At 40.8% G+C, this 144,179-nt stretch overlaps 2 protein-coding genes, 2 non-coding genes and 1 pseudogene across 4 annotated transcripts; all 5 read right to left on the bottom strand.

The window, feature by feature from the left end:
* Positions 1 to 23,365: 23,365 nt before the first annotated feature.
* Positions 23,366 to 36,138, bottom strand: LOC122119627 (annotated as a pseudogene).
* An 11,424-nt stretch (positions 36,139 to 47,562) lies between these two features.
* LOC122120026 lies at positions 47,563 to 47,648 on the bottom strand. Its single transcript, XR_006149648.1, has one exon. It is a non-coding gene; the product is annotated as a small nucleolar RNA SNORD35 (small nucleolar RNA).
* An 11,062-nt stretch (positions 47,649 to 58,710) lies between these two features.
* LOC122119626 (vomeronasal type-2 receptor 116-like) lies at positions 58,711 to 86,354 on the bottom strand. Its single transcript, XM_042693631.1, has 10 exons — positions 86,151 to 86,354; positions 85,203 to 85,511; positions 84,734 to 84,854; positions 72,280 to 72,350; positions 71,975 to 72,141; positions 66,434 to 66,722; positions 65,242 to 66,051; positions 62,803 to 63,030; positions 61,687 to 61,810; positions 58,711 to 59,630 (listed from the first exon to the last, which is right to left on the bottom strand). Exons 1-10 carry the CDS (start codon positions 86,352 to 86,354, stop codon positions 58,711 to 58,713), a joined length of 3,243 nt encoding a protein of 1,080 aa, XP_042549565.1.
* Positions 86,355 to 123,617: 37,263 nt separating this feature from the next.
* LOC122119625 (vomeronasal type-2 receptor 116-like) lies at positions 123,618 to 136,934 on the bottom strand. Its single transcript, XM_042693630.1, has 6 exons — positions 136,732 to 136,934; positions 131,520 to 131,808; positions 130,330 to 131,139; positions 127,742 to 127,969; positions 126,626 to 126,749; positions 123,618 to 124,537 (listed from the first exon to the last, which is right to left on the bottom strand). Exons 1-6 carry the CDS (start codon positions 136,932 to 136,934, stop codon positions 123,618 to 123,620), a joined length of 2,574 nt encoding a protein of 857 aa, XP_042549564.1.
* A 4,538-nt stretch (positions 136,935 to 141,472) lies between these two features.
* Positions 141,473 to 141,558, bottom strand: LOC122120017. Its single transcript, XR_006149639.1, has one exon. It is a non-coding gene; the product is annotated as a small nucleolar RNA SNORD35 (small nucleolar RNA).
* Positions 141,559 to 144,179: the final 2,621 nt, after the last annotated feature.

Genomic DNA, 144,179 nt, shown 5'->3' with positions numbered 1-144,179 from the left:
GTTTGAGAGCAGATTGTCTACCTGAGTTCAACCAATATCAGCAGGGATGCAGGGCCTGCTGTGTTAGGAGTAATAGGAAAGCAGGCTGCCTTGTGACTGTGCTCACTTGCCACACTTTTGCCGATGAGGCACGCTTCTGCAAAGAAGTAAATCTTCCCTTCTGAGCAAAGTAAAGAAAACAAAGAAGGAGGCTCACTGGTAAAATGCTTGCCTTGTATGAGGTCCTGGGTTTTATTCTTCAGCACACATAATCAGAAAAAGATGGAATTTGTGCTGTGGCTCAAGTGGTAGAGCGCTATCCTTGAGCTGAAAAGCAGAGAGACAGCAACCAGGCCCAGAGTTCAGGCCCCACAACTAGCAAAAAAAGAAAACAAAGAAATACAATTCATGTCATGTAGTAGAGGCACACTAAGCTGACTCAGTGAATGTCATCATTCAAGAGGATTCCCCAGAAGCAGAGCAAGATGGCAGCTGACAAAGAGAGAATATAAAGATTGCACCACCCAACAAAGAACATATGAGAGTCAAGTGGTGTGGAGCGGAGATTATTCTCTATTAGAACAAAACAACAGGAAAGGATGAATGAGAAATGGTGGAAGAAGCCATCTCCATGTTCCTCCCATACAACAGCATTAGTAGCTCATTATGGACAGAAACCCTCCAACATTGCAGGGAGGGAGAGAATTAAAGTTAAATCTCAGCACCATCCCCATACACTGAGACCAGTGCTGGGGAAGTGGTTATAGTCTCTACTCTTGTGTCCAGACCTTTAGATTGTGCCTCTGGAACTGGTTTAGGACAGACAAGGAAGACAGTGCCACAACTTCCCTCCTCCAATCTTGTGAACGACAGCAGGTATGAGGTACAACCTCCTAGTGAAGAGAGCATAAGAGTGGGCCAGGGTTTTTCTTTGAACCCTGTGTCAGGCATGTCATGGTTGGACCAATCATCCAGAATTAACTAGAGGCACTCTTTGGTTCTGGCACCCAAGCTTCCATTGGAATCTTTCAGGAGGTGTTGGAAGGTCGCTGAGGCAGAACCAAATGCCATTTGCATCAGTTTCCACCATGGGTGGAGTAGGCTGACACCTGTCTTCCTGCTTAGCCTTGTAAAATCACTATTTCTGTGTGACTCTGTTAACACCTGGCTCAGTCCCAGTCTTGTTGGGCAGTGAATCATCTCAGGGACCATTGCCCTAGAAGGACTGTGCTCAAGATGGAATCAGTATGAAACTTAGGTTGCTCTAGGAATCCAGTGTGCATTGGTCTACAACAGCACAAGCTAGAGTGAGGCCTCAGTGTATCCACATGACTGTTTGGGCTTTCTGGATGGGATATTAAGCCTGAGTGCATGGCAGTATTCACTAAAAATGCCCTGTGGCTTTTTTGTTGTTGGTTATGTGGCTTGAACTCTAGGCCTGGGCTCTGACCCTGAATCCTTCAGGTGAAGGCTAGCTCTTTAACACTTGAGCCACAGTTCCACCACCAGTTTTCTTATGTTTTTGTGGAGATAAAAGACTCACAGACTTTTCTGCCTGGTCTGGCTTTCAACCATAATCCTCTGATCTCCGCCTCGTAAGTAGGTAGGATTACAGGTGTCTGCCACCGGTGCAAATATTGTGGCTTACCTGACAAAACTTTCTATGCAGCTGTGACTCATCCTTGTTCTCCTACGCACTTTTCATGGGTAGGACAGGGAAGCAAGATGGTGATATTGTCCCACAGCTTAGTGTGGCCCAGGTGATAGCACCAGAATTGTGACATGACCCCATAGCCAGAACAGCCTCTGGCAGAGCTCTGTAATCACCTCAGTACCTGGGAAAGTAATCTACCACCAGAGAATCTGAGATCTACTCTAGCTATCACTAATTGCATATGGTTGGGGCAATCTTGGCCCATGAGGCCACCTCTACCACATACACCCTGGGAGGATGGTACTGCTCACCCAGTGCAGTCTGGTCTTTTTTTTATTGTGAAAAAACTGTACAGAGTGGTTACAATTACATGGGCAAGATAATGAGTACATTTCTTATCAAGCATTGTAGCCTCCTCTGTTGTTTTCCCTTCCTATCCCTTCCTATCCTCCACCCGATCCCCCAATCCCCCCCCCCCCCACCAAAGTTGTAAAGTTCGTTTTGGACATAATGAATTGTACCTCTCATTGTTGCAATTGGTCCACCTGTATCCCTATATAAACGATTTGTTTTTCCCCCTTCCCTCCACAAATTATACCAACATCAAATACAGTGAAAGCAGGGGTTATAGCAAGGGGGAGGAGCATACAAAGCAACAAAGAAATAATCTTATAAATGCCTTAGAAACAATCACATGAAAGAAAAAAAACATTTGAGTACATATCTTAGGGTTCATTTCCCTGACATCAACTTATCTGACCTTTTCTGCTTGGCTCAGGCAAATACTGATTATTGCAAATAAGGGAAACCAGGGACATATGTTTCTTTGGCCTGGCTTACTTCTATTAATATAATTTTTTCCAAATCTTTCAATTTCCTAACAAATGGGTAATGTCATTTTTTCTGGTGGATGCATAGAATTCAATTGTGTATATATACCAAATTTTCTCGATCCATTCATCTACTAAGTGGTATCTAGGTTGGTTCCATATGTTAGCTATGGTAAATAATGCTGCAATAAACATAGTTGTGCTGGTAGCTTTAGTGTGGTCTTGTTTGTGAACATTTGGGTTAATGCCCCAAAGTGGGATTGCTGGGTCATAGGGGACCTCTATGTGGAGTCTTTTGAGGAACCTCCATACTGCTTTCCAAAGTGGTTGAACAAGTTGACAGTTCCACCAATAATGCAGTAAGGTTTCCTTCTGTCCACATTCCCTCTAGCATCTGTTGTCATTAGAGTTCTTGATTGTAGCCATTCTAACTGGGGTGAAGTGGTATCTCAATGATGTTTTGATTTGCATTAGTTGTTTGGTCTTGATTGCAATAGACTGAGGATGCCGTACTGAGGCATGATAGACTAGGGGGAAATGAGGCCTGGTTAATGCATGCCAGCAATTCAAAAACTCAAGCTTAAAGTTTGTCCATCTACTTCCCTAATTGAAAGGGAATGAAGTCATTTAGGGGAAAATGGAGTAGCATAGATTAGGAAAAAATGGTAAGCTACATCAAATACAGAGTTATTCATTCATCTACATCCCTTAAGATTATTATTGCTTTTTTATACAGAGATCATGTCATTCTAGTCAGAAATAACCAACTCTGGGCGAGAAATTAGGATGCTGTGACATTGTCAACAATCATTGTACTCACAGTCTGATTTAGGGAACTGTAAGCTTTTTCTATACCTACTCAATAATAACAAAAACTTCAAAAGAAGACAGCGAAACAAATGGACATTCCCACTTTGGTAATGCCTATGGGTCACTCTATCAGAATTTCAAACAAAATCAATCACTGAACATGTGGCTTTGATGGAGAAAACTTGTCAACTTTCACCCTTTGTCCTAGACCTTCTGGAAAATTCCAAAACCTCAGAATGTCACACTCTGCCCCCAATTTCCCTTCCCCCAAAACCAAAACCACTGGTTCTCTGACAGGATTGGTAAATTGGATCTGCTTCAAAAAGGATGCAGCTAAAAGACACACATTACCCTATGTTGAAGTGCTTTCCAGATTGACCACAGTAATGCAATATCATGGACAAGTTCTGATTAGCTTTCATTCCCACCACACAGTTCACACACACATAGGAATCTAATCAAGTGGAGCAGATGCAAGCCTGTAGAAGACTAAAGTGCTGGGGGCAGGGAAGGTGGCTCAGTGGTAGAGTGCTTGTCTTGCATTCATGAGGCCTTGGGTCGATTCCTCACAACACATAAACAGAAAAAGCCGGAAGTGGCACTGTGATCCAAGTAAGTGGTAGAGCGCTAGTCTACAGCTGAAGAGCTGAGGAAAAGCACCCAGGCCCTGAGTTCAGGCCCCTCGACCAACAACAAAAAAATTAAAACTCCAGCTACATCTGCCTAAATAATGAATTATGATAAGTTAGACCTTAACTGCCTCTCTTCAATGAACCATACATAACCTGAATCAGAGATTCAGTCTGAAAATAGATAAACAATAAACTAAATAGAATCAGAACATTTATGACACCTAGGAATGATTATCTCAAGCAAGACTAAGTTTATTGTGTGTGCCTGTCATGGGGATTGAACTGAGGGCCTGGGTACTTCCTTTAATTTTATTCTTTCTCTAGGCTAGCACTTTTCCATAGGAGTCACAGCTCCACTTCTGGCTTTTTAGTGCTTAACTGGAGATAAGTGTCACATACACTTCCCTGTCTGGCTTGGCTTTGAACTGAAATCTTCAGATCCCAGCCTCCTAAGTACTTAGCCTTGAGTGATCCACAGGTATGGGACAGTTGTGCTCAGATAATCTTAGGTTTTCAAGCAAGTAGTCCACCTTGACCTATTATTATAATCAGTAACAAGGAGATTTTGAATTTTTTAAATAGGTTTTTTTAATTGTGAAAATACTGTTCAGAGGGGTAACAGTCACATGAGGAAGGTAATGAACACATTTCTTATCAAGTATTTTTGCCTCCTCCTTTGTTTTTCCCCTATCATCCCTTTCCTCCCATCTCCACAACTATACCCCTCTACTCCCAACGCCCCATAAATTGTAACGTTTGCTTTTCACCATAGTGTTCTACATCTCATTACTGCAAAGGGTCAACCTACATCCCTATTTAAACATTTTGTTTTTACCCTTCCCCTCCGTGAATTATACCAAGGTCAAATACAGTGAAAAAAGGGGTTATAGTGTGGGGGAGGAACACAGAAAGCAACAAAAAAATCACATGATAGCTTATAAATATGTTAGAAACAATAGGAAGAAAGAAAAAACCACTTTTGTCCCTATCCTGGAGTTCATTTTGCTTAACATCATCTTATCTTGTCATATGTACATAGCTTTTGATCTTTTCTACTTCTCCCAGACCTATACTAGTTATTGCAAATAAGGGAAACTATGGGACATATGTTTCTTTGGGCCTGGTTTACTTCAATTGATATAATTTTTTCCAAGTCTTTCCATTTCCTAAACAAATGGGGCAATGTCATTCTTTCTGATGGAGGCATAGACTTCTATTGTGTATATATACCACATTTTCTTGTTCCATTCATCTACTGAGAGGCATGTGGTTTTGTTCCATGTCTTAGCTATGGTAATTAATGCTGCAAAAAACATAGTTGTGCTGGTACCTTTAGTATTGTCTTGTATGTGATCATTCAGGTAAATGCCCGACAGTGGGATTGCTGGGTCATAGAGGAGCTCTATGTGGAGTCTTTTGAGGAGCCTCTGTACTAGTTTCCAAAGTGGTTGAACCAATTTACACTCCCACCAACAATGTAGTAGGGTTCCTTTATATCCACATCCCCTCCAGAATCTGTTGTTATTAGAGTTCTTGATTATAGCCATTCTAACTGTGGTGAGGTAGAATCTCAATGTTGTTTGGATTTGTATTTCTTTTATGGCTAGAGAATTTGAGCATTTCTTCCTGTGTCTATTGGCATTCTTATTTCCTCTTCAGAGAAGTTTCTCTTTAAGTCTTTGGCCAACTTATTTATCAGGAAGTTGTTTCTTTGAGCATTTGTTGTGGGGAGATGCAGGTTTTGAGTTCCAAGTATATTTTAGATATGATACCCTTGTCCATTGTATGGCTAGTGAAGATATTCTCCCAATCCCTGGGCTTTCTATTGACCTTGCTAGCTATGTCCTTTGCCACGCAGAAGCTCTGCAATTTCATGGGATCCCATTTGTCCAACCTTTCTTTGATTTGTTGTATTTCTGGGTCTCTATTATGAAAATTTCAGCTTGTGCTAAGGAGACCTAGGTTTTCTCCTATTCCATCCTGTAATGTTTTCAGGGTGTCTGCTTTGACTTCGAGTTCTTTGATCCATTTGGAGTTGATTCTGATGCAGGGTGATATATAAGAACATAGCTTTAGTTTTCTGTAGTTGATTAACCAATTTTGCCAGCACCATTTACTTAAGAGGGTGTCTTTCTTCCATTCTATTTTTTTAGCTAACTTATCGAAGTTTAGGTGGCTATAGGTTTGTGAGTTGGTTTCTGAGTTTTCAATTCGATTCCATTGTTCCTCAGGTCATTTCTTGTGCCAGTACCAAGCTGCTTTGATATTATGGCTTTGTAGTAGAGTTTGAAATTTGGTATTGATATTCCTCCAGCACTGTTCTTTCTGTTCAGGATCGTTTGTGCTATTCGGGGTCTTTTATTGTTCCATATGAATATTTGGATTGCTTCTTCTATATCCTTGAAGAACGAGGTTGGAATATTGATAGGTATCACAATGAATTTGTAAATAGCCTTGGGAAGTATTGCCTTTTTCAAGATGGTGATCCTTCCAATATCGGAGCATGGGAGGTTTATCCACTTTCTAAGTTCTGCTTTGAATCCTTTTTCAGGTTTTTAGTTTTCATCATAGAGGTCCTTCACTTCTTTAATTAATTCCTAGTCATTTCTTGTGTGTAGGGATATTACAAACGAGTTTCTTTCCTGATTTTAGCCCTACGCTTCTCATGGTTGGCATACAGAAAAGCCATTGATTATTGAGGGTTAAGTATGTACCCTGCTAGTTTGTCAAAGTTTCAAATCAGCTTGAGTAATTTGGGATTGGAGTCCATGGGATTCTTTAAATACAAGATCATGTCATGTTTTACTTCTTCTTTCCTATTTGGATCCCTTTTATGATTGCATCTTGTCTCATTGCTGTAGCTAGGCATTCTAATACTAAAGTGAAGAGAAATGGAGAGAGTGGCCATCTTTGTCTCATTCCTAAGTTAAGAGAAAAAGGCTTTAGTTTTTCAGCATTAAGTATAATTCTGGCTGTAGATTTATTATATACAGCCTTTATTGTATTGAGGAATGTTCACTGGATTCGTAGTCTTTCCAGAGCCTTCATTATAAAGGGGTATTGGATCTTGTTAAATGCTATTTCTGCGTCTATTGAAATAGCCATGTGGATCTTATCCTTGCTGTTTTTTGTGTGATAGATTACATTAGTTGATTTGCATATATTGAACCATCTTTGCATCCCTGAAATTGATCCTGTTCGATCTCGGTGTATGATCTTATGGATGAATTGTTGAAGTTGATTGGCCAAGTTTTTTTTTTTTTTTTATTGTGAAAATATTGTACAGAGGGTTTACAATTACATGGGTGAGATAATGAGTACATTTCTTATCAATCATTGTAGCCTCCTCCTTTTTTTCCCCTTCCCATCCCTTCCCATCGACCACCCCCCTGTCCTCCCTATCCTATTCTCCCCCCCCAACCAAAGCTGTGAAGTTCCTTTTCGACATAATGACTTGTATATCTCATTGTTGCAATGGGTCCAACTGTATCTCTGTTTAAACGATTGTTTTTCCTTTTCCTCTCCAAAAAATATACCGACATCAAATACAGTGAAAGCAGGGGTTATACTGTGGGGGAGGGACATACAAAGCAACAAAGAAATAATCTTATAAATGCCTTAGAAACAATCACATGAAAAAAAAAAAACATTTCAATACATATCGTAGGGTTCATTTCCCTAACATCATCTTATCTGACCTTTTCTGCTTGACTCAGATATATACTAGATATTGCAAATAAGGGAAACCATGGGACCAATGTTTCTTTGAGCTTGGCTTACTTCACTTAACATACTTTTATCCAAGACTTTGCATTTCCTAACAAATTGTGCAATGTCATTCTTTCTGATGGAGGCATAGAATGCCATTGTGTATATATACCACATTTTCTTGATTAATTCATCTACTGAGGGGCATCTGGGTTGGTTCCATATCTTAGCTATAGTAAAAAATGCTGCGATAAACATAGTTGTGCTGGTAGCTTTAGTGTGGTCTTGTTTGTAAACATTTGGGTAAATGCCCCAAAGTGGGATTGCTGGGTCATAGGGGAGCTCTATGTGGAGTCTTTTGAGGAACCTCCATACTATTTTCCAAAGTGGTTGAACAAATTTACACTCCCACCAACAATGCAGTAAGGTTCCCTTCTGTGCACATGCCCTCTAGCATCTGTTGTTATTAGAGTTCTTGATTTTTGCCATTCTCAGTGGGGTGAGGTGGTATCTTAATCTTGTTTTGAGATTTGCTGAGTTGATCTAACTAGTGAGGATAGTGGTGTGTTAAAGACCTCAACACTTAATGCCTTTGGATCTATGTGAGATTTGAGGGAAAGTAGTGTTTCTTGGATAAATTAGGGTGCTCTGTTGTTTGGTGAATAGATATTTAGAATTGCTATATCCTCCTGAAGGAGAGATTCTTTAATTAGTATGTAGTGAACTACTTTTTCTCTTCTCACTGATTTTAATTTGAAGTCTATTTTATGTGATATTAGGATCGCTACTCCCACATGTTTATGGGGGCCTTTGCTTGGTAGATTTTATTCCAGCCTTTCACTTTCATAATATGTTTGTTTTAGTTGGGACAGTGTGACACCTGAAAGCAGTATATAGAAGGATCTTCCTTTTTAATCCAAGTAGGCAGTCTATGCTGCTTAATTGAAGAGTTAAGTCCATTAATGTTGAGACTTAGGACTGAGAGCTGTTTGGTGGTTCTGCCATGTTATCTACCTTCTTAGCAGCTGCGACAACTTGGTTCTTCACATAGTTCTTGGATTCTCAGTTTGGGTGCAGTTTCTTGGCCTTTATTGTGGTCTTGTTGGTTTTCTATGTGTAGGACATCTTTAAGTATCTTTTGTAGGGCTGGTTTGGTGGGGATCAATTGTCTGAGTTTTTCTTTGCTATGGAAGATTTTCATTTGACCTTCATTATGAAGGAGAGTTTAGCTGGGTACAGTATTCTTGGTTGATAGTTGTTTGTCTCTAGGGTGCGGTATACATCATTCTAGCCTCTTCTTGCTTCAATTGTCTCTGCTGAAAAATTTGAGGTGATTCTAATTGTTTTCCCTTTATATGTGATTGATCTTTTCACCTTGAAAGCTTTAAAAATCCTTTCCTTGAGCTGAATCGATCCTGTGCAGATTATAATGTGATGGTGGGATGTCCTGTTCAGGTCTGGTATATTTGGGGTTCTAAAAGCTTCTTGTATTTGAACAGGCCTATCTTTTTGCATGTTTGGGAAGTTCCCTGATGGGATCCTGTTATATAAATTTCCTAGATCTTTAACTTCTGTCTCTAGTTGCTCCTCTACATCTATTATTCTCAGATTAAGACTTCTGATGGTGTCTACAAATATTGAATCAATCTATCACATTTCTTGAATTTGTCTTGGATAATTGTATGCTCTCTCTCTATAATATCTTGGCTGTCTCCAATCTCTGAGATTCCAACTTCTGCATGGTCTAACCTACTGTCAAGACTTTCTACTTGGTTTTTGAATTTTCTTTCCTTCTAATTGTTTGGCTTTGATGGCTTCAAATTCCTTGTGGGAGCTTTGTTTTAGATATTGTATGAACTTCTTTACTTCCTTAATTTAGTGTTCAGTGTTTATTCTCAAATCACTTAGTTGATTGGTTATGGTTTCCTTGGACTCCCATTCCTTCTGTCCGGCTCCATTTAGCATTCCCTTTGTGGTCTGTCTGGATTCCTTCAGCTGTCTGTTTATGGATTCCATGTATACCTCTATTGATCTTTGTCTATTCTCATCCTGCTCACACAATTCCTGTCTTACTCTTTGATTAGCTTCCTCATGCTCATACAATTCGTGTATTTTTCTTTGACTGTTCTCAGCCTGCTCATGCAATTCCTGTCTTTCTCTTTGGTTGTTCTCAGCCTGCCATCCAATTCCTATAGTAATCTTTGATTAGCTTCCTTATGCTCATGAGATTTCTGTATTAATTTTTGGTTAACCTTATCATGCTCGTGAAGTTTCCATATTAATCTTTGGTTGCCCTCACCTTGCTTCCTATAATGGTCACACTGAATCCTCTACACATTTTCATACCTTTCATTCACCATGTTTACCAGTAGTGTTTGTAGAGCTTTTTGGGAACTCTCTTCTGGATTTTTCATTAAATGTTCTGTCACCTCATTATCATGAATGGGAGTTGAGATACCCGGACTTGCCATTTTTCTTGTCTTTCTCCGGCTTGTTCTGTCCATTTGGTAAGAAAGTAACACCAATTTTGTGCTAGAACACTATTTTAAGGCAAGCATCAACCAGAGTCCTGTAGTTACACATTAAAATGGCTGCCGATACAATCTAGTTCAACAGATACAATCTATTCATCAAACAACAATGGATTAATGGGCTTAGGACATCAAAGAAAGATTCAGATGACCAGACCTTAATAGGTTTAGGGAGAATTGTGAGGAAAAATAGGATTAGAGGAATATGGTGAGGTAAAAGGAAAGAGTAAATTTTACCAAATCCTAATCTCAGAGAGGGAATGGATAGGACTTAATGAAAGGAGAGAGAAAAAAAAAGAAATAAGAAAAACAAAAATTTAAATATTGAAATACTTAAAATTATGGAAGAATAAAGAAATGATATTGTTGAAGAAAGGGATAGGATGAGAGGAGGAGAGAGATGAGAAGGAAAAATGAAAAAATAAAAATTTGAAAAATGGAACACCTAAATATTTTATAATTCTAAAGGAATAATACAAGTATTAAAGAAGTTAAGCCTAAGAGATTGTAAATTAATTAGTAAATTCCTGGATTAATTCTGTACACAATGAGGAATAAGGTCTAAGAATAGATGACAGCTATATATTGGGGAATCAGCAGAATAGCAATTAATCACTCAAAACAAGAAAGGATAAAGGGTTAAATGGTTAAAAGAGATTTCACACACACACCTGAAATAAAAATTATGAAAGAAAAAAATGATAAAAAAACAAACTTTTTCGAAAATTAAAAAAATTAAGTAGAAAAAAGAGTTGTTTGATTTTTTTTTTGGTGGAGGGGGAGATCTTTTATTTCCCCTCTGTCTGTAACCAGTCTCTTGGTGGAGTCTCTGGTCGGCTTGTGGTGTTTGGTTTTCCTGTGGCTTGATTGGTTTCTTAAGCTTGTTAGAGCAAGCAGAAAGAAGGTGTTCCTCCCCCAGGACTTTGTGATCCTCCTCCCAGTGTAGTTGAGTGGGAGGGAGTTCTGCTTTGAGTATCAGAAAAGCTGGAGATGTCTGTTTCCACTAACTTGGAGTTGCTGTGCTGAGGCTAGGTTCTGGGTAGGGTTGAGGCCTACAGCAATCAGTAGCTTTTCCCTGAGGGGCTAGCTCCTAAGACACTCTTAAAGCCCAGCCTGGAGCCATTCTCAAGGTTTATGTTTACTGAGTTTCAATTTTTTGTGTTTTACCCCTTCTGCTGACTAGGCTGCAGTGGGAGGGGCAGCCTCTGCCTCTGTTTATCCAGTGAAGAAAGTCACTTCTCCTGAAGTGGAGCTTCCTCTCTCTGAGTGGAGCTGAACCTGGCAAGTCAGGTCAGGTTCTTGTGACCTGTTGAATGGCTCCTATGGTTTTCTTTCAAGGCCTGAGTTGGAGCTAGCTGCTCTGGCAGGGCATTTGTCAGTAACAAAGATGGAGATATTATCCGGTGGTGGGAGAGGGCCTACCTTCCCACTGCTGCTCCATTAGAAGGATTGAGGTTATCTTGCTTCTACTCATGCCAGACTCTGTTCCTGGGCTGTCTCTGGTCTGCGAATAGCAGGATGAAAATTTCTGCCCTTGTCAGTTCTTACTGTTGGTGAATAGGATCTGCTCACACACCGTGTCTGGTACCTTTGTCCTGGATCGTCTCTGTTGATATGGTGGCAGTGGTAACTGCCGCCAACATTGCCACCGCTACCCCTGATGTGCCTACTGTCAAGTGATCAGATCTGTCTTCTTGATCAAGCTACCTGGATTTTTCCTCTCTGACCAAACTCTCTGTACTGTGATGGCACACTTGGTATGATTCTCCAGCCTAGGACTGTTCACTGGAACAACACTAAAACTGCTTTCAATGAAAGACCTTCTTCAACCTCCAGCTTCTCCTCAGCCATCTTACTCCAGAGTGATATTTTGGATTTAGACTATTGAAAAGTTGAGAGCTTATATCACACAAAGTGAGCATGAGGACAGGAGACATAGCACTTCCTTATCACAGATGCTGTGTTCTTCAAGTCACATCATGGAGAGAATGGCAGGGCGAGTTTATCTTGTATTTTCCCTAAAGGAGGCAGACTACCTAATTCCATCAGCTATGAAAGATTCTAGAAAGTCACTATGCCTGGAGCATATCACCTAACATAAAAGTCATTACTTGTGAGGACAGAAATGCCCCTGGTGGCTCATGGTGTGCTGGTGGCTCTTCTATGTGATGAAGAAGCACCTCGTGGAGGGCGTGGGCCACGGCATACATGGTGTTGTAGATGTTGTAACTTTCTTGTGACACGACCATATCAAAAGTGTGTCCCTGCACCAAGCCACAGTGGCATTGGATGAAGACTGCCCCAATTTTCTATAATCAGACTTAATCAGTATGCACTGAACAGCCCAAATCCATAAGCTAGGAAGAGAAATATCTCCTGAGTCCTTGGAATAGTTATCTCTTGGGTCAAAATTGGTGAACCCAGAAATGTCTGTATGGTGGTGAGAGAAGATGAGAGTTGCGTGGAAGGAGTCTAGCAGGAAGTATCTTTTGCTAAGGGTCATGTCATCATAGGGTGAATTCATGACCCAGACTTTCCCTGTAATTAAAAAATCTCCAATTTAAGAATAAAGCTTAGTAGCAATTCAATTTCTCTGTAAATGATTATCACATTGGTTGAGCATTCCATGATCTGGCGATGTCTTGGTTGATCAGTTGATAAATCTGATGGGCTGTTTGTCAGGATCATATTCGCAAAGGTAAGACAGACTCCATTCTTGTCCATCTCCTCTCTCAATTCTGAGAAGAACCACACACCATAGTTGTCTTTGGTTATGAGCAGTCCCACCCAGGTCCAGCCAAATTGAAGTATCAAGGAGACTATGGCCAGGGCTAGAGCTGAGTCCTTGGCAGCTATCTGATTGACAGCACCAAACTGTCCATGGTCACTCAGGAGAGGATCAAAAGACCCATAGGTTAACTAAAGGGGGAAAAATAGTCACAACAGCAGGAAGAGGATGGTCATTGTCAGGGTCACAGTCCTGATGAGCAGCCAACAACCGCTTGCAGTGGTGGGAGTGAAGGTTTGCTTATCCCACTTGTTTTTTTGTCAGTTGTGGGGCTTGAACTCTGGGCCTGGGCACTGTCCTTCACCTCTTAAGCTCAAGGCAAGCGCTCTACCACTTGAGCTTCAGCACCATGTCCAGTTTTCTAGTGGTTTCTTGGAGATATGGGTCTCACTGTCTTTCCTGCCCTGGCTGGCTTTGAACCGCGATCCTCAGATTTCAGCCTCCTGAGTAGCTAGGATTACAGGCATGAGCCACCAGTGCCTGGCTTGCTTAATCCACTTGTAATATCACCTCTCATGCTCCAAGATTTTTGTAAAATTGTATGGATCAGGATCAGAGCCTGGGCTCACTCTTTGCTCTCTTATAAAGTCTCCTTTTATCTCTTCCAACAAACATAATGTGGATGCCCCATCCAATGTGGGGATTTTTTCCTTTGAGGCCGTTCAGTATGTGAGGCTCATAATATCACCTTTTTTTTCCACTTCTTCAAACTATTGAGGACAGGTTCAAGGTGGACTTAGCTTCACATCTGCCCTCCCCTTCCATACTCACCTGTGGAAGCTTCTAGAGGTCCAGAAGTGTCAAGATTGGGACAGATGTGCTTGAAGTTCTTGTGAGTACTGCTAAATCTTTTCTGTCTCTCCTGCAGGTGCAATTAGGATGATTTTTATTTTTCCCAGACAGCAAGGTTAATGGATTCTCTAACACACCAGTTTCTACATAATATGAAATATAGATCTCAAACCCTAGTGTCATGTTGGGTAGCAGATTGGGATTGTGTTGATTTCCTCAACTGTGAGGGTCCGGGACAGAACTAATTGGCATTTCCTTAGTTGAACCTGCACAGAGGCCACAGAGATTCAGGTATGTAAACATGTGTTACAAATGATTAAGTTGATATCTCAATACTTTGTTGAATTGAATGGTTTTCTGTACACACAGTAATATGTTTGGAGCCTGTCTTCAAAGAGGATGGAATTAGAATTTGGATCATTAGGAAGATAATGAGAATTGGGAGAGTTCCTGAACCAGAATTTGATCAAAGAACACTAGATTGCTGTTCTGAGATAGAGAGGGAGTGAGCTGGCTTCTCCTGTCTGTCATTTGTGGATACATGAGAAGCACTTATATCTAGGCCATAGAGCTTGTCTAGTTCCCACACCAAGTTATTGGGTACCTTGAAGTAGGTCTGTGTATGAAATATATGAAGATTAGGTCTGTATCTGAAGTAAATGGAATGTTTGAGATACTAGTTGGGAAAAACAGCAATTAGAGCCGGATGCCTGTGGCTCACACTTGTAATCTAGGTACTCAGGAGGCTGCGATCTAGGGATCATGGTTCAAAGTCAGCTGGAGCAGAAAAGCCCATGAGACTCTAATGTCCAATAAACCACTAGAGAACCGTAAGTGGTGCTGTGGGTCAAGTGGTAAAGAGCTTGCCTTGAGCTGAAGAGCACAGGGACAGTGCCCAGGACAGAGTTTAAGCCCCACTACTGACAATAATAATAATAATAATATCATCATTATCATCATCACCAATAAGGACATTATCTGAGGAAAAAGACAGTCTCCTGGAACAAAAAGTCTGTCCTGGTGTGGAGGGATCCTGGGGATGAGTGGTCATCCCGATGCCAGTGGAAAACTTCATCCATAAGAGGGATGGTGTCAGATCCTAAAGGGAGTCACTTTGTGCTTGTCCTTTCAAAACTAAATACAGCTGGGAGGTCAAAAGAAAATAGTTGAAAAGTATGTCTATTTGATGCCCATATCTGCTTTCCTTCTAACTGGGCAGGAATTTATATGTATTACCTATTATTTTTATGTAAGGTAAGTTTTTGTTTTTAAGGCTATGGTTGTGAAATTGGGGATAGCTTAAAAGTATCCAGAAGGGCAGACTCTACTCTTTGCTCAAGGCTATGTTTGTAGTAAATTTTTGATATGGAAACAGATACATATATTCAGCCAGTCTGATAAAGAGGATAAGGCTGGGGTGTTAGTAAACCAAAAGCCTCTTCTCACAAGCCCAAAATAGGATATCTGGTCATTTGGCTCTAATAGAGCTCAAACACAGACGTAAAGAAGTGTTCATATACATTCTAAATATTCTTTCTTGGTATTGTAAACCCCCAATTAATCATGGATCTAAGATCTTGTCCCCATTGAAAGATGTCTGGGAAGCTTCACAGAAAGCTGATATGCACTGTAATGGTCACCACAGTTGAGGTTCTCCAGTCAACCAGGGACATGCTTTTGCACTCCAGAGTGCTAAGCAGGCTGTAGTGCTCTGCTCTAGGAAAATGGCTTGACTACCAGCACAACTATGTTTATAGAAGCATTATTCAGCACAGCTAAGATATAGAACCTATCCAGATGCCCCTCAGTAGATGAATGGATCAAGAAAATGTGACACACACACACACACACACACACACACACACACACGCACACACTGGAATTCTATGCCTCCATCAGGAAGAATGACACTGCCCAATTTTCTAGAAAATGGAAAGAACTGGAAAAAATCATATTAAGTAATGTATGCCGGACCCAAAGAAATATAGGTCCCATGGTTTCCCTTAATTGTAATTTTGGTATATGTCTAGGCTAATCTTATCAGATGATCTGAAAAGCTCAAAAGTTATGTACATATGACCATATAAAATGATGCTCAGCAAAATGAACCCCAATGTACAGACACATGAGGTTTTTCTTTGTTGTTGTTTTTAATGTACTATGTGATTTTTTTGTTTCTTATGTATGTTCTTTCTCCTATGGCATATCCCTGTTGTCACTGTATTTGATTTAGGTACCTTGAATCTTGTATATACATTTATCTAATTTGGGGAGGGGAAGTGGGAATAACAAAATTCTGAAAGAAGGACACAGGATGACCCATTGCAACAATGATATTCACAAGACACTATGTTTTAAATGCTCTTTATGTATTTGGGGGAGAGAGGAGTGAGGGAGGTAGGAGAGGAAAGGGATGGTAGGAGAAAAACAAAGGAGGGGTAACAATGTTGGACTAGAAATGTACTCATTACCTTACTGATGTTTCTGCAACCCCTCTGTACAGCATCTTTACTATAAAATAAAAAGATTTAACCACCACCCAAGAATGGCTTGGATCCCTTCTATGCTCAAATTTCTTCAGATCAACTTTTACCTAAATGGAAGTAACCCTGTTCAGTTCTTCTCAGTATTCCCACAGCTGTGAAATTGTCTGTTGTTAACTCTTGGATACACATTTCTAGAATAAAAACTTTATATCTTTATCCCCAATCTCAGGTTTCAGATTCATGTAGACACGAGGTCTCACAGGACTTCTCTATCTGTAAACCTCTAAAAGACTTGTGATTCCTCTTCAAGATTAATAAAAGGAGAGTTAACCACATTGCCTGAATGTTGTGATCAAGTTTCCAATTTTAAATTTCTGTGGACTCAATTATAAATAGCATTCTTTAGTCTCAGAACAATTGTTAAAGCTCCTTCATTAAGCTTAGGATGTATAAGAAGTCACCTTTTCTAATGACTATTTCCTGGGCTGAATTGGAAAGTAACCCATTTTGACAGTGGGCCCAATTTTATATAAGGGAGGTTATTTCTGGCTAACTTCCACTCTTGGGCAATTGAGCTCAAAGACTTCTCTCTTCTGGAAATAGCACTGTCATACTTATAGTCAATGGGATGGGAAAACCTCTCCTGCAGAACAGGAAGACTTTAGCTATCATTCCTGCAGCCTAAGGAGGAACCTGCAGAACTGTAAAGGTTAAATGCTGTGTGTATATTCCAGACAACTCAAATATCTCCCCAGCCCCTCTGGTTCTACACACTCAAAATGATACTAAGTCTGACTCTGCTCTTAGTTTTAACAAATGCCTTGCTTAATGGTTCTCTGGAACGACTTGTGGGGAAATTTGTTATTTATCTTTATGGCATTAATAGGTGGGGGTGTATTGATCTACTGCACCTTATATAGCTTTTGAGGGTTATTATGATTCAGAATATCTTGTTTGACTTCCTTTCCAGTTTTTTGTTAAAGAATGCTCCTAATGTTGTCCCAAACTGACAATTGAACAACAGAACTTCCCATGTCACCCATTGATAAGATAGGACAAGACTTGAACTGTCAATGTCCCTGCTCAGCCTGATGCAGTGACAGAAACAGATCTTCACCAATCAATGTCCTTTAAGATTAAGGGACCAAAATTATTTGAGGGGAGTGAGGCAGGATAACCTCGGAAAACTGTGGCAGGGTAAATGATTGACAGTAATTAAAACGCTAGTAGCTAATACAGAAGATTTTTGCCCATCTACATCTTTTATGATTAAGGGAACAAAGTCATTTCAGAGGAAAATGAAAGATAATCCAGCGAAAATGAGGCATGGGAAATGGTTGCCAGACATGACCAAAAACCCCTCAAGCTTAAAGGTAATCCATCCAATTCCCTTAATATTAAAGTAAGAAAGTCATTTTAGGGGAAAATGAGGCAGGAGAAATTGAGGAAACATGGTACATAGAAATATAGAAGCACTATCTTTGCTTCAAAGAGAGATAACAGGGTGCATTCTTTCCTGTGAGGTGCATATCTTACCCCAAGAATTAATATTTGTCTGGCAGGAAATATATCTTCCTGAGAAAATGCTCCCCCCAAACTTAAGCAACATGACTCCTTTTTTCTTTTCTTTTTTTATTTTAATGGCTTCCTTTCTTTTTCTTTTCTTTCTTTTTGGTGAAAATATCATACAGAGGGCTTACAATTACATAGGTAAGATAATGAGTACATTTTGTACCAAGAATTGTAGCCTCCTGCTTTGCTTCCCCTACCCATCCCTTCCCATGTCCCACCTCCCCCCGTCCCCACCCCTCCCCTGGAAATTTGTAAAGTTCGTTTTTCTTTTTTTCTTTTTTTTATTGTGAAATAATGTCTAGAGGGTTTACAATTACCTGGGCAAGATAATGAGTACATTTCTTTTCAAGCATTGTAGCCTCCTTTGTTTCCCCTCCCCATCCCTTGCCATCTTCCCCCGGTCCCTAACCCAACCCTCCTCCCCCGCCATTAAAGTTGTAAAGTTAGTTTTTGACATAGCGACATGTGCATCTCATTGTTGCAGTGGGTCCACCTGTATCCCTATTTAAATGATTTGTTTTTTCCCTTCCCCTCCACAAATTATACAAACATGAAATACAGTGAAAGCAGGGGTTATACTGTAGGGGAGGGACATACAAAGCTACAAAGAAATAATCTTATAAATATGTAAGAAACAATTGCATGAAAGCAAAAACATTTGAATACTTATCTTTGGGTTCATTTCACCTAACATAAAGTTATCTGCCCTTCCCGCTTTTCTCAGACATATACTAGTTATTGCACATAAGGGAAACCATGGGACCTATGTTTCTTTGGGCCTGGCTTACTTCACTTAATATAATTTTTACCAAGTCTTTCCATTTCCTAACAAATGGGGCAATGTTATTCTTTCTGATGGAGGCATAGAATTCCATTGTGTATATATACCACATTTTCTTGATTCATTCTTCAACTGAGGGGCATGTAGGTTGGTTCCATGTCTTTGCTATGGTAAATAATGCTGCATTAAACATTGTTGTACTGGTAACTTTAGTATGGTATTGTTTGTGATCATTTGGGTAAATGACCCAAAGTGTGATTGCTGGGTCATAAGGGAGCTCTATGTGGAGTCTTTTGAGGAACCTCCATACTACTTTCCAATGGTTGAACAAGATTACACTCCCACCAACAATGCAGTAAGGTTCCCTTCTGTTCACAATCCCTCCAGCATCTGTTGTTATTAGAATTCTTGATTTTTGTCATTCTAACTGGGGTGAGGTGGTATCTCAATGTTGTTTTGTTTTGCATTTCTTTTATGGCTAGAGAGGGTGAGCATTTCTTCATGTATCTATTGGCCATCCTTCTTTCCTCTGCAGAGAAGTTTCTCTTTAAGTCTTTAGCCCACTTATTTATTGGGCAGTTGTTTGTTTGAGGATTTGTTGTTGGGGGATTTAATTTTTTGAGTTCCAGTTATACTTTTTATATGAGACCTTTGTCTGTTGTGTGGCTAGTGAAGATCCTCTCCCAATCTGTTGGCTTTCTATTGATCTTGGTAGCTTTGCCATCCTTTGCCATACAGAAGCTCTACAATTTCATGCAATCCCATTTGTCCAACCTTTCTTTGATTTGTTGTGTTTCTGGGTTTCTATTACGAAAATTTCGGTCTGTGCCAAGCAGACCTTAGTTTTCTCATATTCCATTCTGTAATATTTTCAGAGTGTCTGCTGTGACTCCGAGGTCTTTGATCCATTTGGAATTGATTCTGGTGCAGGGTGACATATAAGGATTTACCTTCAGTTTTCTATGTGTAGTTTACCAATTTTGCTATGAACATTTACTGAAGAGGCTGTCTTTCTTCCCTTCTATTTTTTTTTTAGCACCCATATTGAAGATTAGATCGCTATAAGTCTGTAGGTTCATTTCTTGGTTTTCAATTCTATTCCATTGGTCCTGAGGTCTGTTCTTGTGAACGTACCAAGCTGTTTTGATTACTATGGCTTTGTAGTAGAGTTTGAAATTTGGCATTAATATTCCTCCAGCACAGTTCATTCTGTTAAGGACCGTGTTTGCTATTTGGGGTCTTTTATTGTTCCATATGAATGTTTGGATTGCCTCTTCTATTTCCTTGAAGAATGAGGTTGGAATATTTATAGGTATCACATTGAATTTGTAGATAGCTTTGGGAAGTATTGATTTTTTTCTTTTTTGGGGGGAGAAAGGTCCAGTTTGGGGAAATAGACTCTGGGCCTGGGCGCTGTCCCTCAGCTCTTCAGCTCAAGGCTAGTGCTCTACCACTTGAGCCACAGCACCACTTCCGGCTTTTTTCTTTTTGCTTATGTGGTGCTGAGAGGTCGAACCCAGGGCCTCATGGATGCAAGGCAAGCGCTCTACGACTGAGCCACCTTCCCAGCCCCAGTATTGCCATTTTCAGATGTTGATCCTTCCAATCCAGGAACACGGGAGGTGTTTCCACTTTCTAAGTTCTGTTTTGATTTCCTTTTTCAGATTTTTAAAGTTTTCATCATAGAGATCCTTCACTTCTTTGGTGAATTCCTAGTTATTTTATTTTTTTGTGGGGCTATTACAAATGAGTTGCTTTCCTGATTTCAGCCATGCTTTTCTGACTGTTGGCATACAGAAAAGCCATTGATTTTTGAGGGTTAATTTTATACCCTGCTACTATCCAATGTTTAAAGTCAGCTCAAATAAATTAGGATTGGAGTCGTTAGATTCTTTTTTTTTATTGTGAAAATACTGTACAGATGGGCAAGATAATTAGTACAATTATCTAACATTGTAGCCTCCTCCTTTGTTTCCCCTTCCCATCCCTTCACCTACCCCATGCCCCCTCTACCAAATCTCTCCCCACCCCTCATGGGATTCTTTAAATAGAAGATAATTTCATCTCCAAAGAGGGAGAGTTTTACTTCATCTTTCCCTATTTGGATCCCTTGTATGTTTGCATCTTGTCTTATTGCTGTAGCTAGGCATTCTAATATTCAATTGAAGAGAGTGGAGAGTGGACATCTTTGTCTCATTCCTGAATTAAGAGAAAATGGCTTTAGTTTTTCACCATTAATTATAATGCTGGCTGTAGGTTGGTCATATATAGCCTTTATTGTAGTGAGGAATGTTCCCTGGATTCCTAGATTTTCCAGAGCCTTCATCATAAATGGGTGTTGGATCTTATCAAATGCTTTTTCTGCATGTATTGAGATAACCATGTGGATCTTATCCTTGCTCTTGTTGAGATTCCCAATGCTCTTCCTCTGTTTTTTCCCAACAGTATAGACTTTCCTGTGTTTTCTTGTGTTTTTTTATTTTTGAGCTTGTTCTGGGGCTTGAACTGGGGGCTGGGGTCTGTCCCTGAATTTTTCTGCTCAATACATTCTAACACTTGAACCACAGCTCTACTTTCTTTCCTGTGTATATTGATTCTTCACATTCATATTTTCCAAGTCTTTCCATTTCTTAACAAACAGGGCAATGACATTCGTTCTAATGGAGGCACAGAATTCCATTGTATATATATAATTATTTGTATGTTTATAGTTTAGACTTAAATTCCCAAAACTAGCAAAATCTGTCATACTGTTACATATATAAAACATATTGTTTGTAATAGATACGCAAAGATACAAAATCTCTACTTCAATTTAATTATTCTTCAGTTTGTTCTAATTTCATTCTCCCCTTCAGCATTACAGTGTTAAATCAATCTTTCTAAAGCATTGCTTTGATTTTTGTTATCACCTGATTTTGAAAAGGTAATGATTTTCTGCCACCTGAACTTTTCTTTCTTCAGATCTACAGCTTTTCCTCCAGCTTTTTCCTTGCTGTGGTTTGAATGTGTCTTCTCCAATATGACAGTATTAAGAGGAGAGGCCTTTCCAATTTGATTAGGAAATGGAGGGACAAAGTGAACAAATGCAGCAGTAGTGGCAAAGGAACTATATAACTTGTGTGTGGGAAAAGAGGGAGAAACTGGGAAAGAGCAAGGAGAGAGGTGACATTGTCCAAAAAGAAATGTATTTTTACCTGACTTATGTAACTGTAACCCCCCGTATATCCCCTTTATAATAACCATACACATTTTTTAAGTTGACCAAAAGTTATAAATACCTTTTTAGAATTAGTATCAAAGTAAATACCAAACATTCCACTCACCTTCTTAAGCTCTTGCTTCTTGGGGCTACAGAGCCTTGAAAGACTTGGCTCAGTTGTGCCAGATGTTAGTCACACCTAGGGTTCATTATTTCTCATCAGGGATGAGCTATACCTCCCTGCAGAATTCAGGACCTCCTCAATTACCACCTGTCTCTGCCGAACTAAGATCATCTGGCCCTTCTTGGTCTTCTTTAGCTTCTTTCGCCTCTGGATTCCCATTTTTTCCCTTATAGACTTTCCCTTGCACTCTGTCACTAAACGGGCCCTTTTCATTCAGCATGTTTGCCAGTAGTGTTTCTAGAGTATTTTGAGAACTATCCTCTAGGTTTTTCATTGAATACTCTGCTGCCAATTCCAAGTGGGATAGAACAAGCCATAGAAACACAAGATAAATGGCAAGTGAAGGAGCCTCAACTCCAAACAAGCACGCAACAGATTCTGATTTCTTCAAGGAGTCTTCTGAATGGTTGAACTGTTCCTTCTCTTGTACTGTTTAAAGAACATGGCCATATATTGAGTCTGAGCATGATCTAATGTATTTCCCCTCTTTTGGGATCCTTTTCTTTTCACTATCTATTAATATTGAGGATCCTTAGAGACTGAGGTGACAAGGCTCAGCTCAGACCATAATGCACTCTGTACCTTCAACTTCCCTTGAGGAATAATGACCAATAATCAAACTATTCCTCCAGTGGTTCATCTTAAGTCACGTTGATGCCCTGGCCCTTTTTGCCAGAAAAAAGTACGCATAGAGATTCCCATGGGATACTAGTGCTGCTTAATACCCTGAACTAAATTTCTGAAGTAGATGAAAGAGAGTGAGAGTGAGAGAGAGACAGAGAGACAGAGAGAGAGACAGAGACAGAGACAGAGGTATGGAGGAGGAGAGGGGGAGAGAGAAAGGTACGGAGGGGTGAAGGAGAGAGGGGAGGTATTTCCTAGGAAAATACACTCAGTAATATTGCAGAACAGTAAATATTTGAACAGAAATACACAACTACCTCAGAAAATATACAAAAGTAACTGTAATCAAAGCATGGAAACTTTCACCAAAATGAAAGTTCATATATCAGTGAACTGAGCAATATAATAATATTCAAGCAGTGTTATAGCCTGCATATAGGGCAAAGAAGAATCACAATAGATTTGTAATCAAAAGGACGATTGATAGCATAAAAGGAAGATTACATTGGAGGAAGCAAAGGATATCCAGGAGGAAATACAAATTTAGACAGTCTAGTTGGAATCTTGCTCTAACTCTAACACAACCCGCAAAATGAATGAGTTAAATGGTTCTTAACTGCCCAAATTGTATAGATTTGTCTCAGAACCTCCAAGCATTCTAGACAAAATTTATGTCCATCTTAAGATTTATTTCTTTCAGTCGGTCTCTCCCTAAACCTGTGCAGTGAATTTCTCTCAGGTCTTATCAAGAGGATGTAACACTTGGGGGCAAAGATGCAGCTCAGGAGGCCTCTACTGGAGGCCAAGATGGAGAAGACCTCCACGGCCACCATGACCTTCCCCTTGGTGCTGTGGTAGACAGGCAGGAAGGTGAACCACACACTGCAGAACACCAGCATGCTGAAGGTCAGGAACTTGGCCTCAGTGAAGGTGTCAGGCAGGTTCCTGACCAGAAAAGCCACAGTGAAGCTGGCCAGGGCCAGGGCACCCAGGTATCCCAGGACAGAGTAGAAAGCGGTGAGGGAGCCCATATTGCACAGGATGATGATGTGGCCATGTTCAGAGTGTGCATCTATGTCCACAAAAGGAGGGGAGATTCCCAGCAAGAGACCACAGAGAGTCACTTGGATGAGGGTGCAGATGGGGATGATGAGGTTAGGAGCCCCGAACAACAGCCACAGTCTCACGCTTCTCCCTGGATCAGTGAGAGTGAAGACCAGAACCACAGTGATGGTCTTGGCCAGGACCGTGGAGACAGCCACGGTGAAGACCACTGCGAATGTGGTGTGCTGCAGGATGCAGGTGGCTGTGTTGGGACGGCCAAGGAAGAGTAAGGAGCAGAGGAAGCAGCAGGTGAGGGAGATGAGCAGGATATAGCTGAGGGCCCGGTTATTGGCCTTGACAATAGGGATGTCTTGGTGCTTGATAAATACCCCAAGGACAGTGGCTGTTAGTGCAGAGCAGCAGAGAGCCATTCAGACCAGAGCCAGGCCCAAGGGGTCTTAATAAGCCAGGAAGCTCTCATTTTTCCTGAGGCAGTGGTTTCTCTGGGTGTTGGCAAATTGATGATCTGCACACCTGACACAATGCTCCATGTCTGGTGAGGAGTGAGAATCACTATTTGTCTGGGTTCCATGTTTCTCTTTTCTCACATCCTCCTCTACTCAAGATGCTCATTTTCCCTGATTCACCAGTTGACCTGTATTACTCTCAATACCAACTAGTATAACTCTCTATATCAAAATATGTTCACGTGAATTCTCTTTCTTTTACACATTTCTTCTTTCCTTCTTCCCTTTCTCTTTTTTCTGTTTATCTCCCTTCCTTCCTTCCCTCCCTTACTCCCTCACATCCCCCCTCGTCTCTCTCTTTCTTTCCTTCTTTCTTTCTTTCTATCTTTCTTTTTTTTCTTTTTCTGTCTGCGTGTCTGTCTGTCTTTCATCCAGTGCTTGAACTCTGCTCCTAGGAATTTTTCCTGAGTATTCATTCTCAAAACTACCACTCTACCACTTGACTCACAGCTCGAATTCCAGCTCTTTTGGTGCTTAATTTTGGAAAAGATTTTTACTGAGTTTCCTGCTCATCATTGCATCGTAGCTCCATCCTCAAATCCCAATTGCCTGAGTCACTTGGATTACAGGTGTAATATATAATTACCTAGCCATCCTGCTACGTTCTTGACAGGTCCTACCACTCTGGCTCTCTGCTACTCATTCAAGAAATAATGGAAAATATAGAATCAGCCCAAGCACTTCAATTTAAAAAGAAGGTTTAATCCTCAACTCAACCTACTACTTACCCCAAACATAAACTTCCTGAGCATTTGGTCTATGGGAGGAGGAGTTGGGGAGGTTGGAAGGAAGGGATGTTAAGAGAAAAACAAAGGAGGAGGCAACAATACTCAATAAGAAATGTACTCATTTCCTTACCTATGTAAGTGTAACCCCTCTGTACAGGATTTTAACAATAAAAATGTATTAAAAACAGAACAATGCTCCTCCACTGATATGAGAGGATCTCAGAAAGCTCAGCTTGAGGAGGGAGAAGAGACACGAAATGGAGATGGTGAACTACTTCTGAATCAATGATAATTGAGTAATTGCTAGTCAACCTAGTGCCAGTGTCAGATATGGAGTGATCATAACAAAAAAACCCAAAAAAGCCCCAAAGCCCCTTGTATTATTAGGTGTGCTAAATAGAAAATAACATTCAATTAGGAAAGAGTTGCCATGAGAATTCACAAATGAAAGTCTGTGTTACATCCACAATTACATTTAGATTTGCATGTCATTTCAAAGATCAACAACTAATCCTTGATATTTTCTTTTTATATACTTTCTTTTAATACAAAAACATATGACTGAGGAGATGGGAACAGGGTCTTGTAATGGAGGGGCAGTGGGTTGTTTCTTCTAAGGAGAAGTATGGTTAACGGTAGTCATAGAAATTTGGGTGAAGGTGCATGTGTGTTCCTGCTGTTTTAGTGTATATCACTCCACTGGTTTGGATGGACTGAAGGTTAACAAGGAGAGATGGGGAATTTCTCTATAAGTCAGAGACTCACCTGTCCCATTAGAACTCTCATTCTCTGGGCAAAGAATGCAGTCAAAACAACAGGTAGCATTTCCCTCCAGAGAGGCCTTCCTGAATCCAGGACCACAGTTCTCAGTGCAGACAGACTGAGGAGTCTGGGAACATTCAGATGAAGGGTAGTGACTATTCATCCTTTTACCTGACATCCCAGACACTCCAGTACTTTAAGGGAAAAGATCATCAAAACACAAAATCTTTAAATACATACAACCAATGAATTGATTGAGCCTTCTTACAGTTTCATGTAACATGACCTGAAGAATATATGGGGGGTAGACATCCAGCCCCTCAGTCTATCAGGAAGTCATGGAGCCTTGAAGAAGTGGATGTTAATTCTAGGAAATTAGGAAATGGGAGTTAACCCTGCATCCCATTCTTGTATCAGGTGATGATGTGTTTTCTCTCATGAGAAGAACATCTCTCAGGGAAATTTTAAATCCACACTCTAAAGCACGGCTAAGTTCTTTGAAGGTGCTGCTGTACCCAGGGTTATTCACATCTTACTCTCTTGACTTCCCAGGGTTATTCACATCTTACTCTCTTGACTTCCCAGCTGCCATGAGGTGGGCGAACTTCACTGGCAGATGTTCCTCTCATTACAACCTGTGTCAACACAGATCCAAAAGCAACAATCTACCCAAGCATGGTCTGAAATCTCCAGGCAGAAGCAAAGCAAGCCCTTCTGCCTTCTCATTGGATTCCCTCAGGTATTTGGTCACAGTGTTGGAAAGATGATTCACAGGTGGCATTTAGCTTTTATGATATTCAATATGCAAACATAGAACAACATATTGATAATGAAATGTTCCCCTATTCCCTCCATGAATCTGTTAGTAAGAAACTTCCAGAAGCAGGAAGGTGAAATGTACACGACTGAACCATAGTTTTATTGAACAACCTTTAAAGAAAGGGTAAGCTTATTGCTTATTTATACATAGATTATGACATTATGCTTAGAAACAACCAACTCTGGGGGAGAAATAGGATGTGGTGGCACTGATAACAAGCATTGTGATTGTAACCTGACTAAGTATATTGCAAGCTCTTTCTACAACTACTTCCTAATAGCAATACTTTTTTTTTTTTAAAGGAGAGAGTACCAAATGTACTAATGACCCACCTTGGTAATTCCTATGGGCCACTCTATCAGATTTTCAAACAAAATCAGTTCTTTACCATGTGGCCTAGATGGAGAAAACTCGCCAACTTTCATCCTTTGTCCCAGACCTTCTGGAAAATTCCAAAAGCTCTTAATGTCATACTCTGCCTCCAATTTCTTTCCTCATTCAAAACCACTTGGTCTCCAACAGGATTGGTAAATTGGATCTTCTTCAAAAAGGGATGCAGCTAAAAGGGACACATTATAGTATGGTGAAGTGCTTCCCAGTGTTATCACAGAACCCCAGAACAATGGATTACTCTTCATTCCCATCCCCTGATTCAGGCACACCACAGGAATCCAACCAACTGTATCAAATGCAGGCCCACAGCAGACTAAAGTTTTACCAAGCTCTAAAACCTGGGTATCCAGGATGGGATGCAGAAACTCAATTTCAAGGGAATGCAACTTCAGCTACATATAACAAAATAATGAATTTATCATATGACAGACCTCAAAGACTCTCAATTGCATGCCAATCACTCATTTTATGATTGTGATCAGAGAGTCAGTCTGAAATAAGGTGAATAATACACTAAGTAGGATAGTAAAATATTTATGACAAGTATGAAAGACTACCGTAAGCAAGACAGAGTTCCTTGTGGTGTGTGTGTGTGTGTGTGTGTGTGTGTGTGTGTGTGTGTGTGTGTGTGTGTGTGTGTGTGTGTCTATCCTGTGACTCAAACTCAGGGCTTAGGCACTCAAATTGAGGTGGTTTTATTTTCTTTTCAAAGTATGCATTCTATCCATTGAGCCACAGCTCCTCTTCTGGCTTTTTGATAGTTAACTGTAGTCAGGAGTGAGCCACAGGTGTGAGCCACTTGTGTCCAGACAATATTAGGTTTTCAAGAATTAGTCACCTTGATCTGTTATTTTAAAAAGTTACAAGGACAATTTGGATATATTGAAAAGGGGATGGCTTGTTCCACACATAGTGAGGATGGGGACAGAAGACACAGCACTTCCTTTCCATGGATGCAGCATTCTTCAAGAACATTGTCTTCACAGCTCTACATTCACTCATGTAGAGTATGACAGGCCCAATGTTTCTTGTATTTTGCAAAATGAAGCCAGATGACCTAGTTGCATCTGCTATGAAAGCTTCTGTAGAAAGACTATGCCTAGAGTAGGTCACCCAAAACCAAAGCCATTACCTGTGAAGAGAGAAATGCCCTTGGTTGACCATTGTGCACTGGTGGCTCTTCCATGTGATGAAAAACATCTGGTGGAGGGCGTGGGCCAAGGCATACACAGCAGTATAGATGTTGTAACTCTCTTCTGATATAGTCATGTCAAAAATATGCCTCAGCAACCAATGGAGTGTGGCATTGTATGAACAGTGCCCCAAGTCTCTGCAGTCAGACTTCATCAGTGGGTTATAAACAGACTGAATCCATGACGTGGGAAGGGAATTATTTCCTAAGTTATTTGACAACGTATCTGTCAGAATAAAATTGGTGAAGAGAGAAGTGTTTCTATGATAATGAGAAAAGGTGAGAGATGCATGAAAGGAGTGGATCAGAAAATATCTTTTACCAATGGTGGCGTCGTCATAGGGTGAGTTCATGACCCAGGCTTTCCTTGTAATTAAAATGTGCCCAAATTTAACAATAAAGCTTAGTAGAAATTTATTGTCCCCATAAATGATAATCACATTGGTTGATGAGTCCATTAGCTGGCGATACTTCGACAGATCATCTGAGTAATCTGTAAAGGCATTGTAAGGGATCATGTTCTCAAAGGCAAAACAGACTCTACTGTTGCCCATCTCTTCTCTCAATTCTGAGAGGAACCACACACCATAGTTGTCTTCAGTGATGAACAGTCCCACCCAGGTCCAGCCGAAATAAAGCATGAAAGAGACCATGGCCAGGGCTAGATCTGAGTCTTTGGCTGCCATCTGATAGACAGTCCCAAACTTTCCATGATCACTCAGGAGAGGATCAAAATCCCCATAAGTGAACTACAGGGAAAAAATGAACACAACACCAGGAAGAGGATGGTAATAGGCAAGTCTCAGTCCTGATGTGAGCTAACCAACAACTGGCAAATGTGGGAGCAAAAGTTTGCTTATCCCATTTGCAAAGTCATCTCCCATGTTTCAAGCACGTTGCATCCCTGTATGGATAAGGCTCAGATCTTTGGGTCATCCTTTCCTCTATTAAAACCTCTCCTTTTATTTAGAGCCAAGAAAATGTGTATGTTCCGCCCACTTGTGGAGTCTTTTCTCTGTGAGATTATGCATTTGGAAGGGTTGGTGATAATACCTCTTCAGCCTGTCCAGGACAGAGTCCATGTGGACATAGTTTCACATCTGCCCACCTCTCCCAGCCTTACCTGTGGAAGTTTGTAGAGGTCCAGCAGTGTCCCGATTGGAACAGATGTGCTTGAGGTTCCTGTGAGTCCTGCTAAAGCTTTGCTGTCTCTTCTGCAGGTGTAATTGGGGCTGTTTTTATTTTTCCCAGACAGCCAGGTGAGTGGATCCTCTAACAGATCAGTACCTGAGTAATGTGCACTATAAATCTCAAACCCCAGAGTCATGCTGGGTAGCAGATGGGGATTCTTGTTGATCTCTTCCACAGCCAGCAGCAGGGTGAGAAGCAATTGGTATTTCTTTAAGTTGATCCTGCACAAAGGTCACAAATTTTGGGTAGGTATATGCTTATCACAAATGATTAACTGCAAATCTCATGACTTCTTTTTGAATCAAATGCTTATTGATCTAATAATCCAGAATAAACTAGAAGCACTGTTTGATGCAAGCACCCAAGCATCTGCTAGAATAGATTAGTAAAAAATGAGATTTGTGAAGCTCAGAATATATAGAGAGGTATTCATCCATCTACATATCTTAAGATTAAGGGACCATGCAGAAAAAGCATTTGACAAGATCCAACATTCCTTTATGATGAAGGTTCTGGAAAAATTAGGAATCTGTGGAACATTCTTCAATACAATAAAGGCTGTACATGACAAACCTACAGCCAGCATTATACTTAATGGTAAAAAACTAAAGCCATTTCCCCTTAACTCAGGAACAAGGCTGTCCACTCTCTCCACTTCGCTTCAATCTAGTATTAGAATGCCTAGCTACAGCAATAAGACAAGATGCAAAATAAAGGGGATCTAAATAGGGAAAGAAGAAGAAAAACTCTCCCTCTTTGCATATGACATGGTCTTGTATTTAAAGAATCCCATAGACTCCATTCTCAAATTACTCAATCTGATTCACAACTTTGGCAAAGTAGCAGGGTATAAAATTAACCCTCAAAAATCAATGGCTTTTCTGTATGCCAACAATGAGAAAAGTGTGGCTGAAATTAGGAAAGCAACTCCACTCGTAATAGCCCCACAAACAATAAAATACCTAGCAATTAACCAAAGAAGTGAAGGACCTCTATGATGAAAACATTAAAAACTAGAAAAAGGAAATCAAAACAGAACTTAGAAAATGGCAAAAACTTTCAGGTTACTGGATTTGAAAGATCAACATCATGAAAATGGTAATACTTCCCAAGGCTATCTACAAATTCAATGCGATCCTATCAGAATTTCAACCTCATTCTTCAAGGAAATAGAAGAGGCAATCCAAAAATTCATATGGAACAATAAAAGACCCTGAATAGTAAAAATGATCCTTAACAGAAAGAACACTGCTGGAGGAATATCAATACCAAATTTCAAACTCTACTATAAAGCCATAGTAATCAAAACAGCTTGGTACTGGAACAAGAACAGACCTCAGGACTAATGAAATAGAACTGAAAACCCAGAAATGAACCTACAGACCTATAGCCATCTAATCTTCAATAAGGGAGCTAAAAAGTAGAATGGAAGAAAGACAGCCTCTTCAGTAAATGATGCTGGCAAAATTGGTTAACTACTTGTAGAAAACTAAAGCTAGATCCCTATATATCACCCTGCACCAGAATCTACTCCAAATGAATCAAAGACCTCGGAGTCAAAGCAGACACTCTGAAAACATTACAGGATGGAATATGAGAAACCCTAGGTCTCCTTGGCACAGGCCAAAATTTTTTAGTAGAGGCCCAGAAACACAAAAAATCAAAGAAAGGTTGGACAAATGGGATTGCATGAAATTGCAGAGCTTCTGCATGGCAAAGGACACAGCTAGAAAGATCAATAGAAAGCTCAAGGATTGGGAGAAGATCATCACTAGCCACACAACAGACAAGGGTCTCATATCTAAAATATACCTTGAACTCAAAAAATTAAATCCCCCAACAACAAATCTTTAAAGAAACAACTGCCAAAGAAACAAGTGGGCTAAAGACTCAAAGAGAAACTTCTCTGAAGAGGAAAGAAGGATGGTCAATAGAAACATGAAGACATGCACAACCTCTCTCGCCATAAAAGAAATGTAAATCAAAACAACAATGAGATACCACCTCACTCCAGATAGAATGGCTATAATCAAGAACTCTAATAACAACAGATGCTGGAAGGGATGTGGACAGAAGGGAACCTTACTGCATTGTTGGAGGGAGTGTAAACTTGTTCAACCACTTTGGAAAGCAGTATGGAGGTTCCTCAAATGACTCCACATAGAGCTCCCCTATGACCCAGCAATTCCACTTTGGGGCATTTACCCAAATGCTTACAAAGAAGACCATAATAAAGCTACCAGCACGACTATGTTTATTGCAGCATTATTTATTACAGCTAAGATATGGAACCAAGCCAGATCCCCCTTAGTAGATGAATGCATCAAGAAATTGTGGTATATATACATAATGAGATTCTATGCCTCCATCAGAAAGAATGACATTGCTCCAATTTTTAGGAAGTGGAAACGCTTAGAAAAAATTATATTAAGTGAAGTAAGCCAAGCCCAAAGAAACATAGGTCCCAGGGTTTCCCTTATTTGCAATATCTAGTATATGTCTGAGTCAAGCAGAAAAGGTCAGATAAGTTGATGTGAGGGAAATGAACCCTAAGATATGGATTCATGTGTTTATTTCTTTCATGTGATTGTTCCTAACACATTTATAAGATTATTTCTTTGTTGCTTTGTATGTCCCTCCCCCACAGTACAACTCCTTCTTTCACTTTATTTCATAATTTGTGGAGGGGAAGGGGAAAAACAAATCGTTTAATTAGGGATACAGGTGGACCCATTGCAACAATGAGATGTACAAGTCCTTATGTCGAAAATGGACTTTACAACTTCCGTGCGGGGGTGGAGGAGAATTGGGGGATGGGGGGAGCATAAGAAGGAATGGGAAGTGGAAACAAAGGAGGAGGCTACAATGCTTGATAAGAAATGTACTCATTATCTTGCCCATGTAGTTGTAACCCCTCTGTACAGTATTATCACAATAAATAAAGAAAAGTAAAAAGAAAAGGCCAGAAATAACATTAAAAAAAAAGATTACAGGACCAAAGTCATTGAGCACAAAAAGAAGCTGGATAAATTATGGGAAAAAAATGAGTCCTAGAGAAGGCAACTTAGAAACATATGATTTAGAAACACAGGGCTACTATCTTTACTTCAAAGAGAGACGACAGGTTGCATTGCTTCCTGAGAGATGCATTTCTCATCATATGAAATAGCAGTTGTCTTCTTGTATGTACGCCTTCCTCCAAGATGCTCCCCCAAACTTTAGCAACATCCTACCCCAAATATAGACAACAGCACACCTTCCCTCAAGGATAATCATCTGGAAAGAATGCCCAAAACATACAGAAACTCAGAAAGTGTAACACCAGCAGTGATTAGAACAAAAGTGAGATACCTACGTTTGCATAACTTTGAAGTCAGAACTCCTTCCTTTACCATATGAATACCCCTGGCAGCCCAAGAGCTGTGTGTCTCTCCTCAGTTAGAGTGTTTCTTTGCCTTTCTGCTTCCTATTTGTCTACCTGCTTGCTTGTTTGCTTCCTTACTCAGGAAAGCTCTGCCACATTTTCTTACTGTTGTGATTGTCTAGAATTTTTTTTCTGTGATCAAAGTCCAGGATCCCAAGTGAAGAGTCCCTACTTTTAGAGGGAAACTTCATTAACCTTCATCTGATTTGGTGACCCTGCTGGTTGGTATTCCAGGTGTAATAGAGTTCTGGTGTCCACAGCTCTGACTAAGGCACACAGATGTTGCCACTGCTAGGCAGAATCCACTCACAAGGCCATTCCCTGTGGACGAGGCAGATGTTCCCCCTGTGCACCCAGGAGGAGGCATACTTGGACCCATGACTCATTAAAGTTCTCTAGAAGTTTTTAGAACCACAGAGTATTTGTCACCAAAATTGCCTTTGGTTTTCTCTGGTACTGAAGTGGTTTATCACCTCTCAGCTGATTTCCCTCAATGCCTGCGCTCCCTCTAGTGGTGCCATTGTGGAAGTCACTACAGACTCAGGAACACTGAAGCCTGCCTGGAATTTCTGGAAAGACAGGCACAAAGCCAGACCACTGGTGTAATTCAGAGACATTTCAAAGGTCAGATGGTATCACATGCCAATATGAATCAAGAATGTTCCAGAACAATGAGTTCTCCTAGCATTCATTGTAATCATTTTGGGGAAATTCTCATAGAATCTCAACTCTCCTGGATGTTTGCTGATGTCCTTGTGTACAATTTAACTCTCGGGCTTGACAGCTAGAAGGTCAGTAATACTAAATATGAATTAGGAACTGGTGGCTAAGGCCTGTAATTATAACTACTAAGGAGGCTGATATAGGAGAACTATGTTTTGTAGTCACTTTGGCCAGGAATGTCTGTGACAGTCTTATGTGCAAGCAACTCAAGAGAAGCTGGTGCAGAGCTGTGGGTCAAGTGGTAGAGTGCCAGCCATGACAGAAAAAATGCTAAGGGACAGCCATCAGGACTTGAGATGACGCCTGAGTATCAGAGTATGTGTGAACATGCACACACACACACACACACACACACGCATGCACACACACACACACACACACACACACACACACACACACACACACACAAACCCACAGCCCAATTAGAGAATGGACAGAGAAGAGGATAGCTCTGACATCTCCCACCTCCCATGGGGTACGTTTCTAATGCTGGATTTACACATGAGCCCCGTCTTTCTCACTCACTTCCTCACCAGGTTCAGTTGGCTTCACTATCCCTCACATATCTCTTATTTAATAAAGTATTCCTCTCCTAAACCAACCTCAAACAGGATGTTTCCACACAACTTGTCTGAGAAGATTCATCCATGACTTCTCTAGTTTACAGAGAATTCTGTAGATCTGAAAGTAGTGAGGTATCCTGGGTCAAATGCATGAATTAATGTGTGTGTAAAACATGAAAAAGTCAGGCACCTTTGCTCATGCCTGTCATTCTAGTTACTCAGGAGGGTGATATCTGAGGATCAGGGTTCAGAGCCAGCCATTAGAGTTCATGAGACTCTTAGCTCTAATAAACCACCAAAACATTGGAAGTGGCACTGTGGCGCAAGCAGTAGAGCACTTGCCTTAAGCTGGATAGCACAGGGGCAGCATTGAAGGCCAGAGTTGAAGCCCCCCATTACTGCCAATATATATGAAAAAAACATTCAAATATAGCTTAGGAAGTTATGAGCAAGGAAAAATAAAGAAGCCTGGAAAGATGTTGGAGGACAAGGAATGGAAGCAGAGCTTCTGGGAATGACATGGGACACAGGTCAAAACATGAACATCAGGGCAGACGTTCACTTACATTAGTTAAGGGGAAAAAATCAAACATGTCTTGAATCTCTTATTACTGATATGTCCAGCAGCTCCCCACTCCCAGAGCTTTGCTGACATGAAATAATCCCAGAAGCAGAAATTGCATGTCTACCCTAACAAAGGTTGCTATGAAGGAGGTCCAAACACTGGTCCTGTTTTGAAAGTGTAAAGTAGAGAATTGATTGAAGATTCCCTGGCCTTTGCACTATGGATGGGGACATTGCTCTTTAGTGTCTGTATGGACTCTTGGTCACCCCATTGACCCTGAGTAACAGTGATGAGTGGAGGAGACACAGTGATGTGGTGGAGTGGTCGGACATCTCTGGAAAGGGGAGTGGAGAGGAAGACAGACAGAAAACTCTGTACCCTTGGATGAAAAAACGATATTCATTCAGGAAAATCTGAAATGAAGTAGAGCTGTTGTAGTGAGGGCAATGTAGAAGATGCAGAGGACATCAGTGATTGTGTCCAAACTTCCCCCACCTCTGACTGTAACCCAAAGAGAAAATTCACAATTTAAGGAAAGCCAAGAAATCACTTACTGAATGTTCTGTTGCTGCAGGGTAGGGTCATTCAAGCTTTGAATGAACAATGCCCAAGAATAGAGGGGGTAAAATCCAGCAATGACCACATCTCCCCTGCTGCATACCACAGATTTCTCTGTGCAAATCCGTCTGCTGTCTTCAGAGGAACTGACCAGGTGTGGATGCTGGAGAAGCAGTGTCAGAGCCATAGGAAACATTGTTGCTGCTTTAACCTGGAGCTGTGATTCTGGATGCAGATTGTGATTTCTGTGTCAGGCAGGTGTCTAAATGGATCTTCAGTTTTTTGTGGCTTCTTGTTACCTGGATGGCCTCCACTGTCCTAGAGGAATACAGAGCCCATTCTGCCCTCTGTCTCTGCATCTGGGGTCCGGCTTCAAGGTCAAAACAGACGTAAGAAAACATGTGTACAATCTTCCTCTCCACTCCCTCAGGACTGTGATTTCATCCAATACTGTAGATAATGAAACTCCAGGAATAGATTCCTTTCTTGTTGAATTGTTCACAAATTTGTTTGAAAGCAAAAAGTTAAACAGAAAAAGCACAACCAATCAAGGGTCACTAGGGATGAGGGGAATGGATAACACCAGAAAATGCCAAGTGAAGTTCAAATGGTCATAGAGCGCCTGGCCAGAAAAGGCCCAATCAGAGTTATTGGAGCACTGTCAAACTTAAGGATGGACAGCCTCACAATCCAGGGCCAAGTGATCCACAGTTTGCTGAAATGAACCATTCAGGTTTCGATACCAGCTAGACAGGCATAAGTATCCAGAAGTGGTCAATGCATTTATTTACTGCTGCTGGTGTTACAAACAGTCTCCCTGAATTCAACTATTACAGATCAATACTTCAAGGTCAATGCACATATCCAATTGGATATTTGCACTCTGAACTTTGAACTTCTTCAGTGCTTGCATGTCATTGACCATCAGACTGCACCTATCAATATATTGTGGTGGTCCACTGTTGGACAGAGATGTTCTATGATCTGTGACTTTCTGGGAACATAGCAGGCTTGCCCACTGAGAATCCTGGTAGCTGTGGGTGTATGGATGGGTCTTGCTCTGCTGTGTCCCCATCATGTCCAGAGTGTACCACTTGTACAACTATGTGATGCCAGCTCTGTCCATGTCTCCCTACCTGTCTTCTCTATTAGTTCCTCATAATAGAATTGAAACCAAGGTCACAGCATAGGGTCCTGCTCTGCACAGAGTTCACCATGGTGGCCGGTTATGTGATTTGGCTGCATATATTTATGGGGAAGGGCTTGGCAAATGTAAGTTGGAAATGTAAGGATGCAAATGCTATTTGGTGTTGGTAGCCAGCAAGACCTTGCAAGAGCACCATTGCTGGGGCCTAGCCTGACTTGGGTTCTGAGGTAGAAATCTTTGTTGCTTCTATACCCAGGATTACCAGTATGAGCCACCTGTGGCTGGCTCAGAAGAGAAACATTTATCCTGTTCTCTTCATCTATTACTCTATTTCTGTTAAATCTGTCCAAGAGAACAGCCCCTCCCCACATCCCCTTCACCTGCCTGAAACCAGTAATCACCTGTCAGTCACCTGACTGTGATTCAGTAGAGGACCCCACACTCTGTGTTCACTTGTTCATCCACAGAAGTCACTTCCTGTACCACCCTGGTCAAGCCTCCATAGGACAGTGAGAATTTCCCCAGACTCTGTAGTCATTTCCACATCCGCTGTGGTCCTGGCTCAGCACAAGTCCCCTTCTCTCTCTTTCTCTTTTTCTCTTTTTCCTTTTCCTCTGTCTTTTCCATGCTCTTCCATCTCCTGCATGTAGGCAGCTTGCTTTTTCTGCCTGAACCATGTATCAGGTTTTCTTGGTGGCGAAGCTAACAATTTCTACTTCATTGTCACTAATATCTACTCTAGTACTGTAAGCCTTCTTCTCCCTACATTTCAAAAATGAGAGAAAACTTGGGGATCTATGTTGGGTGTTATCCATCTCTCTCTACCTGTCAGTCTCTCTGTCTGTCTGTTTGTCTGTCTGTCTGTCGGTCTGTCTGTCTGTATTGTCAATATGTTGTACAGAGGTGTTACCATTATGTAAGTCAGGAAATGAGTATGTTTATGTTTTTATAATGTTACTCAGTTTTCCCCTCTCTTCCCCATCCACAAGTTGTATGCTTCATTTTTCACATGGTGTCCAGTATATACCACTGCTGCATTTGTCAGGGTGATTAACTGAACACGATGATCTCCACTTTCCCGTATTTCTGACTCAAACATATAATTGCATGCTCAAGACACCATTATGTCTGTATTACTCAATTCACTTTTTCCATTCATGTGTTGATTGGAATGGAGTGTGGTTCTGAAACTCAGCTTCTAAGTAGTGTCATGATAAACACTCATCATATATAAACATAAACATAACAAACACCACTATTTGTGTGTGTGTAATGTGCATATAATAAAATATATCTTTTGTCATATTATGTTACCAACGGTGTTATAACATATTTTTTGGCAACATCTTCAATAGCGTCTGCTATTATTAAATTTCTTTTCTTTTTTATATTTTATCTCATTTTTTCTATATTTTTTATTTTAAAACTTTTTTTATTTTGAAAATATCATACAGAGGGGTTACAATTACATGGGTAAGCTACTACCTTCCTTCCTTCCTTCCTTCCTTTCTTCTCTTCTGTCTTCTTCCTCTTTCTTTCTTTCTTTCCTTCTTTCTTTCCTTCTTTCTTTCCTTCTTTCTTTTTTTCTTTCTTTCTTTCTTTCTTTCTTTCTTTCTTTCTTTCTTTCTTTCTTTCTTTCTTTCTTTCTTTCTTTCTTTCTTTCTTTCTTTCTTTCTTTCTTTCTTTCTTTCTTTCTTTCTTTCTTTCTTTCCTTCTTTCTTTCTTTTATTTTTTATTGTGAAAATTCCATACAGAGGGGTTACAATTACATGGGCAAGATCTTGAGTACATTTCTTATCAAGCATTGTTGCCTCCTCCTTTGTTCCCCTTCCCATCCCTTCCCCTTTCCACACCCCCCTACTCCATTGCCAAAGTTGCAAAGTTCGTTTTTCCACATAATGTCTTGTACATCTAATTGTTGCAATGCGTCCACCTGTAACTCTATTTAAGCAATTTGGTTTTTCCTTTACCCTCCACAAATTATACCAACATCAAATACAGTGAAAGAAGGGTTATACCATGGGGGAGGTATATGCAAAGTAACAAAGATATCATCTTATAAATATGTTGGAAACAATGGCAAGAAAGTAAAAAAACCATTGAATCCTTACCTTGGGGTTAATTTCACCAAACATCAACTTGTCTGACAGTTTCTGTTTGTGTCAGACATGTACTAGTTATTGCAAAGAAGGGAAACCTTGGGACCTATGTCTCTTTGGGCCTGCCTTACTTCACTTAATAGAATTTTTCCAAGTCTTTCCATTTCCTAACAAAGGGGGCAATGCCATTTTTTCTGTTGGAGGAATAGAATTCCATTGTGTATGTATACCACAGTTTCTTGATCCATTCATCTACGGAGGAGCATCTGGGTTGGTTCCATATCTTAGCTATGGTAAAAATGCCTCAATAATCATTGTTGTGTTGGTAGCTTTAGTATGGACTTGTTTGTGATCACTTGGGTAAATGCCCCAAACTGGGATTGCTGAGTCTTAGAGGAGCTCTATATGAAGTCTTATGAGGAACCTCCATACTACTTTCCAAAGTGGTTGAACAAGTTTACATTCCCACCAACAATGCAGTAAACTGCCCTTCTGTCCACATCCCCTCCAGCATCTGTTGTTATTAGAGTTCTTGATTATAGCCATTCTAACTGGGGTGAGGTGGTATCTCAATGTTGTTTTGATTTGCATTTCTTTTAGGGCTAGGGAGGCTGAGCATGTGTTCATGTGTCTACTGGCCATCCTTCTTTCCTCTTCAGAGAAGTTTCTCTTTAAGTTTGTAGCCCAGTTATTTATTGGGCTGTTGTTTCTTTGAGGATTTGTTTTTGGGGGATTTAATTTTTTGAGTTCCAGGTACATTTTAGATATGAGACTCTTGTCCGTTGTGTGGCTAGTTATGATCTTCTCCCAATCCTTTGGGCTGTCTATTGATCTTTCTAGCTATGTCCTTTGCCATGCAGAAGCTCTGCAATTTCATGCAATCCCATTTGTCCAACCTTTGTTTGATTCGTTGTGTTTCTGGGTCTGTATTAAAAAAATTTTGGCCTATACCAAGGAAACCTAGGGTTTCTCCTATTCCATCTTGTAATGTTTTCAGAGTGTCTGCTTTGACTCCGAGGTCTTTGATCCATTTGGAGTTGATTCTGGTGCAGGGTGTTATATAAAGATGTAGCTTTAGTTTTCTACAAGTAGTTAACCAATTTTGCCATGACTATTTACTGAAGAGGCTGTCTTTCTTCCCTTCTATTTTTAGCTCCCTTATTGAAGATTAGATGGCTATATATCTGTAGGTTCATGTATGGGTTTTCAGTCCTATTCCATTGGTCTTGAGGTCTGTTCTTGTGCCAGTACCAAGCTCTTTTGATTACTATGGCTTTATAGTAGAGTTTGAAATTTGGTATTGATAGTCCTCCAGCACTGTACTTTCTTTTGAGGATTGTTTTTTGCTATTCGGGGTCTTTTATTGTTCCATATCAATTTTTGGATTGCTTGTTCTATTTCCTTGAAGAATGAGGTTGGAATATTTATAGGTATCGCATTGAATTTGTAGATAGCCTTAGGAAGTATTGCCATTTTCACTATGTTGATCCTTCCAATCCAGGAGCATGAGAGTTTTTGCCACTTTCAAAGTTCTGTTTTGATTTCCTTTTTCAGGTTTTTCAAATTTTTCATCATAAAGGTCCTTCACTTCTTTGGTTAAGTTAATTCCTAGGTTTTTTTTATTTTTTGTGTGGCTATTTAACTAATGGAGTAGCTTTCCTGATTTCAGCTACACTTTTCTCATTGTTGGAATTCAGGGAAGCCATTGCTTTTTTGAGGGCTAATTTTATACCCTTCTACTTTGCCAAAGTTTTGAATCAGCTTGAGTAATTTGTGAGTGGAGTCCGGGGGTTCTTTAAATATAAAATCATGTTATCTGCAAAGAGGGAGAGTTTTACTTCATCTTTCCCTATTTGGATTCCTTTTATGCTTGCATCTTGTCTTATTGCTGTACCTAGGCATTCTAATACTAAATTTAAGAGAAGTGGAGAGAGTAGCCATCCTTATCTCCCACCTGAGCTAAGAGGAATTGGCTTTAGTTCTCCACCATTAAGTATAATGCTGGCTGTAGATTTGTCATATACAGACTTTATTGTATTGTAGAGGACTGTTCCCAGGATTCCTAATTTTTCATAATCATTATAAAGTGGCGTTGGATCTTCTCAAATGCCTTTTCTGCATCTACTGAGATAACCATGTGGTTCTTATGCTTGCTCTTATTGATGTAATGAATTATATTAACCAGCTTTGTATCCCTGAATGAATCCTGTTTAACCGTGGTGTATGGTTTTTTGGATGAATTGTTGAAGTCTATTGGTCTAAAATTTTTTGAATGTGTTCGGTAGTGAACTTTCTCTTTAAATTTCATTGAAGAGTTGGAGGAGTATAGGTGTGAACTCTGCTTTGAAGGCCTTGTAGAATTCTTCTCTAAACCCATCTGGTCCTTTTCTTTTCTTAGATGGGAGGTCTCTTATTGCTGTTTCTATTTCAACGCTTGATATGGGCCTTTTATGATGGTTTAATTCGTTTTGGTTTAGTTTTGGCATGTCGATATTTGCAAGGAAAAGGACCATTTCTGCTAAGTTCTCAAACTTATTAGCATAAAGTTTTGAGAAGTATTCCATTATAACGTTCTGAATCTTGTTTTTTTTTCTGTGGTGGTTTCCATTCTCATGCCTGAGTTTACTTATTTGGGTGTGTTCTCTTCTTTTTCTGATAAGATTTGCTAAGGGTTTGTCAATTTTGTTAATTTTTTCAAAGAATCAACACTTTGCTGTGTTGATTCTTTCTTTTTTTTAAATTCTATTTCATTGAATTCTGATTTAATTTTAATTGTTTCTTTCTGTCTACTCAATTGGGGTTTATCTTGCTGCTCTTATTCAAGGAGGTTTAGATGTTTTATTAAATTGTCGGTTTCAGATCTCTGCAATTTGTTGATGTAGGAACTCAGAGCTATAAACTTGCACTGCCTTTGTTGTGTCCCCAAGGAGCTGGTAATTTATGTATTCATTTTTGTTGAACATCATGAACATTTGAATTTCCTTTCTAATCTCTTCCAATATCCACTGGTGATACAACAGTGTGTTGTTCAGCTTCTATGTGTTACAGGACTTCTTTAGTGGCTTTTGCTGTTGAGTTTTTATTTTATTCCCTTGTGGTCTGAGAGAATGCAAGGTATAAATTCAATGTTTCTGAATTTGGACAAGTTTGCTTTGTGATCTAAAATGTGGTCTATTTTGGAAAATGTTCCATGTGCTGCTGAGAAAAATGTGTATTCTGATGCTGCTGGGTGAAATATTCGGTAGATGTCTGTTAAATCTAATTAATCTATGCAGTTGTTTAGCTCTGCGGGTTCTCTGTTGAGTTTTTGAAAATTGATATTTCTAGTGGGGATAGTGATATGTTAAAGTCCCCAACAATTAAGTCTTTGGATCTATGTGATATTTGAGGGAAAGTAGTGTTTCTTGGATAAATTTGGGTGCTCTCTGTTGTTTGGTGAATAAGCATTTAGAATTGTAATATCCTCCTAAAGGAGAGATCCCTTAATTAATATGTAGCGACCTTCTTTATCTCTTCTTACTAATTTTAATTTGAAGTCTGTTTTATCTGATATTAGGATTGCAACTCCTGCCTGTTTATAGGGGCCATTTGCTTGGTAGATTTTGTTCCAGCCTTTCACCTTTAAAATGTGTCTGTTTTTATGGGCAAGGTGTGACTCCTGAAGGCAGCAGATAGAAGGATCTTGCTTTTTAATCCAGCTAGACAGTCTATGCCGCTTAATTGGAGAGTTAAGTCCTTAATGTTAAGAGATAGAACTGAGAGGTGTTTGGGAGTTCCTGCCATGTTATCCATCTTCTTGGGTGCTGCAGCAACTGGGTTCTTCCTATGGTTCTTGGATTCTCCGTTTGGGTGCCATTTCTTGGCCTTTATTGTGGTCTTGTTGGTTTTCTGTGTGTAGGACATGTTTAAGTATCTTTTGTAGGCCTGGTTTGGTGGAGATATATTGTTTCAGTTTTTCTTTGCTTTGGAAGGTTTTTATTTGATCTTTGGTTATGAAGGAGAGTTTAGCTGGGTACAGTATTCTTGGTTGATAATTGTCTGTCTTTAGGGAGTGGTATATGACATTTTAGGGTCTTCTTGCTTTAGTTGTCTCTGCTGAGAAATCTGAGGTGGTTCTAATTATTTTCCCTATATATGTGATTGTTCTTTTCTCCTTGACTGCTTGAAGGACCTTTTCTTTGGTCTCAATTGATCCTTTGCAGATTATAATGTGACAGGGGTATGTCCTGTTCTGGTGTGGTCTATTTGGGGTTCTAAAAGCTTCTTGTATCTGAATAGGCCTATCTTTTTGCATGTTTGGGAAATTTTCTACTAGGATCCTGTTATCCAAATTTCCTAGACTAGGTGCCTCTAGGTGCTCCTCTACATCCATTATGCTTAGATTAGGCCTTCTGATGGTGTCTTCCAAATGTTGAATAGATCTGTCCTATTGCTTGGATTTGTCTTGGATAGGTGTATGCTCTTTCTCTATAATATGTAGGCTGTCTTCAATCCCCGAGATTCAATTTTCTGCATGGTCTTACCAACTGTCAAGGCTTCATACATTTTTTAAATTTATTTTCGTTCTAATTGATTGGTTTTGATGGCTTCAAATTCTTAGTTGGAAATTTGTTTTAGATCTTGTATGAACTTCTTTACTTCCTTAATTTGGTGTTCAGTGTTTATTCTCAAATCACTTAGTTGAATGGTTATGGTTTCCTTGGACTCCCATTCTCTCTGTTGGGCTCCATTCAGCATTCCCTTTGTGGTCTCCCTGACTTCTTTCAGCTGTCTGTTTATGGATTCCATGAATGTCTCATTTGATCTTTGTCTATTCTCATCCCACTCTTGCAATTCCTGAATTACTCTTTGATTAGCTTCCTCGCGTTCACCCAATGCCTGTAGTTTTCTTTGTTCTCAGCCTGCTCACACAATTACTTTATTTCTCTTTGAGTGTTCTCAACCTGATCATGCAATTCCTGTATTAATCTTTGAATAGCTTCTTCACACTCATAAGATTCCTCTATTGACCTTTTGTTTGCCTCCTCTTGCTCCCTATCATGCTCACACTGTCTTTTGTAGGTTTTCAATCTTTTCATTCATCATGTTAGCAGTAGTGTTTGTAGAGCTTTTTGGGAACTCTCCTCTGGATTATTCATTATCTGTTCTGTCACCTGATTATCATGAGTGGGATCTGTGATACCTAGACTTGCCGTTTTCCTTGTGTTTGTCTGACTTTTTCTGCCCATTTGGTATGAAAGTAACGCCAATTTTGTGCTAGAACACTATTTTAAGTCAAGCACCAACAACGTCCTGTACTTGCACAGTCAAAAGGCTGCAGATATAATATAGTACAACCGATACAATCTATTCATCATCAAACAACTATGGATAAGTGAGCTAAGAACAGCAAAGAAGAATTTTGCTAACCAGAAATTATTAGCTTTAGGGAAAAATGTGGGAAAAATAGGGTTAGAGTGATGTGGAGAGTTAAAGGGAGAGTGAAATTAACCAAGTCCTACTCTCAAAGAGGGAAATGGGTTGGACAGAGTAATAGAAGAGAGAGAGAGAAAAAAGAGAGACAAGAAAAACTGGAAAACAAAATGTCAATTTAAAAAGTGAAACTTAAAATTTATCTAAGTGAAATTGTGAGAAGAAAGGGATAGAATGAGAGGAGTGGAGGGATAGAAAGGAGATATGAACAAGTAAACAATAAAAATTCTTATAAAATTATATAGGGTTAAAGAGATAATACTGCTATTAAAGAATTTAAGGCTAGGAAGTATTGAATTGAGTAATAAATTTCTGGATTAAATATGTACACAGTGGGGGATAAGGTCTAATAATCGATGATGGGTATATATCTGAGGATGACCAGAACAGCAATTAAGTCACAAAAAAAAATAAGGGAAAAAAAGGAATTGTGAAGAAAAAAAAGGACCAAAAGATCAAAAGAGATGAAAAAAAGCACACACACACATATATACCGAACATAAAAATTATAAGAGGAAAAAAGATATTAAAAATATTGTTTATTTTTTAAAAATTAAAAATTTAATAAAAGTTCTGAGAAAGAATTCCTGATTTTTTGGGGGGTGGGGTAATGGGAAGATCCTCTATCTCCTTTGTGTCTGTAACCAGTTTCTTGGTGGAATCTCTGGTCTGCTTTTGGTGTTTGTTTTTCCTATGACTTGATTTTTTTCTTGTCAGTTTGTTTGAGCAGGCAGAAAAATGCTCTGCTTTACCCTGGATTGTGTGATCCTCCTCTCAGTCTAGTTCAGTGGGAGGGAGATCTGCTTTGAGTATCACAAAAGAGGTAGGTGGCTGTTTCCTCTAGTTTGGAGATGCTGTGTTGAGCCTAGGTTCTGGGTAGGGTTGAAGCCTTTGAGCAAACAGTAGCTTTTCCCTGAGGGGAAAACTCACAGAGAAACTCACTGAGCCCATCCTGGAGCCATTCTCATGGTTTATATTTACTGAGTTTCAATTGCTTGTCTAGGCTGCTGTATGGAGGAGCATCCCCTGGCTCTGTTTACTCAGTGAAGAAAGTCACTCCTCTGGGGGTGGAGCGACTTCTGCCTGGGCTGGGTGACTTTTCCCTGAGTGGAGCTGAGCCTGGCAGGTCAGGTCAGTGTTCTGGGACCTGCTAATTGCTCCAATTATTTCCTTCCAAGGCCTGTGTTGAAGCTAGCTGCTCAGCCAGGCCTTTGTCAGTATCAAAGATGGAGAACTCCGGTGGGGTAGGGGAGGGGTGGCCTTCCTGCCTCTGCTCCCTGAGAAGGAATGAGGATGTCAGGATACTACTCACGCCGGAGTGTTGGTTCCTGAGTCGTCTCTGGTTTGCGATCTGCAGGATGAAGATCTGCTCCTTGTCAGATCTTGCTGGTGTTGAGTAGAATCCACTCGCCTGCTGCATCTGGCGCCTTTGTCCCGGATGCTGTCTGTTGTAGGTATGGTGGCTGCGGCTAGTGCCGCTTGCTGCAGCTATCAGAAAGTGCTCAGATGTGTCTCCTTGCCTGGATTTTCCCTCTCTGGCCAAACTCTCTGTACTGTGATGGCACACTTGGTGTGATTCTCTGGCCTAGGACTGTTTACTGGAACACTAACACTGCTTTATATGTGAGAGCTTGTTTATCCTCCAGTTTCTCCTCTGCCATCTTCTGTTATTATTAATTTTCTTGATAATCAATCAGCTTACTTATTTCCAATTATTTTATAATAAGATGTATATTATGACACTCAAGATGTACTCATGCCATTTGCTAGTTACTTGAACATCTTGTGGGTATAAAAATTGAAGACAATTTTTGCTGAAATCATTTTTTATACAAATGAAACCAATTTCTTTCATCAATTCCCTTTCTCAAGGCTTTCATTTACTAACTTTCCTCAGTCATGGGACTTGAACTCTGGGCCTGAGTGCTGTCCCTCAGTCTTCAGCTCAAAAAGAGTGCTCTACCACTTGAGCCACAGTACCAATTTTTGTTTTCTGGTGGTTAATTAGAGATAAGAGTCTCATGGAGTTCCTGCATGGGCTGGCTTTGAACCCTTATCCTAAGATCTCAGCCATCAGAGTAGCTAAGATTACAGGTGTGTAATCACTGTCACCTGGATTCCTTATTGAGTTTTTAAAAACTACATGTTTAATTAACTCTTTGAAAACATTCAATCTCAAAATGACATTTTAAAAGATGTAAAGTAGCAATCCTTAGACAAACTGGCTGTAAATTGATATTTCCCATTTGGTTTTAAAGCAGAGAGGACAGGAGAATCACATGTAGACTGACATTGCATGAAGAGTCCAAACTTAACAAACTTGAGGGATCTCAGACCATCTCTTGGTGTTTTCAAAATGCAGCTGATTGCATGACTTTACATATCACTCTTGTAACTTTCTTCAGGTAATATTTGAAGGAAAACAACTTTTAGGTACAAAAACTCATACATTGGATTTTAGTGTGTAAAGAATTGAGCAACAATAATAAAAAATGAATTGAGCAATAGCTGGGAGCTGGTGGCTCAAACTCGTAATCCTAGCAACTCAGGAAGCTGAAATATGAGGATGATTGAAAACCACCTTGTGCAAAAAATTCTGTGAGACTCTTATCTCCAATAAACCACTCAGAAAAACTGAGAATGGTGCTGTGGCTCAAGTGGTAAAGTGCCTGCCTTGAGCTGAAGAACAGAGGGACCGAGCCTAGGCTCAGATTTTAAGTACTGTGACCAACAAAAAAAGAATTGAGTAACATAAATTAGGTTTTACATTGAAGTAAATATCTAACCAAAGCCAGGAAAACTTAAATTAGGTGCTATTTTTTTCTTTGTCCTTTAAAGGAAACCACAATGGTTAAAATATGTATGCAAATTAAATTGCACATTATGCACATCATCTATCTGAAAGATGTCTATAGGAAAATAGAAAATCAGAACACACACTCCACGATTGTTTTATCAAAGGAATCCTGTGGGGAAAAAAGAAGGCAAATATAAGTTTGGATGGGTTAGTATTGCCAAGAAGTTGCAAAATAGAAGAAGAAAAATAAGAAAACTGTAAAACACAAGCCAATATTCTTACCATTGGCTGTTCTCACAGCCAGTTCGAGAATTTCTACCTCCTATCCCTTTGGCTGGTGGAAGCTACCAGTGCATTGCCAAGAGACTTCCGGATCGCATTATCCCAGTCTAGTTGGTTCATGAGCCATTCACTACCTGTTAGAGCAGGAGTCTGGCTTCTGCCTCTGGGAACTTCCTGAACCACCCCTACCAGGCCAACCAACCTAGGGTACAAGCTTCACCGCGACCATCAAGTGGTTCCCACACATGACAAGCAGCATGTCTGAGCTGCCCAGCTCCTGCGCATGGTTTGGCGCCTCTGGGGGAAGATGGGGCTCAGGGTCCTAGAAGGTGAAGGATACTCTCAGTATGCCCTGGGTCATGGGGCAATGAGCATCATAGGAAGGAGACCTGGGCCTTGAGCATGAGGGACTGCATGTGGTTCTGGAATACCGCAGGGCCTTGCCCGTATCTGGGCGCAGATTCAGCAACAACAACACGGGGCAGATCCTGAGCAGCAGGCCCAGGGGACAAGGGTGGGATCCATAGTCTATTGCTGCTATTCTGCCCCCTCTCTGGGTTGAGGTGTCTCACCTGCCACGCGTGGGCTTCTCTTTTCTTTTGTTCTCCTGCTCTCACAGTTTGGGATGATTTTCATTTAATGATTGTGTGGTTTTAATATATTGGCTATTCTGTCTGTCTGTCTGTCTTCACCCTTTCTTTTCTCCATGTTTCTGTTGAGCCTTTGCCATCATTGGCACTGCTCACTATGGCATCCACAGACCCTCGTGAGAAATGATACCACTTGCATTTTCTTTAAAAAATTTAAATACAGGATTGAGGTTTATTGGAGTTGGATGGCAAAAGTAAAGGGAATTAAAGATGAATTTATGTTTTCAATATGAAAAACGTCTGTGTGTGTGTGTGTGTGTGTGTGTGTGTGTGTGTGTGTGTGTTTGTCTGTGTGTATGTGTGTGTATCAGCCCTGGAAGCCAGGGCCCCAAGCTCCCTCTCTTGGCTTTGTAATACACATGTGGCATTTTAACATTTGACAAATACCTCCTGTCCTATATTTTTACTTGTAAGTTAGAGATGGAGTCTCATAGATGTTTCTGTCCAGGCTAATTTTGAACTGTAATCCTCAGATCCAAGTCTTTTAAGAGAGCCACCGGTGTCTGGCTCGCAAAAAATTATGTGTCTAATATAGAAATTCAAAATGAATTTAATAATAGATTTCCACAAGAATGTGAAAATTTAATACACATTACCTAAGGTTTTAGTCCAAATTTTAAGAGTAACACTTTTTCTTTTTTGAGATTATGTAATTACATAAATTTCACACTATTGTGGCATAATGATACTTAGCTAAAGTCACTAACACATTTTAACCTTCCCAATGCATCTTGTCATCCTCTTGATCTACAAAGCTTATGAACTCTACAGACTTTAACAATAAAACTGTTTTTCCCAAATTGGGTGATATGTACATTTCTTTCCTTTTGCTCAGTATCAGCTGTTTCCTCTTTCTCTCTCATTCCCTCCCTCCCATCATCACTATTGAGTTGCTTAGTTCACTTTCATCAATGATCAGTGCCCCTGATGGGCCCTCTGCTGTATTTTTTTCACCCATTTTCCTCTACTTCTTTGCCCTCCTCCTGGCTTCCCTCAGATGTGCATGCCTATTCAGCGTATATGGGGTCAAGAACACAGAGTGATTTAGAAATTATATGAAAAGTAAGAAGAGGTCCTTTATTTCTTGGGTCTTGTTTAATTGTTTACTTCGTTTACTTGTTTACGTTTGTGATATGTAATTTAGTCCAATCAAATGGAGATTGAACATCACTGGACCTTAAAAAAAATAAGCAGAAAATGAAGCAACGGAAGAAAGGACACATTACCTTTTACCAGCATAGCTAACGAGATCTCCTCCAAAAATGGAGTGTGACTATTCATCTCTTTTCTCTTCTTCCATTTCTGTTTGGAAGTCCTTAGTAATTTGGTCCAACAAAATACACAAGTTTGCTAACTGTGAGCTCTAGAGATTGATTTTCCTAAGATTAATGATGAGTCCATCCTTTCCCACCTTCACTTGAGCATCTCCTGGACATTTGTGGTCCTCTGGAACAGAGGCTGGCACTAGCCCACTCCTGGTCTGTCAGTCCTGAGGATGGAGGCTGAGCTTTCCCTATGCACCAGACTTGAAGAGATCCTTGGTTGTGTCTAAAGACAGAAGCATCTCTACCGAGTAAGTACTGATGTATTTGATACATGAAGAGTCTTGGAAATACCACCTCTTACTCATGAATATCAACATAATTGTTTTGGGTAGCCAGATGGTAGGATAGTGCAGTAAAAATTATTTCACCACTTGTGTGAATGCTTCAGTTCCCTATGTTTTGTACTTTCTTATAGTTATGTTTTGTTACCAGAATGGGTAACCAAAAATTTTTTTCTTTCTACCTATACTGTACTGGCTCTGATGCTGTTAATGTCTTCCCCAAACTACATTACCTGTATTATTCTAAACTCTTTCTGAGTACTGCAGTGGGACTATCACAATCATATTGAAAGTCTGGAACTCAGTTATCAAAACAGCATCAATGGCAGGGTGCTGGTGCCTCATGCCTATGATCCCAGTTACTCGGGATGCTGAGATCTTAGGATTGCAGTTCAAAGCCATCCCAAGCAGGGAATTCCTTGAAACTCTTCTCTCCAATGGACCACTGAAAACCAGAAGTGGCAATCATTAAATGAGCACCTATACAGAACAGTGAGCACTCTCTTCTTTGAGTCATTGTAAGTGGGATAATCTGTTTGGCTTCCAGACATTTCTGTCTCTGTGCAGATGCTTTTCTGTTTTCCATCCATGGTCCAGAAGAATTAGAGACAGCACTATGTGTATCTCTGTCATGCATGTGTGGGTGATGTCACTTCACTGAGCCACAGCTACAGCATGGAATGACATCAAGATCTCTGGACTCAGAGACACGCGCTTGTTTGTCCATTGGACTCCTCCTGGCTGTACAATGTGGTGGTGGCCTGACAATATTCCTACTTCAAGCTCCTCAACACTTTGATTTCTTAGGGAGTCTTCTGAATCATTCTTGTTCTCATGGAATTGTAAAGATCATTGAGAGTTTTGAAGTCTGAGCCTATCTGATGTTTTGTCCTCTCTTAGGGAGTTTTTTCTCTTCTTATAAAGGATTCCCATTCTCCATCCATTACTATTGAGGATTCTTAGGGACTGGGATGACAAGGCTCTGCTTGGCCAATTGTATACTCTGTATTTTTGGATTTCAATAAGAAATAATGACCAATAAGCAAACTATTGCTGCAGCTGCTCATTTGGACAACTGTAGTTATTTTGGTACACTCACATTTCTTCCCCAAAAAATACATTCATAGATTCCTGTTGGAAACTGCAACAGATTAACATCGTGCTCTTAAATTCTTAAACAAAGAAGAGAGAATGAGAGATTTTCTAGTAAAATACACTCAGTTATATAGAAAAATAGAAAATATGTGAACAGAAATGTGGAGAGCTGCGGGAGCCGACCAAAGATGGCGCGGCCGCATGGCACGTCCAAGCCAAAGATGGCGCTGGCTTCCACCTTCCGCCTTCCCGATGGCGAGTGCTCTCTGTGAAAAACAACTCCTTATATGGCTATGGCTTGGCTGCTGGCTTGCTTCCGTGTTTGCGACCCTATTGGTATATGCCACGTGGCACCTCGGGATTGGCCATCCAGGAGGCTTATAACCAGAGTGCGGGTGCGGGGCGAGAGAGAAGCTAATAATCAAGGTTCCTGAATAAACTGCTTTGAGAAGAATCCCGGGTCGTGTCTTCCTTGCTGGTCGAGGTGGATGCCACAAGTGGTGGCCCGTAAGGGGACCTAATTCCACAAGGGATCCAGAACTCTTGGCAGTCAGGGCGTTGCACCGGTAAGTTCCCAGGTAAGTGGGAATCTGCGATTAAAGCAGGCATAATACGGGGCTCTTCTCTGTATATAAAGAGAGAGTGGAAACCCGGGAAAAAATAAAGACCTAAAGTGAAAGTAAGAATATAAATATAAAAAATAAAAAAGGGAATAAAAAAAGATAAAATTTTTATAACGAAGATGGGCGCTGCGACGTCTCATCCAATTTTTCTGGCCCTGAATGAGCTCCTACGCTCAAAAGGACTAAAGTTTAAGAAGGGTGTTTTACAGAGTTTCCTTGAAGAATGCAACATTGTAGCTCCTTGGTTCATAGTGTCCGGGAGCCTTACAGTAGCCTCGTGGGAAAAATTAGGGAGGGATTTGGACTTTGCCTATGAACAGGGCACATTAAAGGCAGGAGTCCGCACCATTTGGAAACTGATAAGGGGCTGCCTGGAGGACCAGCGCTGCTGTGAGGTTATAGAAAATGGACAGTCAGCACTGGAGCAGTTACAGGAGGAGAGGTCAGAGAAGGCGATCAGTGAAAAGGGAGACAGTAAACAGGGCAAAAGGGGGCAACTATACCCAGATCTGTCTGAGCTGAAATGGGAAAGAGAAAGTTCCAGCGAGCTAGAGGAGGAAGAAGTGAGAGCACTTATTCAACAGATGAAAAGGAGTCGTATAAAAAAGGGAAAACATAAGCTAAGCCAACCTGTGCTTAATGAGGATGTGGAAAGAACTTTTGGTCAGGCCCCTTTAGATGACGTAAAAGGAACTTCCGGTCAAGTCCCCTTAGGTCCTCCTCCATATCAACATGGAGCCAATGGGCATACCTTTTGCCCGGATACTTGGCGGACTGCCCGAGCAGAACTTGCCTTCCCAGTTTTTCAAGACGGTAATCAACAGAGATTTCATGAGCCTCTAGAATTTAAAGTAATTAAGTCCCTGGCTGAATCTGTTCGGACGTATGGGATTACAGCCTCTTTTACTATAGCTCAAGTGGAGGCTATAAAGAGATACTGCATGACTCCCTCTGGGCAAGCCTAGCACGGGCATGTTTGAGTCCAGGCCAGTACTTGGATTGGAGGGCATTTATGCTGGAATTTTGTAGTGAACAGGCAGCCATCAATCAAGTAAACGTTAACCCTGCTTGAGACAGAGATATGCTCTTGGGACAAGGTCGCTTTGCTAATGCTCAGATAGGATATCCCCCTGAAGTGTATCAACAGATAAATGATGTTTGCATTAGGGCGTGGAAATCACTACCAAATAAAGGGGAAGTTAGTGGCAATCTCACCAAGATCCTGCAGGGGGCTACGGAGCCTTTTTCAGATTTTGTGGCCAGAATGGTGGAAGCAGCAGGCAAAATTTTTGGGGACCCTGACATGGCCATGCCTCTTATAAAACAATTAGTCTATGAGCAATGTACCAAAGAATGTAAAGCCACCATTACCCCACATAAACATAGAGGGTTGGAGGCCTGGATGAAAGTGTGCAGAGAGCTGGGAGGACCTCTAACTAATGCAGGCCTTGCCGCTGCAGTACTACAGTATTCAAATAGGCGGGGGAGAAACTCTGGAGCGACATCTGGAGTATGCTTCAGGTGTGGCAAGGCTGGTCATCTCAAGAGAGATTGCCCAGAGAGAAAAGGACCCGAAAGAGTTGGAGGAGTTACAACAGGTAAACAGCCAGGGCTGTGCCCCAGATGTAAAAAAGGAAAGCATTGGGCCAATGAATGTAGATCAGTCAAAGATGCTAATGGCCAGCCCTTGGGCCTCATCACGCAGCCAAAAAACGGGCAGAGGGGCCCCCGTCCCCAGGGCCCGCAAACGTATGGGGCAATGGAGAGCTCAAACGAGGAAATTCCCCAAGAAGGATGGCCCACCCTGAGGCATCCCAAGAACCGCGGAGAGCCACTACAGGCTCAGCGGGACTGGACCTCCGTGCCACCACCAGACTCGTACTGACCCCACAAATGGGTGTTCAGTTAATAGAGTCAGATTTTCAAGGTCCTTTAGAACGGGGCACGGTGGGGTTACTAATTGGCCAGTCTTCTGTTGCCCTTAGAGGGCTTAAAATTCACCCAGGAGTTATTGACCCAGATTATACAGGTATAGTTAAAATTATGGTAGAAGCCCCAAAAGGCATTGTAGCAATTTCCCCTGGAGATAGAATTGCCCAATTGTTACTCTTACCTAGCCTACATGAAAAATTTCCTGCCATACAGTCTGAGAGAGGTGAAAAGGGTTTTGGCTCCTCCGGAATTTAGTCAGTGTACCTAGCTCTGGATTTAGATCAGAGACCCATGCTTGAGCTGGAGATTGAAGGAAAAAAGATTATAGGACTGTTAGACACAGGGGCCGATTGTAGCATTATTGCAAAAAAGGATTGGCCAAAAGGGTGGCCATTACAGGCCTCAGAACAAACCCTGAGAGGGCTAGGCTATGCCAAAGCTCCTGACTTAAGTGCAAGACCCCTCAACTGGAAGGATGGAGAAGGACACTCTGGAAACATCCAGCCTTATGTTTTAGAATTGCCTGTCTCCCTGTGGGGTAGAGATTTACTAAAAGAGATGGGGTTTTGCCTTAGTAATGAATATTCTCCCACCTCAAAGGAAATGATGTTACGAATGGGCTACTGCCCAGGGCAAGAACTGGGAAAAAACTTGCAAGGCTGTAAAGAGCCTATTGATGTCCACCAAAAACTTGATAGACATGGGCTGGGTTTTTCATAGGGGCCGCTGAGGATCAAATTCCCATTACCTGGAAGACGGAGGAACTGGTATGGGTAGCTCAGTGGCCTCTATCCTCCGAAAAGCTTTTAGCCGCTCATAAACTGGTAGAAGAACAAGTAGCCCTGGGTCATGTGAGACCCTCAGTTTCACCATGGAATACTCCAATATTTGTGATAAAGAAAAAGTCAGGTAAATGGCGATTACTTCATGATTTGCGTGCCATAAACGCACAGATGCAAATTATGGGCCCTGTACAAAGAGGGTTACCTTTGCTTTCTGTGCTTCCTGCCCATTGGCCTATTATGGTAATAGACATAAAAGATTGTTTCTTTTCTATCCCCTTGCATTCGGCTGATTGTGAGCGCTTTGCTTTTACTGTGCCCTCTTGTAACCATGAGGAACCTGACCAAAGATATGAGTGGGTCGTGCTGCCTCAGGGTATGGCCAACAGCCCCACTATGTGTCAGTTGTTTGTCGGCAGGGCTATAGCTCCTGTTAAAAAAAGGCATCCAAAACTCAGGGTGGTCCATTATATGGATGACATTTTGTTAGCTCATAAGGAGGAGGCTGGATTACAAAAGGCCTATGCAGAATTGGTTTTTGCCTTAAGAAAACAGGGTCTTTATCTGGCGCCAGAAAAAACACAAACAGGCAGAGTGGTGGAGTATCTGGGAGCTAAGATACATCCCAGGTCGATTGTGCCTCAAAAATTGACCCTGAGAAAAGATAACTTAAAGACTTTAAATGATTTTCAAAAATTGTTGGGGGATATTAATTGGATAAGGGGGTATTTAAAATTGCCAAATTATGAATTAAAACCCTTATTTGACATGCTAAAAGGAGATATAGATTTAAACTCCCCACGAGACCTGACTGAGAGTGCCCGATTTGCTCTCAAAAGGGTGGAGGAGGCTTTAAGTGCCGCCTGTTTAAACAGGCTACAAGATGGCCAACTTTTTGATTTATGCATTCTTCCTACTGAAGCCCAACCAACTGGGGTACTTTGGCAAAAGGGGCCGTTGATGTGGTTACATTCTCATGTTTCCCCCGGAAAGGCGCTGGAATATTACCCTGAGGCAGTAGCGGGCTTAGCTCTACAAGGAATTCAACAGAGTTTACAATTTTTTGGAGTTTATCCACACTCCATCATTGTTCCTTACAATGCCTACCAAGTTCAGACTTTATGTGCCACTATTGATAATTGGTCCATTTTGAGATGCATGTTTCCAGGAGTTATTGATAATCATTTGCCCAAAGACCCCCTACTAAGATTTGTAAAGGAACATCCAGTGATTTTTCCAAAGGTAACTGCCCAAAAGCCTATTAGAGGGGCTATAAACATATTTACGGATGGCTCCAAAACAGGATGAGGGGGAATATGTTGCAGGTAACCAAGACCCCGTGCAGCATCAATTTGTCCCCGGTAACCCACAGATTGTTGAGTTGATGATTGTAATTGAAGTATTTAAAGCTTTCCCCTGTCCTTTTAATTTAATATCAGATTCAGCCTATGTAATAAATGCTTTAAAAATATTGGAAGCGGTTGGTACAATAAAGGCTACCAGTTCTGTTCTAGCTCCCTTTACCTTGTTACAATCCCTTATATGGAAACGCAAGGAACCCTTTTTTCCAATGCATATTCGAGCACATACGGGCCTCCCAGGGCCACTGACAAAAGGTAATGCCTTGGCTGATGCGTACACTCGTGCTGAGTGGGCGCTCCATGCTTCTTCTGTTGACTTAGCAAAAGATTTTCATGCCAAATTTCATGTAAATGCCAGGACTTTACAAAGCCGCTTTTCCCTTTCTAGAGCGGATGCACGTCAAGTGATAAAGGAGTGCCCCCAATGTATTATTTACCATCAACCCCCTACGTTTGGAGTTAATCCACGTGGTTTAAGACCCTTACAAGTATGGCAGATGGATGTAACTCATGTATCTGAATTTGGCCGTTTAAAATATCTACATGTTTCTGTTGACACCTTTTCGGGTGTTGTATTTGCCACCCCCTGTCAGGAGAAAAGGCTACTGATGTAATATCTCACTGCTTGGAAGCGTGGGCAGCCTGGGGAATGCCAAAACAGCTAAAAACTGATAATGGTCTAGCCTATACTGGGCAGCGCTTTGCTTCTTTTTGCACTCAAATGGGTGTTTCCCTGGTGCATGGACTGCCCTATAACCCTCAAGGACAAGGAATTGTGGAAAGAGCTCATCGCACTATCAAGGAAATGTTACAAAAACAAAAAGGGGGAGCTGGACCCCTGATGGCTACGGCAAGACAAAGAATAGCCATGACACTATTCACCCTAAATTTTCTGAATTTGGATAACGCTGGTCGCTCAGCAGCGGATAGGCACAACAGTTCCACTCCTTCGGCCTTAGGATCGGCTTTGTGGAAGGATGTGCTCACCGGGCTCTGGAACGGGCCTGACCCCGTGCTGGTATGGGCACGAGGATCTGTTTGTGTTTTTCCTCAGAATCGTTCAGATCCAGTGTGGGTGCCTGAACGACTTGTGCGGCGAGTCCAAGATGAACGAAACCCGGAAGAAACAAAAGATTGCGTTGCTGATCATACAGCTCCTGATGATCCAACAGGGACAGGCGGTACTGAGGTGGGGGATACTGTCTGCATTCCCGGGGCCCATGCCTGTGAGACATGACGCCTCTCTTTTCCCTAAGTTTTTCACCACAAATAAGACTCTTAACCTTCCCTTTTACCCAGAGGATAAAGAAATGGCAGGGGTTGGTGAAGCTAGAAAAATTAACTTGATGGGCACGTTATGCTTTTGCTTAAGTGATGTGACCCTTAATGGTAGTTGCATAGCCTTGACTCATTCCCCAGCTGCTTATGTTAGATATTGGTATGGAAATCCGAGATCAACTGAGGCTTGGACAAATGCTACTGGATTCGTTGGTACTGTTTTAGGCAGATATTATGAAAGTTTAAAGTTAAGCAGAGACCCGTGGCCTGTAAAACAACCTAAATGGGCCCCTTTTTGCCTGCCTGACCGTATGGGGGAGGCTTGGCCCTGGACAGGTTGCCAATCATGACAGGTTATTTGGGCTGATGAGTCTGAGCATTTTTCATTTTCCCCTAGTGTCTTGTCTGATGCTAGTGTACAATTTAGGGCTGGAATTAATCCCTTTAATAATTGGCTGTTATGTGGTCTTAATGGAAGTTGCTTGCAGGCTGAACCTATAGTTATGCTGCAAGGGGGTCACTTTTTTATAGCAAACATGACTTGTAATTTGATTAGTACTGCCCATACTATAGGTGCCAATTGTCGTTTCAGTAAAAATTATACGGTAATCAGCTATCAGCCTACCCCCGTGTGTGTGGTTTCCCCTTTTGTGTTTTTGGTAATTAACAACATCTCTATATGCTCAGATGATGTGTGTGCTTGTACTAATGAAACCTGCTATTATGCTACCTGCTGGAGTTCTCAGTATCCGTTAGCCATAGTTACACGCATTCCGCGTTGGGTGCCTGTGCCAGTAGATGCTTCTCAAGCTGTAACCTTGTTTAGACATAAGAGAGATTTTGGCATCACAGTGGCCATTGTAACTGCTATAGCTGTGGCTGCTGCGGGTGCGACGGCTGCCGCTGTCGCCATGTCACATACTGTGCAGACGGCTCAAACTTTAAATAACTTGTCGGCTACTACAGCCAGAGCTCTGGATTTACAACAAGTGGCCTTTGCACAATTAAAAGGAGGACTGATGCTGTTAAATCAAAGGATTGATCTTGTGCAGGAACAGGTTGATATCATGTGGCAGTTGGCTCAGCTGGGATGTATTCAAAAATATGAAGGGCTTTGTATCACTGCTATTCAGTACTATAACTATACTCAGGCAGCAAATTTGTCTAAACAACTGTCAAGTTATCTTTTAGGCAACTGGACGGGAGAATTCGACCAATTGATGTTGCAGCTACAATCGGCCATTGTCGTGGTAAACTCCACCCGGATGGATGATGCCCTGTTACAAGATGTTTCCTCCTGGATTTTGACAGCTGTGGATCATTTGAAGGAGTGGGCGGGATTAGGCTCCCTTATCGGTATCCTGGCATTGGTGATCTTGCTGTGCCTGTGGTGCATATGCCGGATTAGGAGCTCGCAGCGCAGGAGTATGGCTATGGTGGTCCAGGCTTTCACTGCCATTGAGGCCGGACAGTCCCCCCACGCGTGGCTTGCCACGTTAACGGAATAGCACAGGGTGTAAGGCAAACGCACTGCACTTGGGCAAACGCACTGCACATGGGAATCACTTCCTGGCGTGAGCCCAAGAAGAGCATGTTGGGTTGCAAGTGGATTGATGCCCAAGGTCCCACCTCTGCAAAAAAGGCATCGGACAGGCCTGGTCGTCACTGGGGAAGGCGCCCCTCAGGCGAAGACCAGTGCAAGGTCCTTTCATTAATGTTTTAGACAGAGGCCCAACCTCTACTCTTACCTGTCGCTTAATAAAACAAAAAGGGGGAGCTGTGGAGAGCTGTGGGAGCCAACCAAAGATGGCACGGCCGCATGGCACGGCCAAGCCAAAGATGGCGCTGGCTTCTGCCTTCCGCCTTCCCGATGGCGAGTGCTCTCTGTGAAAAACAACTCCTTATATGGCTATGGCTTGGCTGCTGGCTTGCTTCCGTGTTTGCGACCCTATTGGTATATGCCACGTGGCACCTCGGGATTGGCCATCCAGGAGGCTTATAACCGGAGTGCGGGTGCGGGGAGAGAGAGAAGCTAATAATCAAGGTTCCTGAATAAACTGCTTTGAGAAGAATCCCGGGTCGTGTCTTCCTTGCTGGTCGAGGTGGACGCGACACAGAAATATACAGTTAGGTCAGAGAATGGACTTGAGTTACCATAATGAAAACATGGAAATGTTCAACTTCCTATACTAGTAGCTTAGCAACATAGTGATATTCAAGCAGTGATATATGATAGGTAGAAAGAATAATTGAGACAGGAAAGAGAAAGGAAAAAGCACAGTAGATAATGTACTCATTAGGAAGTATGATAGTATAAAGGACAGATTACTCTGGAGGAATCACAAAATATCCGTTAGAATGCAAATGTAGGAGGACTTGTTGGGAATGTGCTATGTCTCTAACATAACCAGAGAAATGAATAAGAGAAACTTGTTTGTTCAAAGAAGTCCTCACATTAAACTAAGATGTGATACAGATTGCTCTCAGAGCTTCTAAACATTCTAGGCAACATCTATGTTTATCTTAAAATTTGTTTCTTCCAGAACCTGATCTCTCCCTGAACCTGGAGAAAGAATTTCTCTCAGGTCTTATCAGGATGATGTAGCACTTGGGGGCAAAGATGCAACCTAGGAGACCTGCACTGGAGGCCAAAATGGAGAAGACCTCCATGGCCACCATGGCCTTCCCCTTGGTGCTGTGGTAGACAGGCAGGAAGGTGAGCCACACACTGCAGAACACCAGCATGCTGAAGGTCAGGAACTTGGCCTCATTAAAGGTGTCAGGCAGGTTTCTGGCCAGAAAAGCCACGGTGAAGCTGGCCAGGGCCAGAGAGCCAAGGTATCCCAGGACACAGTAGAAGGCAGTGAGGGAGCCCATGTTGCATAAGATGATGATGTACCCATGTTCAGATTGTGCATCTTTGTCCACAAAGGGAGGAGCGATTTGCAGCCAGAGTCCACAGAGGGTCACCTGGATGAGAGTGCAGATGGGGATGAGGAGGTTAGGAAGCCAGAACAGCAGCCACTGTCGCGTGCTTCTCCCTGGAGCAGTGAGTGTGAAGGCCAGAACTACAGTGATGGTCTTGGCCAGGACCGTGGAGACAGCCACAGTGAAGACCACTGCGAATATGGTGTGCTGCAGGATGCAGGAGGCTGTGTGGGGACGGCCAAGGAAGAGTAAGGAGCAGAGGAAGCAGCAGATGAGGGAGATGAGCAGGATGTAGCTGAGGGCCCAGTTATTGGCCTTGACAATGGGGGTGTCTTGGTGCTTGATAAACACCCCAAGAACAGCTGCTGTGAGTGCAGAGCAGCAAAGAGCTGTGCAAGCCAGAGCCATACCCAAGGGGTCTTCATAAGCCAGGAAGCCCTCAGTTTTCCTCAGGCAGTGATTTCTCTGGATGTTGGCAAACTGATGATCTGCACACCTGACACACTGCTCCATGTCTGGTGAGGTGTGAGAATCACTATTAGTTTGTGGTCAGTATTTGTCTTTCTTCTCAACCCCCTTCATTCAAGTAGCTAGCTCATTTTCCCTGATTCACCAGTTGACCTGTATTGAGTTCAATATCAATAGAGTAACTATCTATATCAAAATGCTTTAGCGTCTAATCTCTTTCTCACATTTCTTCTTCTTTCCCTCCTCTCTTTCCGTTTTTATGTTTTTCTTTTTTCTTTTCTTTTCTTTCCTTCCTTCCTTCCTTTCTTTCTCTCTTTCTTCCTCTCCTTCCTTCCTCCTTCCTTCCCTCCTTCCTTTCCTCTCTCCCTCCGTCCCTCCCGCCCTTCTTCACTTCTTCCTTCTCTAGTTCCTTCCTTCCTTACATCTGTCTGTCTTTCGTCCAGTGCTTGAACTTTGGCCATGGGATGTTTTCCAGAGTATTCATGCTCAAAACTACCACTCTACCCCTTGAGCCACAGCTCCAATTACAGCTTTTATGGTGCTTATTGGTAACAAAGAATCTTACTGAGTTTCCTGTACATCATTACATTGAAGCTCCATCTTCAAATCTCAACTGCCTGAATCGCTTGGATTACAGGTGTAATATATAATTACCAGCATTATGTGCTGCATTCTTGACAGGTCATATCACTCTGGCTCTCTGCTACTCATTCAAGACATAATGGAGAATAGAGAATCAGCCCAACCACTTCACTTTGTACAAGAGGGTCTAATCCAAACCTCAATCTCCTCATTACACCAAACACAAACTTCTGGAGCATTTGCTCTGTGTCAAGAACAGTGCTCCTCCACTGATATGATAAGGTCTGGGAAAGATCAGCTGGAGGAGGGAGAAGAGAAATGAAATGGAGATGATAAAGTACTTCTGAATCTTTTATATTTGAAGAATTGCTAGTCAGCCTAGTGCCAGTGTCAGACATGGAGTGACCATAACAAAGCCCCTTGTATTATTAGTGCATGCTAAATAGAAAATAAAATTTAATTAGAAATGAGCAGCAATAGGCACTCAGAAATGAAAGGCTGTGTTAGATCCACAATTCCATGATGATTTGCATATCATTTCATAGATCAACAACTGGTCCTTGATATTTTCTTTTTTTCAGTGTTTAGCTCTTATTTTCTCCATTTCTCCCTTGTTTATTAAATATGTTTTTATTGTAAAGATACTGTACAAAGTGGCTACAGTTATATGATTAAGGTAATGAGTACTTTTCCTATCGAGCATTGTTCTCCCTTTTTTGTTTTTTTACTTTTTTATTGTAAAAATACTGTACAGTGTAGTTACAGTTACATGAGTAAGGTAGTGTACATTTCTTATCTAGCATTGTTGCCTCCTCCTTTGTTTTTCCCTTACCATCCCCTCCTTGTCCACCTCCCCAAGAACTCCCCCGACAATGCCAAAGTTGTAAAGTTCTTTTTCAATATAGTGTCTTGTACATCTACTGGTTAAAATGGGTCAAGCTGTATCCCTATTTAAGCAGTTTGTTTTTTCCTTGCCCTCCCCAAATTAGGAAAATATATATACAAGATTCAGGGCACCAGAACCCAATACATTGAAAACAGGGGTTTAACCATGGGGGTGGAACATACCAAAGAAACAAAAAAGGACATGGTCATTATAAATACATTAAAAAAGAAAGGAAAACCACTAGTGTTCCTATCTTGGTGTTCATTTCGCTTAACATCAACTTATATGGTCATAAGTACATAGCTTTCAACCTTTTCTGCTTCCCCTAGACATATAGTAGTTATTACAAATAATGGAAACCATGGGTTCTTTAAATACAAAAAATGCGATTGAGGAGAGGGGAACATGTGTATTCTTAAGATGAAGCCTGTAATAGATTAGAAAATACAATCAGAGACATAATGGAGGTGCAGTGGGTGTTTCTTCTAAGGAGAAGTATGGTTAACGGTAGCCCTGGAACTCTGCATGAGGGTGCATGTGTGTTCCTGCCATGTTACTGTAGATCACTCCACTGGCTTGCATGGACTGAAGGTTAGGAAGGAGAGATGGGGAATTTCTCTAACTAACAGACTCACCTGTCACATTAGAAATCTCATTCTCTGGGCAAGGAGTGCAATCAAAACAACAGGTAGCATTTCCCTCCAGAGAGGTCTTTCTGAATCCAGGACCACAGCTCTCACTGCACACAGACTGAGGAGTCTGAGAATATTCAGATGAAAGTTAGTGACCATTTATGCTTTTACCTGACATCTGAGCTACTCCAGTGATTTAGGGGAAATGATCATCAAAACACATAATATTTATATGCATACAGAAAATGAATTTACTGAATCTTCTTACAGTTTCATCTGACATGAGCTGAAGAACATGTGGGGCCTGAACACCCAGCACTCATACTATCGGGAAGTCATGGAGCCTTGAAGTGTTGGATGTTAATTCTAGGAAATTAGGAAATGGAAGTTAATCCTGCATCCTATTCTTGAATTCAGGTGATCTGTTTACAGATGAATAAGAGCATGAGAAGAAAATCACTCAGGGAAATTTCAAACCCACGCTCTAAAGCATGGCTAATTGCTTTGGAGGTGCTGCTGTACCCAGGGCCATTGACATCACTCTTGGCTTCCTAACTGTCATGAAGTGGGTGAATTTTTCTGGCAGATGCTCCTTTCATTACATCCTGTCTCACTAGACTAAGAAGCAACAATCTATCCAACCATGGTCTGAAATCTCCAGGCAGAAGCAAAGCAAGCCCTTCTGCCTTCTCATTTGATTCCCTCAGATATTTTGTCACAGTGCTGGAATGATGATTCACAGGGGTCATTTCACTTTTATGATATTCACTATGCAAACATAGAACAACATATTGGTCATGATATGTTCCCCTGTTCCCTCCATGAATCTGTTAGTAAGAAACTTCCAGAAACAGAAAGTTTTGAAATGTACACCACTGAGCCATAGTTTCATTGAAGAAACTTTAAAACAGGATAAGCTTATTGCTCATTTATATATAGATCATGCCATTATGGTTAGAAAAGACTGACCCTGGGGGAGAAATAAGGATGTGGTGACATTGCCTACAAGCATTGTGATCATAACCTGACTTAGGGAATTGTAAGCTCTTCCTACAACTACTTCCTAATAACAATACATTTTTTTTAAAGGAGAGAGTACCAAAAGTAGAAATGACCCACCTTGGTAATTCCTATGGGCCACTCTATCAGATTTTCAAATAAAATCAGTTGTTGACCATGTGGCCTAGAGGGAGAAAACTTGCCAACTTTCACCTTTTGTCCCAGACCTTCTGGAAAAGTCCAAAAGCTCTTAATGTCATACTCTGCCTCCAATTTCCTTTCCTCATTCAAAACCACTTGATCTCCAACAGGATTGGTAAATTGGATCTTCTTCAAAAAGGGATGCAGCTAAAAGGGACACATTACAGTATGGTGAAGTGCTTCCCAGTGTTATCACAGAACCCCAGAACAATGGATTACTCTTCATTCCCTTCCCCTTATTCACACACCACAGGAATCCAACCAACTGTATCAAATGCAGGCCCACAGCAGACTAAAGTGTTACCAAGTTCTAAAACCTGAGTATCCAGGATGGGATGCAGAAACTCAATTTCAAGGGAATGAAACTGCAGCCATAACCAACCAAATAATGAATTATCATATGATAGACCTCAACGGACTCTCTAAATTGCATTCCAATCACTTATTTTGTGATTCTGATAAGAGAATCAGTCTGAAATATGGGTAAATAATAAACTAAGTAGTATCATAGAATATTTGTGACAACTATGAAAGATTACCTTAATCAAGACTTAGTTCACTGCATGTGCGTGTATGTGTGTGTGTGTGTGTGTGTGTGTGTGTGTGTGTGTGTGTGTGTGTGTGTGTGTCTGTGTCTGTGTCTGTGTCTATGTGTGTATGCCTTCCCTGTGGTGGGACCTCACAGCTTAGGCACTCAACTCTTTTTTTTTTCTGTTCTTTTCAAAGTAATCATTCTGTCCATTGAGCCACAGCTCCCCCTCTGTCTTTTTGGTAGTTAATTTTAGTCATGAGTGAGCCACAGGTGTGAGCCACTTGTGTCTAGGCAATATTAGGTTTCCAAGAACCAGTCACCGTTAGAGAAGATCTTCACTAGCCATACAATGGACAAGTATATCTAAAATATACTTGGAACTCAAAAATTAAATACCTCAACAACAAATCCTCAAAGAAACAACTGCCCAATAAATAAGTGGGCTAAAGATTTAAAGAGAAGCTTCTCTGAAGAGGAAAGAAGGATGGCCAATAGACACATGAAGAAATGCTCAACCTCCCTATCACTAAAATGAATGTAAATCAAAACAACGTTGAGATACCACTTCACTCCAGTTAAAATGGCTAAAATAAAGAACTCTAATAACAACAGATGCTGGAGGCGATGTGGACAGTAGGGAACCTTACTGTATTGTTGGTGGGAGTGCAAACATGTTTAACCACTTTGGAAAGTAGAATGGAGGTTCCTCAAAAGACTCCACATAGAGCTCCCCTATGACCCAGCAATCCCACTTTTGGGCATTAACCCAAATGTTTACAAACAAGATCACTCTAAAGCTACTAGCATGACTATGTTTATTGCAGCATTATTTACTATAGCTAAGATGTGGAACCAACCCAGATGCCCCTCAGTAGATGAATGGATCAAGAAAATGTGTTATATATACAAAACGGAACTCTATACCTCCATCAGAAAGAATGACATTGCCCAATTTGTTAGGAAATGGAAAGGCTTGGAAAAAATTATATTAAGTGAAATAAGCCAGGCCCAAAGATACATGGGTTCCATGGTTTCCCTAATTAGCAATACCTAGTATATGTATGAGTCAAGCAGAAAAGGTCAGATAAGGTGATGTTAGGGAAATGAACACTAAGATATGAATTCAAACGTTTTTTTCTTTCATGTGATTGTTTCTATCACATTTATAAGATTATTTCTTTGTTGCTTTGTATGTCCCTCCCCCACAGTATAACCCCTGCTTTCACTGTATTTGATGTTAGTATATTTTTTGGAGAGGAAGGGGAAAAACAATCATTTAAATAGGGATACAGGTGGACCCATTGCAACAATGAGATGTACAAGTCGTTATGTCGAAAACGAACTTCACAGCTTTGGTTTGGGGGCGGGAAGGATAGGATAGGGAAGACAGGGGGGTGGTCGATGGGAAGGGATGGGAAGGGGAAACAAAGGAGGAGGCTACAATGATTGGTAATAAATGTACTCATTATCTTGCCCATGTTATTGTAACCCCTCTGTACAGTATTTTCACAATAAAAAAAACTAGTCACCCTTCATCGGTTATTATAAAAAGGTGAAAGGAGAATTTGAATATATCCTATTGAAAAGGGGATGGCTATTTCCACACATAGTGAGGATGGGGACAGAAGACACAGCACTTCCTTGTCATGGATGCAGTGTTCTTCAAGAATATTGTCTTCACAGCTCTACTGTCACTTCATGGAGAGCACAACAGACTTTCTTGTATTTGCCAAAATTGTGCCAGACAACCTAGTAGCATCTGCTATGAAAGCTTATATAGAAGTTCTGCATGCCTAGAGTAGGTCACCCAAAAGCAAAGCCATTACCTGTGAAGAGAGAAATGCTGTGAGTTGCCCATTGTGCACTCTTGGCTCTTCCATGAAATGAAGAAACATCTGGTGGAGGGCATGAGCCACAGCATACACAGCATTGTAGATATTGTAACTCTCATCTGACATGGTCATGTCAAAAATGTGCCTCAGCAACCAATGCAGTGTGGCATTGTATGAACAGTGCCCCAAGTCTCTGCAGTCAGACTTAATCAGTAGGCTATAAACAGACTGAATCCATGACCTGGGAATGGAGTTATTTGCTGAGTTCTTGGAGAAGGCCTCTGTCAGAATAAAATTGGTGAACTCAGCAGTGTTTCTATGATGGTGAGAGAAGATAAGAGGTGCATGGAAAGAGTCAATCAGAAAATGCCTTTTAGCAATAGTCACATCATCATAGGTTGAGTTCATGACCCAGACTTTGCCTGTAAATACAAAGTGCCTAAATTTAAGAATGAAGCCCAGTAGAAATTTACTGTCCGCATAAATGATAATCACATTGGTTGATAAGTCCATTAGCTGGCGCTGCATCGATAGATCATTTGAGTAATCTGAAAGGACACTGTAAGTGATCATGTTCTCAAAGGCAAAGCAGACTCTACTCTTGCCCATCTCTTCTCTCAATTCTGAGAGGAACCACACATTATAGTTTTCTTCAGTGATGAATAGTCCCACCCAGTTCCAGCTGAAATGAAGCATCAAGGAGACCATGGCCAGGGCTAGACCTGAGTCCTTGGAAGCCATCTGATAGACAGTCCCAAACTTTCCATGGTCACTCAGGAGAGGATCAAAAGCCCCAAAGGTGAACTACAGGGAAAAAAAGGAAACAGCATCAGGAAGAGGATGGTCATAGGCAAATCTCAGTCCTGATGTGAACGACATAACAACTGGTAGTACAGTGGTGGGAAGAAAAGTTTGCTTATCCCATTTGCAAAGTCATCTCCCATGTTCTGAAGTCTTTGTAGACATGTACAGATAAGGCTCAGAACTTTGGGTCATCTTTTCCTCTCTTAACAACCCTCCTTTTATTTGCAGCAATGAAAACGTGTATGTCCCACCCACTTTTGGAGGCTTCTCCCTGTGAGATTATGCATTTGGAAGGGTTTGTGATACCACCTCCTCTTCAGCCTGTTGAGGACAGACTCACTGTGGATATGGCTTCACATCTGCCCACCCCTCCCAGCCTCACCTGTGGAAGTTTGTAGAGGTCCAGCAGTGTCCCTATTGGGACAAATGTGCTTGAGGTTCCTGTGAGTGCCGCTATAGCTTTGCTGTCTCTTCTGCAGGTGTAATTAGGGATGTTTTTATTCCTCCCAGACAGCCAGGTGAGTGGATCCTCTAACAGATCAGTACCTGAGTAATGTACAGTATAGATCTCAAACCCCAGAGTCATGTTGGGTAGCAGATGGGGATTCTTGTTGATCTCTTCCACAGCCAGCAGCAGGGTGAGAAGCAGTTGGTATTTCTTTAAGTTGATCCTGCACAGAAATCACAAAATTTGGGTAGGTATACAAGTATTACAAATGATTAACTGCAAATCTCATGACTTTGTTGAATCAAATGTTGATTTCTACACACAGTAATATGTATAGATCCAACGGGATGGCATTCTAATTTGGAGTCTAAGAAAAGTTCTTAGAATTCGGAGAGTTCCTGAACAGGTCTTGATCAGCATACATGAGATGACTATTCTTTTGAGATTGTAGAAGAGAGAGCGAGGGGGGAAGGAGCAAGCTGGCTTTTCCTCTCTGCCCTGTATGGATATGTGAAAAACACTGCTGTCTGCTGTGACATAGGAGCAGGCCCAGATCACATGCCAAATCATTTAGTACCTTAAATTAGCTGTGCATATGGAAAAACTCTTAAGAAATACAATTCCAATTGGGAGTAGATTGTCCACCTGAGTTCAAGCAGTATGAGCAGAGAGGCAGAGCCTGCTGTGGTAGGAGTAAATAGGAAAGCAGGCTGCTTTGTTTCTGTGCTCGCTTGCCACATATTTGCCAATGGTGCATCCTTCTGCAACGAAGTGAATTTACCTTGTGAGGAAAGTAAAGAAATCACAGAAGTACAATTAATGGCATGTGATAGAGGCACATTAAGCTGACTCAGAGAATATCATCATTCAAGGGTATTCCCCAGAAGCAGAGCAGGATGGCAGCCTAGAAAGCTAGAACGTAAAGATTGCCTCACTCTACAAAGAACAGATGAGAGTCAGGGAGTGTGGACTGGAGGATACTTCTCTAGTCAAACAAACAACAGCAAAGGATGTGTGAGAAAAGGGGGAAGACGCCATCTCCCTGTTCCTCCCCATTACCAGCCTTAGTTGCTCATTATTTGTAGAAACCCTCTGACATTGCAGGGAGGGAGAGAATTAAAGTTAAATCTCAGCACCATTCCCATACACTCAGACCAGTGCTGGGCAAGTGCTTATAGTCTCTACTTTTGGGTACAGACCTTAAATTGTGCCTCTGGAACTAGTTTAGGACAGAGAAGGAAGACACTGCCACAACCTCCCTCCTCCAATCTTGTGAACGACAACAGGTATGGGATACAACCTCCTAGTGATCAGGGCAGAAGATTGGGTCAGAGTTTTTCTTAGAACTCTTTGTCAGGCCTGTCATGAATGACCAATAATCCAGAATAAACTGGAGGCACTCTTTGGTGCTAGCACCACAGCTTCCATTAGAATCTTTCAGGAGGTTTTGGAAGGTCGCTGAGGCAGAACCAAATGCCTTCTGCATCAGTTTCCACCATGGGTGGAGTAGGCTGACATCTGTCTTCCTACTTAACCTGGTGAAGGCACTGTGGCTATGTGACTCTTTTGTCATCTGGCTCAGTCCAGTCTCGTTGCACAGTGAATAATTTCAGGGAACACTGACCTAGAAGGACAGTGCTCAAGATGGCACCAGGCAGAAACTGAAGTCGCTCTAGGAATCCAGTGTGCATTTGTCTATAGCCGCATAAGCTAGAGTGTAGCTGAAGGGTAGCCACATGACAGTTTGGGCTTTGGGGATGCTAGATAGCCTGTGTAGATGGTGCTGTTCACCAAGATGGTCCTGTGGCTTGCTTTTTTTTTTTTTTTGTTGGTTGTGGGGTTTGAACTCTCGGCCTGGTGTCTGACTTCAGCTTAAGACTAGCTCTCTAGCACTTGAGGCACAGCGCCTCAAGTGGCTTTCTTTTGTTTTACTGGAGATAAAAGTCTCACAGACTTTTCTGCCTGGGCTGGCATTGAACCCCTGTCCTCAGTTCTCAGCCTCCTAAGTAGCTAGAATTCTAGGCATCAGCCACCCATGCCCAGCTGTGGCTTCCTTTACAAAACTTACCATGCTGCTGTAGCATTGCATGGTTTTCCATCCCAATTATAATAGGTAAGACAGGGAAGTAAGATGGTGATATTGTCCTACAGCTTAGTGTGGGCTAGGTAATAGCATTAGAACTGTGCCATGACCTTATAGCGAGGACAGCCTCTGGCAGACTCTGTAATCACTCAAAACCTGAGAGAGTCATCTACCACCAGACAATCTGAATTCTATATTAGCTATCACTAATTGTGTATGGTTGTGGGCATCTTGGCTCATGAGTACACCTCTACCACATTCAACCTGAGTCAATCTTAGTTCTCACCCAGCACTGTATTGCTCTTGATTGCAGTGGACTGAGGATGCTGTACTCAGGCAGGATAGACTAAGGAAAATGAGGCCTGGTTAATGCAAGCTCAAAGCTTGTCCATCTACTTCCCTTAATATTAAGGGAATGAAGTCATTTAGGGGAAAATAGAGAAGAATAGATTAGTAAAAAATGAGGTATGGGAAACTCACAGCAAACAGAGCTATTCATCCATCTACATAACTTAAGATTAAGGGACCAAAGTCATTGAGCACAAAAAGAAGCTGGATAAATTAAGGAAAAAAATGAGTCCTAGAGAAGGCAACTCAAAACATGTGATTTAGAAACAGGGCCACCATCTTTACTTTAAAGAGAGGCAACAGTTTGCATTGCTTCCTGAAAAATGCATTTCTCATCATATGAATTAGCAGTTGTCTTGTAGGGCAAATGCCTTCCCCCCAAGATGCTTCCCCAAAACTTAAGCAACATCCTACCCCAAATATAGACAACAGCACACCTTCCTTCCCTCAAGGATAATTATCTCTAAAGAATGGCCAAAACATACAGAAACTCAGAAAGTGAAACACTAGGTGTGATTAGAGCAAAGATGACAAACCTATGTTTGTGTATCTTTGAAGTCAGACGTCGTGCATTTACCATCTGAATACCTATGGCAGCCCAAGAGCTGTGTGTCTCTCCTCAGAGTGTGTCTTTGCCTTTCTGTTTCCTGTTTGTCTACCTACTTGTTTGTTTGCTGCCTTACTCAAGAAAGCTCTGCCACATTTTCTTACTGTTGTGACTTGTCTAGAATTTCTTCTACTGCAATCAAAGTCCAGGATCCCAAGTGCCTACTTTTAGAGGGAAACTTCATTAACCATTAATTGTCATCTGTTTTGGTGATCCTGCTGTTTGGTATTCCAGGTGTAGTAGAGTTCTGGTGGCCACAGATGTGTCTAATGCCTGTTCCAGCACACAGATCTTGCTATTGTAAGGCAGAATCCATGCACAAGGCCATTCCCTGTGGATGAGGCATATGGGCCCCCTGTGCACCCAGAAGAAGGCATATTTGGACCCATGACTCATTGGGGTTCTCGTGAGGTTGTTAGAACCACAGAGTATTTGTCACTAAAATTGCCTTTGGTTTTCTCTGGTACTGAAGTGGTTTATTGCCTCACAGCTGACTTCTCACAGGTCCTTGGCTCCCACTAGTGTTGACATTGTGGAAGTCACTACAGACTCAGGAACACTGACGCCAGCCTGGAATTTCTGGAAAGACAGGCACAAAGCCAGACCAGTCAGACTGTTATAATTTGGAGACATTTCAAAGGCCAGATGGTATCACATGCCAATATGAATCAAGAATGTTCCAGAACAATGAGTTCTCCTAGCATTCAATATAATCATTTTAGGGAAATTCTCATAGAGAGAATCTCAACTCTCATGGATGTTTGCTGATGTCATTGTGTACAATGTAACTGAGGCTTGACATTTAGAATGTCAGTAATACTAAACATGAATTGGGAACTGGTGGCTCAGGCCTGCAATTATAACTACTAAGGAGGATGATATAGGAGAATTATGTTTTGTAGTCACTTTGGGCAGTAATGTCTGTGACAAATTTTATGTGCAAGCAACTCCATGGAAACTGGTGCAGAGCTGTAGGTCAAGTGGTAGAGTGCCAGTCATAGCAGAAAAAATGCTAAGGGACAGCCATCAGGACTTGAGATGATGCATGAGTACCAGAGTGTATGTGAACTTGCACACACAGACACACACACAGACACACAGACACACAGACACACAGACACACACACACACACACACACACACACACACACACACACACACACACAGCTCAATTAGAGAATAGACAGAGAAGAGGATAGCTGTGACATCTCCCTCCTCACATGGGTTACCTTTCTAATGCTGGGTTTACACATGAGCCCCATCTTTCTCACTCACCTCCTCACCACATTAATTTGGATTCAATATCTCTCATAAATCTCTCATGGAATAAAGTATTCCTCTCCTGAACAAACCCCATACAGGTTGTTTCCACACAACTTGTTTGAGAAGATTCATCCATGACTTCCCTAGTTTACAGAGAATTCTATAGATCTGACAGTAGTGAGCTCACCTGGGTCAAATGCATGAATGAAAGTGTGTATAAAACATATGAAAAAGCCAGGTACCTTTGCTCATGCCTGTCATCCTATCTACTCAGGAGGCTGAGATCTGAGGATCAGGGTTCAAAGCCAACGAGGGCAGAAGAGTCCATGAGACTCTTATCTGCAATAAACCACTAGAAAATTGGAAATGACACTGTGGCACCAGCAATTGTGCACTTGTCTTAAGCTGAATACCACAGGGACAGCATCCAACCCTAGAGTTCAAGACCCATTACTGACACTATATAGGAAAAAAAACATTCAAATCTAGTTTAGGAAGTAATGAGCAGGGAAAAATAAATAAGTCTAGAAACATGTTAGAGAACAAGGAATGGAAACAGAGTTTCTGGGAATGACATAGGAGACAGGCCAAGACATGGATAGCAGGACAGAAGCTTACTTACATTAGTTAAGGGGAAAAAATCAAATCTGTCATGCATCTCTTATTACTGATCTGTCCAGCAGCTCCCCATTCCCACAGCTTTGCTGACATGAAATAACCCCAGAAGCAGAAAGTGCATGTCTATCCTAAGAAACATTGCCCTGAAGGCGGTCCAAACATTGGTCCTGTTTTGAAAAGTATAAAGAACAGAATGGATTGAAGATTCCCTGGTCTTTGCCCTATGGATGGGGACATTGCACTTTAGTGTCTTTGTATGCACTCTTGGTCACCCCAGTGACCCTGAGTAACAGTGATGAGTGGAGGAGTCACAGTGATGGTGGGGTGGTCGGACATCTCTGGAAGGGGAGTGGAATGGAAGACAGACAGAAAACTCTGTACCCTTGGAAGAAAGAAAAATATTCATCGGAAACACCTGAAATGAAGTAGAGCTGTTGTAGTGAGGGCAGTGTAGAAGATGCAGAGCACATCAGGGATTGTGTCCAAACTTTCCCCACCTCTGACTGTAACACAAAGAGAAAATTCAAAATTTAAGTAAATCCAAGAAATCACTTACTGAATATTCTGTTGCTGCAGGGTAGGGTCATCCAAGCCTTGAACGACCAATTCCCAAGAATAGAGGGAGTAAAATCCAGCAATGACCACATCTCCCCTGCTGCATGCCACAGATTTCTCTGTGCAAATGCGTCTGCCATCTTCAGAGAAAGTGATCAGGAGACGATGCTGGAGGAGAAGCAGTGTCAGAGCCACAGGGAACATTGCTGCTGCTTTGACATGGAGCTGTGATTCTGGATGCAGACTGTGCCTGCATCGTCAGGGTGGTGTCTAAATGGATCTTCAGTTTTTGTGGCTTCTTGTTACCTGGAAGGCCACCACTGTCCTAGAGGAATACAGAGCCCGTTCTGCCCTATGGCTCTGCATCTGGGGCCCAGCTTCAAGGTCAAAACAGAAGTTAGAAAACATGTGAACAATCTTCCTCTCCACATCGTCAAGACCATGATTTCATCCAAGACTGTAGATAATGAAACTCCAGGGATGGATTCCTCTCTTGTTGAGTTGTTCACACACTTGTGTGAAAGCAAAACGTTGAAAAGAAAAAAAAGCACAACCAATCAAGGGTCACTAGGGATGATGGGAATTGATGACAGCAGTGGATGCCTTGTGAAGATCAAATGATCATAGAGCGCCATGGCCAGCAAAGGTCCAGTCAGAGTTATTGGAGCACTGTCAAAGATGATAATTGGGAGGCTCAAAACCTAGGGAAAAGGGAGACACAGAAGTTTGGTGAAATGACCCATTAGGTTTTTATACCAACTGCACATGCACAAGAATCCAGAGGAGCTTAATGTATTTATTTACTGCTGCTGGTGTTACCTACAGTGTCCTGGAATTCTACCATTACAGACCAGTACTTCAAGGTCAATGCACATATCCAATAAGAAATTTGTGCTGTGAACCTTGAACTTCTTCAGTGCTTGCATGTTGTTGACCATCATTCTGTACCTATCAATATATTGGCAGTCCATTGTTAGAGAGAGATGTTCTATGATCTATGACTTTCTGGGAATGTAGCAGGCCTGCATACTGAGGATCCTGGTAGCTGTGGGTGTATGGATGGGTCTTGCTCTGCTGTGTCCACATCATGTCCTGAGTGCTCCGGGAATTCTTGTTCCCACTTGGACAGCTGTGTGGTGCCAGCACCCAGGCCCAGAGTTTAAGACCCGAGACTGACAAAAAAATAACAGCATCAATGATATTATTCAGAACTTCCTATTTTTGTCAAGCTATGATCTCTGTCTTCTGTGTTGTTATTTCTATTTCATATCCTTCATCTTTCTGTACTTCACAGTGAATTTCCAGCTTGGCCACCTAAAGAAATGAAAATGAGCTGATGTTCTTATGGGTTTTGTTTATTTGGTGCTGGTTCTGATAATTGAAGCCAGGGTCTGGGTGTTGTTTCTGAGTATTGTTTTTGTGTAAAGTGAGTGCTCTGCCACTTGAACCACCTATACATTCTGACTTTTGTTGGTTTACTGGAGATAAAAGACTCATGAACTTTCCTTCCCAGGATGGCTTGGAACCATCATCCTCACATATCAGCTCTCTGAGGAGCTAAGCTTACAGGCCTAAGGCACTGGTACTCAGCTAAGTGTGAGCAATTTTAATGTAACTTGTGACTGTTTAAACACAAACTGTTACAACTGTGTTTGCATTGGGCTCGCTGCTCAGGGCAAAAGACATGAGATCAGAATCATTCTGGTACGTTGTTCTCTTTGACAAAGTAAACATTCATTTTATTTTGCTGAGAATCCAGGAACAGGTGCCTTATACCTTAGACTTTTTCCTTAGAAATTACTTTATACTAACTTCCTTTACTATTGGAGTATGATGAATGTATAAGGGCAACTACCTATTCATTATTAGCCCCAAATTGTAAGTTTATACTCAATAAAGGGCAAAAAGTTATTGGATTTGAAGTTTCCTTTTCTCTAGTGGGTAACTGATCAGAGACTTCATACAGTTTGATGTAGACATTTGATATGTCAGTCTAACACTCATTCACTTTATTTAGTTAGGCTGTTTTGGTTCTCCATGAAGCTTTATTGTAGTAAAATTCATTAACATCCCTGTGTTGAATACATAGTTGTCCAACAATAGCAGCCATTACATAAGTACCTACAGAACAGTGAGCACTCTCTTCTTTGAGTCATTGTAAATGGAATAATCTGTTGGGCTTCCAGACATTTCTATCTTTGTGCAGATACTTTTCTGTTTTTCAGGAATGGCCCAGCAGAATTAGAGACAACAATGTGTGTGTTTCTGTCATGCATGTGTGGGTGACATCACTCCACTGAGCCACAGCTACAGCATTGAATGATGTCAAGATCTCTGCACTCAGAGATATGGGCCTGCTTGTCCGTTAGACTCCTGACTGTATAACACAGTGGTGGCCTGACAATACTCCCACTTCAAGCTCCTCAACACTTTTGATGTCTTAAGGGACTCTTCTGAATCATTCTTGTTCTCATAGAATTGTAAAGAACACTGCAAGACATGGAGTCTGGCGTATCAAATGTTTTTGTCCTCTCTTTCGGGATCTTTTTCTCTTCTTATAAGTGATTCCATTTCTCTATCCCGAACAGTACATTAAAAAAAGGAGAGAATGAAGATGTATAAATGACCCACCTTGGTAATTCCCATGGGTCACTCTATCAGATTTTCAAACAAAATCAGTTGTTGGCCATGTGGCCTAGTTGGAGAAAACTGGTGAACTTTCACCCTTTGTCCCAGACTTTCTGGAAAATTCTAAAAGCTCATAATGTCATACTCTGCCTCCAATTTCCTTTCTTCATTCAAAACCACTTGGTGTCCAACAGGATTGGTAAATTGGATCTTCTTCAAAAAGGGATGCAGCTAAAAGGGACACATTACAGTATGGTGAAGTGCTTCCCAGAGTTATCACAGAATCCCAGAACAATGGATACACAGAGATTATCCTTCATTCCCACCACATGATTCACACACACCACAGGAATCCAATCAACTCTAACAAATGCAGGTATACGGTGGAATAACTTGTTAAGAAGTTTCTAAAACCTGGTTATCCAAAATGGAATGGAGATACTCAATTTCAAGGGACTGAAACACCAGCCACATCCAACCAAATATCATTATTTGGTTAGAATTTATATTAGAATTCATTTCTAATATGACAGACTTCTATCACCTCTTTATAATGGATTCTTATCACTTATTTTATGATTGTGATCAGAGAGTCAGTCTGAAAAATAGATAAACAATAAACTAAGTAAATTATAAAATATTTATGACAACTGAAAGATTAAAGAAGACTTAGTTCATTGTGTGTGTGTGTGTGTGTGTGTGTGTGTGCCTACCTTGTGCCTCAACCACAGGGCCAAGGCACTCAATTTAAGGTGTTTTTCTTTTTCTTTCAAAATAAGCATTCTATCCATTGAGCCACAATTCCACCTCTTTCTATTTGGTTTTTAATTGTAGTCAGGAGTAAACCACAGGTGTGAGCAACTTGTGTCCAGACAATCTTAGCTTTTCAAGAACCAGTCTCCCTTGATCAGTTATTTTAAAAAGGTACAAGGAGTATTTGGATATATGCTATTGAAAGGGGATAGTTATTCCCCACAGAATGAGGATTGAGACAGAAGGCACAGCATTTCCTTGTCACGGATGCAGCGATCTTCAAACCATTGTCTTCATAGTTCTACAGTCATTTCATGGTCAGCACTATAGGCCCAGTGTCTCTGGTATTTTCCAAAATGGAGCCAGATGACCTAGTGCTATCTGCGATGAAACTTCAATAGAAAGTCTACATGCCTAGAGCAGATCACCCAAAAGCAATGCCATTACCTGTGAAGAGAGAAATGCCCTTGTTTGTGCATTGTCCACTCATGGCTCTTCCATGTGATGAAGAAATATGTGGTGGAGGGCATGGGCCATGGCATACATAGCATTATAGATGTGGTAACTCTCATCTGACATGGTTATGTCAAAAATATGCCTCAGAAATAAATGAAATGTGGCATTGTATGAACAGGGCCCCAAGTCTCTGCAGTCAGACTTAATCAGTAGGCTATAAACAGACTGAATCCATGACGAGGAAGGGAAATTATCTCCTGAGTTCTTGCACAAGGTCTCTGTCAGAATAAAATTGGTGAACCCAGAGGAGTTTCTAGGATGGTGAAAGAAGATGAGAGGAGCATGGAAAGAATTAGATTTGCATATGAAGAAACTCTCAAGAAATACAATTCAGTTTGAGAGCAGATTGTCCACCTGAGTTCAACCAATATCAGCAGAGATGCAGGGCCTGCTGTGTTAGTAGTAAATAGGAAAGCAGGCTGCCTTGTGTCTGTGTTCAATTGCCACACTTTTGCCAATGAGGTACGCATCTGCAAAGAAGTAAATCTTCCCTTTTGAGGAAAGTAAAGAAAACAAAGAAGAGCTGGGAAGGTGGCTCACTGGTAGAGTGCTTGCCTTGTATGTGGTCCTGGGCTCAACTCTTCAGCACACATAAGCAGAAAAAGATGGAATTGGTGCTGTGGCTCAAGTGGTAGAGTGCTATCCTTGAGCTGAAGAGCTGAGGGACAGCAACCAGGCCCAGAGTTCAGGCCCCACAACTGGCAAATAAGGAAAACAAAGAAATACAATTCATGTCATGTAGTAGAGGCACACTAAGCTGACTCAGAGAATGTCATCATTCAAGAGGATTCCCCAGAAGCAGAGCAAGATGGCAGCTGACAACGAGAGAATATAAAGATTGCACCACAAAACAAAGAACATATGAGAGTCAAGTGGTGTGGACCAGAGAGTACTTCTCTAGTAGAACAAAACAACAGGAAAGGATGTATGAGAAAAGGTGGAAGAAGTTATCACCATGTCCTCCCCATCAACAGCATTAGTAGCTCATTATGGACAGAAACCCTCCAACATTGTAGGGAGGGAGAGAATTAAAGTTCAATCTCAGCACCATCCCTGTATCCTGGGACTAGTGCTGGGGAAGTGGTTGTAGTCTCTACTCTTGTGTCCAGACCTTTAGATTGTGCCTCTGGAACTGGTTTAGGACAGAGAAGGAAGACACTGCCACAACTTCCCTCCTCCAATCTTGTGAACAACAGCAGGTATGGGATACAACCTCCTAGTGAAGAGGGCATAAGAGTGGGTCAGGGTTTTTCTTAGAACCCTGTGTCAGGCATGTCATGTTTGGACCGAATAATCCAGAATAAACTAGAGGCATTGTTTGGTCATGGCACCCCAGCTTCCATTGGAATCTTTCAGGAGGTGTTGGAAGGTCCCTGAGGCAGAACCAAATGCCATCTGCATCAGTTTCCACCATGGGTGGAGTAGGCTGACACCTGCCTTCATGCTTAGCCTTGTAAAACCACTATTTCTGTGTGACTCTGTTAACACCTGGCTCAGTTCCAGTCTTGTTGGGCAGTGAATCATCTCAGGCACCATTGCCCTAGAAGGACTGCTCAAGATGGAATCAGGATGAAACTTAGGTTGCTCTAGGAATCCAGTGTGCATTGGTCTACAACAGCACAAGCTAGAGTGAGGCCTCAGTGTATCCACATGACTGTTTGGGCTTTCTGGATGGGATATTAAGCCTGAGTGCATGGCAGTATTCACTAAAGTGGTCCTGTGGCTTTTTTGCTGTTGGTTGTGGGGCTTGAACTCTAGGCCTGGGATCTGACCCTGAATCCTTCAGGTCAAGGCTAGCTCTTTTACACTTGAGCCACAGTTCCACCACCAGTTTTCTTATGTTTTAGTGGAGATAAAAGTCTCTCAGCCTTTTCTGTCTGGACTGGCTTTCAACCCTAATCCTCCAATCTCTGCCTTCTAAGTAGCTAGGATTACAGGTGTCTGCCACCGGTGCAAAGATTGTGACTTACCTGACAAAACTTTCCATGCTGTTGTAACACATCCATGTTCTCCATCCCACTTGTCATGGGTAGGACAGGGAAGCAAGATGGTGATATTGTCCCACAGTTTAGTGTGCCCCAGGAGATAGGACCAGACTTGTGCCATGACCTCATAGCAAGGACAGCCTCTGGGAGAGCTCTGTAATCATCTCAGAACCTGGGAAAGTCATCTACCACCAGAGAATCGGAGTTCTACTCTAGCTATCACTAATTGCATATGGTTGGGGCAATCTTGGCCCATGAGCCCACCTCTACCACATACAACCTGGGAATATCTTAGGGCTCACCCAGGGCTGTCCGGTCTTTTTTTTATTGTGAAAATACTGTTCAGAGAGGTTACAATTACATGGGCAAGATAATGAGTACAATTCTTATCACCCCCTGACCTCTCCCCACCAAAGTTGTAGTTTGTTTTTGACATAACGACTTCTACATCTAATTGTTGCAATTGGTCCACCTGTATCCCTAGTTAAACAGTTTGTTTTTCCCCCTTCCCCTCCACAAATTATATGGACATCAAATACAGTGAAAGCAGGGGTTATACTGTGCGGGAGGGACATACAAAGCAACAAAGAAATAATCTTATAAATGTGTTAGAAACAATCTCATGAAAGAAAAAACATTTGAATACATATCTTAGGGTTCATTTCCCCGACATCAACTTATCTGACCTTTTCTGCTTGACTCAGACATATACTAGTTATTGTAAATAAGGGAAACCATGGGACATAGGTTTGTTTGGACCTGGCTTACTTCAATTAATATAATTTTTTCCAAGCCTTTCCATTTCCTAACAAATGGGCAATGTCATTCTTTCTGGTGGATGCATAGAATTCCATTGTGTATATATACCACATTTTCTTGATCCATTCATCTACTGAAGGGCATCTGGGTTGGTTCCATATCTTAGCTATGATAAATAATGCTGCAATAAACAGAGTCGTGCTGGTTGCTTTAGTGTGGTCTTGTTTGTGAACATTTGGGTAAATGCCTAAAAGTGGGATTGCTGGGTCATAGGGGAGCTCTATGTGGAGTCTTTTGAGGAACCTCCATACTGCTTTCCAAAGTGGTTGAACAAGCTTACACTCCCACCAACAATGCAGTAAGGTTCCCTTCTGTCCACATGCCCTCCAGCATCTGTTGTCATTAGAGTTCTTGATTGTAGCCATTCTAACTGGGGTGAGGTGGGATCTTAATGTTGTTTTGATTTGCATTTCTTTTATGGCTAATGAGGTTGAGCATTTCTTCATGAGTCTATTGGCCATTCTTCTTTTCTATTAAGAGAAGTTTCTCTTTAAGTCTTTAGCCCACTTTTTTTACTGGACAGTTGTTTGTTTGAGGATTTGTTGTTGGAGGATTTAGTTTTTTGAGTTCCAGGTATATTTTAGATATGGGACCCTTGTCAGTTGTATGGCTAGTGAAGAGCTTCTCCCAATCCATGGGCATTCTATTGATCTTGTTAGCTATATCCTTTGCCATGCAGAACCTGTGCAACTTCATGCAATCCCATTTATCCAACCTTTCTTTGATTTGTTGTGTTTCTGGGTCTCTATTAAGAAAATTTCGTTTGGCCAAGATTTTGTGGAGAAGTTTTGCATCGATGTTCATCAAAGAAACGCTTCTATATTCTCTTTTCTTGATGAGTCCCTGCCTGGTTTTGAGGGTTATGATGGCTTCATAGAATGAGTTCGGTAGTGAAATTTCTCTTTCAATTTAATTGACCAGTTGAAGGAGTATTGGTGTGAGTTCTGCTTTGAAATCCTTGTATAATTCTGCTGTAAATTTTCCAGTCCTGGGTTTTTCTTTGATGGGAGGTCTATTGTTGCTCTTTCTATTTCAAGGCTTGATTTGTGTCTTTTTAGTTGGTTTAACTCATGCTGGTTTGGTTTTGGGCATATCGTTTTTTGCTAGGAAATTGTCCATTTCTTCCAGATTCTCAAACTTATTATCATAAAGGTTTGAGAAATATTCCATTACAATGTTCTGAATCTTGGTGGTTTCTGTGGTGATGCTTTCATTCTCATCTCTGAGTTTGTTTATGTGGGTGTGTTCTTTTTCTGATAAGATTTCTCAGGGTCTGTCAATTTTTTAACTTTTTTGAGGAACCAACTCATTGTTTTGTTGATTTTTTCTATGTTTTTTTTTGGATTCTAATTAGTTTAATTTGATTTAATTTTAATTATTTCTTCCTGTCTACTGGATTGGGGTTTATCTTGCTGCTCTTTTTCAAGGAAGTTAAGATGTCTCATTAAATTGTTGGTTTCAGATGTCTCCAATTTGTTGATGTAGGAACTCAGAGCTATAAACTTGCCTATGAGTGCTGCTGTGTCCAGAGGAGTTGGTAATTTGTGGGTTCATTTTTGTTGAATATCATGAACATTTGAATTTCCTTTCTAATCTATTCCATGATCCAATGGTGATTCAACAGTGTGTTGTTCAGCCTCGATGTGTTATAGGACCTTCTTTGGTGGCTTTTGGTGTTGACTTGTAATTTTAATTCCCTTGTCTGAGAGCATGCAGGCCATAACTTCAATGTTTCTGAATTTGGATCAGTTTGCTTTTTGACCTAAAATGTAGTGTATTTTGAAAAATGTTCTGTGTGTTGCTGAGAAGAACGTTTAATCTGATGCTGCAGGGTGAAATATTCGTAGATATATGTTAAATCTAGTTGATCTATGCAGCTGTTTAGATTTGCGGTTTCATTTTTGAGTTTTTGCTGAGTTGATCTAACTAGTGAGGATAGTGGTGTGTTAAAGACTTCAACACTTAATGCCTTTGGATCTATGTGAGATTTGAGGGAAGGAAGTGTTTCTTGGATAAATTAGGGTGCTCTATTGTTTGGTGAATAGATATTTAGAATTGTGATATCTTCCTGAAGGAGAGATCCCTTAATTAGTATGTAGTGATCTACTTTTTCTCTTCTCACTAATTTAATTTGAAGTCTATTTTATGTGATATTAGGATTGCAACTCCCGCATGTGTATGGAATCCTTTTCTTGGTAGATTTTATTCCAGCCTTTCACTTTCATAATATGTTTGTTTTAATTGGGAAGGTGTGACATCTGAAAGCAGTATAGAGAAGGATCTTGCTTTTTAATCCAACTCGGCAGTCTATGTTGCTTAATTGTAGAGGTAAGTCTGTTAATGGTGAGAGTTAGGACTGAGAACTGTTTGGTAGTTCCTGCCATGTTATCCACCTTCTTAGGTGCTGTGACAACTTGGTTCTTCACATGGTTCTTGGATTCTCAGTTTGGGTGAAGTTTCTTGGCCTTTATTGTGGTCTTGTTGGTTTTCTATATGTAGGACATCTTTAAGTATCTTTTGTAGGGCTGGTTTGGTGGGGATCTGTTGTTTGAGTTTTTCTTTGCTATGGAAGGTTTTCATTTGACCTTCATTATGAAGGAGAGTTTAGCTGGGTACAGTATTCTTGGTTGATAGTTGTTTGTCTCTAGGTTGTGGTATACATCATTCTAGCCTCTTCTTGCTTTAATTGTCTCTGCTGAGAAATCTGAGGTGATTCAAATTGGTTTCCCTTTGTTTGTGATTGATCTATTCACCTTGACAGCTTTAAGAATCCTTTCCTTGAGCTGAATTGATCCTGTGCAGATTATAATGTGATGGTGGGATGTCCTGTTCAAGTCTCGTGTATTTGGGGATCTAAAAGCTTCTTGTATCTGAACAGGCCTACCTTTTTGTGTATTTGTGAAGTTCCCTGATGGGATACTGTTAAATAAATTTCCTAGACCATTAACTTCTGTCTCTAGTTGCTCCTCTACATCTATTATTCTCAGATTAAGACTTCCGATGGTGTCTACCAAATACTGAATCGATGTATCACATTTCGTGGATTTGTCTTGGATAATTGTATGCTCTCTCTCTATAATATCTTGGCTGTCTCCAATCTCTGAGATTCCATCTTCTGTATGGTCTAACCTACTGTCAAGACTTTCTACTTTTTATTTATTTCATTCCTTCTAATGGTTTGGCTTTGATGGCTTCAAATTCCTTGTTGGAGCTTTGTTTTAGATATTGTATGAACTTCTTTACTTCCTTAATTTGGTGTTCAGTGTTTATTCTCAAATCACTTAGTTGATTGGTTACAGTTTCCTTGGACTCCCATTCCTTCTGTCCAGCTCCCATTGAGCGTTCCCTTTGTGGTCTGTCTGGATTCCTTCAGCTGTCTGTTTATGGATTCCAATATACCTCTATTGATCTTTATCCATTCTTATCCTGCTCACACAATTCCTGTCTTACTCTTTGATTAGCTTCCTCATGCTCATACAATTCGTGTATTTTTCTTTGTTCTCAGCCTGCTCATGCAATTCCTGTCTTTCTCTTTGGTTGTTCTCAACCTGCCATGCAATTCCTGTAGTAATCTTTGATTAGCTTCCTCATGCTCATGAAATTCCTGTATGAAATTTTGGTTAACCTGATCATGCTCGTGAAGTTCCCATATTAATCTTTGGTTGCCCTCATCTTGCTTCCTATCATGGTCACACTGAATCCTCTACACATTTCATACCTTTCATTCACCATGTTTACCAGTAGTGTTTGTAGAGCTTTTTGGGAACTCTCTTCTGGATTTTTCATTAAATGTACTGTCACCTCATTATCATGAGTGGGAATTGAGATACCCGGACTTGCCATTTTTCTTGTCTTTCTCCGGCTTGTTCTGTCCATTTGGTAGGAAAGTAACACCAATTTTGTGCTACAACACTATTTTAAGGCAAGCATCAACCAGAGTCCTGTAGTTTCACATTAAAATGGCTGCAGATAAAATCTAGTTCAACAGATACAATCTATTCATCATCAAACAACAATGGATTAATGGGCTAAGGATATCAAAGAAGGATTCAGATGACCAGAACTTAATAGGTTTAGGGAGAATTGTGAGGAAAAATAGGATTAGAGGAATGTGGTGAGGTAAAAGGAAAGAGTGAATTTAACCAAATCCTAATCTCAGAGAGGGAATGGATAAGACTTAATGAAATGAAAGAGATAAAAAAAAAAAACAAGAAATAAGAAAAACAAACATTTAAATTTAAAAATTTAAATACTTAAAATTATAGAAGAATAAAGAAATGATAATGGTGAAGAAAGGGATAGGATGAGAGAAGGAGAGAGATAAGAAGGAAAAATGAAAAAATAAAAAATTTTAAAAATGGAATACCTAAAAATTATATTGTCATAAAGAAATAATACTAGTATTAAAGAAGTTAAGCCTATGATGTTGTGAATTAAGTAATAAATTCCTGGATTAAATATGTACACAATGAGGGAAACGGTGTAAGAACCAATGACGGGTATATATTTGGGGATCAGCAGAATAGCAATTAAACACTCAAAAAAAGAAAGAATAAAGGACTAAATGGCTAAAAGAGATTTCACATACACACACCTGAAATAAAAATTATGAAAGAAAAAAATGATAAAAAACATTTTTTTCAAAAATTTATAAATTAAGTAGAAAACAGAGTTCTTTAATTTTTTTTTGGTGGAGGGAGATCTTTTATTTCCCCGCTGTCTGTAACCAGTCTCTTGGTGGAGTCTCTGGTCTGCTTGTGGTGCTTTGTTTTCCTATGGCTTGATTGATTTCTTAAGTTTGTTAGAGCAAGCAGAAAGAAGGTGTGCCTGCCCCAGGACTTTGTGATTCTCCTCTCATTCTAGTTGAGTGGGAGGGAGTTCTGCTTTGAGTATCAGAAAAGCTGGAGATGTCTGTTTCCTCTAACTTGGAGTTGCTGTGCTGAGGCTAGGTTCTGGGTAGGATTGAGGCCTATCAGCAATCAGTAGCTTTTCTCTGAGGGGCTAGCTCCTAAGACACACATAGAGCCCAGCCTGGAGCCATTCTCAAGGTTTATGTTTACTGAGTTTCAATTCTTTGTGTTTTACACCTTCTGCTGTCTAGGCTGCAGTTTGAGGGGCGGCCTCTGCCTCTGTTTACCCAGTGAAGAAAGTCACTCTTCCCGAAGTGTAGCTTCCTCTCTCTGAGTGGAGCTGAACCTGGCAAGTCAGGTCAGGTTCTTGTGACCTGTTGAATGGCTCCTATGGTTTTCTTTTAAGGCCTGAGTTGGAGCTAGCTGCTCTGGCAGGGCAGTTGTCATTAAAAAAGATGCAGATATTCTCCAGTGGTGGGGGAGGGCCTAACTTCCCACTGCTGCTCCATGAGAAGGATTGAGGTTATCTTGCTTCTACTCATGCCAGACTCCGTTCCTGGGCTGTCCCTGGTCTGCAAATAGCATGATGAACATTTCTGCTCCTTGTCAGTGCTTGCTGCTGGTGAATAGAAGCTGTTCACACACTGTGTCTGGCGCCTTTGTCCTGGATCGTCTCTGTTGATATGGTGGCAGTGGTAACTGCCGCCGTCATCGCCACTGCCACCCCCGCTGTGGCTACAGTCAAGTGCTCAGATCTGTCTTCTTGACCAGGCTGCCTGGATTTTTCCTCTCTGACCAAACTCTCTGTAATGTGATGGCACTTTTGGTATGATTCTCTAGCCTAGGACTGTTCACTGGAACACTAAAACTGCTTTCTATGAAAGACCTTCTTTAGCCTCCAGCATCTCCTCAGCCATCTTACTCCAGAGTGATATTTTGGATTTGTACTATTGAAAAGTTGAGAGCTTATATCATACAAAGTGAGCATGAGGACAGGAGTCAGAGCAATTCCTGACCACAGATGCTGTGTTCTTCAAGTCACGTCATGGAGAGCATGACGTGGTAAGTGTATCTTGTATTTTCCCTAAAGGCGGCAGACTACCTAATTCCATCTGCTATGAAAGATTCTAGAAAGTCACTGTGCCTGGAATATATCACCTAAAATAAAAGTCATTACTTGTGAGGACAGAAATGCCCTTGGTTGCTCACTTTGTGCTGGTGGCTCTTCCCTGTGATGAAGAAGCACCTCGTGGAGGGCGTGGGCCACAGCATACATGGTGGTGTAGATATTGTAACTTTCTTGTGACACGACCATATCAAAAGTGTGTCCCTGCAACCAAGCCACAGTGGCATTGGATGAAGACTGCCCCAATTTTCTATAATCAGACTTAATCAGTATGCAATGAACAGCCCAAATCCATAACCTAGGAAGTGAAATATCTCATGAGTCCTTGGAATAGTTATCTCTTGGGACAAAATTGGTGAACCCAGAAATGTCTGTATGGTGGTGAGAGAAGATGAGAGGTGTGTGGAAGGAGTCTAGCAGGAAGTATCTTTTGCTAAGGGTCAATGTCATCATAGGGTGGGCTCATGACCCAGACTTTCTCTGTAATTAAAAAATCCCCAATTTAAGAATAGAGCTTAGTAGCAATTCAGTTTCTCCGTAAATGATTATCACATTGGTTGAGGATTCCATGATCTGGCGGTATCTTGGTTGATCAGTTGATAAATCTGATGGGCTGTTTGTCAGGATCATATTCTCAAAGGCAAGACAGACTCCATTCTTGTCCATCTCCTCTCTCAATTCTGAGAGGAACCACACACCATAGTTGTCGTTGATTATGAGCAGTCCCACCCAGGTCCAGCCAAATTGAAGCATCAAGGAGACTATGACCAGGGCTAGAGCTGAGTACTTGGCAGCTATCTGATTGACAGCACCGAACTGTCCATGGTCACTCAGGAGAGGATCAAAAGATCCATAGGGTAACTAAAGGGGGAAAATAATCACAACAGCAGGAAGAGGATGGTCATTGTCAGGGTCACAGTCCTGATGAGCAGCCAACAACCGCTTGCAGTGGTGGGAGTGAAGGTTTGCTTATCCCACTTATTTTTGGTTAGTTGTGGGGCTTGAACTCTGGGCCTGGGCACTGTCCCTCAGCTCTTAAGCTCAAGGGAAGCGCTCTACCACTTGAGCTACAGCACCATGTCCAGTTTTCTAGTGGTTTCTTTGAGATAGGAGTCTCACAGTCTTTCCTGCCCTGGCTGGCTTTGAACCGCGATCCTCAGATCTCAGCCTCCTGAGTAGCTAGGATTACAGGCATGAGCCACCAGTGCTTGGCTTGCTTATCCCACTTGTAATATGATCTCTCATGCTCCAAGATTTTGGTAAAATTATATGAATCAGAATCAGAGCCTGGGCTCATTCTTTGCTCTCTTATAAACTCTCCCTTGATCTCTTCCAACAAAGATAATGTGGATGCCATACCCAATGTGGGGATTTTTTTCCTTTGAGGCCATTCAGTATGTGAGGCTTATAATACCACCTTTTTTCTCCACTTCTTCAAACTATTGAGGACAGGTTCAAGGTGGACTTAGCTTCACATCTGCCCTCCCCTTCCATACTCACCTGTGGAAGCTTGCAGAGGTCCTGAAGTGTCAAGATTGGGACAGATGTGCTTGAAGTTCCTGTGAGTACTGCTAAAACTTTGCTGTCTCTCCTGAAGGTGCAATTAGGGCTGTTTTTATTTTTCCCAAACAGCAAGGTCAATGGATTCTCTAACACATCAGTTTCTACATAATGTGAAATATAGATCTCAAACTCCAGGGTCATGTTGGGTAGCAGATGGGGATTGTGTTGATTTCCTGAATGGCGAGGGCCAGGGACTGAACTAATTGGCATTTGCTTAGTTGAACCTGCACAGATGTCACAGAGATTCAGGTATGTAAACATGTATTACTAAGGATTAAGTTGAAATCTCAATACTTTGTTGAATTGAATGGTTTTCTGTACACAAAGTAATATGTTTGGACCCTGTCTTCAAAGAGGATGGAATTAGAATTTGGGTCATTAGGAAGATAATGAAAATTGGGAGAGTTCCTGAACCAGGATTTGATCAATAAACATTAGATTGCTGTTCTGAGATAGAGAGGGAGTGAGCTGGCTTTTCCTGTCTGTCATTTGTTGATACATGAGAAGCACTGATATCTGGGCCATAGAGCTTGTCTAGTTCCCACAAGTCATTGAGTACCTTGAGGTAGGACTGTGTATGAAATATATGAAGATTAGGTCTGTATCTGAAGTAAATGAAGTAATTTTTGAGATACTAGTTGGCAAAAACAGCAATTAGAGTCGGGTGCCAGTGGCTCATGCCTGTAATTCTAGGTAGTCAGGAGGCTGCGATCTAAGGATCACGGTTCAAAGTCAGCTGGAGCAGAAAAACCCACCAGGCTCTAATCTCCAATAAACCACTAGAGAACTGGAAGTGGTGCTGTGGGTCAAGTGGTAAAGTGCTTGAGTTGAGCTGAAGAGTACAAGGACAGTGCTCCGGACCAGAGTTTAAGCTCCACTACGGACAATAATAATAAAAATTATAATTATAATTATATTTATAATAATATCATCATCATTATCATCATCACCAATAAGGACATTATCTGAGGAAAAAGACAGTCTCCTGGAACAAAATGTGTGTCCTGGTGGGGAGGGATCCTGGGGATGAGTGATCATCCCGATGCCAGTGGAAAACTTTATCCATAAGAGGGATGGTGTCAGATCCTAAAGGGAGTCACTTTGTGCTTGTCCTTTCAAAACTAAGCACAGCTGGGAGGTCAAAACAAACTAGTTGAAAAGTATGTCTATTTGATGCCCATATCTGCTTTCCTTCTAACTGGGCAGGAATTTATATGTATTACCTATTATTTTTATATAAGGTAAGTTTTTGTTTTTAAGGCTATGGTTGTGAAATTGGGGATAGCTTAAAATTATCCAAAAGGGCAGCCTCTACTCTCTGCTCAAGGCTATGATTGGAAGTAAATTTTTGATATGGAAGCAGATACATATATTCAGCTGGTCTGATAAAGAGTGTAAGGCTGTAGTGTTAGTAAATCAAAAGCCTCTTCTCACAAGCCCCAAATAGGACATCTGGCCATTTGGCTCTAATAGAGCTCACACAGAGATGTAAAGCAGTATTCATATACATTCTAAATATTCTTTCTTGGTATTGTAAAACCCCAATTAATCATGGATCTAAGATCTTGTCCCCATTGAAAGATGTCTGGGAAGCTTCACAGAAAGCTGATATGCACTGTAATGGTCACCACAGTTGAGGTTCTCCAGTCAACCAGGGACATGCTTTTGCACACCAGAGTGCTAAGCAGGCTGTAGTGCTCTGTTTTAGGAAAATGGCTTGACTACCAGCACACCTATGTTTATAGAAGCATTATTCACCACAGCTAAGATATGGAACCTATCCAGATGCCCCTCAGTAGGAGAATGGATCAAGAAAATGTGACACACACACACACACACACACGCACACACACTCACATGCACACACACACACACACACACACACACACACACACACACACACACACACAGACTCACTGGAATTCTATGCCTCCAACAGGAAGAACGAAGCTGCCCAATTTGCTAGAAAATGGAAAGACTTGGAAAAAATCATATTAAGTAAAGTATGCCAGACCCAAAGAAATATAGGTCCCATGGTTTCCCTTAATTGTAATTTTGGTATATGTCTAGGCTAATCTTATCAGATGATCTGAAAAGCTCAAAAGTTATGTACATATGACCATATAAAATGATGCTCATCAAAATGAACCCCAAGGTACAGACACATGAGGTTTTTCTTTATTGTTTTTAATGTACTATGTGACATTTTGTTTCTTATGTTTGTTCTTTCTCTTATGGCATATCCCTGTTGTCACTGTATTTGATTTAGGTACCTTGAATCTTGTATATACATTTATCTAATTTGGGGAGGGGAAGTGGGAATAACAAAACTCTGAAAGAAGGACACAGGATGACCCATTGCAACAATGATATTCACAAGAAACTATGTTGGAAATGCACTTTATGTAATTGGGGGAGAGAGGAGTGAGGGAGGTGGGAGAGGGAAGGGATGGTAGGAGAAAAAGGATGGGTAACAATGTTGGACTAGAAATGTACTCATTACCTTACTGATGTCACTGTAACCCCTCTGTACAGCATCTTTACAATAAAATAAAAAGTTTTAAGAAGAACTCCCACCCAAGAATGGCTTGGATCCCTTCTATGCTCAAATTTCTTCAGATCAATTTTTACCTAAATGGAAGTGACCCTGTTCAGTTCTTCTCAGTATTCCCACAGCTGTGAAATTGTCTGTTGTTACCTCTTGGATACACATTTCTAGAATAAAAATTTTATATCTTTATCCCCAATCTCAGGTTTCAGATTCATGTAGACACGAGGTCTCACAGGGCTTCTCTACCTGTAAACCTCTAAAAAACTTGAGATTCTTCTTCAAGATTAATAAAAGGAGAGTTAACCACATTGCCTGAATGGTATGATCAAGTTTCCAATTTTAAATTTCTGTGGACTCAATTATAAATAGCATTCTTTAGTCTCAGAACAATTGTTAAAGCTCCTTCATTAAGCTTAGGATGTATAAGAAGTCATCTTTTCTAATGACTATTTCCTGGGCTGAATTGGAACGTAACCCATTTTGACGGTGGGCCCAATTTTCTACAAGGGAGGTTATTTCTGGCTAACTTCCACTCTTGGGCAATTGAGCTCAAAGACTTCTCTCTTCTGGAAATAGCATTCTCATACTTATTGTAAATGGGATGGGAAAAACTCTCCTACAGAACAGGAAGACTTTAGCTTTCATTCCTGCAGCCCAAGGAGGAACCGGCAGAACTGTAAAGGTTAAATGCTGTGTGTATATTCCAGACAACTCAAATATCTCCCCAGCCCCTCTGGTTCTACACATTCAAATTGATACTAAGTCTGACTCTGCTCTTAGTTTTAACCAATGCCTTGCTTAATGGTTCTCTGGAACGACTTGTTGGGAAATTTGTTATTTATCTTTATGGCATTAATAGGTAGGGGTGTATTGATCTACACCCCTACACCTTATATAGCTTCTGAGGATTATTACGCTTAAAAATTTCTTGTCTGACTTCTTTTCCAGTTTTTGGTTAAAGAATGCTCCTAATGTTGTCCCAAACTGACAATTCAACAACAGAACTTCCCATGTCACCCATTGATAAGATAGGACAAGACTTCAAATATCAATGTCCCTGCTCAGCCTCATGCCGTGACAGAAACAGATCTTCACCAATCATTGTCCTTTAAGATTAAGGGACCAAAGTTATTTGAGGGGAGTGAGGCAGGATAACCTCGGAAAACTGTGGCAGGGTAAATAATTGACAGTAATTTAAAAAGCTAGCAGCTAGTACAGAAGATTTTTACCCATCTACATCTTTTATGATTAAGGGAACAAAGTCATTTCAGGGGAAAATGAAAGATAATCCAGGGAAAATGGGGCATGGGAAATGATTACCAGACATGACCAAAAATACCTCAAGCTTAAAAGTAATCCATCCACTTCCTTTAATATTAAGGTAAGAAAGTCATTTTAGGGGAAAACGAAGCAGGAGAAATTGAGGAAACATGGTACATAGAAATACAGAAGCACTATCTTTGCTTCAAAGAGAGGCCACAGGGTGCATTCCTTCCAGTGAGGTGCATATCTTACCCCAAGAATTAATATTTGTCTGGCAGGAAATATATCTACCTGAGAAAATGCTCCCTCAAAACGTAAGCAACATTACTCCTTTCTTTCTTTTTTTTCATTGTAATGGCTTCCTTTCTTTTTCTTTTCTTTCCTTTTGGTGAAAATATCATACAGGGGGTTTACAATTACATAGGTAAGATAATGAGTACATTTACAATTACATAGGTAAGATAATGAGTACATTTCGTATCAAGAATTGTAGCCTCCTCCTTTGCTTCCCCTTCCCATCCCTTCCTATGTCCCACCTCCCCCCGTACCCACCCCTCCCCTGGGAATGTTGCAAAGTTTGTTTTTCTTTTTCTTTTTCTTTTTTTTTTATTGTGAAAATAATGTACAGAGTGTTTACAATTACCTGGGCAAGAGAATGATTACAATTATTTTCAAGCATTGTAGCCTGTCTCTTCCTTTGTTACCCCTCCCCATCCCTTGCCATCCTCCCCCTCTCCCCTGCCCAACCCTTCCCCCTCCATTAAAGTTGTAAAGTTCGTTTTTGACATAGCGACATGTACATCTCATTGTTGCAATGGGTCCACCTGTATCCCTATTTAAACGATTTGTTTTTTCCCTTCCCCTCCACAAATTATACCAACATGAAATACAGTGAAAGCAGGGGTTAAACTGTGGGGGAGGGACATACAAAGCAACACAGAAACAATCTTATAAATATGTAAGAAACAATTGCATGAAAGCAAAAACATTTGAACATTATCTTGGGGTTCATTTCACCTAACATAATCTTATCTGACCTTTCTGCTTGTCTCAGACATATATTAGTTATTGCAAATAAGGTAAACCATGGAACCTGTTTCTTTGGAACTGGCTTACCTCACTTAATATAATTTTTTCCAAGTCTTTCCATTTCCTAACAAATGGGGCAATGTTATTCTTTCTGATGGAGGCTTAGAATTCCATTGTGTATATATACCACATTATCTTGATCCATTCAGCAACTGAGGAGCATGTTGGTTGGTTCCATGTCTTAGCTATGGTAAATAATGCTGCAGTAAACATAGTTGTACTGGTAACTTTAGTATGGTATTGTTTGTGATCATTTGGGTAAATGCCCAAAAGTGGGATTGCTGGGTCATAGGGGAGCTCTATGTGGAGTCTTTTGAGGAACCTCCACACTACTTTCCAAAGTGGTTGAATAAGATTACACTCCCACCAACAATGCAGTGAGGTTCCCTTCTGTCCACATCCCCTCCAGCATCTGTTGTTATTAGAGTTCTTGATTCTAACTGTGGTGAGGTGGTATCTCAATGTTGTTTTGATTTGCATTTCTTTAATGTTTAGAGAGGGTGAGCATTTCTTCTTGTGTCTATTGGCCATCCTGCTTTCCTCTTCAGAGAAGTTTCTCTTTAAATCTTTAGCACATTTATTTATTGGGAAGTTGTTTCTTTGAGGATTTGTTGTTGGGGGATTTAATTTTTTGAGTTCCAGGTATGTTTAGATATAAGACCTTTCTCCATTGTGTGGCTAGTGAAGATCTCCCAATCCGTAGTCTTTCTATTGATCTTGGTAGCTTTGCCATACTTTGCCATGCAGAAGCTCTGCAACTTCATGCAATCCTATTTGTCCAATCTTTCTTTGATTTGTTGTGTTTCTGGGTCTCTATTAAGAAAATTTCGGTCTGTGCCAAGGAGACCTAGGGTTTCTCCTATTCCATCCTGTAATGTTTTCAGAGTGTCTGCTTTGACTCTGAGGTCTTTGATCCATTTGGAGTTGATTCTGGTGCAGGGTGACATATAAGGATTTACCTTTAGTTTTCTACAAGTAGTTTACCAATTTTGCCATCACCATTTACTGAAGAGGCTGTCTTTCTTCCCTTCTATTTTTTTTAGCTCCCTTATTGAAGATTAGATCGCTATATGTCTGTAGGTCCATTTCAATTCTATTCCATTGTTCCTGAGGTCTGTTCTTGTGAATGTATCAAGCTGTTTTTATTATTATGGCTTTGTAGTAGAGTTTGAAATTTGGTATTGAAATTCCTCCAGCACAGTTCTTTCTGTAAAGGATCGGTTTGGTATTTGGAGTCTTTTGTTGTTCCATATGAATTTTTGGATTGCCTCTTCTATTTCCTTGAAGAATGAGGTTGTAATATTTATATGTAGCCCATTGAATTTGTAGATAGTTTGGGAAGCATTGCCATTTTCTTTTTTTGGGGAGGAAGGGTCCGGTTTGGGGCCTGAACTCTGGGCCTGAGCGCTGTCCCTCAGCTCTTCAGCTCAAGGCTAGGACTCTACCACTTGAGTCACAGCGCCACTTCTGGCTTTTTTCTTTTTGCTTATGTGGTGCAGAGGAAACGAACCCAGGGCCTCATGCATGCAAGGCAAGCACTCTACCACTGAGCTACCTTCCCAGCCCCAATATTGCCATTTTCAGATGTTGATCCTGCCAATCCAGGAACACGGGAGGTGTTTCCACTTTCTAAGTTCTGTTTTGATTTCCTTTTTCAGATTTTTAAGGTTTTCATCCTAGAGGTCCTTCACATCTTTGGAGAATTCCTAGTTATTTTATTTTTTGTGGGTCTATTACAAATGGAGTTGCTTTCCTGATTTCAGCCATTCTTTTCTGAATGTTAGCATACAGAAAAGCCATTGATTTTTGAGGGTTAATTTTTTTTGGGGGTCCGGTCATGGGGCCTGAACTCGGGGCCTGGGCGCTGTCCCTCAGCTCTTCAGCTCAAGGCTAGCGCACTACCACTTGAGCCACAGCGCAACTTCCGGCTTTTTTTTTTTTTTTGCTTATGTGGTGCTGAGGAATCGAACCCAGGGCCTCGAGCATGCAAGGCAAGCACTCTACCACTGAGCTACCTTCCCAGCCCTTGAGGGTTAATTTTATACCCTGATACTATCCAATGTTTAAAGTCAGCTTGAGTAAATTGGGATTGGAGTCGTTAGATTCTTTTTTTTTTATTGTGAAAATACTGTACAGATGGGCAAGATAATTAGTACATTTCTTATCAAGCATTGTAGCCTCCTCCTTTGTTTCCCCTTCCCATCCCTTCCCATCCCCCCTTTGCCCCGTCTACCAAATCTCTCCCCCCCTCGTGGGATTCGTTAAATAGAAATAATTTCATCTCCAAAGTGGGAGAGTTTTAATTCATCTCTCCCTATTTGGATCCTTTGTATGTTTGCATCTTGTCTTATTGCTGTTGCTAGGAATTCTAATACTCAATTGAAGTGCAGTGGAGAGTGGACATCTTTGTCTCATTCCTGAATTAAGAGAAAATGGCTTTAGTTTTTCACCATTAATTATAATGCTGACTGTAGGTTTGTCATATATAGCCTTTATTGTGATGAGGAATGTTCCCTGGATTCCTAGTTTTTCCAGAGCCGTCATCATAAATGGGTGTTGGATCTTGTCAAATGCTTTTTCTGCATCTATTGAGATAACCATGTGGATCTTATGCTTGCTCTTGTTGAGATTGCCAATGCTCTTCCTCTATTTATTCCCTACAGTATAGACTTTCCTGTTTTTCTTGTCTTTTTTTATTTTTGAGCTGGTTCTGGGGCTTGAACTGTGGCTTGGGGTCTGTCCCTGAACCTTTCTGCTCAATACATTCTAACACTTGAACCACAGCTCTACTTTCTTTCCTGTGTATATTGATCCTTCACATTCATGGGGACAAAGTGTTGGTGCAGCTGGGCATCGGTGGCTCACACCTGTAATCCTAGCTACTCAGGAGAAAACCACATTTGGCTCTGTGGTTCAAGCGGTACAGCCCTCGCCTTGAGCTGAAGAGTGCAGGGACTGCGCCAAAGCCCAGAGTTTAAGACCCGCGACCAATTCCCCCCCCCCCAAAAAAAAGTGTTGGTGCTTCTAATCTGTTATCTTCTCCTGACTCCTCCTTCAAAAGACAATATGCTGAGGATTCAGAGGAAGATGGGAGAGGGGAAGCTAGAGGCTAAACAAGCTCTCACATAGAAAGCAGTTTTAGTGTTCCAGTGAACAGTCCTTGGCTAGAGAATCACACCAAGTGTGCCATTACAGTACAGAGAATTTGGCAGAGTGGGAAAATCCAGGCCAGGAGACATATCTGGGCACTTGCTTGTATCTGTGGCTGCGGCGGCAGCGGTCGCAGCGGTGGCAGCAGCAGTAGCTAACATACCAACAGAGAGATTTTGGGACAAAGGCTCCAGATGGGATGGGTGAGCGGATTCTACTCACCACCAATAAGAAGTGACAAGGAACAGATATCGTCATCCTACAGATCACAGACCAGAGACCACACAGGAACCAGGACTCTGGCGTGAGTAGAACCCTCACATTCTCACTCCTTCTCAGGGAACAGAGGAGGGAAGGCCACCCCTCCCCCACCACCTGAGATCTCCATCTTTGATACTGACAAAGGCCTGGCTGAGTAGCTAGCTTCAACACAGGCCTTGGAAGGAAACAATTGGAGCCATTAGCAGGTTCCAGGACACTGACCTGACCTGCCAGACTCAGCTCCAACCAAGGGAAAGTCATACTGCCCAAGCAGAGAGAGCTCTGACCCCGGAAGAGTGACTTTCTTCACTGGATAAACAGAGCCAGAGGCTGTCCCTCCCTACAGCAGCTGAGACAAACAATTGAAACTGAGTAAACATAAACCCTGAGAATGGCTCCAGGCTGGGCTCTGTGAGTGTCTCAGGAGCTAGCCCCTCAGGGAAAAGCGACTGTTTGCTGAAAGGCCTCAACTCTACCCAGAACCTAGCCTCATCACAGCATCTCCAAACTAGAGGAAACAGCCATATCCCTCTTTTGTGATACTCAAAGTAGATCTCCTTCCCTCTGAACTAGACTGGGAAGAGGATCACAAATCCTGGGTAAAGCAGAGCATTTTTCTGCCTGTTCAAACAAACTGACTTATGAAAGTAATCAAGACATAGGAAAATCAAACACCACAAGCACACCAGAGATTCCACCAAGAGACTGGTTATTCCTCCCCGCCCCCCCCCAAAAAAAGAATTCTTTTTTCTACCTAATTTTTAATTTTTATAATGTTTTCTATTAATCTTTTTTCTCATAATTTTTATTTTAGGTGTGTGTGTGTGTGTGTGTGTGTGTGTGTGTGTGTGTGTGTGTGTGTGTGCTTTCCTAAAATCTCTTTTAGCCTTTGGGTCCTTTTTAAAATTCTTTTTTAACTCTCTTTCTTTCTTTTTTCTGTGACTTAATTGCTGTTCTGCTAACCCCCAGATATTTACCTGTCATCAATTATTAGACCTTATTCCCCATTGTGTACATACTTAATCCAGAAATTTATTGCTCATTTCACAACCTCTTAGGCTTAACTCCAGCTTATACAGCTTACAGCAGTTTTATCTCTTTAACCTATATAATTTTCAAGTAACCAATTTTAAGCAGTTTATTTTTTAGTTTTTCATGTTTCCTTTCTATCCCTCCCTTCCTTTCATCTTATCCTTTTCTTCTCAAACTTCTTTACACTTAAATAATTTTAAGTGTTTCACTTTTTAAATTTAAATTTTTGTTTTTCCACTTTTTCTTTCTTTTTTAAAATTTCTCTCCTATGATCTGTCAAATCCATTTCCCTCTCTGAGATTAGGATTTGGTTAAACTCACTCTCCTTTTACCTCTCCACATCCTATTTTTGCCCATATTTCTCCCTAAATCTAATAATTTCTCGTTTGCCAAATCCTTCTGTGCTGATCTTAGCCCATTTACCCGTAGTTGTTTGATGTTGAATAGATTGTATCTGTTGAACTAGATTGTATCTGCAGCTTTTTGACTGTGCAACTACAGGATTCTGGTTGATGCTTGCCTTAAAATTGTGTTCTAGCATAAAATTGGAGTTACTTTCATACCAAATAGGCAGAACTAGCCAGAGAAACACAAGAAGGAGGCAAACCAAAGATTAACAGTAATCTCATGAGCATGAAGAAGCTACTCAAAGATTAGTACAGGAATTGCGTTATCAGGTTGAGAACAGTCAAACAGAAATACAGGAATTGCCTGAGCTGGCTGAGAACAGTCAAAGAGAAAGACAGGAATTACCTGAGTAGGCTGAGAACAGTCAAGGAGAAACAAAGGAATTGTGTGAGCAAGCCGAGAACAGTCAGAGAATTACAGGAATTGTGTGAACGTGAGGAAGTTATTCAAAGAGTAATACAGAAAGATCTTCACTAGACATGCAATGGACAAGGGTCTCATACCTAAAATATACCTGAACTTAAAACATTAAGGCCCACAACAACAAATCCTCAAAGAAACAGTGCCCCAATAAATAAGTGAGCTAGAGTCTTACAGAGAAGCTTCTCTGAAGAGGAAAGAAGGATGGCTAGTAGACACATGAAGAAATGCTCAACCTCCCTAGCCTTAAAATGCAAATCAAAACCACATTACGTTTCCACCTCACCCTAGTTAGAATGGCTATAATCACGAACTCTAATAACAACAGATGCTGGATGGGATGTGGACAGAAGGGGACCCTACTTCATTATTGGTGGGAGTGTAAACTTGTTCAACTTCTTTGGAAAGTAGTATGGAGGTTCCTCAAAAGACTCCCCTATGACACAGCGATCCCACTTTTGGGTATTTACCTGAATGATCACAAACAAGACCACACTAAAGCTACTAGCACAACAATGTATATTGCAGCATTATTTACCATAGCTAAAATACGGAACCAACCCAGATGCCCCTCAGTAGATGAATGGATCAAGAAAATGTAGTATATATATGTACATATATACACACATATATACATACATATATACACATACATATATACATATATATGTATGTATATATGTATATGTATATATATATATACACACGATGGAATTCTAGGCTGCCATTAGAATGAATGACATTGCCCTGTTTGTTAGCAAATGGAAAGACTTGGAAAAAATTATATTAATTGATGTAAGGTAGGCCCAGAAACATAGGTCCCATGGTTTCCCTTATTTGCAATAACTGGTATATGTCTGAGAAAAGCAGAAACGGTAAGGTAAGTTGATGTTAGGAGAAATGAACCCAATTCTCTGCTCCCCCAAGTCCCCTACTAGAAGTAAATCCCCTTAGTTTGGGACATTTCAAGAACCTCCTCCCCATTCCCTCCCACGATGACCAAGTTTTTATTTCCCTTAAAGCTTCTCACATCCCTTTTTTTAAACCCCAAATGAATATCTCCTTTTTCTTGCTACCTGCTGAGAGCTAAAGTCCATTATCCTTCAGCTTCTTTCTGCCTCCCTCCTGATTCCCAATCACTTTCCCACAAACCCCCATTTTAGGAATAAAAAAACCCTAATGGCTCCTACTGCTTGCTTCAGGACCCTGAAAAATTAATCAGAGTCATCTCAACTGTTCTCATTTATCCAACCCTTGGGTCCCACATCTTCTCCAACTCCCCAGTGTTTTCAGTTTTTGATTTAAATGACACTTTCTTTATTATCCCCTTACACATCACCTCAAGGCCCATCTTTGCCTTCACCTAGGAAAGACCCAGATACTCTCCAGGCTCAGCAAATAACCCAGACAGTATTGCCTCAAGGATTTAGAGACCACCACCATTATTTTGAACAAACCCTTCAATAGGAGTTGACCAATCACAACCTGTCCCTTAGTTTTCTTCTTCAATATGACCTTCTTCTCTTCAGCCTTTCAGCTGAGACAAATACCAAACAACCTGATCAGTAGTTGTTCAAAGGGTCTATATCCTCAGAATCCTCCCCTAAGTGTACCATTTTTAGTTAATTATTTGTATGTTTATTGTTTAGACTTAAATTCCATAAACTAGCAAAATCTGCCATACTGTTACATATATAACACATATTGTTTGTAATAAATATGCAAAGATACAAAATCTCTACTTGAATTTAATTATTCTTCAATTTGTTCTCATTTCATTCTTACCTTCAGCATTACAGTGTTAAATCAGTCTTTCTAAAGCATTGCTTTGATTTTTGTTATCACCTGATTTTAAAAAAGTGATGATTTTCTACCACCTGAACTTTTCTTTCTTCAGATCTACAGTTTTTCCTACAGCTCTTTTTGCTGTGGTTTGAATGTGTCTTCTCCAATATGACAGTATTAAGAAGTGAGGCCTTTCCCATTTGATTAGGAAATGGAGGGACAAAGTGAACAAATGCAGCAGTTGTGGCAAAGGAATTATATAACTTGTGTGTGGGAAAAGAGGGAGAATCTGGGAAAGAGCAAAGAAAGAGGTGACATTGTCCAAAATGAAATGTATTCTTTACCTGACTTATGTAACTCTAACCCCCTCCTCCCCACATATATCCCCTTTATAATAACATAAACAGGAGAAGTGAAAAGATGGCAGAGGAGAAGCTGGAGGCTAAACAAGCTCTCACATAGAAAGCAGTTTTAGAGTTCCAGTGAATAATCCTAAGCCAGAGAATCACACCAAGTGTGCCTTCACAGGACAGAGAGTTAGACCAGAGAGAGAAAATACAGGCAAGGAGACAGCCCTGAGCACTTGCCAGCAGTGGCGACCACAGGTGCCATACTTGAATCACAGAGAGTCCAGGATGAAGGAGCCAGATGAGGCGGGCGAGTGGATTCCACTCAACACAAGCAAGAACCGACAAGGAGCAGACGTCTTCATCCTGCAGTTCCCAGACCAGTGATGACCCAGGAACCAAGACTCGGCGTGAGTAGAAGCCTGACATCCTCACTTCTTCTCAAGGAGCAGAGGAGGGAAGACCACCCCTCCCCCCCCCAGTACCGGAGATCTCCATCTTGGATACCGACAAAGCTTGGCAGAGCTGCTAGCTCCAACTCAGGCCTTGGAAGTAAACTGGAGTCATTTAGCAGGTCACAGGAGCCTAACCTGACCAGCCAGACTCAGCTCTACCCAGGGAAAAGGCTTTCTTCACTGGGTAATCAGAGCCAGAGGCTGCCCCTCCCTTTAGTAGCCTCGACAATCAACTGAAATTCAGTAAACAGAAACCCTGAGAGTGGCTCCAGGCTGGGCTCTGTGAGTTTCTCACAAACCAGCCCCAGGGAAAAGCTACTGTTTGCTGAAAGGCCTCAACTCTACCCAGAACCTAGCCTCATCACAGCATCTCCAAACTCGTGGAAAAAGCCATCTCCTCCCATTGAACTAACCTGGGAGGAGGATCGCAGAGCATTTTTCTGCCTGTTCAAAGAAACTGACTTAAGTAACCAACCAAGCCACAGGAACACAAGCAGACCAGAGACTCCAACAAGAGGCTGGTTAGGGACACAAGGGAGACACAGGATTTTCCCCAACCCTTCCAAAAAAAATCAAAGAATTTTTTTTTGTTGTACCTTTTATAAAAAAATTTTTTTTCTCTAAAATTTTTTTTGAATCTTTAACTTTTACCTTTTTGAAATAAAATGATTTCTAGTAACTTTTTTTTCCTCTTAGAATTATATTTTAGGGGTATAAGTGTATGTGCGTTTTTCTTCCTTTTTTGTTTTGTTTTGTTTTTTGTTTAGATCTACTGAACTTCTGATCTTTTTTCTTTCTTTCTTATCCTTTTCACCTGTTCTTCTCTTTCATTCTTTATGTGACTTAGTTGCTGTTCCTCACATCCTCAGATAAACCCATAGTCGATTATTAGGCCTTATCCCCTATTGTGTACACACTTATTCCACAAATTTATTACTCAATTCAAAACCTCTTCGACTTAAAATCCTTAATAGCAGTACTACCCCTTTATACCTATATACTATTTTAAGTATTTTTATTTTTAAGTTTTTCACATCTCCTTTATATCCCTTCCCTTCTCTCATTATATTCATGTTCTTCTCTGAATAGTTTGTTTTCGAATTTGTATAATATTTTTAATTTTTACCTTTCTATTTTTTCTGGTCTCTTTTTGTTCCCTTTCTCTTTCTTCTTCTTTTTCTCTCTCTCTCTCATCTATTTTCATCCTATCCAACCTATTTCCTGCTTTGAGATTAGGACTCCCTGTGCCTTCCCACATCATTCTATTCCTATTTTTTACCCACAACTCTTCCTAAACATAATAATTTCTGGTTTACCAAATTCTTCTTTGGGGTTCATAGTCAATTAATATACGGTTGTTTGATGTTGAATAGATGTATCTGTTGAACTAGATTGTATCTGCTGACTATTGACTGTGCAAATACAGACTTTGGTTGATGCTTGCCTTAAGATAGTTTTCTAGCACAAAACTGGTGCTAATTTCATCAGATATGGCCAGAGTAAGCCGGAAAAACACAAGAAAAATGGCAAGTCTGGGTATCTCAACTCCCACTCATGATAACCAGGGAACACAACAGATAATGAATAATCCAGAGGAGAGTTCCCAAATAGCTCTACAAATACTGCTGGCAAACATGATAAATGAAAAGATTGAAAACATACAAAGGACTCTGTATGAGCGTGAGAGGGAGAGAGAGGAGGCAATGTAAAGGTTTATACAGGAATATCATAAGTGTGAGGAAGCTACTCTATACTGATACAGGATTTGCGTGAGCAGCTTGAGAATACTCAAAGAGAAAGGCAAGAATGGAGTGAGCAGGCTGAGAACACTCAAAAAGAACTACAGGAATGGCATGAACAGGAGGATGCTAATCAAAGACTAATAGAGGAATTGAGAGAGAAGGATGAGAATACACAAAGATCACTAAAGGCATTCATGGAATCCATTAACAAAGAGCTGAAGGAAGTCAGGGAGACCACAAGGGAATGCTGAATGGAACCCAACAGAAGGAATGGGAGTCCAAGGAAACCATAACTAATCAACTAAGTGATTTGAGAATAAACACTGAACACCAAATTAAGGAAGTAAAGAAGTTCATACAAGATCTAAAACAAAGCTTCAACAAAGAATTTGAAGCCATCAAAGCTGACCAACATGAAGGAAAAGAAATAAAAAATAAAGTAGAAAGTCTCGACAGCAGGTTAAACCATGCAGAAGATCGAATCTCGGGGATTGAAGACAGCCTAGACATTATAGAGAAAGAACATACAACCATCCAAGACAAATCCAAGAAATATGAGAGATCTATCCAACACTTGGAAGACACCATCAGAAGGCCTAATCTAAGGATAATGGGTGTAGAGGAGCACCTAGAAACAGAAGTTAATGGTCTAGGAAATTTGTTTAACTGGATTCTAGCAGAGAACTTCCCAAACATGAAAAAGATAGGCCTATTCAAATACAAGAAGCTTTTAGAACTCCAAATAGACCAGACCAGAATAGGACATCCCACCATCACAGTCTAATCCACACAAGATCAATTCAGACCAAGGAAAAGATGTTTAAAGCTGTCAAGGGGAAAAGATCAATCACCTTTAAAGGGACACCAATTAGAATCACCTCAGATTTCTCAGCAGACACAATCAAAGTAAGAAGAGCCTGGAATGATGTATGCCATGCCCTAAAAACAAGCAACTATCAACCAAGAATACTGTACCCAGCTAAACTCTCCTTCATAACTGAAGGCCAAATAAAAACCTTCCATAGCAAAGAAAAATTGAAACAATACATGTCCACCAAACCAGCCCTACAAAAGATTCTTAAAGAAGACCTACATATAGAAAACCAACAAGACCACAATAAAGGCCAAGAAACTGCACCCAAACTGAGAATCCAAGAACCACAGGAAGAACCCAGTTTCCGCAGCCCTTAAGAAGGTGGATAACATGGCAGGAACTTCCAAATACCTCTCAGTCCTATCTCTTAACATTAACGGACTTAACTCTCCAATTAAGCGACATAGACTGTCTAGTTGGATTAAAAAGCAAGATCCTTCTATCTGCTGCCTTCAGGAGTCACATCTTGCCCATAAAAACAAACACATTTTCAATGTTAAAGGCTGGAACAAAATCTACCAAGCAAAAGGCACCCATGAACAGGCGGGAGTTGCAATCCTAATATCAGATAAAATATACTTCAAATTAAAATTTGTGAGAAGAGATAAAGAAGGTCGCTACATACTAATTAAGGGATCTCTCCTTCAGGAGGACATTACAATTCTAAATATCTATTCGCCAAACAACGGAGCACCAAATTTGTCCAAGAAACACTACTTTCCCTCAAATCCCACATAGATCCAAAGACATTAATTATTGGGGATTTTAACACACCACTCTCCCCACTAGATAGATCAACTCGGCAAAAACTCAACAGAGAAACCGCAGATCTAAACAACTGCATAGATCAACTAGATTTAACAGACATCTACCAAATATTTCACCCAGCAGCATCAGAATACACGTTTTTCTCAGCAGCACATGGAACATTTTCTAAAATAGACCACATTTTAGGCCACAAAGCAAACTTTTCCAAATTCAAAAACATTGAAGTAATACCTTGCATTCTCTCTGACCACAAGGGAATAAAATTAGAACTCAACACCAAAAGCCACCAAAGAAAGTCCGGTATCACATGGAGGCTGAACAACAAACTGCTGAATCATGAGTGCGTCAAGGAAGAGATCAGAAAGGAAATTCAAATGTTCATGCTATTCAACAAAAATGAGCACACAAATTATCAGCTCCTCTGGGACACAGCAAAGGCAGTACTCAGAGGCAAGTTTATAGCTATGAGTTCCTACATCAACAAATTGGAGACATGTGAAACCAACAATTTAATGAGACATCTGAACCTCCTTGGAAAACAGCAGCAAGATAAACCCTAATCCAGTAGATGGAAAGAAATAATTAAAATTAAATCAGAATTAAATGGAAAGAAATAATTAAAATTAAATCAGAATTAAATGAATTAGAATCCAAAAAACTATAGAAAGAATCAACAAAACAAAGAGTTGGTTCTTCGAAAAAATTAACAAAATTGACAGGCCCTTAGCAAATCTTATCAGAAGAAGAAGAGAACACACCCAAATAAATAAACTCAGAGAGGAAAATGGAAACATCACCACGGAAACAACCAAGATTCAGAATATTTTAAGGGAACACTTCTCAAAATTTTATGCTATTAAGTTTGAGAACTTGGCAGAAATGGACCTTTTTCTAGCAAATATTGACATGACAAAACTAAACCAAGATGAGTTAAACCATCCTAACAGGCCCATATCAAGCATTGAAATAGAAACAGCAATAAGATACCTCCCAGCTAAGAAAAGTCCAGGAGCAGATGGTTTTACAGCAGAATTCTACAAGGCCTTCAAAGCAGAGCTCCCACCAATACTTCTCCAACTCTTCAATGAAATTGAAAGAGAAAGTTCACTACCGAACACATTCTATGAAGCCATCATAACCCTCATCCCAAAACCAGGCAGGGACTCATCAAAGAAAGAGAACTATAGACCCATTTCTTTGAACATTGATGCAAAACTTCTCAACAAAATTTTGGCCAATCGACTTCAACAATTCATGCAAAAAATCATACACCACGATCAAACAGGATTCATTTCAGGGATGCAAAGCTGGTTCAATATACGCAAATCAATTAATATTATTCATCACATCAACAGGAGCAAGAATAAGAACCACGTGGTTATCTCAATAGATGCAGAAAAAGTATTCGACAAGATCCAACACCCCTTTAAGATGAAGGTTTTGGAAAAAGTTAGGAATCCATGGAATATTACTCAATACAATAAAGGCTGTATATGACAAACCTACAGCCAGCATTATACTTAATGCTGAAAAATTAAAGCCATTTCCTCTTAACTCAGGAATGAGACAAGGATGTCCACTCTCTCCACTTCTCTTCAATCTAGTATTAGAATGCCTAGCTACAGCAATAAGACAAGATGCAGACATAAAGAGGATCCAAATAGGGAAAGAAGAAATAAAACTCTCCCTCTTTGCAGATGACATGATCTTGTACTTAAAAAATCCCATAGACTCCACTCCCAAATTACTCAAGCTGATTCAAAACTTTGGCAAAGTAGCAGGGTATAAAATTAACCCTTAAAAATCAATGGCTTTTCTGTATGCCATCAATGAGAAATGTGTGGCTGAAATTAGGAAAGCAACTCCATTTGTAATAGCCCCACAAAAAATAAAATGTCTAGGAATTAACTTAACCAAAGAAGTGAAGGACCTCTATGATGAAAACTTTAAAAACTTAAAAAAGAAAATCAAACAGATCTTAGAAAATGGGAAAAACCTCCCATGCTCCTGGATTGGAAAGATTAACATCGTGAAAATGCCAATATTCCCAAGGCTGTCTACAAATTTAATGTGATACCTATCAAAATTCCAACCTCATTCTTCAAGGAAATAGAAGAGGCAATCCAAAAATTCATATGGAACAATAAAAGACCCTGAATAGCAAAAATGCTCCTCAGTGGAAAGAACACTGTTGGAGGAATATCAATACCAAATTTCAAACTCTACTATAAAATCAAAACAGCTTGGTACTGGCACAAGAACAGATCTCAGGACCAATGGAATAGAATTGAAAACCCAGAAATGAACATACAGACCTATAGCCATCTAATCTTTGATAAGGGAGCTAAAACAATAGAATGGAAGAAAGACAGCCTCTTCAGTAAATGAGGCTGGCAAAACTGGTTAACTACTTGTAGAAAACTAACTTCTGTTTCTACGTGCTCCTCTACACCCATTATCCTTAGATTAGGCCTCCTGATGGTGTCTTCCAGGTGTTGGATAGATCTATCATATTTCTTGGACTTGTCTTGGATGGTTGTATGTTCTTTCTCTATAATATCTAGGCTGTCTTCAATCCCTGAGATTCGATCTTCTGCATGGTCTAACCTGCTGTCAAGACTGTCTAATTTGTTTTTTATCTCTTTTCCTTCTAATTGGTCAGCTTTGATGGCTTCAAGTTCTTTGTTGAAGCTCTGTTTTAGGTCTTGTATGAATTTCTTTACTTCCTTAATTTGGTGTTCAGTGTTTGTCCTCAAATCACTTAGTTGATTGGTTATGGTTTCTTTGGACTCCCATTCCTTCTGTTGGGTTCCATTCAGCATTCCCTTTGTGGTCTTCCTGACTTCCTTCAGCTCTTTGTTAATGGTTTCCATGAATGCCTTTAGTGATCTTTGTGTGTTCTCTACCTGGTCTCTCAATTCCTGTATTACTCTTTGATTAGCTTCCTCCCGTTCATGGGATTCCTGCAGATCTCTTTGAGTGTTCTCAGCCTGCTCACGCCATTCCTCCCTTTCTCCCATTCTCCCTTGAGTATTCTCAAGTTGTTCACGCAAATCCTGTATTAGTTTTTGAGTAGCTTCCTCACGCTTATGATATTCCTGTATAAACTTCTGGGATGCCTCCTCTCTCTCCCTATCACGCTCATACAGAGTCCTTTGTATGTTGTCAAACTTCTCATTTATCATGTTTGCCAGCAGTGTTTGTAGAGCTATTTGGGAACTCCCCTCTGGATTATTCATTATGTGTTCTAACCCCAGATTATCAAGATTGGGAATTGAGATACCCGAATTTGCCATTTTTCTTGTGTTTTTCCGGCTTACTCTGCCCATTTGAGATGAAGATAGCACCAGTTTTGTGCTAGAACACTATCTGAAGGCAACCATCAACCAAAGTTTGCATTTGTACAGTCAATAGTCTACAGTTACAATCTAGTTCAACAGATACATCTATTCAACATCAAACAACTATATGTTAAAGGACTTCGAACCGCAGAGAAGAATTTGGAAAACCAGAAATTATTAGGGTTAGGGAGAGATGTGGGTAAAAAATAGGAATAGATTGGTGTGGGGAGGCACAGGGAGAGTTAACTATGTCTTAATCACAATGCAGGAAATAGGTTGGGTAGGATGCAAGTAGAGAGAGAGAGAAAAAGAAGAAAGGGAAAGGGGAATGAAAAGAGACCAGAAAAAAAATAGAAACGTAAAAATTAGTGTTATTATAGAGATTAAAAGACCATCTATTTAGAGAGGAATGTGAATATGTTGAGAGAAAGGGAGGGACATAGAGGAGATGAGAAAAACTTTAAAAAAATGCTTAAAATATTATATAGGTATAAAGAGGTAATACTGCTATTAATGAATTTAAGTCTCAGAGGTTTTGAATTGAGTAATAAGTTTGTGGATTAAGTGTGTACACAGTGGGGGATAGGGTCTACTAGTTAACTACGGGTTTATCTGAGGATGTGCAGGACAAGAGTTAAGTCACATAAAGAAGAACAAAAGAGGAAAAGGTGGAAAGGATAGGAAAGTGAGAAGAAAAGATCAGAAGTTCAGTAGAGCTAGACAAAAAACAAAAAGATAATTAAGAATGAAAGAAAAAGAGAAAGAAGACGAGAAAAGAAAGGAAAACATACATTCACGTATTCCTAAAATAAAAATTATAAGAGGAGAAAAAAAAAGTTACTGGAAAACAATTATTTTTTCAGAAGAGGCAAAAATTAAAGATTAATAAAAGTTTTAGAAAAGGAAAAAAATTTTTTTGTATATATAAGGTAACAAAAAACACAAAAAAAAAAAAAACAAAAAAAAAAAGAAAAGAAGAAGAAAAAAAAAGTTCTTTGATTTTTTTTTTCTTTTTTTTTTTTTTGTTTTTGTCGGTCGTGGGGCTTGAACTCTGGGCCTGGGCGTTGTCCCTCAGCTCTTCAACTCAAGGCGAGCGCTCTACCACTTGAGCTACAGTGCCACTTTGATTTTTTTTTTCTTGGGAGGGGTGGGAAGAATACTGTATCTCCCTTTTGTCTGTAACCAGAGTCTTGTTGGAGTCTCTGGTCAGCTTGAGGTCCTGTGGCTTGATTGGTTTCTTAAGTCAGTTTGTTGGAACAGGCAGAAAAATGCTCTGCTTTACCCAAGATTTTGAGATCCCCCTCCCAGGTTAGTTTACTGGGAGGGTGATCTGCTTTGCGAATCACAAAAGAGGGGGATGCAGTGATGAGGCTAGGTTCTGGGTAGAGTTGAGGCCTTTCAACAAACAGTTGCTTTTCCCTGGGGCTATTTTGTGAAAAAAACTCACAGCACCCAGCCTGGAGCCATTCTCAGGGTTTCTGTTTTTCAATTGATTTTGGTGGCTGCTAGAGGGAGGGGCAGCCTCTGGCTCTGGTTACCCAGTGAGGAGAGCCACTCCAATGGCTGGCGCCTGAGCTGGGTGACTTTTCCCTGGATGGAGCTGAGTCTGGCAGGTCACTTCGCCGTTAAGTTCTTGTGACCTGCTAAATGACTCATTTTATTCCAAGGCCTGAGCTGGAGCTAGCCGCTCCTCCGAGTTTTGTCGGTATCCAAGATGGAGATCACCAGTGCTGGGGGGGGAGGGGTGGCCTTCCCTCCTCTGCTCCCTGAGAAGGAGTGAGGATGTCGGGCTTCTACTCACGCCGAGTCTTGGATCCTGGGTCATCTCTGGTCTGCAAAGTGCAGGATGAAGTTGTCCGCTCCTTGTCAGTTCTTGCTGGTGTTGAGTAGAATCCGCTCGTCCGCTGTGTCTGGCTCCTTCGTCCCGGACTGTGTCTCAGGTATCCCATGGGGTACGTTTCTAATGCTGGGTTTACACATGAGCCCCATCTTTCTCACTCAAATCCTCAGTTGACTTCAATATCCCTCACATACCTCTTATTTAATAAAGTATTTCTCTCCTAAACCAATCCCAAACAGGGTGTTTCCACACAACTTCTCTGAAAAGATTCATCCATGACTTCTCTAGTTTACAGAGAATTCTGTAGATCTGAAAGTATTGAGCTCATCTGGGTCAAATGCATGAATGAAAGTGTGTATAAAACATATGAAAAAGCCTGGCACTTTTGCTCATGCCTGTCATTCTAGTTACTCAGGAGGGTGATATCTGAGGATCAGGGTTCAGAGCTAGCCAAGGCAGAAGAGTTCATGAGACTCTTATCTCTAATAAAGCACCAAAAAATTGGAAGTGGCACTGTGGCACAAGCAGTAGAGCACTTGCCTTAAGCAGAATAGCACAGGGGCAGCATCGAAGCCCAGAGTTGAAGCCCCATTACTGACAATATATGTGAAAAAAACATTCAAATCAAGTTTAGGAAGTTATGAGCAGGGAAAAATAAATAAGCCTGGAAAGATACTGGAGGACAAGTAATGAAAACAGAACTTCTGGGAATGACATGGGACACAGCCCAAGACATGGACATCAGGGAAGACGTTTACTTACATTAGTTAAAGGGAAAAAAATCAAACATGTCTTGAATCTCTTATTACTGATCTGACCAGCAGCTCCCCATTCCCAGAGCTCTGCTGACATGAAATAGCCCCAGAAGCAGACACTGCATGTGTATCTTAACAAAGGTTGCTATGAAGGAGGTCCAAACATTGGAAATGTTTTGAAAAGTGTAAAGTACAGAATTTATTGAAGATTCCCTAGCCTTTGCACTATGGATGGGGACATTGCTCTTTAGTGTCCGTATGGACTCTTGGTCACCCCAATGACCCTGAGTAACAGTGATGAGTGGAGGAGTCACAGTGATGGTGGGGTGGTCGGGACATCTCTGGAAAGGGGAGTGGAATGGAAGACAGACAGAAAACTCTGTACACTTGGAAGAAAGAATAATATTCATCAGGAAAATCTGAAATGAAGTAGAGCTGTTGTAGTGAGGGCAATGTAGAAGATGCAGAGCACATCAGTGATTGTGTGTGGAGAGCTGCGGGAGCCGACCAAAGATGGCGCGGCCGCATGGCACGTCCAAGCCAAAGATGGCGCTGGCTTCCGCCTTCCGCCTTCCCGATGGCGAGTGCTCTCTGTGAAAAACAACTCCTTATATGGCTATGGCTTGGCTCCTAGTTTGCTTCCGTGTTTGCGACCCTATTGGTATATGCCATGTGGCACCTCGGGATTGGCCATCCAGGAGGCTTATAACCGGAGTGCGGGTGCGGGGCGAGGAGAAGCTAATAATCAAGGTTCCTGAATAAACTGCTTTGAGAAGAATCCCGGGTCGTGTCTTCCTTGCTGGTCGAGGTGGATGCGACAATTGTTTCCAAACTTCCCCCACCTCTGACTATAACCCAAAGAGAATATTCACAATTTAAGGAAACCCAGGAAATCATTTACTGAATGTTCTGTTGCTGCAGGGTAAAGTCACTCAAACTTTGAATGAAGAATTCCCAAGAATACAGGGGGTAAAATCCAGCAATGACCACATCTCCCCTGCTGCATACTACAGATTTCCCTGTGCAAATCCTTCTGCTGTCTTCAGAGAAACTGACCAGGTGTGGATGCTGGAGGAGAAGCAGTGTCAGAGCCACAGGGAACATTGTTGCTGCTTTGAGCTGGAGCTGTGATTCTGGATGCAGATTGTGATTTCTGTGTCAGGCAGGTGTCTAAATGGATCTTCAGTTTTTGTGGCTTCTTGTTACCTGGATGGCATCCACTGTCCTAGAGGAATACAGAGCCCATTCTGCCCCCTGGCTCTGCATCTGGGTTCCAGCTTCAAGGTCAAAGCAGAAGTTAGAAAACATGTGTACAATCTTCTTCTCCACTCCCTCATCACCGTGTTTTCATCCAATTCTGTAGATAATGAAACTCCAGGGATGGGTTCCTTTCTTGTTGAGTTGTTCACAAATTTGTTTGAAAGCAAAAAGTTGAAGAAAAAAAAGCGCACAAAATCAAGTGTCACTAGGGATGATGGGAATGGATGACACCAGAAGATTCCATGTGAAGGTCAAATGGTCATAGAGTGCCATGGCCAGAAAAGGCCCAATCAGAGTTATTGGAGCACCGTCAAACATAAGGATGGGCAAGCTCACAATCCAGGGCCAAGTGAGCCACAGAAGTTTGCTAAATGTACCTATCAATATATTGTGGTGGTCCACTGTTAGATAGATATGTTTTATGATCTGTGACTTTCTGGGAACATAACAGGCTTGCCTACTGAGGATCCTGGTAGGTGTGGGTGTATGGATGGGTCTTGCTCTTCTCTGCCCCCATCATGTCCAGAGTGTTCTGGGAATTCTTGTTCCCACTTGTACAACTGTGTGGTGCCAGCTCTGTCCATGTCTCCCTACCTGTCTTCTCTATTAATTCCTCATAATAGAAGTGAAACCAAGGTCACAACATAGGGTCCTGCTCTGCACAGAGTTCACTATGGTGGCTGGTTCGGTGAACTGGCTGCATATATTTATGAGAAAGGGCTTGGCAAATGTAAGTTGGAAAAGTAAGGATGAAAATGCTATTTGGTATCTTAGCCAGCAAGACCTTGCAAGAACATCAGTGCTGGGGCCTAGCCTGACTTGGGTTCTGAGGTATAAATCTTTGTTGCTTCTATACCCAGGATTACCAGTATGAGCCACCTGTGGCTGGCTCAGAAGAGAAACATTTATCTTGTTCTCTTCATCTATTACTCTATTTCTGTTAAATCTGCCCAAGAGAACAGGCCCTCCCCACTTTCTCTTCACCTGCCTGAAACCAGTAATCAGCTGTCAGTCACCTGACTGTGATTCAGCAACGGACCACACACTCTGTGGTCACTTCTTCATCCACAGAGGTCACTTCATGAACCACCCTGGTCAGGCCTCCGTAGGTCAATAATAAGTTCCCCAGACTCTGTGGTCATTTCCACATTCGCTGTGGTCCTGGCTAAGCACAATTCCCCTTCTCTCTCTCTCTTTTTCTCTTTTTCCTTTTCCTCTGTCTTTTCCATGCTTTTCTATCTCCTGCATGTAGGCTGTTTGCCTTTTCTGCCTGAACCATGTGTCAGGTTTCCTTGATGTTGAAGCTAACAATATCTACTTCATTGTCATTTATATCTACTCTATTCCTCTAAGTCTTCTTCACCATACATTTCAAAAATGAGAGAAAACTTGGGGATCTGTGTTGGGTGTTAATGCATCTCTCTCTATCTTTCTGTCTGTCTGTCTGTCTGTCTGTCTGTCTGTGTGTAGCAAATGTGTTGTGCAGAGGAGTTACCATTATGTAAGTCAGGTAATGAGTACATTTATGTTTTTATAATGTTACTCCGTTTGTCCCTCTCTTCCCCATCCACAAGTTGTATGCTTCATTTTTCACATGGTGTCCAGTATATACCACTGCTGCATTTGTCAGGGTGATTAACTGAACACGATGATCTCCACTTTCTCCCCTATTTCTGACTCAAACATATAATTGCATGCTCAAGACTCCATTATGTCTGTATTACTCACCTCACTTTTTCCATTCATGTGTTGATTGGAATGGAGCCTGGTTCTGAAACTCAGCTTCTAAGTAGGGACATGATAAACACTCATCATATGTAAACACAAACATAACAAATACCAATATTTGTGTATGTGTAATGTGCATATAATATTATAGCTTTTGTCATAGTATGTTACCAACGGCGTTATAACATTTCTTTTGGCAACAGCTTTAATAGCGTCTGTTATTATTAAATTTCTTTTTTTTTTATATTTTATCTCATTTTTTCTATTTTTTTATTTTAAAACTTTTTATTGTGAAAATACCATACTGAGGGGTTATAATTACATGGGTAAACTACTCTGTACCTACATGCCTGCCTTCCTTCCTTCCTTCCTTCCTTCCTTTCTTCCTTCCAAGTTCCTTTCTTTCTTTCTTTCTTTCTTTCCTTCCTTCCTTTCTTCCTTCCTTCCTTCCTTCCAAGTTCCTTTCTTTCTTTCTTTCTTTCTTTCTTTCTTTCTTTCTTTCTTTCTTTCTTTCTTTCTTTCTTTCTTTCTTTCTTTCTTTCTTTCTTTCTTTCTTTCTTTCCTTCCTTCCTTCCTTCTTTCTTCTTTCTTTCTCTCTTTCTTTCTTTCTTTCTCTCTCTCTCTCTTTCTTTCTCTCTTTCTTTCTTTCTCTCTTTCTTTCTCTCTCTCTTTCTCTTTCTCTTTCTCTCTCTCTTTCTCTGTCTTTCTCTCTCTCTTTCTCCCTCTCTTTCTTTCTTTCATTTTTGATTGTGAAAATACCATACAGAGGGTTTACAATTATTTGGGAAAGATAGTGAGTACATTTCTTATCAAGCATTGTTGCCTCCTCCTTTGTTTCCCTTCCCATCACTTCCCCTTTCCACCCCCACTACACTGCCAAAGTTGCAGTTTTTTTTCCACATAACGTCTTGTACATCTCATTGTTTCAATGCGCCCACCTGTAACTCTATTTAAGCAATTTGGTTTTTCCTTTACCCTCCACAAATTATACCAACATCAAATACAGTGAAAGCAGGGCTATACCATGGGGGATGTATGTTCAAAGTATCAAAGAAATCATCTTATAAATATGTTGGAAACAATCGCAAGAAAGAAAAAAAAACATTGAATCTTTATCTTGGGGTTAATTTCGCCTAACATCAACTTGTCTGATTGTCTGTTTGTCTCAGACGTATACTAGTTATTGCAAAGCAGGGAAACCTTGAGACTGATGTCCCTTTGGGCCTGCCTTACTTCACTTAATATAATTTTTTCAAATCTTTCCATTTCCTAACATAGAGGGCAATGCCATTCTTTCTGTTGGAGGAATAGAATTCCATTGTGTATGTATACCACAGTTTCTTGATCCATTCATCTACGGAGGGGCATCTGGGTTGGTTCCATATCTTAGCTATGGTAAATAATGCTGCAATAATCATAGTTGTGTTGGTAGCTTTAGTATGATCTTGTTTGTGATCATTTGGGTAAATGACCAAAAGTAGGATTGCTGAGTCATAGAGGAGCTCTATACGGAGTCTTATGAGGAACCTCCATACTACTTTCCAAAGTGGTTGAACAAGTTTACACTCCCACCAACGATGCAGTAAACTGCCCTTCTGTCCACATCCCCTCCAGCATCTGTTGTTATTAGAGTTCTTGATTATAGTCATTCTAATGGGGTGGGATGGTATCTCAATGTTGTTTTGTGTTGCATTTCTTTTATGGCAAGAGAGGTTGAGCATGTGTTCATGTGTCTATTGGCCATCCTTCTTTCCTCTTCAGAGAGTCTCTTTAAGTTTTTAGCCCACTTATTTATTGGGCAGTTGTTTCTTTGAGGATTTGTTGTTGGGGGGATTTAATTTTTTGAGTTCCATGTATATTTTAGATATGAGACCCTTGTCAGTTGTGTGGCTAGTTATGATCTTCTCCCAATGCTTGGGCTTTCTATTAATCTTTCTAGCTATGTCCTTTGCCATGCAGAAGCTCTGCAATTTCATGCAATCCCATTTGTCCAACCTTTCTTTGATTTGTTGTGTTTCTGGGTCTCTATTAAGAAAATTTTGGCCTGTGCCAAGGAGACCTAAGGTTTCTCCTATTCCATCCTAATGTTTTCAGAGTGTCTTTTTTGGCTCCGAGTTCTTTGATCCATTTGGAGTTGATTCTGGTGCAGGGTGATAAATAGGGATCTAGCTTTAGTTTTCTACAAGTCGTTAACCAATTTTTCCAGTACCATTTACTGAAGAGTCTGTCTTTCTTCCCTTCTATTTTTACCTCCCTTATTGAAGATTAGATGGCTATGTGTCTGTAGGTTCAGGTCTGGGTTTTCAATTCTATTCCATTGGTCCTGAGGTCTGTTATTGTGCCAGTACAAAGTTATTTTGATATTATTACTTTGCAGTAGAGTTTGAAATTTGGTATTGATATTCCTCCTGCACTGTTCTTTATGTTGAGGATCGTTTTTGCTATTCGGGTCTTTATTGTTCTATAGGAATGCTTGGATTGCCTCTTCTATTTCCTTGACAAATGAGGTTGGAATATTGATAGGTATCACATTGAATTTGTAGATAGCCTTGGAAGTATTGGGATTTTCACTATGTTGATCCTTCCAATCCAGGAGCATGAAAGTTTTTCCACTTTCTAAGTTCTGTTTTGATTTCCTTTTTCAGGTTTTTCAAATTTTTCATCATAGAGGTCCTCCACTTCTTTGGTTAAGTTAATTCCTAGGTTTTGTATTTTTTGTGTGGCTATTACTAATGAAGTTGTTGGAATACAGAGAAGCCATTGATTTTTTGAGGGCTAATTTTATACCCTTCTACTTTGCCAAAGTTTTGAATCAGCTTCAGTAATTTGGGAGTGGAGTCCCCGGGAATTCTTTAAATACAAAATCATGTCATCTGCAAAGAGGGAGAGTTTTACTTCATCTTTCCCTATTTGGATTCCTTTTATGTTTGCATCTTGTCTTATTGCTGTAGCTAGGCATTCTAATACTAAATTTAAGAGAAGTGGAGAGAGTAGACATCCTTAGCTCACTCCTGACCACCATTAAGTATAATGCTGGCTGTAGGTTTGTCATATACAAACTTTATTGTATTGTGGAGGACTGTTCCAGGAATTCTTAGTTTTACCAGAATCTTCATCATAAAGGGGTGTTGGATCTTCTCACATGCCTTTTCTGCACCTATTGAGATAACCATGTGGTTCTTATCCTTGCTCTTGTTGATGTGATTAATTATATTAACCAGCTTTGTATCCCTGAATGAATCCTGTTTGATCATGGTGTATGATTTTTGGATGAATTGTTGATGACTGTTGGTCAAAAATTTTTTGAATGTGTTCGGTAGTGAACTTTCTCTTTAAATTTCATTGAAGAGTTGGAGGAGTATTGGTGTGAACTCTGCATTGAAGGCCTTGTAGAATTCCTCTCTAAAGCCATCTGTTCCTGGTCTTTTCTTAGATGGGACGTTTCTTCTTGCTGTTTCTATTTCAATGCCTGATATGGACCTGTTAACATCGTTTAAGATGTTTTGGTTTACTTTCCTCATGTCGATATTTGTGAGGAAAAGGACCATTTCTGCTAAGTTCTCAAACTTATTAGCATAAAGTTTTGAGAGGTATTCCATTATAACGTTCTGAATCTTGTTTTTGTCTGTGGTGGTTTCCATTCTCATCCCTGAGTTTATTTGGGTGTGTTCTCTTCTTTTTCTGATAAGATTTGCTAAGGGTATGTCAATTTTGTTAATTTTTTCAAAGAACCAACCCTTTGTTGTATTGATTCTTTGTATGATTTTTCAAATTCTAATTCGTTGAATTTTGATTTAATTTTAATTATTTCTTTCTGTCTACTCAATTGGGGTTTATCTTGCTGCTCTTTTTCAAGGAGGTTTAGATGTCTTATTAAATTGTCGTTTCACATCTCTCCAATTTATTGATGTAGGAACTCAAAGCTGTAAACTTGCCTCTGAGTGCTGCCTTGTTGTGTCCCAGAGGAGCTGGTAATTTGTGTATTCATTTTTGTGGAATATCATGAACATTTGTATTTCCTTTCTAATCTCTTCCAATATCCACTGGTGATTCAACAGTGTGTTGTTCAGCTTTCATGTGTTACTGTTGAGCTCTTATTTTATTCCCTTGTGGTCTGAGAGAATGCAAGGTATAACTTCAATATTTCTGAATATATACAAGTTTGCTTTGTGGCCTAAAATGTGGTCTATTTTTGAAAATGTTCAGTGTGCTGCTGAGAAAAATGTGTATTCTGATTCTACTAGGTAAAATATTGGGTAAATGTCTGTTATATCCAGTTGATCTATGCAGTTGTTTAGATCTGCAGTTTCTCTGTTGAGTTTTTGCAGAATTGATCTTTCTAGTGGGGATAGAGGTATGTTAAAGTCCCCAACAATTAAGTCTTTGGATCTATGTGACATTTGAGGGAAAGTAGTGTTTCTTGGATAAATTTGATTGCTCTCTGTTGTTTGGTGAATAGGTATTTAGAATTGTAATATCCTCCTGAAGGAGAGCTCTCTTAATTAATATGTAGCGACCTTCTTTATCTCTTCTCACTAATTTTTATTTGAAGTCTGTTTTATCTGATATTAGGATTGCAACTCCTGCCTGTTTATAGGAGCCATTTGCTTGGTAGATTTTGTTCCAGCCTTTCACCTTTAAAATGTGTCTGTTTTTATGGGCAAGATGTGACTCCTGAAGTCAGCAGATAGAAGGATCTTTCTTTTTAATCCAGCTAGACAGTCTATGTCGCTGAATTGGAGAGTTAAGTCCGTTAATGTTGAAAGATAGAACTGAGAGGTGTTTGGGGGTTCCTGCCATGTTATCCATCTTCTTGGGTGCTGCGGCAACTGGGTTCTTCCTGTGGTTCTTGGATTCTCCGTTTGGGTGCAGTTTCTTGGTCTTTATTGTGGTCTTGTTGGTTTTCTATGTGTAGGACATCTTTAAGTATTTTTTGTAGGGCTGGTTTGGTGGAGATGTATTGTTTCAGTTTTTCTTTGCTTTGGAAGGTTTTTATTTGATCTTTGGTTATGAAGGAGAGTTTAGCTGGGTACAGTATTCTTGCTTGATAGTTGTCTGTCTTTAGGGAGTGGTATATGACATTCTAGGCTCTTCTTGTTTTTATTGTCTCTGCTGAGAAATATGAGGTGATTCTAATTGTTTTCCCTTTATATGTGATTGATCTTTTCTCCTTGACTGCTTTAAGGACCTTTTCCTTGGTCTCAACTGATCCTGTGCAGATTATAATGTGACAGTGTGATATCCTGTTCTGGTGCTATACATTTGGGGTTCTAAAAGCTTCTTGTATCTGAATAGGCCTATCTTTTTGCATGTTTGGGAAATTTTCTACTAGGATCCTGTTAACCCAATTTCCTAGACTATGTGCCTCTAAGTGCTCCTCTACATCCATTATGCTTAGATTAGGCTTTCTGATGGTGTCTTCCAAATGTTGAATAGATCTGTCATATTTCTTGGATTTGTCTTGAATAGGTGTATGTTCTTTCTTTATAATATGTAGGCTGTCTTCAATCCTCGAAATTCAATCTTCTGCATGGTCTTACCAACTGTCAAGGCTTCCTACTTTGTTTTTATTTTTATTTCTTATCCTTGTAATTGATTGGCTTTGGTGGCTTCAAATTCTTAGTTGGAGCTTTGTTTTAGATCTTGTATGAACTTCTTTACTTCCTTAATTTGGTGTTCAGTGTTTATTCTCAAATCATTAGTTGATTGGTTATGGTTTCCTTGGACTCCCATTCCTTCTGTTGGGTTCCATTCAGCATTCCCTTTGTGGTCTCCCTGACTTCTTTCAGCTGTTTGTTTATGGATTCCATGAATGTCGCTATTGATCTTTGTCTATTGTCATCCCACTCTTGCAATTCCTAATTACTCTTTGATTAGCTTCCTCGCATTCATCCAATTCCTGTAGTTTTCTGTGACTGTTCTCAGCCTGCTCACACAATTACTTTATTTCTCTTTGAGTGTTCTCAACCTGGTCATGTAATTTCTGTATTACTCTTTGAGTAGCTTCTTCACACTCATAAGATTCTTCTATTGATCTTTGGTTTGCCTCCTCTTGCTCCCTATCATGCTCACACTGTGTCCTTTGCAGGTTTTCAATCTTTTCATTCATCATTTTAGCAGTAGTGTTCGTAGAGCTTTTTGGGAACTCTCCTCTGGATTTTTCATTATCTGTTCTGTCACCTGATTATCATGAGTGGGATTTGAGATACCCAGACTTGCCATTTTCCTTGTGCTTGTCTGGCTTTTTCTGCCCATTTGGTATGAAAGTAACACCAATTTTGTGCTAGAACACTATTTTAAGTCAAGCACCAACAACGTCCTCTACTTGCACCGTTAAAAGTTTGCAGATACAATCTAGCTGAACAGATACAATCAATTCATCTTCAAACAACTATGGATAAATGAGCTAAGAACAGCAAAGAAGAATTTGGCTAACCAGAAATTATTAGCTTTAGGGAGAAATGTGGGGAAAATAGGATTAGAGGGATGTGGAGAGGTAAAGGGAGAGTGAAATTAACCAAGTCCTAATCTCAAAGAGGGACATGGGTTGGGCAGAGTAATAGAAGAGAGAGAAAAAACAAAAGAGAGACAAGTAAAACTGGAAAAACAAAAATGTAAATTTAAAAAGTGAAAGTTAAAAATTATCTAAGTGAAATTGTGAGAAGAAAGGGATAGAATGAGAGGAGTGGAGGGCTAGAATAGAGACATGAAAAACTAAACAATAAAAATTCTTATAAAATTATATAGATTTAAAGAGATAATACTGTTATTAAAGAATTTAAGGCTAACAAGTGTTGAATTGAGTAATAAATTCCTGGATTAAATATGTACACAATGGGGGAAAAGGTCTAATAATCGATGATGGGTATATATCTGAAGATGACGAGAACAGCAGTTAAGTTACACAAAATAGAAAGAGAAAAAAAAAGAAAATATGAAGAATAAAAAGGACCAAAAGGTCAAAAGAGATTTAAAAAAGCACACACAGACACACATATATATATAATAAAAATTATAAGAGGAAAAAAGATATTAAAAATATTGTTTATTTTTTAAAAATTAAAAATTTAATAAAAAGTCCAAGACATAGTTCCTGCTTTTTTTTGGGGGGTGGGGGGTCATGAGAAGGTCCTGTATCTCCCTTGTGTCTGTAACCAATCTCTTGATGGAATCTCTGGTCTGCTTGTGGTGTTTTTTTTTTTTTTTCTCCTGTGACTTGATTTGTTTCTTAAGTCAGTTTGTTTGAGCAGACAGAAAAATGCTCTGCTTTATGCTGGATTGTGTGATCTTCCTCTCAGTCTAGTTCAGTGGGAGGGAGATCTGCTTTGAGTATCACAAAAGAGGGAGGTGACTGTTTCCTCTATTTTGGAGATGCTGTGTTGAGTCTAGGTTCTGGGTAGGGTTGAATGAAGCCTTTGAGCAAACAGTAGCTTTTCCCTGAGGGGAAAACTCACAGAGAAACTCACTGAGCCCATCCTGGAGCCATTCTCATGGTTTATATTTACAGAGTTTCAATTGCTTGTCTAGGCTGCTGTAAGGAGGCGCATCCCCTGGCTCTGTTTTCTCAGTGAAGAAAGTCACTCCTCAGGCGGTGGAGCGACTTCTGCCTGGGCTGGGTTACTTTCCCATGGGTGGAGCTGAGCCTGGCAGGTCAGGTCAGTGTTCTGGGACCTACTATTGGCTCCAATTGTTTCCTTCCAAGGCCTGTGTGGAAGCTAGCTGCTCAGCCAGGCCTTTGTCAGTATCAGAGATGGAGAATTCCGGTGGGGTAGGGGAGGGGTGGCCTTCCCTCCTCTGTTCCCTGAGAATTGAGCAACAATAATAAAAAATGCATTGAGCAATAGCTGGGAGCTGGTGGCTCAAAAACGTCATCCTAGCTACTCAGGAGGCTGAAATATAAGGATGGTTCAAATCCAGCTTGTGCAAAAAATTCAGTGAGACTCTTATCTCCAATAAACCACTCAGAAAAACTGAGAATGGTGCTTTGGCTCAAGTGGTAAAGTGCCTGCCTTGAGCTGAAGAACAGAGGGACCAAGCCTAGGCTCAGATTTTAAGCACTGTGACCAACAAAAAAAAGAATTGAGAAACATAAATTAGGTTTTACATTGAAATAAATATCTAACCAAAGCCACGAAAACTTAAATTAGTTGCTATTTTTTTCTTTGTCTTTTAAAGGAAACCACAATGGGAAAAATATGTATGCAAATTAAATTGCACATTATGCACATTATCTATCTGAAATATGTCTATGAGAAAATAGAAAATCTAAACACACACTCCATAATTGTTTTATCAAAGGAATCCTGTGGGATAAAAGAAGGCAAATATGAGTTTAGATGGGTTAGTATTGCCAAGAAGTTGCAAAATAGGAGAAGAAAAATAAAAAAACTGTAAAACACAAGCCAATATTCTTACCATTGTATGTTCACACAGCCAGTTAGAGAATTTCTACCTCCTATCCCTTTGGCTGGTGGAAGCTTCCAGTGCATTGCCAAGGGACTTCCGTATCGCAGTATCCCAGCCTAGTTGGTTTTGAGCCATTCACCACCTGTTAGAGTAGGAGTCTGGTTTTTGCCTCTGGGAGCTTCCTGATCCACCCCTACCAGGCCAACCAACCTAGGGCACAAGCCTCACCACGTGCATCAAGCTGTCCCCAGACATGACAAGCAGCTTGTCTGAGCTGCCAGCTCCTGCGCATGGTTTGGCGCCTCTGGGGGAAGATGGGGCTCAGGGTCCTGCTCTAGAAGGGGGAGGATACTCTCTACATGCCCTGGGGCATGGGGCAGTGATCATCATAGGAAGGAGAGCTGGGCCTTGAGCATGAGGGACTGCATGTGGTTCTGGAATACCGCAGGGTCTTGCCCATGTCTGGGCACAGATTTAGCGACAACAACACGGGGTGGATCCTGAGCAGCAGGCCCAGGGAACACGGGTGGGATCCATAGTCTATTCCTGCTATTCTGCTGCCTCTCTGGGTGGAGGTGTCTCACCTGCCACACGTGGGATTCTCTTTTCTTTTCTTCTGCTTTCAGAGTTTGGGATGATTTTCATTTAATGATTGTGTGGCTTTAATATATTGGCTATTCTGTCTGTTTGTCTGTCTGTCTGTCTGTCTGTCTTACCCTTTATTTTTGTACGTGTTTCTGTTGAGCCTTTGCCATCATTGGCACTGCTCACTGTGGCATCCACAGACCCTAGTGAGAAATGACACCACTTGCTTTTTCTTTAAAAAAAATTAAATACAGGATTGACGTTTATTGGAATTGGGTGGCAAAAGTAAAGGGAATTAAATATGAATTTATGTTTTCAATATGAAAAACGTCTCTGTGTGTGTGTGTGTGTTTGTGTGTGTGTGTGTATCAGCCCTGGAAGTCAGGGCCCCAAGCTCCCTCTCTTGGCTTTGTAATACACATGTGGAATTTTAGCATTTGACAAATACCTCCTGTCCCATATTTTTACTTGTAAGTTAGAGATGGAGTCTCAGACTTTTCTGTCCAGGCTAATTTTGAACTGTAATCCTCAGATCCAAGCCTTTTAAGAGAGCCACTGTTGTCTGGCTCACAAAAATTACGTGTCTACTATTGAAATTCAAAATGAATTTAATAATAGATTTCCACAAGAATGTGAAAATTTAATACATATTACCCTAGTTTTAGTCCATATTTTAAGAGTAACACTTTTTCTTTTTTGAGATTATGTAATTACATAAATTTCACACTATTGTGGCATAATGATACTTAGCTAAAGTCACTAACAAATTTTCACCTTCACAATGCATCTTGTCATCGTCTTGATCTACTAAGCTTATGAACTCTACAGACTTTAACAATAAAACTGTTTCTTCCAAATTGGATGGTATGTACATTTCTTTCCTTTTGATAGTATCAGCTGTTTCCTCTTTCTCTCTCCTTCCCTCCCTCTCATCATCACTCTTGAGATGCTTAGTTCACTTTCATCAATGACCAGTGCCGCTGATGGGCCCTCTGCTGTATTTTTTTTACCCATTTTCCTCCACTTCTTTGCCCTCCTCCTGGCTTCCCTCAGATGTGCATGCCTATGCAGCATATATGGTGTCAAGGGCATAGAGTGATTTAGAAGTTATGTGAAAAGTAAGAAGAGGTCCTTTATTTCTTGGGTCTTACTTATTTTGTCATATCTCAATGTAAAACATGTTTATTACATGTAATTTAGTCCATTCAAATGGAGATTGAACATCACTGGATTTTAAAAATATAAGCAGAAATTGAAGCAATGGAAGAAGGACACACTATCTTTTGCCAGCATAGCTAACGAGATCTCCAAAAATCGAGTGTGGCTATTCTTCTCTTTTCTCTTCTTCCATTTCTGTTTGGAAGTCCTTAATGATTTGGTACAATAAGATGCACAAATTGGTTAATTGTGAGCTCTGGAGATTGATTTTCCTAAGATTAATGATGAGTCCATCCTTTCCCACCTTCACTTGAGTATCTCCTGGACAGCTGCGGTCCTCTGGAACAGAGGCTGGCACTAGCCCGCTCCTGGTCTGTCAGTCCTGAGGATGGAGGCTGAGCTTTCCTAATGCACCAGGCTTGAAGAGATCCTTGGTTCATTACCCCTTGGTTGTGTCTAAAGACAGAAGCATCTCTACCGAGTAAGTACTGATGTATTAGATACATGAAGAGTCTTGGAAATGCCACCACTTACTCATAAATATCAATATAATGGTTTTGGGTAGCCAGATGGTAGGACAGCACAGTAAAAATTATTTCACCACTTGTGTGAATGCTTCAGTTCCCTATGTTTTATACATTCTTATAGTTGTGTTCTGTTACCAGAATGGTTAACCAAATTTTTTTTCTTTCTACCTATATGGTACTGGCTCTAATCCTGTTAAGGTCTTCCCCAAACTACAATACCTGTATTATTCTAAACTCTTTCTGAGTACTGCAGAGGGACTATCACAATCATATTGAAGGTCTGGGACTCAGTTATCAAAACAGCATCAATGGCAGGGTGCTTGTGCCTCATGCCTGTGATCCTAGCTACTCAGGATCCTGAGATCAGAGGACTGCAGTTCAAAGCCATCCCAGGCAGGGAATTCCATGAAACTCTTTTCTCCAATGGACCACTGAAAACCAGAAGTGGCAATCATTAAATGAGCACCTATACAGAACAGTGAGCACTCTATTCCTTGAGTCATTGTAAGTGGTACAATCTGTGAGGCTTCCAGACTTTTCTGTCTCTGTGCAGATGCTTTTCTGTTTTCCATCCATGGCTCAGCAGAATTAGAGACAGCACTATGTGTATTTCTGTCATGCATGTGGGGGTGACGTCATTCCACTGTGTCACCGCTACTGCATTGAAAAACATCAAGATCTCTGGACTCAGAGACATGTGCTTGTTTGTCCATTGGACTCCTCCTGGCTGAAAAATATGGTGATGGCCTGACAATATTCCTATTTCAAGCTCCTCAACACTTTGCTTTCTTAGAGACTCTTCAGAATCATTCTTGTTCTCATAGAACTGTAAAGATCATTGAGAGTTTTGAAGTCTGAGCCTATTTGATGTTTTTATCCTCTCTTGGGGAGCTATTTCTCTTCTTATAAGTGATTCCATTTCTCCATCCATTAATATTGAGAATTCTTACAGACTGGGATGACAATGTTCTGCTTGGCCAATTGTGTATCCTGTATTTTTGGATTTCACTAAGAAATAATGACCAATAAGCAAACTATTGCTGCAGCTGCTCATTTGGACAACTGTAGTTATTTTGGTGCACTCGCATTTCATCCGGGAAAAATACATTCATAGATTCCTGTTGGAAATTGAAACAGATTAACATCCTGCTCTAAAATTCTTAAAGAAAGAAGAGAGAGAATGAGAGATTTTCCAGTAAATTATACTCAGTAAAATAGCAAAAAATAAAATATGTGCACAGAAATATACAGCTAAGTCAGAGTTACCATACTTGAGTTACCATAAAGAAAGCATGGAAATATTCAACAACGTAACTTCCTATACTAGTAGCTTAGCAATATAGTGATATTGAAGCTGTGATATAGGATAGGTAGGAAGAATAATTGAGACAGGAAAGAGAAGGGAAAAAGCACAGTAGATAATGTACTCATTAGGAAGTATGATAGCATAAAGGACAGATTACACTGGAGGAATCATAAAATATCCAAGTTAGAGTGCAAATTTAGGAGGACTTGTTGGGAATGTGCTATGTCTCTAACATAACCAGAGAAATAAATAGGAGTAACTTGTTTGTTCAAAGAAGTCCTCACATTAAACTAAGATGTGGTACAGATTGCTGTCAGAGCCTCTAAACATTCTAGGCAACATCTATGTTTATCTTAATGTTTGTTTCTTTCAGAACGTGATCTCTCCCTGAACCTGGAGAAAGAATTTCTCTCAGGTCTTATCAGGATGATGTAGCACTTGGGGGCAAAGATGCAGCCTAGGAGACCTGCACTGGAGGCCAAAATGCAGAAGATCTCAACGGCCACCATGGCCTTCCCCTTGGTGCTGTGGTAGACAGGCAGGAAGGTGAGCCACACATTGCAGAACACCAGCATGCTGAAGGTCAGGAACTTGGCCTCATTAAAGGTGTCAGGCAGATTTCTGGCCAGAAAAGCCACAATGAAGATGGCCAGGGCCAGAGAGCCAAGGTATCCCAGGACACAGTAGAAAGCAGTGAGAGAGCCCATGTTGCACAGGATGATGATGTAGCCATGTTCAGAGTGTACATCTTTGTCCACAAAGGGAGGAGAGATTCGCAGCCAGAGGCCACAGAGGGTCACCTGGATGAGAGTGCAGATGGGGATGAGGAGGTTAGGAACCCAGAAGAGCAGCCACTGCCTCGTGCTTCTCCCTGGAGCAGTGAGCGTGAAGGCCAGAACCACAGTGATGGTCTTGGCCAGGACCGTGGAGACAGCCACAGTGAAGACCACTGAGAATATGGTGTGCTGAAGGATGCAGGCGGCTGTGTGGGGACGGCCAAGGAAGAGCAATGAGCAGAGGAAGCAGCAGGTGAGGGAGAAGAGAAGGATGTAGCTGAGGGCCCAGTTATTGGCCTTGACAATAGGGGTGTCTTGGTGCTTGATAAACACCCCAAGAACAGCAGCTGTGATTGCAGAGCAGCAAAGAGCTGTGCAAGTCAGAGCCATACCCAAGGGGTCTTCATAAGCCAGGAAGCCCTCAGTTTTCCTCAGGCAGTGATTTCTCTGGATGTTGGCAAACTGATGATCTGCACACCTAACACACTGCTCCATGTCTGGTGAGGTGGGAGAATCACTGTTAGTTTGTGGTCAGTATTTGTCTTTCCTCTCAACCCCCTTCATTCAAGTAGCTAGCTCATTTTCCCTGATTCACCAGTTGACCTGTATTGTGTTCAATACAAATAGAGTAATTCTCTATATCAAAATGCTTTCACATCAAATCTCTTTCTCACATTTCTTCTTCTTTCCCTCCTCCCTTTCCGTTTTTATGTTTTTCTTTTCCTTTCTTTCTCTTTCTTTGTTTCTTTCTTTGTTTGTTTGTTTCTTTCTTTCTTTTTACTTTCTTTCTCTCTTTCTTTCTTTCTCTCTTTTCTTCCTTCCTTCCTTCCTTCCTTCCTTTCCTCTCTTCCTCCGTCCCTCCCTCCTCCTTCCTTCCTTCCTTCTCTAGCTCCTTCCTTCCTTCCATCCATCTATATTTCCTCTAGTGCTTGAACTCTGGCCATGGGACGTTTTCCAGATTATTCATGCTCAAAACTACCACTCTGCCATTTGAGCCACAGCACCAATTACAGCTTTTTGGGTGCTGAATGGTGAGAAAGAATCTTACTGAGTTTCCTGTACATCATTACATTGATGCTCCATCATCAAATCTCAAATGCTTGAATCGCTTGGATTACAGGTGTGATATATAATTACCAGCATTATGTGCTGCATTCTTGACAGGTCATATCACTCTGGCTCTCTGCTACTCATTCAAGACATAATGGAGAATAGAGAATCAGCCCAACCACTTCACTTTGTACAAGAGGGTCTAATCCAAACCTCAATCTCCTCATTACACCAAACACAAACTTCTTGAGCATTTGCTCTGTGTCAAGAACAGTGCTCCTCCACTGATATGATAAGGTCTGGGAAAGATCAGCTGGAGGAGGGAGAAAAGAAATGAAATGGAGATGATAAACTACTTCTGAATCTTTTATATTTGAAGAACTGCTAGTCAGCCTAGTGCCAGTGTCAGGCATGGAGTGACCATAACAAAGCCCCTTGTATTATTAGTGCATGCTAAGTAGAAAATAAAATTTATTTTGAAATAACCAGCAGTAGGCACTCAGATATGAAAGGCTGTGTTAGATCCACAATTCCATGATGATTTGGATATCATTTCAAAGATCAACAGCTGATCCTTGATATTTTCTTTTTTTCAGTCTTTAGCTCTTATTTTCTCCATTTCTCCCTTGTTTATTAAATATAGGTTTTATTGTTAGGATACTGTACAAAGTGGTTACAGGTACATGATTGAGGTAATGAGTACTTTTCCTAAGGAGTATATTTCCCTTTTTTATGTTTTTTATTGTAAAAATACTGTACAGAGTAGTTACAGTTGCATGAGTAAGGTAAAGTGTACATTTCCTCTCTAGGATTGTTGCCTCCTCCTTTGTTTTTGCCTTACCATCCCTTCCTTGTCCACCTCCCCAAGTACACCCGCGACAATGCCAAAGTCGTAAAGTTCTTTTTTCAATATAGTGTTTTGTACATCTCCTGGTTAAAATGGGTCAACCTGTATCCCTATTTAAGCAGATGATTTTTTCCTTGCCCTCCCCATTAGGAAAATATATATACAAGATGCAGGGCACCAGAATCCAGTATATTGAAAACAGGGGTTATACCATGTGGGTGGAACATACCAAAGAAACAAAAAAAATCACATGGACATTATAAATACATTACAATCAAAGAAAAAATCACTTGTGTCCCTATCTTGGTGTTCATTTTGCTTAACATGAACTTATATGGTCATAAGTACATAGCTTTTGACCTTTTCTTCTTGTCCTAGACATATAGTAGTTATTACAAATAATGGAAAGCATGGGTAAACATTTTCTTTAAATACAAAAAATGCGATTGAGGAGAGGGGAACATGTGTATTCTCAAGATGAAGCCTGTAATAGATTAGAAAATACAATCAGAGAAGTAATGGAGGGCAGTGTGTGTTTCTTGTAAGGAGAAGTATAGCTAACTGTAGCCCTGGATCTCTGCGTGAAGATGCATGTTTTTCCTGCCATGTTACTGTAGATCACCACTGGCTTGCATGGACTGAAGGTTAGGAAGGACAGATGGGGAATTTCTCTAACTAACAGACTCACCTGTCACATTAGAAATCTCATTCTCTGGGCAAGGAGTGCAATCAAAGCAACAGGTAGCATTTCCCTCCAGAGAGGCTTTCTTGAATCCAGGACCACAGCTCTCACTGCACACAGACTGAGGAGTCTGAGAATATTCATATGAAAGTTAGTGACATTTTATCCTTTCAATTGACATCTGAGAAACTCCAGTGATTTAGGGGAAATGATAATAAAAACACATAATCTTTATATGCACACAGCAAATGAATTTACTGAACCTTCTTACAGTTTCATCTGACATGAGCTGAAGAATATGTGGGGCCTCAACACCCAGCACTCATACTATCGGGAAGTCATGGAGCCTTGAAGTGTTGGATTTTAACTCTATGAAATTAGGAAATGGAAGTTAATCCTGCATCCTATTCTTGAATTATGTGATCTGTTTACAGATGAATAAGAGCATGAGAGGAAAATCACTCAGGGAAATTTCAAACCCACGCTCTAAAGCATGGCTAATTGCTTTGGAGGTGCTGCTGTACCAAGGGCCGTTCACATCTCTCTTGGCTTCCTAGCTGTCACAAAGTGGGTGAATTTTTCTGGCAGATGCTCCTTTCATTACATCCTGTCTCACTAGACTAAGAAGCAACAATCTATCCAACCATGGTCTGAAATCTCCAGGCAGAAGCAAAGCAAGCCTTTCTGCCTTCACATTTGATTCACTCAGATATTTTGTCACAGTGCTGGAATAATGATTCACAGGTGTCATTTAACTTTTATGATATTCACTATGCAAACATAGAACTACATATTGGTCATAATATGTTCCCCTGTTCCCTCCATGAATCTGTTAGTAAGAAACTTCCAGAAACAGAAAGTTTTGAAAAGTACACCAATGTGCCATAGTTTTATTGAACAAACTTTAAAACAGGATAAGGTTATTGCCCATTTATACATAGCTCATGCCATTATGGTTAGAAACAACTGACCCTGGGGGAGAAATAAGGATGTGGTGACATTGTCTACAAGCATTGTGATCATAACCTGACTAAGGGAATTGTAAGCTCTTTCTACAACTACTTCCTAATAACAATATATTTTTGTAAAAGGAGAGAGTAAAAAAAAGTTGAAATGACCCACCTTGGTAATTCCTATGGGCCACTCTATCAGATTTTCGAACAAAATCTGTTGTTGATCATGTGGCCTAGATGGAGAAAATTCGCCAACTTTCACCTTTTGTCCCAGACCTTCTGGAAAATTCCAAAAGCTCTTAATGTCATACTCTGCCTCCAAATTCTTTTCCTCATTCAAAATCACTTGGTCTCCAACAGGATTTGTAAATTGGATCTTCTTCAAAAAGGGATGCAGCTAAAAGGGACACATTATATTATGGTGAAGTGTTTCCCAGTGTTATCAGAGAACCCCCGAACAATGGATTACTCTTCATTCCCACACTGGATTTACACACACCACAGGAATCCAACCAACTGTATAAAATGCAGGCCACAGCAGACTAAAGTATTTCCAAGTTCTAAAATCTGGGTATCCAGGATGGGATGTAGAAACTCAATTTCAAGGGAATGAAACTCTAGCCATAACCCACCAAATAATGGATTATCGTATGATAGACCTCAATGGACTCTCTAAATTGCATTCCAATCACTTATTTTGTGATTCTGATCAGAGAATCAGTCTGAAATATAGGTAAATAATAAACTAAGTAGAATGACATAATATTTTTGACAACTATGAAAGATTATCTTAAGCAAGACTTAGTTTACTGCATGTGTGTGTATCTGTGTATGTCTCTGTGTGTGTGTATGTGTGTGTGTGCCTGTGTGTGTATGCCAGCCCTGTGGTGTGACCTCACAGCTTAGGCACTCAACTTCTTTTGTTCTTTTCAAAGTAATCATTCTGTCCATTGAGCCACAGCACCCCTCTGTCTTTTTGGTGGTTAATTGTAGTCATGAGTGAGCCACAGGTGTGAGCCGTTTGTGTCTAGGCAATATTAGGTTTTCAAGAACTAGTCACCCATAGGAAGATCTTCACTAGCCAAACAACGGACAAGGGTCTCATAACTAATATACTTGGAACACAAAAAATTAAATGCCCCAACAACAAATCCTCAAAGAAATAACTGCCCAAAAAATAAGTGGGCTAAATACTTAAAGAGAAACTTCTCTGAAGAGGAAAGAAGGATGGCCAATAGACACATGAAGAAATACTCAACCTCTCTATCCTTAAAAGAAATGCAAATCTAAACAACATTGAGATACCACCTCACTCCAGTTAGAATGGCAAAAATCAAGAACTCTAATAACAACAGATGCTGGAGGGGATGTGGACAGAAGGCAACCTTACTGCATTGTTGGTGGGAGTTTAAACATGTTCAACCACTTTGGAAAGTAGTATGGAGGTTCCTCAAAAGACTCCACATAGAGCTCCCCTATGACCCAGCAATCCCACTTTTGGGCATTTACCCAAATGTTTACAAACAAGACCACACTAAAGCTACTATGAGCTCTGTACAGTATTTTCACAACAAAAACAGAACTAGTCACCCTTAATTTGTTATTTTAAAAAGGTACAAGGAGAATTTGAATATATCCTATTGAAAAGGGGTTGGCTTTTTCCACACATAGTGAGGATGGGGACAGAAGACACAGCACTTCCTTGTCACGGATGCAGCGTTCTTCAAGAACATTGTCGTCAGAGCTCACTATGTTTATTGCATCATTATTTACTATTGCTAAGATGTCGAACCAACACAGATGCCGCTCAGTAGATGAATGGATCAAGAAAAAGTGTTATATATACAAAATGGAACTCTATACCTCCATCAGAAAGAATGACATTGCCCAATTTGTTAGGAAATGGAAAGGCTTGGAAAATATTATATTAAGTGAAATAAGTCAGGCCCAAAGAAACATAGGTCCCATGATTTCCCTTATTTGCAATATCTAGTATATGTCTGAGTCAAGCAGAAAAGGTCAGATAAGGTAATGTTAGGGAAATGAACCCTAAGATATGTATTCAAATTTTTTTCTTTCATGAGATTGTTTCTAACACATTAATAAGTTTATTACTTTGTTGCTTTGTATGTCCCTCCTCCACAGTATAACCTTTTCTTTGACTGTATTTGATGTTGGTATAATTTGTGGAGGGAAAGGGAAAAAACAAATGGTTTAAATAGGGATACAGGTGGAACCATTGTAAAAATGAGATATACAAGTCGTTACATCGAAAATGAGCTTCACATCTTTGGTTCGGGGGGGCGGGGAGGATTGGGTAGGGAGGGCAGGGGGAGGATGGGTAGCAATTTGAAGGGGAAACAAAGGAGGAGGCTACAATGCTTGGTAAGAAATGTACTCATTATTTTGCCAATGTAATTGTAACCACTCTGTACAGTATTTTCACAACAAAAACAGAACTAGTCACCCTTAATTTGTTATTTTAAAAAGGTACAAGGAGAATTTGAATATATCCTATTGAAAAGGGGTTGGCTTTTTCCACACATAGTGAGGATGGGCACAGAAGACACAGCACTTCCTTGTCACGGATGCAGCGTTCTTCAAGAACATTGTCGTCAGAGCTCTACCCTCACTTCATGGAGAGCACTCTCTTGTACTTGCCAAAATGGTGCCAGACAACCTAGCTGCATCTGCTGTGAAAGCTTATATAGAAGTTCTGCATTCCTAGAGTAGGGCACCCAAAAGCAAAACCATTACCTGTGAAGACAGAAATGCCCTGGGTTGACCATTGTACACTCTTGGATCTTCCATGAAAAGAAGAAACATCTGGTGGAGAGCATGGGCCACAGCATACACAGTATTGTAGATGTTGTAACTCTCATCTGACATGGTCATGTCAAAAATGTGCCTCAGCAACCAATGCAGTGTGGCATTGTATGAACAGTGCCCCAAGTCTCTGCAGTCAGACTTAATCAATAGGCTATAAACAGACTGAATCCAGGACCTGGGAAGGGAGATATTTGCTGAGTTCTTGGAGAAGGTCTCTGTCAGAATAAAATTGGTGAACCCAGCAGTGTTTCTATGATGGTGAGAGAAGATAAGAGGTGCATGGAAAGAGTCAATCATAAAATATCTTTTAGCAATAGTCACATCATCATAGGGTGAGTTCAGGACCCAGACTTTGCCTGTAATTAAAAAGTGCCTACATTTAAGAATAAAGCTTAGTAGAAATGTACTGTCCCCATAAATGATAATCACATTGGTTGATAAGTCCATTAGCTGGCGCTGCATCAATAGATCATTTGAGTAATCTGAAAGGACACTGTAAGTGATCATGTTCTCAAAGGCAAAGCAGACTCTACTCTTGCCCATCTCTTCCCTCAATTCTGAGAGGAACCACATTCCATAGTTTTCTTCAGTGATGAATAGTCCCACCCAGTTCCAGCTGAAATGAAGCATCAAGGAGACCATGGCCAGGGCTAGACCTGAGTCTTTGGCAGCCATATGATAGACAGTACCAAACTTTCCATGGTCACTCAGGAGAGGATCAAAAGTCCCAAAGGTGAACTACAGGGAACAAATGGAAACAACATCAGGAAGAGTATGGTCATAGGCAAATCTCAGTCCTGATGTGAACGATACAACAACTGGTAGTACAGTGGTGGGAACAAAAGTTTGCTTATCCCATTTGCAAAGTCATCTCCCATGTTCTGAACTCTTTGTAGACATGTACAGATAAGGCTCAGAGCTTTGGGTCATCCTTTCCTCTCAACACCCCTCCTTCTATTTGCAGCAATGAAAATGTGTATGTCAAACCCACTTTTGGAGGGTTCTCCTTGTGAGATTAGGCATTTGGAAGGGTTTGTGATACCACCTCCTCTTCAACCTGTTGAGGGAAGAGTCACTGTGGATATGGTTTCACATCTACCCACCCCTCCCAGCCTCACCTGGGGAAGTTTGTAGAGGTCCAGCAGTGTCCCTATTGGGACAAATGTGCTTGAGGTTCCTGTGAGTGCTGCTATCGCTTTGCTGTCTCTTCTGCAGGTGTAATTAGGGATGTTTTTATTCTTCCCAGACAGCCAGGTGAGTAGATCCTCTAACAGATCAGTACGTGAGTAATGTGCAGTATAGATCTCAAACCCCAGAGTCATGTTTGGTAGCAGATGGGGATTCTTGTTGATCTCCTCCACAGCCAGCAGCAGGGTGAACAGCAATTGGTATTTCTTCATGTTGATCCTGCACAGAAATCACAAAATTTGGGTAGGTATACAAGTATTACAAATGATTAACTGCAAATCTCATGACTTTGTTGAATCAAATGTTGATTTCTACACACAGTAATATGTATAGATCCAACGGGATGGCATTCTAAGTTGGAGTCTAAGAAAAGTTCTTAGAATTGGGAGAGTTTCTGAACAGGTCTTGATCAGCATACATGAGATGACTATTTTTCTGAGATTGCAGAGAGAGCGAGAGGGGGGGGGGGAGGGGGAATGAGCCAGCTGGCTTTTCCTTTATGCCCCATATAGATAAGTGAAAAACACTACTGTCTGTTGTGATGACATAGGAGCAGACCCAGCTCACATCCCAAATCATTTAATACCTTAAATTAGCTGTGCATATGGAAAAACTCTTAAGAAATACAATTCCAATTGGGAGCAGATTGTCCACCTGAGTTCAACCAGTATGAGCAGAGAGGCAGGGCCTGCTGTGTTAGGAGTAAATAGGAAAGCAGGCTGCCTTGTGTCTGTGCTCGCTTGCCACACATTTGCCAATGGTACATCCTTCTGCAAAGAAGTGAATCATGCCTTGTGAGGAAAGTAAAGCAATCACAAAAGTACAAAATTTATTTGATGTGGTAGAGGCACACTAAGCTGACTCAGAGAATGTCATCATTCAAGGGGATTCCCCAGAAGCAGAGCAAGATGGCAGCCCAGGAAGCTAGAACATGAAGATTGCCTCACCAAACAAAGAAGATATGAGAGTCAGGGAGTGTGGACTGGAGGATACTTCTCTAGTAGAACAAACAACAGAAAGAATGTGTGAGAAAAGGGGAAAGAAGCCATCTCCATGTTCCTCCCCATTACCAGCATTAGTAGCTCATTATGGACAGAAATCCTTGACATTGCAGGGAGGGAGAGAATTAAAGTTAATTCTCAGTACCATCCCCATACACTGAGACCAGTGCTGGGGTTGTGCTTATAGTTTCTACTCCTGTGCCCAGACCTTTAGATTGTGCCTGTGGAAGACACTGTCACAACCTCCCTCCTCCAATCTTGTGAAGGACAGCAGGTATGGGATACAACCTTCTAGTGAGCAGGGCAGAAGATTGGGTCAGAGTTTTTCTTAGAACCCTTTGTCAGGCATGTCATGCTTGGACCAATAATCCAGAATAAACTAGAGGCACTGTTTGGTGCTAGCACCACAGCTTCTGTTAGAATCTTTCAGGAGGTTTTGGAAGGTCCCTGGTGCAGAACCAAATGCCATTTGCATCAGTTTCCACCATGGGTGGGGTAGGCTGACACCTGTCTTCTTCCTTAGCGTTGTGAAGCCACTGTGGCTATGTGACTCTGTTGTTATCTGGCTCAGTCCATCAAGTTGAACAGTGAATAACTTCAGGGACCACTGCCCTAGAAGGACAGTGCTCAAGATGGCACCAGGCAGAAACTGAAGTTTCTCTAGGAATTCAGTGTGCATTGGTCTACAACAGCATAAGCTATAGTGTGACTTAAGTGTATCCACATGACAGTTTGGGCTTTGGGGATGCTAGATAGCCTGAGTGGATGGTGGTGTTCACCAAGATGGTCCTGTGGCTTTTTTTCTTTTTTGTTGGTTGTGGGGCTTGAACTCTAGGCCTGGGATCTGACCCTAAAATCTTCAGCTTAAGATTAGCTCACTAGCACTTGAGGCACAGCGCCACTTCTGGCTTTCTTTTGTTTTACTGGAGATAAAAGTCTCACAGACTTTTCTGCCTGGGCTGGCATTGAAACCCGGTCCTCAAATCTCAGCCTCCTAAATAGCTAGAATTCTAGGCGTCAGCCACCCATGCCCGGCTCGTAGCTTCCTTTACAAACCTTACCATGCTGCTGTAGCATTGCATGGTTTTCCATCCCAATTATAATAGGTAAGACAGGGAAGTAAGATGGTGATATGGTCCCACAGCTTAGTGTGGGCTAGGTAATAGCACTAGAACTTGCCATGACCATATAGCCAGGACAGCTTCTGGCAGACTTTTGAATCACCTCAATACCTGAGAAAGTGATCTACCACCAGACAATCTGAATTCTATATTAGCTATCACTAATTGTGTATGGTTGTTGGCATCTTGGCTCATGAGCACACCTCTACCACATTCAACCTGAGTCAATCTTAGTCCTCACCCAGCACTGTATTGGTCTTGATTGCAGTAGACTGAGGATGCTGTACTCAAGCAGGATAGACTAAGGAAAATGAGGCCTGGTTAATGCATGTCAGGAATTAAAAAATTCAAGCTTAAAGCTTGTTCATCTACTTCCCTTAATATTAAGGGAATGAAGTCATTTAGGGGAAAATGGAATAGAATAGATTAGTAAAAAATGAGGTATGGGAAGCTCACAGCAAACAGAGAGCTATTCATCCATCTACATAACTTAAGATTAAGGGACCAAAGTCATTGAGCACAAAAAGAAGCTGGATAAATTAAGGAAAAAAATGAGTCCTAGAGAAGGCAACACAAAAACATGTGATTAAGAAACACAGGGCTACCATCTTTACTTCAAACAGAGGCAACAGGTTGCATTGCTTTCTGAGAGATGCATTTCTCATCATATGAATTAGCAGTTGTCTTGTAGGGCAAATGCCTTCCTCCCAAGACACTCCCACAAATCTTATGCAACATCCTATGCCAAATATAGACAACAGCACACCTTCCTTCCCTCAAGGATAATCATGTGGATTGAATGGCTAAAACATACAGAAACTCAGAAAGTGTAACACCAGGAGTGATTAGAACAAATATTCCAGGTGTAATAGAGTTCTGGTGGCCACAGCTGTGTCTAATGCCTGTTCCAGCACACAGATCTTGCTATTGCTAGGCAGAATCCACTCACAAGGCCATTAACTGTCGATGAGGCATATGGGCGCCCTGTGCACCCAGGAGAAGGCATATTTGGACCTATGACTCATTGGGGTTCTCGTGAGGTTTTTAGAACCACAGAGTATTTGTCACTAAAATTGCCTTTGGTTTTCTCTGGTATTGAACTGGTTTATAACCTCACAGCTGACTTCTCACAGGCCCTGAGCTCCCTCTAGTGTTGACATTGTGGAAGTAACTACAGATTCAGGAACTCTGACGCTGGCCTGGAATTTCTGGAAAGACAGGCACAAAGCCAGACCAGTCAGACTGATATAATTCGGAGACATTTCAAAGGCCAGATGGTATCACATGCCAATATTAATGAAGAATGTTGCAGAACGATGAGTTCTCCTAGCATTCAATATAATCATTTTAGGAAAATTCTCATAGAGAGAATCTCAACTCTCATGGATATTTGCTGATGTCATTGTGTGCAATGTAACTGAGGCTTGACATCTAGAATGTCAGTAATACTAAATATGAATTGAGAACTGGTGGCTCAGACCTGCAATTATAACTACTAAGGAGGATGATATAGGAGAATTATATTTTGTATTCACTTTGGGCAGGAATGTCTGTGACACATTTTATGTGCAAGCACCTCCACAGAAACTGGTGCAGAGCTGTAGGTCAAGTGGTAGAGTGCCAGTCATGACAGAAAAAATGCTAAGGGACAGCCATAAGGACTTGAAATGACACCTGAGTACCAGACTGTGTGTGAACATGCACACACACACACACACACACACACACACACACACACACACACACACACACACACAGCTCAATTAGAGAATGGACAGAGAAGAGGATAGCTGTGACATCTCCCAATTCCATGGGGTACGTTTCTAATGCTGAGTTTACACATGAGCCCTATCTTTCTCACTCACTTCCTCACCACATTAATTTATCATCAGTAACTCTCATAAATCTCTCATGGAATAAAGTATTCCTCTCCTGAACAAACCCCATACAGGTTGTTTCCACACAACTTGTCTGAGAAGATTCATCCATGACTTCCCTTTACAGAGAATTCTATAGATCTGAAAGTAGTGAACTCACCTGGGTCAAATGCATGAATGAAAGTGTGTACAAAATATGAAAAAGCCAGGCACCTTTGCTCACACCTGTCATCCTATCTATTCAGGAGGCTGAGATCTGAGGATCAGGGTTCAAAGCCAGCCAGGGCAGAAAAGTCCATGAGATTCTTATCACCAATAAACCACTAGAAAATTGGAAATGGCACTGTGGTGCCAGCAACCGAGCACTTGTCTTAAGCTGAATAGCACAGGGACAGCATCCAAGCCCAGAGTTCAAGACCCATTACTGACAATATATATGAAAAAAATATTCAAATGTAGTTTAGGAAGTTATGAGCAGGGAAAAATAAATAAGCCTGGAAACACGTTGGAGAACAAGGAATGGAAACAGAGTTTCTGGGAATGACATAGGAGACAGGCCAAGACATGGATAGAAAGACAGAAGCTTACATAAATTAGTTAAGGGGAAAAAATCAAATGTGTCATGCATCTCTTATTACTGATCTTTCCGCAGCTCCCCATTTACAAAGCTTTGCTGACATGAAGTAACCCCAGAAGCAGAAACTGTATGTCTATCTTAAGAAACATTGCCCTGAAGGAGGTCCAAACATTGGTCCTGTTTTAAAAAGTACAAAAACAGAATGGATTGAAGATTCCCTGGCCTTTGTCCTATGGATGGGGACATTGCACTTTAGTGTCTTTGTATGGACTCTTGGTCACCCCAGTGACCCTGAGTAACAGTGATGAGTGGAGGAGTCACAGTGATGGTGGGGTGGTCGGATATCTCTGGAAAGGGGAGTGGAGTGGAAGACAGACAGAAAACTCTGTACACTTGGAAGAAAGAAAAATATTCATTGGGAACTCCTGAAGTGAAGTAGAACTGTTGTAGTGAGGACAGTGTAATAGATGCACAGCACATCAATGATTATGTCCAAACTTCCTCCACATCTGACTGTAATACAAAGAGAAAATTCCAAATTTAAGACAATCCAAGAAATCACTTACTGAATGTTCTGTTGCTGCAGGGTAGGGTCATTCATGCCTTGAACGACCAATTCCCAAGAATAGAGGGGGTAAAATCCAACAATGACCACATCTCCCCTGCTGCATGCCACAGATTTCTCTGTGCAAATGCGTCTGCCATCTTCAGAGAAAGTGATCAGGAGAGGATGCTGGAGGAGAAGCAGTGTCAGAGCCACAGGGAACATTGCTGCTGCTTTGACATGGAGCTGTGATTTTGGATGCAGACTGTGCCTGCAGCGTCAGGTGGGTGTCTAAAAGGATCTTCAGTTTTTGTTGCTTCTTGTTACCTAGATAGCCTCCACTGTCCTAAAGGAATTCAGAGCCAATTCTGTCCTCTGGCTCTGCATCTGGGGCCCAGTGTGAAGGTCAAAACAGAAGTTAGAAAACATGTGTACCATCTTCTTCTCTACACCCTCAGGACCATGATTTTATCCAAGACTGTAGAAAATGAAACTCCAGGGATGGATTCCTCTCTTGTTGAGTTGTTCACAAACTTGTGTGAAAGCAAAAAGTTGAAAACAAAAAAAGCACAACCAATCAAGGGTCACTAGGGATGATGGGAATGGATGACAGCAGAGGATGCCACGTGAAGGTCAAATGATCATAGAGCGCCATGGCCAGCAAAGGCCCAGTCAGAGTTACTGGAGCACCGTCAAAGATGAGGATGGGCAGGCTCACAACCTAGGGAAAAGGCAGACACCGAAGTTTGGTGAAATGACCCATTCAGGTTTTTATACCAACTGCACGTGCACAGGAATCCAGAAATGCTCAATGTATTTATTTACTGCTGCAAGTGTTACCAGCCGTGTCTTGGAATTCCACCATTACAGATGAATACTTCAAGGTCAATGCACTTATCCAATTAGATATTTGCACTGTGAATCTTTAACTTCTTCAGTGCTTGCTTGTTGTTGAACATCAGACTGCACCTATCAATATATGGGCAGTCCATTGTTAGACAGAGATGTTCTATGATCTATGACTTTCTGGGAACATAGCAGGCCTGCACACTGAGGTTGCTGTGGATGTATGGATGGGTCTTGCTCTGCTGTGTCCCCATTATGTCCTGAGTGCTCCGGGAATTCTTGTTCCCACTTGGACAGCTGCATTTTGCTAGCTCTGTCCATGTCTCCCTACCTGTCTTCTCTATTAGTTCCTCATACTAGAAGTGAAACCAAGGTCACAACATGGGGTCCTGCTCTGCACAGAGTTCACCATGGTGGCTGGTTCTGTGAACTGGCTGCATATAATTATGAGGAAGGTCTTGGCAAATGTAAGTTGGAAAAGTAAGTATGCAAATGCTATTTGGTGTTGGTAGTCAGCAAGACCTTGCAAGAGCATCAGTGCTGGGGTCTAGATTGACTTGGGTTCTGAGGTAGAAATCTTTGTTGCTTCTATACCCAGGATTATTGGTATGAGCCAGCTGTGGCTGGCTCAGAAGACAAACTTTTATCCCATTCTCCTCATCTATTACTATATTTGTATTCAGTCAGCCTAAGAGAACAGGCCCTCCCCACTTCCTCTTCACTTGCCTGAAACCAGGAGTCACCTGTCAATCACCTGACTGGGAGTCAGCAAAGGACCCCACAATCTGAGGTCACTTCCTCATCCACGGAGGTCACTTCCTGGACCATCCTGGTCACACCTCCCTAGCACAGTGAGACGTTCCCCAGACTCTGTGGTCACTTCCACATCCGCTGTGGTCCTGGCTCAGCACAAGTCCTTTTCTCTCTCTTTTTATTTATTTTTTCCCCTTTTCCTCTGTCTTCTCCATGGGCCTCCATCTCCTGAGTGTGGGCAGTTTGCCTTTTCTACCTGAAGCGTGTATCCGATTTCCTTGCTGGAGAAGCTAACAATTTCTACTTCATTGTTATTGGTGTCTAATCTAGTACTCTATGCCTTCTTCTCCCTACATTTCAAAAATAAGAGAAAACTTGGGGATCTGTGTTGCCTCTATCTATCTGAGTGCTTTCTTTCTGTATGTCTGTTTGTCTGTGTGTATTGTAAATGTATTGTACCGAGGAGTTACCATTATGTAAATCAGGTATTGAGTACATTTCTGTTTTTACAATGTTACCCAGTTTTTCCCTCCCTGTCCCACCCACAGGTTGTATGCTTCATTTTTCACATGGTGCCCAGTATATACCACTGCTGCATTTGTCAGGGTGATTAACTGAACACAATGTTCTCCACTTCCTCCCATATTCCTGACTCAAACATATAATTGCATACTCCAGACTCCTTTTGTCTGTGTGACTCAATTTACTTTTTCCATTCATGTGTTGATTGGAACGGAGCCTGGTTCTGCAACTCAGCTTCTAAGTAGTGTCATGATAAATACTCACCATATGTAAACATAGACATAACAAACACCCATACTAGTGTGTGTGTAATACGCATGTAATATTATATCTTTTGTCATATTATGTTACCAACGGTGTTATAATATTGCTTTTGGCCATATCCCCATTAGTGTCTGTTATTATTAATTTCCTGGATAATCAATTAACGGTTTTATTGCTAATTATTTTATAATGAGTTCTATTTTATGAAACTCAAGATGTACTCCTCTGCTACTTACTTGAACACTTTGTGGGTATAAAAATTGAAGACGGGAAGTGGTGCTGTGACTGAAGTGGTAGAGTGCTAGCCTTGAGCTGAAGATCTGAGGTACAGCGCCCAGGCCCAGAGTTCAAGCCCCACAACCCACCAAAAAAAATTGAAGACCGTTTTTGCTTCTGAAATCATTTTGTATCCAAATGAAACCAATTTGTTGCACCAATTCCCTTTCTCAAGACTTTCATTAACTAACTTCCCTTGGTCATGGGACTTGAACTCTGGGTCTAGGTGCTGTCCCTCTGTTTTCAGCTCAAGGAGAATGCTCTACCACGTGAGCCACAGCACCGCTTTTGGTTTTCTGGTGGTTAATTGGAGATAAGTGTTGAATGAAGTTTCATGCCTGGGCTGGCTTTGTACCTTGATCCTCAGATCTTAAGCTCCTGAGTAGCTAGGATTACAGGTGTGAATCACTGGCACCTGGATTCCTTACTGAGTTTTAAAAAATTACATGTTTAATTAACTCTTTGAAAACATTTGATCTCAAAATGACATTTTTAAAGATGTAAAGTAGTAATCCTTAGACAAACTGGTTGTAAATTGATATTTCCCCTTTGGTTTTAAAGCAGGTAGAACAGGAGAATCACATGTAGACTGACATTGCATGAAGAGTCCAAACTTAACAAACTTGAGGGATCTCATACCACCTTTTGGTGTTTTCAAAATGCAGCTGATTGCATCACTTTACATATCACTCTTGTAACTTTCTTCAGGTAATGTTTGAAGGAAAGCAACTTTTAGTTAAAAACACTCATATATTGGCCTTTTGGTGTGGAAATAATTGAGCAATGATAATAATAATAATAATAAAAGAATTGAGAAATAGCTGAGAGCAGGTGGCTAAAATCCATAATCCTAGCTACTCAGGAGGTTGAGATTTGAGGATCACGGTTCAAAGCCAGCCCGGGCATAAAACTTCGTGAGACTCTTATCTCCAATTAGCCACTCAGAAAACTAGGAGTGCTGTGACTCAAGTGGTAGATTGCTTGCCTTAAGCTGAAGAACTGAGGGACAGAGCCTAGGCTCAGAGTTCAAGCCCTATAACCGACAAAATAAAAGAATCGAGTAGCATAGGTTTTACATTGAAGTAAATATCTAAACAAAGCCATGAAAATTTAAACACAATTTCTGCTTTTTTTCTTTGTCCCTTAAAAGAAACCACAATGGGAAAAATATGTATGTAGAGCAAAATAAGAGAAGAAAAAGAAGAAAACCATAAAACTCAAGGCAATGTTCTTAGCTTTGGATGGTCTCAAAGCCAGTTAGAAAATTTCTATCTTCTACCCCTTTGGCTGGTGGAAGCTACCGGTACATTGCCAGATCCTCCTGGGAACATACGCAGACACTTCCAGATCACAGTACCCAGTCTGGTTGGTCCATGAGCCGTTCACCACCTGTTAGTGCAGTAGTGCGGCTTCTGCCTCTAGGAGCTTCCAGATCCACCCCTACCAGGCCAATCAACCTAGGGTGCAGGCCTCACCGGGTACATCAAGCGGTCCCCAGACATGACAAGCAGCATGTCTGAACTGCTTAGCCCCTGCACATGCTTTGTCGCCTCTGGGGAAGATGGGGCTCAGGGTCCTGCTCTGGAAGGGGAAGGATACTCCCAGCATGCCCTGGGGCATGGGGCAGTGAGCTTCATAAGAAGGAGACCTGGGCCTTGGGCATGAGGGGCTGCATGTGGCTAGGGCCTTGCCCATGTCTGAGGGTTTGTTCAGCAACACCAACTCGGGGCGGATCCTGAGCAGCAGGTCCAGGGAGCACAGGTGGGATCCATAACCTATTCCTGCTATTCTGGCCCCTCTCTGGGTTGAGATGATTCACCTACAATGTATGGGCATCTCTTTTCTTTTTTTTCCTGCTCAGGCAGATTTGATTGGTTTTCTTTTTAAAAAAACTTTATAAGTTTTTTTAATTGTGAAAATACTGTACAGAGGAGTTGCAATTACATGAGCAAGGTAATGAGTACATTTCTTATCAAGCACTTGCCTCCTCCTTTGTTTCCCCTTCCCATCCCTGCCCTCCCATCTTCCCACCCTTCATCTCACTCCGGTGGTTGGTTTTCATTTAATATATTTGGGTATTTTTTCTCTCTCCCCCTTTTTATTTCCTGGTATCTGCTGAGCCTTTGGCATCACTGGCACTGCCCACAGTGGCATCCACAGACCATTGCAAGAAAAGACATCACTTGATTTAAAAAAAACTTAAAGACAGGATTGATGGTTTTCAGAGTTGGTTGGTGGGAAGAAAAGGGAAAAAATTAATTTACGAAAAAGATCGTGTCTGTGTGTGTGTGTGTGTGTGTGTGTGTGTGTGTGTGTGTGTGTGTGTGTGTGTGTGCCAGACCTGGAAGTCAGGACTCAAACTCCCTTTCTTGGCTTTGTAATTCACAAGTGGCATTTTACCATTTGAGAAATACCTCCCATCCTGTATTTTTACTTGTAAGTTAAAGATGGAGTCTCATACACTTTTCTGTCCAGGCTAATTTTGAACTGTGATCCTCAGATCCAAGCCTTCTAAAGTAGCCATTGGTGTCTGACTTGAAAAAAATTGCATGTATAAAAATGAAATTAGTAATTAATTTAATAATAGACTTCCACAAGTATGTGAAAAGTTAATACATATGACTCAATGTTTTAGTCAGTACTTTACAACAGTAACACTTTTTCTTTATTGAGAGTAATTACATAAATTTCACAGTATTGTGGCATAGTGATACTAAGCTAAAGTCACTAACACATTTTAACCTTCACAATGCATCTTGTCATTGTCTTCATCTACAAAGCTTATGAACTCTGCAGACTTTAACAATAAAACTGTTTCTCCCAAATTGAGTGATATGTACATTTCTTTCCTTTTGCTCAGTATCAGCTGTTTCCACTTTCTCTCGCTTTCCCTCCCTCCCATCACCAGCCTTGAGTTGCTTAGTTCACTTTCATCAATGACCAGTGCAGCTGATGGGCCCCTCTGCTGTATTTTTTCACCCATTTACCTGTAGTTCTTTGCCCTCCTCTTAGCTTCTCTTAGATGTGCATGCTTATACACCATATATGCGGTCCAGTATATAGAGTCATCTAGAAACTATATAACAAATTAGGAAGCCAACCTTTGTTTCTTGTATCTTGTTTATTTTCTCATATTTCATTGTGAAACAGTAACACATTTATGATGTGTAATTTAGTCCAATCAAGAGGTGATTGAACACCACTGGATCTGAAATATGTAAGTAGAAAATAAAGCAGTGGAAGAAAGGACACACTATCTTTTGCCAGCATGGCTAAAGAGATCCCCTCAAAAATCTAGTGTTTCTGTTGTTCTCTTTTCTCTTCTTCTTCCATTTCTATTTGGGTGTCCTTAGAGATTTGGTCCAATATGATGCACAAATTGACTAACTGTGTGCTCTGGGCATTGATTTTACCAAGGTCCTATGGAAGTCAATGATGAGCCCATCCTTTCTCTCCTTTACTTGAGTGTCTCCTGGACAGGTATAGGTTCCACGCTTGTATCCTTTGAGACAGAGGCTGGGAATGGCCAGCTCCTGGTTTATCAGTCCTGAAGATGGAGACTGAGCTTTCCTTGAGCTCCAAGCTTGAAAAGATCTTTGATTCTTTACCCCTTAGTTGTGTCTAAAGGCAGATGCAGCTCTACCTAGTAAGTAATGATGTAATTGATACATTAAGAGTCTTGGAAATATCACCTCTCAATCATACATAAAAACATAATTGCTTTGGATAGCTAGTAAAAACTATTTCACACTTGTGTTCACAGTTCACCAAGTTTTATACCTCCTTAGTTGTGTTTGGTTAGCAGAATGGGTAACCAATGTTTTTTCTTCTACCTACATAGCACTGGCTCTCTTTCTGTTGAAGTCTTCCCCTAACGACAATACATATATTTTTCTAAACTCTTTCTGAGTACTGAAAAGGAACTGTTGCAACAATGATAAAGGCCTGGACCTCAGTTATCAAAACAGTGGGGTTGTGGTGGCTTTAGCCTATAATCTTATCTACTCACAGGCTGAGATCTGAGGATTGTGGTTCAGTGCCAGCCCAGGCAGGAAAGTCTCTGAAACTCTTATCTCCAAATAATCACCAGAAAACCAGAAGTGGTGCTCTGGCTTAAGTAGTAGAGCACTCTCCTTCAGCTGAAGAGCTCAGGGAAAGCACCCAGGCCCAGAGTTCAAGTCCCGAGACTGACAAAAAAAATAACAGCATCAATGATATTATTCAGAACTTCCTATTTTTGCCAAGCTATGATCTCTGTCTTCTGTGTTGTTCTTTTATTTCATATGCTTCATCTTTCTTTACTTCACAGTGAATTTCCATCTTGGCCACCTAAAGAAATGAAAATGAGCTGAGGTTCTTATGGGTTTCTTTTTTTTTTTTTTTTGGTTCTGGTTCTAATAGTTGAAGCCAGGGTCTCGGTGTTGTTTCTGACCATTGTTTTTGTGTAAAGTGAGTACTCTGCCACTTGAACCACGTATACATTCTGACTTTTGTTGGTTTACTGGAGATAAAAGACTCATGAAATTTCCTTCTCAGGGTGGCTTGGAACCATGATCCTCACATATCAGCTCTCTGAGGAGCTAAGTTTACAGGCCTAAGGCACTGGTACTCAGTTAAGTGTAAGCAATTTTAATGTAACTTGTGACTGTTTAAACACAAACTGTTACAACTGTGTTTGCATTGGGCTCGCTGCTTGTGGACAAAAGACATGAAATCAGAATCATTCAGGTACATTGTCCTCTTTGACAAGCTAAACATTCATTTTATTTTCCTGAGAATCCAGGAACAGGTGCCTTATACCTTAGACTC

The sequence above is a fragment of the Dipodomys spectabilis genome, unplaced genomic scaffold, assembly GCF_019054845.1.
Source record: "Dipodomys spectabilis isolate Male_0828 unplaced genomic scaffold, ASM1905484v1 ptg000173l, whole genome shotgun sequence".
Lineage (NCBI taxonomy): Eukaryota > Metazoa > Chordata > Mammalia > Rodentia > Heteromyidae > Dipodomys > Dipodomys spectabilis.
Note: the sequence above shows the minus strand (reverse complement) of the source record. Positions and strands in the feature narration are given on the sequence as shown.

What these genes read in the sequence shown, in the direction of transcription:
- LOC122119626 (XM_042693631.1), bottom strand. Translation starts at nt 86,354, where the DNA reads ATGACCCTGGAGTTTGAGATCTATATTTCACATTATGTAGAAACTGAT. An exon ending in CTGCAGCAACAGAATATTCA is followed by an intron (nt 66,723 to 71,974) that starts GTAAGTGATTTC and finishes ATTTCTGTGCAG; the next exon opens with GATCAACTTAAAGAAATACC. An exon ending in TGAGATTTCTAATGTGACAG is followed by an intron (nt 59,631 to 61,686) that starts GTGAGTCTGTTA and finishes ACACCTCACCAG; the next exon opens with ACATGGAGCAGTGTGTCAGG.
- LOC122119625 (XM_042693630.1), bottom strand. Translation starts at nt 136,934, where the DNA reads ATGTTCCCTGTGGCTCTGACACTGCTTCTCCTCCAGCATCCTCTCCTG. An exon ending in CTGCAGCAACAGAACATTCA is followed by an intron (nt 131,809 to 136,731) that starts GTAAGTGATTTC and finishes ATTTCTGTGCAG; the next exon opens with GATCAACATGAAGAAATACC. An exon ending in GGCCCATAGGAATTACCAAG is followed by an intron (nt 126,750 to 127,741) that starts GTGGGTCATTTC and finishes GAATATTCTCAG; the next exon opens with ACTCCTCAGTCTGTGTGCAG.